General features: G+C 31.3%; 7 protein-coding genes across 15 annotated transcripts; 4 read left to right on the top strand and 3 right to left on the bottom strand.

Moving 5' to 3' along the window:
• The first annotated feature begins 18,408 nt into the window (after nt 1-18,408).
• Nucleotides 18,409-20,204, top strand: LOC112287539 (uncharacterized). The gene is made up of 2 exons (XM_024530602.3): nt 18,409-18,835; nt 19,293-20,204. Exons 1-2 carry the CDS (start codon nt 18,748-18,750, stop codon nt 19,805-19,807), a joined length of 603 nt encoding a protein of 200 aa, XP_024386370.2. The 5' UTR covers nt 18,409-18,747; the 3' UTR covers nt 19,808-20,204.
• A 446-nt stretch (nt 20,205-20,650) lies between these two features.
• Nucleotides 20,651-40,614, bottom strand: LOC112287538 (callose synthase 9). 3 transcript variants are annotated; one of them, XM_024530599.3, is made up of 51 exons: nt 40,484-40,614; nt 39,512-39,801; nt 39,056-39,153; nt 38,732-38,895; nt 38,511-38,625; nt 38,093-38,203; nt 37,736-37,873; nt 37,332-37,424; nt 36,653-36,747; nt 36,176-36,287; nt 35,638-35,763; nt 35,188-35,264; nt 34,834-34,930; nt 34,262-34,420; nt 33,871-33,973; nt 33,522-33,645; nt 33,129-33,318; nt 32,854-32,906; nt 32,579-32,639; nt 32,344-32,425; nt 32,105-32,154; nt 31,813-31,899; nt 31,561-31,658; nt 31,398-31,428; nt 31,101-31,192; nt 30,637-30,739; nt 30,229-30,392; nt 29,731-29,851; nt 29,488-29,621; nt 28,817-28,904; nt 28,457-28,617; nt 28,140-28,249; nt 27,854-28,000; nt 27,303-27,371; nt 26,691-26,910; nt 26,310-26,424; nt 25,984-26,103; nt 25,685-25,803; nt 25,458-25,541; nt 24,997-25,109; nt 24,733-24,785; nt 24,448-24,624; nt 24,209-24,256; nt 23,796-23,951; nt 23,233-23,346; nt 22,914-23,002; nt 22,470-22,628; nt 22,109-22,331; nt 21,687-21,737; nt 21,292-21,474; nt 20,651-21,125 (listed from the first exon to the last, which is right to left on the bottom strand). In XM_024530599.3, exons 2-51 carry the CDS (start codon nt 39,744-39,746, stop codon nt 20,889-20,891), a joined length of 5,949 nt encoding a protein of 1,982 aa, XP_024386367.1. In that variant the 5' UTR covers nt 39,747-39,801; nt 40,484-40,614; the 3' UTR covers nt 20,651-20,888. The 3 variants fall into 3 exon arrangements, with proteins under 3 accessions (XP_024386367.1, XP_024386368.1, XP_073392822.1); XM_024530600.3 differs by having other exon boundaries at nt 26,691-26,907; XM_073536721.2 differs by having other exon boundaries at nt 34,262-34,414.
• Nucleotides 40,615-42,091: 1,477 nt separating this feature from the next.
• On the top strand, nt 42,092-43,437 carry LOC112287473 (ESCRT-related protein CHMP1B). The gene has a single exon (XM_024530486.3). The coding sequence runs from the start codon at nt 42,412-42,414 to the stop codon at nt 43,033-43,035; it is 624 nt and encodes a 207-aa protein (XP_024386254.1). The 5' UTR covers nt 42,092-42,411; the 3' UTR covers nt 43,036-43,437.
• Nucleotides 43,438-46,039: 2,602 nt separating this feature from the next.
• LOC112287472 (DEAD-box ATP-dependent RNA helicase 7) lies at nt 46,040-49,980 on the top strand. The gene is made up of 7 exons (XM_024530485.3): nt 46,040-46,925; nt 47,308-47,436; nt 47,587-47,727; nt 47,852-47,963; nt 48,092-48,162; nt 48,351-48,725; nt 48,831-49,980. The coding sequence occupies exons 1-7, from the start codon at nt 46,434-46,436 to the stop codon at nt 49,596-49,598; spliced, it is 2,088 nt and encodes a 695-aa protein (XP_024386253.1). The 5' UTR covers nt 46,040-46,433; the 3' UTR covers nt 49,599-49,980.
• Nucleotides 49,981-50,418: 438 nt separating this feature from the next.
• Nucleotides 50,419-53,181, bottom strand: LOC112287474 (glyoxylase I 4). 5 transcript variants are annotated; one of them, XM_024530487.3, is made up of 6 exons: nt 52,839-53,181; nt 52,100-52,205; nt 51,672-51,826; nt 51,386-51,467; nt 51,114-51,189; nt 50,419-50,684 (listed from the first exon to the last, which is right to left on the bottom strand). In XM_024530487.3, exons 2-6 carry the CDS (start codon nt 52,190-52,192, stop codon nt 50,644-50,646), a joined length of 447 nt encoding a protein of 148 aa, XP_024386255.1. In that variant the 5' UTR covers nt 52,193-52,205; nt 52,839-53,181; the 3' UTR covers nt 50,419-50,643. The 5 variants fall into 5 exon arrangements, with proteins under 5 accessions (XP_024386255.1, XP_024386256.1, XP_024386257.1 ...); XM_024530488.3 differs by having other exon boundaries at nt 52,100-52,200; nt 52,839-53,137; XM_024530489.3 differs by having other exon boundaries at nt 52,849-53,076.
• A 26,763-nt stretch (nt 53,182-79,944) lies between these two features.
• LOC112287880 (N-terminal acetyltransferase A complex auxiliary subunit NAA15) lies at nt 79,945-88,727 on the bottom strand. 2 transcript variants are annotated; one of them, XM_024531475.3, is made up of 26 exons: nt 88,434-88,727; nt 87,361-87,439; nt 87,096-87,178; nt 86,799-86,948; nt 86,545-86,660; nt 86,321-86,426; nt 86,069-86,140; nt 85,660-85,775; nt 85,369-85,501; nt 85,009-85,086; nt 84,793-84,846; nt 84,442-84,512; nt 84,046-84,100; nt 83,831-83,926; nt 83,557-83,685; nt 83,366-83,448; nt 83,020-83,250; nt 82,645-82,780; nt 82,166-82,291; nt 81,854-81,985; nt 81,617-81,673; nt 81,308-81,405; nt 81,063-81,121; nt 80,786-80,885; nt 80,550-80,650; nt 79,945-80,343 (listed from the first exon to the last, which is right to left on the bottom strand). In XM_024531475.3, exons 1-26 carry the CDS (start codon nt 88,485-88,487, stop codon nt 80,147-80,149), a joined length of 2,712 nt encoding a protein of 903 aa, XP_024387243.1. In that variant the 5' UTR covers nt 88,488-88,727; the 3' UTR covers nt 79,945-80,146. The 2 variants fall into 2 exon arrangements, with proteins under 2 accessions (XP_024387243.1, XP_024387242.1); XM_024531474.3 differs by having other exon boundaries at nt 80,550-80,665; nt 88,434-88,706.
• A 2,958-nt stretch (nt 88,728-91,685) lies between these two features.
• LOC112288008 (ADP-ribosylation factor 2) lies at nt 91,686-93,852 on the top strand. Of its 2 annotated transcripts, XM_024531744.3 has the most exons (6): nt 91,686-91,998; nt 92,474-92,544; nt 92,707-92,826; nt 92,961-93,079; nt 93,238-93,319; nt 93,430-93,852. In XM_024531744.3, the coding sequence occupies exons 1-6, from the start codon at nt 91,851-91,853 to the stop codon at nt 93,433-93,435; spliced, it is 546 nt and encodes a 181-aa protein (XP_024387512.1). In that variant the 5' UTR covers nt 91,686-91,850; the 3' UTR covers nt 93,436-93,852. The 2 variants fall into 2 exon arrangements, with proteins under 2 accessions (XP_024387512.1, XP_024387511.1); XM_024531743.3 differs by having other exon boundaries at nt 93,238-93,472.
• The last annotated feature ends 23,489 nt before the right edge of the window (nt 93,853-117,341 follow it).

The following is a 117,341-nucleotide window of genomic DNA, read 5'->3' as shown; positions in this document are numbered from 1 at the left end:
AAATTTGACTGAGCTTGTAAAATTGGTTCTTTCAACGAGTAAGATTGTTCTCCAAATTGGGCTGATATTGGTTCCTTGGAATTCATGCCTCTGAGAGGATTTTTCAACAAAAAGGATGTTTCTCGAAATTGTGTAGAAAATGGAATAGCTTGAAACGGAACCGAAGCCTCCGTAATCGGTATCTTATTAGGATGCATAACTGATTCAGGTCTTATACTGAGTAAGGGATCCATATCAAGACTTGGATTGGATAGCCCCATAATTGGATCTAATTGGCCCTTTGCCTCAGGATCACCCAAATGTTGAGTTGGTCCTTTCTCCTTTTGCTGACTTCTTGTAGGGACAGCTTAGACTACTTCTACTTGATGAACTAGTGATTCCTGTGTCTTGTTATTTTTTTCTTCTATAATTTGCATAGTCGATTGTATCTTCTGATCATAATTATTAGGATTAAATGGAACATTGCAATGATAATAAAAATGACCCAATTACTTGTAATTTCTACATACTAGAGCATATTCGTCTATAAACCTTAGATTAGGGCATTCACTAGCATAATGACCAATTTGTCGGCACCGGTAGCAATATAGTGGTTTTTGGCCCATATCGTCAAGTACACTTGGAATCTCTACTGGAAAATATCTACTAGGCCAATTCTAGCTAGGATTAGATAATGATCTTGGTTGTCCCGTTGATATGGAGGGTACTTGGTTCGATGATGCCGATGGAGGATATTGTTGATACCTCTGCTGCTCCTTCCTATAATTCTGGGGATTTGATGCAAATCCTTGATTAAAATTGGAACTTTGAAAGTAATTGAATGCTTGATTTTATTGATTAGATTGATTTCCATTCCATCCATACGTATTTCCTATTTGAACTTGATTGACTTCCAACTGAGTCGGTGGGATCATGGTTTGATTATTGAATTGTTATTACCTTTGTCAATTCCAATAATTTTAAGTAAGGTGCTTTCCTCCACAAAATGTACATTGATCCATCATTTGTGAGGGTGAAGGACATTCTGTTACCAAATGACCATGATCCTTATAATTACTGCACCATACATTGGTCCTAGTATTGGTAGGCTTGTGCCTCTTTTCCTTATCCTTGGCCATATCAACGACCATTTCTTCCATTTTCTTCGTGAGGTTTAATAACAAGGCTTCATTGAAATCTTTTAGGACTGGTATTATTCGTAACTCTGCCACTTGTTGTTGATATGGAAAATATGGAGCATACGTTGTTGTCACGTTTGGTGGTATAGCTTGCAATAGGGTGACATTAACTGGCCTCTAAATATTGTCACTAGAATTGGCCACTGTTTCTAACATCTGTGGATAACTACCCACTAATCTGTTCCAAGTCGAATTTTGATAGCTGCATTGAATTGGAATCATCGTAGCACTCGTAGTTAAAAACTCATCATAATGGTATTTCTCCCAAACCTTTGCTCGTGCCAACGATGCCTCTATCATAGCTAGTCGAGTCTCTTTTATAAAATTTTTTAATTTTGGTGGATGCAAACCATTGTTTAATATTGATAATATAAATGCCTCTGGCATTTGATTATTTGACCATTTACTAAGTATATCCATAACCCAGGCATAATATGACTCTACTAATTCCCCTGCAAATATCTTGCTATTCATAAAACTTTCTCGAAGCCGATCTTCAAATCTAATTGGTCTAAAATGGATTAAGAAGGCATTCCTCAAGGCCTCCCAATTGAAAAATCTATCCATTGGTTGCTGATTATACCATTCAAAGATATATCTTTTAAAGTTGTTGGCAACCATCTCAACCAAATGTCTTCAGTTCTACCATTATTAGCCATATAGGTTGTCAAGAATTGAAATATATGGTGATCGGGATCAAAGCTCGGCCAACCACTAAAAGTAGGTAATGGTGCTACACTTGTAGTTCGGTCTCCTACTGCTCCTATTTGTACTGCAATTGATACTTCTGGCACTCCAGCGGCCCTTAGTATTATCACTAGTCTCCTTGCTATTTGAATTTGAATTTTTCTTCCTTTGGTTTTACTTGGACCTACAATTCCTTTTTTTCGTTCCCGTAGGAGATTTCTTATGTGTAATCGCTCCTGTCTTTCTTTTGCTTGTCGATTAGTTCTTTGATAATCCTTCCCTTCATAATTATCACTCATAATCTTTCATTCTTCTTTACAAAATCAATATTACCTTGAATTATAAGTCACATATTTGTAACCCTAAAACTAGTTCTCACGTTCTCATTCAACATATAATTCCATCTCCCATATAATCAATTTGTAACATTTCATATTGTTATCATTTTCCCAGCAGCGGTGCCAAAATGTTGTTCTCGTTGTATTCAAGCTTCAATATACCAAAGCAATTGAACTAATAGAAGTGGGTTTGAACACGGGAAAAGATTGGTTATATGAATTGGATCTGTTAGTGTCACAATTGACTGTACTCTGGCTATCTAAAATCAATTATCAAATTACAAAACACCAAGGCTTACTACTTCTATCTTAATTCAACACATAATCCATTTTACGACTATCAATTCAACAATACTTCCATATTCTTATCAGTTCATCTCCCACTTACTTTCTTTGTGGAATATATATATATATATATATACTCAATTATTGATCTTCAGCTTTCTTATTATATTCAATTTCTCAATTCATCACACAAAATTCAATATCTTCACTTAACACAATACAATTCAATAATCTCAATTCTCAAGGTCACAAATTTTTTCCAAATCGGTCAGTCCAAAGTCATATTCCACAATATTCTAATCATAGTTTCAACAATACTTCTCTCAATCACAATTCTTCATAAGAAAATAATAAAAACAAAGAAAATAAAGAGGTAGCACTAAGCTTATTTCGGCTTACGACTCTCACAGTTTGGCTCCCCCGGCTTACGACTCTCACAGTTTAGCTTCCCGACTTATGATTCTCACAGTCTGGCTTATGACTCTCTTTCCTCAACCTCTTTATCCTATCCAAAAGATGGACCATCGACCAGCAGATTCCAAAGGTTATGACTCTTTGAATTCTTAACCATTTATTCTACTAACAACCTATTGTTACCAACTAAACTGCCTAACTATAAGTCTAATTCTCAAGGTTGTCAATAATCAACCAATAACTTACAACAAAATTTATTTATCTATTCTACAATATCAAATTGATTGTATCTTGCTATTCTAGGTACTAAAACAAAAGCAATTATCATGCTTTTGAAGGCCAACTCTTGTTCTATGCCATACCTCCTTTCTTCTCTTTTAAGCTCTTTATTATTAATTGCTAAAGGTGGTCTATATATATAAACTATTTTGCTTCTATCAATCTATTTAGCATTGCAAAAAATTAGAAATTCAATGTACTACAACTCTTGTATTTAGATAAGATCAAAATATTTGAATAATTTTATAGTTGGCACCAAAATAAGCATTGTAACTGGCACTATAATATTACAATAATAGACTTAAAGAAAAAAAATATATTATATAATTTGATTATTTTATTGTTTCAAAAAAAATACATGAATATAAGAAAGAAAAAAAATATATTTTAGCTACAACATGATTACATCATCACCAAAATTTTAAAAAATTCAACAAAATAAGTCATATACCTATTAAAATAAGTAAATAAAAATAAAATAGAATAAATTACCTTATAGAAGATATTATCTTAAATAAGTTGCTAATAGTCAAAAGACAAGGTAGATAAATGAGCAAAGGATCTTAAGAGTATAGAGGATATACTAAAGGCATATCCTTATAATAAATAAGATATCAATGGATAGTTTCAATAGAATCTTAGATGAATGTATTCATCAAAGAATGGAAATTATCTATTAATATAGCAATTACCACTTATAAATAATGAATATTGGAAGTGAGAATTATCTTGCTATTTACTCTCTTTGAGTGCAACCTTATTGATGCTATGTGTTGTGTCTTCTAAGTTCTCTTTCTTTAATAGGTTATAGGCCTACTCACCTTTACTTATGAGTTTTGAAGTTCTTTAAAGACTCTCTTATTGTGAGAAATAGATCTTATGGTTATTACTAATATTAGTATTTAATATCTTCTAATTTCACTTTTGCATCTAGTTGTTGATGTAGTTTTGCTCTTATTTATTGTTAAGTACACTCATGGTCTTGAAGATTATTAAACACCTTAGAATGATGTTTTAGAATATTAGTATTATATTTCTTTGCTAAATTATATCATTGGTGTATTAATATTATATTTTAATTTACTAAATGTTTTGAGAGATCCTCTCATAGTGATAAGAAGTATTTTTTAAGATAAGTGGTGATTAAAGAGTCAAAAAGATTATAAAGGAGGTTTACATAGAGTATAAGACTTATAAAAAGTCTTATAAGTAAAGTTGAGAGTAATTAAAGGGTGAAATTATTAATTTACTTACAAAGACGGCATTTTGGATTTCTAAAGTAGCAACTTTTTTATCTAGATTTTGACAACTTTATCTTATCTTTTCTTGATTTTATTTTTTATTTTTATACATCTCTTCCTTAGACATAGCTTCAAATAAAAGTGAAGGTATTAGAGCAATTAAAAAATTTAGAGGTGATAATTTTTACCATTGAAAGAGAAAAAGAAATTTTTTATTAGCTTCATTAGATCTTTGGAACATTGTTGATGAAAGTGAAGAGCCTTCAAACAATAATTCTAACATCAAGGTGAAGAAGAAGTATAAATGTTGTAAAAAGGAGGCTTTTGGATTAATTCTAATAAATCTTGATGATGTCAACTTTTCACATGTAATTGCTTGTAATAAATGAGTGAAAACATGGAAGTTTCTTTACAACATCTATGAGAGTAGAAACCTTACTAATATTTTATGAATAAGAAAGAAGTTTATAAAAATAAAAATAAAAGAAGGAGATGATTTTATGGTTCATGTCAACAAGGTAAAAATATTTACAAATCAAGTAGCAATTATTAACAAGCTAATTGATAATAATGATATTGTGTTGATATTGCTCATGAACCTTCCAAAGTCCTATAACTACTTCATTATGGCATTAAAGTCTATTAAGATGAAAGAGCTTATATTAATTTATATCATATCAAGACTTGCTTATGAAGTGACTAAGACGAAAGAGAAAAAACTTCAAATCTATGTCTTGGCTCTATTTTTAAGACAAAAAAAAGTTTCTATTTTTATTAATATAATAATTTAAAAAGAATTATAAGAAATTACTATATTTATAAAAATTAAGTTACTTTTCAAAAAATTGCTACAAAGCTAAAAAGAAGATAGAAAGAATGCAAATAATACTTGTAATAACTTTGGTGGAGATGACTATGCTTTAATGGCAAGTGAAGGAGCTTCTATGGTTACCATATTCAAGTAGATTATAGATATGGGTGCTTCTAAGTACATGACACTATACAAGTGTTCATTTGACACTTATGAAGCAATTCCAACAACAAAAGTTTTGTTGGAAGGTAAAAGTATGGTACAAGCGATTGGAATTAGCTACATTGTGGTGGAGATTGTTGTGAAGGACCAAATCAAAAGATTCAAATTGAAAGAAGTCATACATATGCCAAAAATAAAAAAGAACATCTTTTTTGTAAATAGACTTGTATCATATGGTTGTAAGATTTAATTTTATATGATTAGATGTTTTGTGAAGGTATTAAATTGAAAAGATATTATTAAAGGTTGTAAAGATGGCAACTTATACTTCATCAATTATAAAAAGATTAATAGAGTTGAAGTAATATTATTCATTGGGTTTCTACAAGATCAAGATAAGTTTGGAATTTGGCATGAATAACTTAATTATTTGAATACAAAAAGCGTAAAAGAGCTCCAATCTATGATAAGTGGCTTGGATCTTGATCAATTTAAGTACAATGCCATGATACTTACTTATGAAAATTGTACACAAGAAAAATAATAAAAGGCTTCATTTTCAAGTGGAGTTATAATAAATACTAATAAATTGTTGGAGATTATATATTCTAATGTTTGTAGACCAATGAAGATACCATTTATTAGAAGAGTAAGATACTTTATCATATTTGTTGATGATTTTTTAAGAAATATGTGGATTTACATCCTTAAAGCCAAGAGTGAATGTTTTTAAAGGTTGAAGAAATTTAAGGTATTTGTAGAGAAGTAATATAAGTGTAAGATTAAGGTACTATGCACAAAAAATGGAAGTGAATATATATCAATACATTTTGACGAATTCTTCAAGATTCAAGATATCACAAGGTAATCTTCTACTCCTTACATTCCATAATGAAATAAAAATATTGAAAGAATAAATTGCATCATTGTAGAAATGACAAGGATTATACTTCATACTCAAAATCTTAGGTATGAATATTATAGTAGACATAATAAATGCTATATATATAAAGAATAGGTGCCTCACAAGTGCATTCACATCAATGATTCCACAAAAAACTTAGAATGGCAAAAAACCTTATATTTTATATATAAAGATTTTTGGATGCATTACTTATGTAAAATTATCAAATTGTATAAGATCCAAACATAATGCAAAATATACAAAATGTATGTTTGTTGGATATTGTGAAGATATCAAAGCATATAAGCTAATATGTTTAAAAACCAAAAAGATCATTAAGAATCATGATGTAGAATTTTTGGAGCATAAGAGTACTTATGAGCACTTAAAAATATATGCAAGTAGAAGTAATTATATATTTGTAGATATATTTTTAATTTTAACAAAAAAAAAATGATAATAAAGATAGTAGAAGTAAAAATCAAGATGAATAACTAAAGAAGGAAGATCAAATTGTATCTATAATTCTTTGAAGCAACAATGAAAAAAATCAAAAAGTTGAAAATAATAATAATGAAGAGTATAAAACTTTGAATATATAGAAAAAAGCTTTAAAAGAGAAGAAGCTTGTAAGAGACCTTGAAGTGCATGAAGGTGAATCTTCATCAAGTGAAAAGAAATATTCTATGAAAAAAAAAAAAAAAAAAAAAAAAAAAACTTGATGAATGATGGAAGAACCATATTTTTTCTCAAATGAATAAAGAATATGCTAATATTATATTTATTACTAATCTATTTAAATTGTAGGATGCAATAAAATCCATGGATGCTATGAAGTAAGAAAAGACCATAGAAAAAGAGTACAAATCACTTATGGATAATGGAATATAGAAATTGACTTAACTTCTACCAAATCGATCTTCAATTAGTTATAAGTAGGTGTTTAGAACCAAAAGGGATGAAATAGAAAATATTGTGAGATACAAGGTTAGAATGGTTGTCAAAAAATACTTATAAGTTGTTGGTATTGATTTCAATGAGATATTTACTCTCATGGCCAAATTCACCCCTATTAAAATTATTGCAGTAATTGAAGCAACAATGGATTTGGAAATATATTAAATAGTTGTAAAGTCAACTATTACAACTAAAAAATAGAAGAAGACATCCACATGGATCAATTTTAAAGATTTGTTGAAGAAAGCAAATAACAACTTGTTTGTAAGTTGAAGAAATCATTGAATAGACTTAATCAATCACTTAGGACATGGTACCAATATATTAATATGTTCTTTATAAATGAAAGGTTTGTAAGGAGTGAGGTTGATTATTCCATATATGTGATACAATCAAATGAGATTTTATTGATTTTTATCTTCTATATTGATGATTTGATTAACTTAATCAATACCTTAAAGATAATGGATTGATTGAAAGCAAAATTAAAAAAAGAACATGAAATGAATAATTTAAAAAAACTTTTTAAATTATTGGAGTTTATAAGAAATTGTAGTAAAAAGACTATTATAATGAGCCAAAATAAGTACATTAAAGAAGTATTGAAACAATTCAATATGAAAGAATGTAATCTTATTAAAACATCTTTGAAGACCAATTTGAAGTTGATAAAGTTCACAAATGAGAAGTTTGCTAAAGTTAAAGGTGTAATATAAGGCTTTCTATACAAGATAGCAATAGACTCACTTATATATACAAAGATTGGCACAAGAGTAGTTCTTACATATGCAATAAGTATTATAAACCAATACATATCAAAGAATAGATCAATTCATTGAGCAACCATCAAAAACATCATAAGGTATTTAAAAGTTACTTTGCACTTCAAATTGTGCATTGAAAGTAATAACAATACTTTACATAATTATTATGATGCAGATTAGGATGAAGATTCAAATGATAGAAGATCAATATTAAAATATGTATTTTTTATTAGAATGAGAACTATTTCATAAAATTGTAAGAAACAACCAAAAATTGTAAGGTCCACAATAGAAGCAAAATATATGACAATAAGCTATAGTATAATGGAAGCAATATAATTAAAAAAACATTTGGTGGACATTAAAATAACACAATTGGAAGTAACTCCAATAAAGTATGATAATCAAAGTTGTCTTACTTTTGCAAAGAATTCAAAGCATTATTTAATAACTGAATAAATTAACATTTAATATTACTTTATGAAAGAGAAGATTAAAATAATAGTAATTGATATGAAATATTATGCAATAGAAGACATGTTTGCTGATTTGTTAACAAAGACATTAATAAAGGATATATATCATACATTGACAAAGGTATTAGAATTAAAAGCCTTTGATCAATAGCAAAATAAGTAAATAAAAGTGAAAATAGAATAAGTTATCTTGTACAAGATATTATCTTAGGTAAGTTGCTAATAGTCAAAAGGTTGACTCTTAGTATGTAAAAAGGCCAAAAAATAAGATAGATGAATGAACAAAAGATCTTGGGAGTATACAAGATATGCTAAAAGCATATCTTTATAGTAGTTAAAATATCAATAGATAGTCTTCATAGAATCTTAGATGGATATATTTATTAAAGAATGGAAGTTGTCTATTAGAGCAACAACTACTACCTATAAGTAATGGTGTCATGATGTAATACAACTATATGATGAAAATATAATCAAAAATGAATTTTTAATTAATATCTAATTATCTTTATTTAATAATAATTCAAAATATTTAAACATGGCTTTTATAAAAGTCTCTTATTTTATTTTCTTATCTTAATAGCTAGTAGATTGAAGGTTGGTTAATAATTTTACCTTCTAGGCAATAGAGATTCTTTTTCTGCTTTAGAAAGACCATAAATTGATAAAATTAGGTTATAAAAGCTAAATATTTAGCATGGTTAATATTAAGGTTAAGTTGAAAGTAGGATTGGGCTGGAGAATCCCTAGGATAGGTTAGATTAATACTCAGGGGTTGATTAATTGTGAAACAAGGTTGAAATCAAACCTCTAGCCACTAAATAACAACCTAGGAAAAAATAGGGTTGCATTTGAAGTTCAAAGATTAGAATTTGAGACCTAGCTTAGAGCTTCTTTTAGAAACATAAGGCTTTTTTTTTTTAGGATTTATTTGGACTTAGCAATTATTATTCAAAGTTAGAATTTATATTAGCAACTTGGGATTTATGCAATAAAATTAGAGCTAGCACTTTGAGCTAGTTCATAAAATTGGTGTCACTTCTACAATTCAAAATTTGAAAATACTTGGTTAATTAGGTGTACTAAGTGCATGTAAAATTTTGTAATAATCTAATGATGAAATTGGGAGATATCTTGATTTTGGTAAAAGAAGGTATTAGAAGTTTGCAGTTTGGAGTTGGCTAGAATTACTATGATATTTAAAGATCTACTAGTTGGATCAAGGTGAAATTTGGCAAGGTATTAGAAGACTTGAAGATCAAGCTACATACCAATTTTAAGTTGAATTTAATAGTTAGAAAATGAGATATCACTACTGAAATATTTGTATCAACTTTTACATTGGCAACGAAGTAACATTAGTGTGGTTTTTGGACATTTTGTCATGATCTGTAAGTTAGATTGGGATAAATTTCTCTAAAATATATAGAAGACTTATAGTGGCATTTGTATGCAATTTTTTTTTCTAAGTGGACGGTTAGATTAGGAACTACAGCTTGCTAAAGCTTGCTAATTAGAGTTGAGGTTTGCAAAGAAAATTTAAAATTATCTAATAATGAAAGTAACAAGGCAATTGGAGTTTATGTATGGTTGAGATTAGTAAGAAGAGTGTTTTTGAGTACTTTGTATTGGATTTATGCACTTTTGAATTAAAATTCAAATTACATTCTTTTTATAAAGGTGAAACATATTAGGATTCTTGGATACTTGTAAAATAAAATCTTACCTTCCACAACTAGATACCTAGTGCATTTCCAAATGGGACAAGATGTAATACAATAATAGGTATTGGAAGTGAGAATTATCTTACTCTTTACTTTTTTTGTCTGCAATCTTACTCATGCTATATGTTGTGACTTCAAAATTCTTTTTCTTTAATAAAACCAAGTAAACATTTTTGAAATTCAACTCAATCAGATCTTCTTTTGTACCTACTATCAGCCTCTTTTTTCATTAGTTTATTAGTCAAAGATAATTCAAGCAATAGGAGTCTGTATAAGAATAATTGAGTGATGATTGAAAGAACATAAGCTATATAGTTACTCCAAATCAAGTCTAAGAAGGAGTGTTGGTACTATTTATTCTTTATTTATCTATTTAGGATTAAGATTTGTCAATGACATCATTATCTATTGACTAATTAGGATTTCAATTTATGATTATTATTTCATTTAATGTGTTAGAATTTCATCTTTTTCAGATGGATAAACATATCTAGTTTTTATATCATCTGATTTACTAATAAAAAATATATTCTATTTCAAATAAATAGAATAAATATTGTACTTGATTGAGTTTAAATTAAATATTAACATATTAAAGTGAATATTGAATAGATTAAGAGATTTATTGAAAAAATAAATTACTTCTTTTATAGTTAAATTATTAAAAAAAAGATAATAAAAAATAAAATAAATTATTTTTTTTACTTATATTTGTTTGTATTTTATGACAATTTAATAAGATAATAAAAATTTAAAGACTCAACAAGATGATTTAAAGAAATTTTAGAACTATTATTTCTTACACATAAGTGGAAGACAACAATATGATAATACCACAAAACAATAGACTACACATACACCACAAAAATACAAAAAATAATACTATTTAAATAGATCTCATTAATTTGAGTCTAAGACTCATTTCATATTTGCACCAAAGAATTTTAAAAAATAAAAAGACTAAGTATGTTACTAATAAAAAATATATTCTATTATCTAACTTAATCAATCGACGCTTGGATACCTAGTTGGAATTATTCAAAATTGATAAGGTATAATAAGGCAATAGTGATTTATTGTCCTTGGATGATTATTTTTATTGCTTTAAAAATTATGTTTAAATCTAAGGACGCCTATGATCTATGGAAAAATTTATAACTCTAACAAGCCTTCAATGATAATACTACATCTTTAAAATGAAAAATATTTTGTCCATATTTGTACAACATTATCCATTGACAAACCATCCTAAGTTTGAAAGCTATTCTACTAAAGTAGAAACATACAAATGCATTGTATTGCAATGTGAATGTACAAGATAAAGAAATTATTTAAATCAATTGAAATATGTCTTTTATTCAATCTAATAATTATTATGTGATTATTGTATTATTACATGATTAAAATGATTACAAAATAGAGAAAGTTGAAGTATATAGAAATAACTAACATAATTTTATCATTTTTTTAGCAATTTTGATGCTTTAAAACAAAGATATTAGAGAAAAAATAGCAATTTGAAGAAGTTTAAAATAGCCATGTCATTAATGTAATTATAATTTTATTGCAACTCTATTTATTCCTAAATATAATTTTTATAATATTAATACAAACTAAGATTTGAATAAAAATTAGACCTTTATACATTATTTTTTAAATATCTAATTAAAAAAAATATATTTCTTATTTGAATGACTATTGCTTATTGAACTTTGTAAGACCTCACTTATTAAAGAAGAAACACATTTTTATCAAAAAACAACATTAGCATTAAATTATTTTACTACCTTATCAACTTTTAATAATTTTTTTAATATAATTTAATTAGATATTTAAAAAATGATGTATAAAGGTCTAATTTTTTTTCAAAACAAAATAAGCTCAAATTTTGTGAGCATTAAGTGTTTGAGAAGCAATACAAAGTTAGTTTGAGTATGTTTGTGCATAGTACTAAAATTATCTTAGATTATGTGCAATTGGATGTTTGGAGACACGTATTAGTTGCTTCCAAGTCATGAACAATTTATTTCGTTTCTTTCACAAATGATTTCTTCAAAAAGAGTATGAATGTTCATGATAAAATAAAATTTAGAAGTATGTAAATTATTCAAAAAATGAAAGACTTTAATTGAGAATCAAACATGAAAGAAGTTAAAATATCTAAGATCAAACAATGGTAGAAAGTATAAGTCTAAGGAATTTGAATATTATTAAAAAGAATGTGGAATAAAATATCATTTCATCAAATATACTTTAATAAAATGGAGTAACAAAGAAGATGAACAAGAATCCACTAAAAAGAAAAATATCATACTAAATGATGTAAAGCTTTAAAAGTACTTTTAGATTGAAGTTATAAATATTGCATGCTATTTTCTAAATCTCTTATCATATATTGCAATTCAATACTAGATTTTAGAAAAGATTTGGAATGAGAAGCTTACTAATTATTCTAATATTTAAGTATTTAGATGTTTTGCCTATGTTCATATCTTTGATGTGCATAGTGACAATTTATAACCAAAAGTAAGAAAGTGCATTATTCTTCAATATGAAAAAACTAAAAAGAAATATTGAATTTAGGATCCTATTATACGTAGGATCATCCTTAGAAAAGATTTAATCTTTGATGTTATTCAATTATTTAGTATTCATAAATATAATACAAAGAATAAGGTTGTTAGTGAAGATACACTAAAGGTTTTTCAAATAAAGATAGGTGTTATTGAATCTTTTAATAAGGATGATATAATCTTAGATTTGAGTAGTGAACTTGTCATTGACAAAGTACCAAAAGAGAGACTACAACCTCATAGATTATAAAGGATTAATAGAGTCTTTAAGAGTTATGAATTTGTAAATACAATTACATTTAAAAATATATACAAGAGATAGGAAGTGCAATTTTGTCTTACAAGAGATATGGAATGCAATTGACATTGAATACTTGTTATAACTTGAAAGCAAATGTTAAGAAAGAGAGATCATTCTCCTACCAATTAAGTATTTGTGAATGCTTAAAAGATTGAATCAACACTATAGCTAAAAATTGCTTCTATTTACTTTAGAAGAAGCAATAGAGAGGTTAAAAGCAATTTGATCAAAGAACAAGAAAAGATTTAATAAGATTCAATTATTTAGATTTAAATCATTGAAATTAAATACAGGTTTTAGTTTATGATAGTAACTTGTTAAATCAATATAGCACTACAAAGAAATTTGTAAAGAAATAATTTAGACTTTCAAGTGGTATTCACAGTCTATGATAATACTTATTTTTTGCAGAAGTTAGATAATATTAATATGAAAAATCTGGTGGTAAGAAAGAAAGTAAAGATTTTTAAAAGAAGAGAGTTAAGGTTCAACAAGAAAGACTTTGTTAGCTCTTTAGAATAATAAGTAGATCAAAAATAAAATGGAGAAATTTAAGAAGTTTTTATGCAATCTAAAAAAAAATGAGGAGGATTAATGGCACATATTAGAAAGTGTATAGAATTAGAAGAGGCGGATGTTTTAATACAAAATTTTATATCATATAAATATTATCTTAAGACCATAAAATATATCAATTTTTTAATATATATTTATTTATTAAAAATAAATTTAAAAAATAAATTATGTTTTAAAAATAATTTATAATTTATTAATAAATAATAGTAATAATAATAATATTTTTAGTAAATTTTATGAATATTCTTCTAAATTTTAGTTGAAAACAAAGCTTTTTAGAAGCAAAATAAGATCTATAGATAATTAATAATTATAATTTTTATTTAAGATGAAAATCAATAGATATATTTTTAATAGATTTATAAATAGGTGTGTAACTTTTGATAAAAATAAAAACATAGATTGTAAGAATAGAGATTCAAAAAAATAAAAGAAGAGGTTACGTACTAACTCTATAAAGAAAAATTTCAATGAAACTTTGAATATCAAGTAGCAACTAGAGAGTTGTGGTAATGGATGAATAATAGGTTATTAGAGTAGAGCCTAAGAGGTCTTAGGGTTGAATCTTTATAATGGTAGAAAGGGAAGAGAAAAAAATATATTCTCAAAAAAATCATCAATTAATTTATTGTGGAAATCCAAAGGATTGGTCCTACAATGCATACATTAAGGAATTATGTTGGGTGATTTATCACTTATAAGTAGAAGCAAGGAATCTTTCTTATTTGTAGTATGATGTATGATGCTTATATCTTTTATATATTTATTTTTTTATTAGATCTTAAATAAAAAAGAGTCACATATTGTTTATTGCTGAAGTATAATGACATCAATCTTCTAAAATCTTCAACTCACTTCTAATATATATATATATATATATACACATAAATCAAAGATATAGGATTTAAGGCTAGGATAGGATTTAGGATTTTAGAAAAGAACAACATTATTTTGAAAATGATATTAAAGCCCTTAAGAGAGGTTTTTTTCTCTTGTTTTTGTTTTATGAATTTATAATACATGGCTTCTTAACTAATTGAAGACCAAGAGAATTTAAGAAGGACTTAGCTTTTATTGGATGATATTTTTGAAAGTATTGAAGAAAAGATAGATTAATTAGTAGTAGCCAAATATGAAATATTTTTTTAAGGCAAGATTCTTTCTTTGTAACAACAAAAATGCAAAAAAAAGTATTATTTTTAAATATTTAGATGTAGAAAAAGAATACAATATTTTTGTACCTAGAGAGAAGAAGATGATTTTTAGTTGAGATGTGATTTTTTTTTAATAACAATGATGAATTACTTGGTAAATTACAAATTCTTCAATAGAATAATAGAAGAAATGGAGATTATAGAAACAAGCTTGGCTTAGTTGATCTTTAATATTTTAATAGAATAAAAACATCTAAATCATAAGCCTTAGAATTACATGTAAATGATGGACTTGGTAGAAAAAGGACTTATAGGGCAACAAATTTTATACAAACAAAAATAGTAGAATTCTATTAGTAAAAAATAGAAGCAATCACTTAAGTTCTATCACCAAAATGTGGTTAATATGTGGAATTGATCTATTTAATATGAAGATTGACAATATAGTTTATTGCGTATTTTAATAAAATAAAAATATTTTTATTTGATAAGATTATGACTTGTTAATTGAAACAATGGATGTTATTTATGTTAAAAAAACATGCATAATCAAAAAATCGTTGAAGAAACCATAAATTCATCCCTTAAAAACAAATAAAGTCATATTATAAAATAAGAACTTGATTCTTTAAAAGATCATAGTATATAAGAATTATTATTTATATCAAATAGCAAGAATATGAATTTCAAATGGATTTTTTTAAAAAAAGGTTATTAGCAATGGTTCCAATAAGTATATTAATATGATTAATTAAAAAATATTTTATTTATATAAAGGATCTTAATTACCAAAAATCTATTATATTAATTTCTTATCTTATAATAATTTACATATTTATTATAATTCTTACTATCCTTAATTAGAATATATTGTTGTTTTGAGTTATTTGAATGAGAAACTTAATAAAGAATAAATACCTAGATTTTCACATCCTAAAAATTATAGGATATTTTTTCTATGTTTTTATATAGAAGCTATTCATGTATTCATATTAATCCTTAATAAAGATCATTTCTTACCTTTTAATAGTAATGGCCTTGATATAAGTACTTAAAACTGAAGTCAATGTCATAATCAAAGTCAATGATTTAGCTATTAAACTCCAAACTTATCTTGATTATCTTTGTTCTTCAATCTCTTCTTAGTATTTTTTTTTTTTTAAAGTTGAAGTGGTCCATTGATGTCATTTATTTCAAAGTAAAATATAACTTTCACTTAACAAACCTAATCTTAACATTATCAATTTTGTCTTCTAAGTTCTTACTTTCTTAAGTTAAAAATCCTAAGAATCTTCATTGATTCTTCTTTGTAATACTTATAATTTATTAATAGAATAAAAAGATATAATAAAATGATATGATATAATTTTAATTATTAATTTTTTATCATAAATTTTTTATTATAAATTTTTTTTATGATAATTACAATATTCATTTGAGATTATTTATAGCAATCTTATAATGAATTCTTTTTAATACTATTTTTTACTACCTTAACTATCTAAGGTAGCTTAATCACCTTGTCTTTATAACATGTAGGCAACTAATCACTATTCCATTCACACTAATGTCATAACTTCTTCCTTCTAATCTTTTTTACATTAGCTTGTTCTTCTTCTTCTTTTAATTCCTTCTATACCAAGTATTCTCTTCTTTTTTTGTCTCTTTTTCATACCAATGTTTTTTCTTCTTCTCCTTCTTTTTCTTTTTTTCTTTCAATTCTTTTTTTACTAAGTTTTTTTTTGTAATAATTTATATCCAAAATTTTACTAAAGTTATATCTATAAAATCTTTTACTATATTACATTATGTAATAAGTATAATTCTAAGGTTAACAAAGAAGACATCTATATGAAGATTCTAGAAGAGCTCAAAATTCTACTTAAATACAAAGATACAATGTTACAATTACCAAAGACCTTATATGGCTTAAAGCAATTTAGATGCAAGTAGAATAAGATTTTAGGTACATCTTTATTGAGTCTTAGTTGAAAGCATTCAAATTCACATCTTTATTTTTCCACAATATATATTAAAAGATTAGTTCTTGCATTGATCATTTATACTAATGATGTACTAATTGGTAGGAAGTACTTTGAGATCTTTATTAATTGTAAGGATGAATTGCAAGAGTGATACAAGATGAAAGACCTCAATGAGTCTAGTCATTTTCTTTGCATTGATTTTGTAGAGGACAAGAAAAATTATATTATTAATTTGAGTCAAATAAAAATATATTAATTGAAAGTTGAAAGAATTTGAAACAAAAGATATAAAATCAAGTGCAATATTGATGGTACAAGGTCATCTTGCTACACATGAAAATGAAATATATATATATATATATATATATATATATATATATAAGTATAAAATTTTATTTTAAAGATTTGAATTTGATCTTATTCCTTGTAAATTGTATAAGGTGCTAAATACCTAGATTCTCACATCTTAAAAGCTTCTAGATATTATTCATATACTTCTACATATGAGTTATCTTTACACATAATAGCTCTTGATAAAGATCATTTTTTTGTCTTTCAATAGTTATAGCCTTCATGTAGTCTTTAAAATCTAGTACAATGTCCATATCAAGGTTTATATCAATAACTTTGTTGAGGTTGAACACTCTGATTTTGTACTTAAGCTTTAAACTTATCCAAATTGTCTTAATTCTTTAATCTTTTCTTCATATTTTTTCATATCTTATAATATTTCATTGATGCCACATAAGTCTTTGTAAAATTAAAATAATCTATGAATGGAATTTTCTTAAAATAGAATTTTAGCTCACAATTGATAAACCTTATCTTGTGATTGTCTATTTTCTATCTATTTCCATAGCATTAACAACAAAGTTCTTTCAATCTTAAATTAAAAATTCTAAAGATCTTCATGAATCCTTTAAATACTTAGTGATTTAATTTGGATTTTTATGCTACTTTTATATGTTTTTTAAATATAGGAAAAAAATTAAATTAATTAATATATTTTTTTCTTTCTCTAAATATAAATTTATTATTATATTTAATAGATAGAAATATTGAATTATTTTTTAATTTGATATGAAATAAGAATTGATGATTTATTAACATCTAATTATAATAATAAAATATGAATTATAAAAATAAAATATTCTAATTAATAAAAATTAACATATAAATAAAGCATCATAAGTTTATTTCAAGTTATATCAATGTATTTGAATAGAAATTTATTGCTAAAGTTATATAACAATTTTTTTATATAACAAAAATTTATGAGTTATTTCTATTTTAACAATATACATGAACTCCCACTGTTGCATTAAGTTCATGCGGTTTTTGTAGAAGTACTAACTGTAATAATTGAACCTCAATATTGCTTAAAGGGTTACTTAAAATAGCTATGTGGAATGACGAAGCGTATTTAAAATAAACATGAAATCAGTATTTTTTTAGTACTCAAAATATTCAACTATGGTGACGAATGAATGAAAGTGGGTTCACAAGAATTTATCCATCTTAGCTTCATCCTGAATCCTTCGGTGAGAATGGGATCATTTCCCGACAATAGAAGAATTAGGATTTGATCTCTGCTGTTTTCAAGTCTCGGCACTACTCAAGCTTCCAGAAGCATCGATCAGTCGATCGATGTTTCTCGGTTTTAGGGTTCCGAGCTTGGTGGGATGTTGGAGGGCCCGAAAGTATGCGGAGCGCGTGGATTTTCTCATTCTGTTCGTAAATCAGATTTTATGGAAGCTTTATGTATTACCATCAGTAGAGAAATCTCCTGGTTTGAGGTTTTCCATCAATTTGGGTTTTGATTATACGGTTCACCTTCGAACTAGAATTCGACTTCCAGATTCCAGGTTGCTATTGTGCTCCTCGGAGGATTGAGCGTGTTTTGTTCGTATTCTGGGGCATTGGGTAGGCGAATTTAGGATGACGTCGAGAATAGGGCAACGTTTGTTACGAAGAGCCCTACAGTTGGTTGGGACTGAACCGATTTCTAGTGCAACCTCTTCTTCAGGTCTGTACTCTCTGGAACGTTGAATTTCCTTGTTAGCAGAGTAGACGGTTTAGCTCGTGACATGTTACATTTATGGATCAGGCGTTTTGCTGTTGCCCTTGTTGTTCATTTAACTCGCCTTGATTTCACAAAAGATTGATACTAGGAGAATTCAAATTAGTAGTCTTTCGATAGCTCTACGATATATTTGTTCATCTGCTGCTCCAGAATGTTATGTTATTTTCTCTGCGAGTTATTTCAATGCTGCAATTCGTCATTGCTAATTGGTGATGCGGCCTTGAAAGTCTTAATAGAATTCATTGGATGTTATGCTTTGTGTTTTGAGCTGAACAGCCTAGAATTAAGTTTGAGATGGCGCACCTAGGATTATCAGCAACTTATCTGACTTTTATAAGTTTAAGTTTTAAGTAGAGTAGATTTTTAAACTTTTAATTAAGTGTCTTATTTGTTCTGACAGTATCCAACTATGTTGTCACAATTCCAAGGATTTATGCTCCAGCCGCTCCTTTTGAACCAAGTTTACCTAGGACGACCATCAGAGCCTTACACCTATCTCATATCAGATATTTGTGCAGTGCACCGAAGGATTTAAACCCCAGTAGTAGCTCTATTAGTGTACAAGATAATGGCCCGGACAACGTATTGACCACACCAGAAGACGAAAGGGACCACCAAAAACCATCTCCGAGACACGACCTTGCTATGCTTTTTACGTGCACGGTTTGTGATACACGATCTGCGAAGACAATGAGTCGTGTCACTTATGAGACTGGAATTGTGATTGTACGTTGCCCCAACTGCCGGAACTTGCATCTGATTGCCGACAGGCTGGGCTGGTTTGGTGAGCCAGGCAGTGTTGAGGACTTTCTGAGGCATCAGGGAGTTTCTGTACGAAAGGGCAACGAGTCGAGCTATGAGTTTTCGGTTCACGATTTGACTGGATGGACCCCACCTAATCAGAGCAAGGGTTGATCACTTCCTGTGGCTGTTGCATTTTTTCAATTTTCCAATTTCTGTTTGTTTCAAGGGCAGCGGTTAGAATTGCTGGTTGTGCTCCTCATAGAGTTTCTTTTTCATCTTAAAAGATATTGGAGTCCATGTCCATCCAGAGAATGGTGGAGGCAATATCAAAAATTAGCTGGTGATAGTGCGAGGCAATGTGATTTCGAGGGCGGCTTGAAAAATGCTCATTAAATATAGAAAAGTAGACGATACTTAATACTGAAAGACTCTGCAAGGACAACATCAACATTGTCTGTTGGTCAGGGTGGATCCCGACTTCGCCTACCGGGAACTTTTTCCAATTACGAATGCGTGTACTTGCCGCAATGAACAAGAGCTTCTCATTTTAGAGGCACAATCTCAAATCCATCTTTCTCTGGGAAGCTCTAAGAATGTTGCAGTAATAGAGTGAGGGATGACGTCTTGTATATCCATTCAATGCAGGCAAAAGCTCTTCGGAACTTTGTACATGAAATCTAATTGAACTCAAGCGACGGAAACGTTATGTAAATGTACGTTGTGTCGATTTATCTCAAGTAGGATTAGACAAAAAAAGATTTTTACGCCTCATTCATTACACGCTTTGTTACCAATCTACTTTTTGTGGTCAACACCAGTAGGAGCAAAATGAAATCTACAACAAACGTTTGAAGTTGTGACATTAGAATAATTGAAGAAATTGGGTACTGCAAATCGGAACACGGGAATATATGTGGGGAAGTTTGAAATATGAAGTGAATGAGACGGATATTCATCGTGACATTGAAACATACGATCTGCGTCATTATATCACGCAGCAACGCAAAACACGTGTCGCCTGTCTAACCCAAAGCTTGTGCCGTGAGCGAATTCTATTACATCCATCCGTTGTGGTGTGTTAAGACAACTCAGTCGTCTTTCACCAAAAAATGTGTATACGTACATCAAAACTGTGTCCACATTCATATCAATACAATGTACTGCCTACGCAAGTTTTAATGCTGAGAACTAAATGAAAATTCGGCTAGTTTAGTGGTTACAAGTCGCTACAACAAAGGAAAAATTATATCCGCTAAATAGCAGCATTAGGATTGTTTCCAGCCAACAAAATGTTGATCTCAAGGCCCCGACTAAACGCTTGATTGAAGACGAGCCGTGTTTGGAAAGTTGAGACGAAGGGAAACCAAGACAAGAAAGCAATAGGCATGAACAATATCATTCCCATGGCTGCATCATAAAGTCGAGCTATTCCGCGCACTGATTTCCAAAGCCCAAACCACTTGATGACAGGGCGCATTGCAACGGCGATCTGCACATATTCGATAAGGATCCACGTCAAAAGCTCACATTGTTAATGAGACTTCTCCAATAAGATCTTTATACTCAAGAAGATCGTATAAAAGACGGTGGAGTAGAGTCTCCGACGTCATCATATTCCAAGTATCTAGAGCATTTACAAAGATATCGTCACTTACAGAGAGTAGCCCCCAGCCAGTTGGAATGAGAGCTAATAGACTTGCAAACACATCACCAACTGTGAGCGGTGTTAGAGCAACAGCCACGCTAACACCGGTAACAACAGCCAGGAACACAATGCCTTGAAATAGCCTTACAATAAGCTGGAAGTTTGCTGATGCCTTCTGGCTAAAAGTGAAAATCTGCATGTCAATGACCTTGAATTAGGTCTCTGATGTGGCAACTGACACTTCTTACTAAAGCAAAAAAGAAAAGTAGCCGAAGCAGGGAATAAAGCACAGGATGCACAAAAATGTTCCTGTACACGTGGGACCTAATGTAGTATTTAGTTCGACGATGACGATGATAACGTCTACAGAATCTAATTAAGCTTATATCAGAAAGTGACACCCACCTTAAATAAAACAAATACACAAAGCATCACCACCCAGGAGTATCCGTAAACCTGAGTCAATACACAAAAAATAATTAGCACAAGATTCCTGATCGGGACGGGTGCAGTTCTTATTGCACATCGTGTCAATTTCCTGAACACTATCAACTTCACTTAAATATGCTACTCCCTACGAACACAGTTTGGAAGTGGTTTGATGTCATCGATACATAAAAACAAGGACGCATTTTTTTTGACGTTTGTTCAAAGGGTCAAGGCTTAGAGGGAACACAAGCATATATGTTTGCGTGACCTTTCCACACTGCCTTCTGCCTGGAAAATCTGCATATATCTATCACCTGATAGAGGCGTCTCCCTATCTGCTGCAACACGAGTACCCACATTCTAGAATAGTATGCATTAAAAGACAAATGATTACTTACCCAGAAAGATTTGTTACTGCCAGAAACATTGAGGGCATAAACAACACCATACTGAAATATGAAAAACCGCAAACTTAACAGGATCTCCCAAAATCGTCCTCTGGGTGTTTGAATGTGAGATTGCTCCTCGTCCCACCAGACCATCCAACTCTGTTTGCCTTCATCTCCGATTCCTCCTTTGTGAAATAACCAGTTTGTCCAGTCTTCAAAGTCTTTCACGGTCCTAAAGTTGAAAAGTGAAAATTAGAACATCGTGTCCTGAGTTGTGGGACTTGTGAAATACGTCCAGCCAAAAACCATGATATTCAATATAAGGCCAACATTGACAACTGCCATGTATATTCAAGAATGGTTATCTTACTTCTGCCATTCAAACCCTGAAGGATTGAAGATGAATGGAGCATATAACCATGAGAGAGCTAGAAACCAACTACTAAACGTGCTGAGAATGTAGCTGGCAGTATTCCGGTCGTGAGCTCCATAGACAAGGTACACAATCAACAGCATTGTAATCTCCATTCTGCAAGAAAGTAACAAATGTTAAGAATTTAAACTACGGTCATGTTCCAAAAAGCCCGGTTAATATGTTTCAGAAACGATGTAGTTTTGGCTTATAGGTAATCAAGAATAGAAGAATGGATGAAGTATAGGGATCATGTAAGTATATCTCCAACTCAAGGCACAATAACTTCATATTTCTCAACAGAAATCCAGGGGACTACAAATGAAACAGCGAAATTGAGAATGTAGGGCACACCACTAAATATTTTACAATTGAAGGGTGAGAGGAAGAGGAAAAACGTACCCTTTTACAAAATGACTCCGTGCGTATGTACGGTAGTTCTCGGCAAACGGGATATGCTCAACGACAAAGCCTCTTCCAGTTGATTTGTACTGCAAGAGAACCCACCACAGAATAAGAAATCCACAATAGATTATGTCTTGACGGTTGCAAACAAGCTGGAAGATCCAAGTCGTATAGCTTTGCGCGGCGGTCTAAACCACTAGCATGTCTCGGTCAATACAATCTTGGTGCAGAGCAAGATCAGAAACCAAGATCAGGAACAAAAGTCTCAGTCAAAAATCAACATCAGACATGTTTCAAAAAGCTTGGGACTCCATACCTTCGCGCCTCCATGAAGCAGCGTACGGCCAAAGTAGTGTGTCCGAGTTCCAAGTGAAAATGTAAAGAATACGGAACTCAATTGAAACTGCATGGTGAGGAAGCTGATCACCGCCTGCAGCATGCAAGCCATTACTATTCTCATATTAGAACTACAGACACATAGATCAAAGTGTGTCTGGGAAAGGCCATCATCGTTTGAAGGCGATGATACCAATTCCATAAATAAGGGAACGTACAGATGACAATGAAGCATGAAAGAAAAAACTTCTCCCAAGAATTGCAACGTAGAGGATTGATAAGGTACAACAAACACATTGCTAAGTACGTGCTGCATTGTCCAGAGGCGAGAACAAATCTGTATGTATTCAGTGGCTTAGTACTTAACTAAACACATCAGTTCAAAAGTTAAAATATAGTAGCGACCATAGTATGAAAAAATTATAAAAAATATAACATTTCACCACACGACACTGAACACCCGTGCGCTACGTAATATTAAAAATCCCAACATACGAGGAAAAGCAAGCAACTTTCAAAGAAGAATTTGACGAGGCCCCGTACCTGCAGGATTCCTTGTTCTAGAATAAAGTTGACTATGATAGGCACAGCTGTGAATATACCAATTTGAAGAAGAAACTGAGTGTTCAGAGCTGATTGCAATGCTGTGTTTTCCAATAAGCCGTTCGCTCTGAGGGACTCATCAACACCCGAGAGTGCCTGCAGTTATACAAACATCACAATTTGATTATAAATTGAGCAGCCCAGATGTCTTAAAGTCAATGACCTGAACAATCATATATTCGATCTACAAATGGAACAGAACAGTCGAGAGAGTTGCTTTAAATATAGAGTTGCACCCAATTCGCTCAGGATTGCCAGTGGCAACTTCGCAACGTAGAAAAAATAGCAACATCCAATTAAAAATATAGGAATTTATATAAGATACTGCAATACTGCCAATGATTGTCACATACCAGGTATACTTTGCCGTACAGAAACACGTAGACAGTTAAGACAGTCAGCTGCCAGACACGAAGTGTCATTAGGATAAAAACAAGAAGCAGCAGAAACCTGAACGAACTGTCGGAGATGGTTTGCACACATGTAAACACGAATATACGCTAAGAGGCGTGGACAGCATGCAACTAGTGTCTATACAATACAAGTTAACGTATTATTATAAGCGAGGCAGAAAAGATTCTAGATCACCCACCATTGTCGTAAAGTAAAAACCAACGGAAGTAAAGAAGAAGGAGCACATTCTGAAGAAGTCAAACAGCTGCCCCAAACGATATATATCACGACTAATTGATTGTTCTCCATTTCCAGAAGCAACTTTGCCTTCAAAAGCCGCGATCTGGTTTAAACCCACGTCGCGTCCCTTTCCGCACTGACATCCCCAAATGCGTACAAAATTAAATAGCAGATAATAATTAAGGTACATATTTAACCAAGAGTAAGAGAGAAATACCGGTATAAAGACATCAACGCAACTAACCTGAATATATTCATGGTGAGTAATATTTCCTCGTCGTAATGTTGAATTAAAACCTGCAAAAGGATTAGAAAAGGGAATAAGCTTAAAGAACATTGGTACTCCCTTTCTCTTAACAAGCAGCAGCAAGTTGCCAAATTTTTAAACATGATGCCAACAACTCCAAATGACAGAACTAAAAACCCGAAAAAGGTTTAAGACGAAATAACGAAAAATACGCGAAAAGTAATAATATGATGAAAAAGCATAGGCTGGAAGAAACTGAACCTGCGAAAATATCTTCACTGAGATTAATTTGTTTTGAAGGTTTGCTGATACCTCCCCTTGTTATATGGAATATACGATCAAAAACATCGGGATGACCATAATGCATCCTCACCCTGCACATCATATGTAGCAACCATACGAAGTCATCGAAACCTTGGCACCTAAGGCAAAGTCATACTAGATTAGAACTAACGATTTACAGCACATATAATTATCATAGAAGCACCTGAACAGCTATGTTAACCCTTTAACACACGTGCCTGCAAAATAGAAATCAAGTCTCTGATTCTAATCATCATTATATTGTATCTTAATTGCAATCGAAAGGGCTTTCAAATGCATTGACAATCTTGATCGTGAACCCTACACGTTCATCCTAATAATTGCATCAAATTTATAGAAGTAACATACAGACTCGTGAAAATGCAGGAAGCAAACACAGAATCTGCCAGAACACTCACTTCAGTGGCTTTGCCAAGACTCGTTGCCCAAGTGTGACAAAGCTCCGCTCCTGCAGGGACATAAACCATGCCAGTGACGAAACACTGCGAACAGGAAGCTAAATCAGAGAGGTGACATATGATGCCTCTTAGGATTCACTTCACATTTGAGACAGAATTGCAAAAGCGCTTAAAGATAAATGTTGATTAGTCCTTTTGAATACAGCCTAGATTGACCGTAGTAATACCTGCCCGTGAATACATGCTCACGAACTCCAAGAATGGTAGGGCGACGAAGTCCATGTTTTTTTGAATCAAATTCTTCCAGAAGATTTCGCATCTTAAGAGTTTCCTCTAGGTAATGCTCCTTAAACACAAAAGGAGTAACTGTCAGACAGATATGGTTGACATGATACTATGAACGTTAGATTTGTTTGGAAAGGAACTACTTGCTCCGAAGTAGAGGGATCATGATATGACAACTTGGATTGAATTGATTCCCATTTTCATATGTGACCAGTACAATAGAAATACAAATTAAGTCAACCTGATTCATGTCAATGGTCTGAAGGGCCTCCCCTCGTGTGAACACAATCGCATGGTTCTGATTCTCTGGTTTTCCTTCTCCCAGATTGACTTCTCCAGGGAGTTTGATTGAATATATTTCCTACACATGATATAACTCAAATAAGCGACAAATAATAGAATGGCGGATAGCGTCCTACACAGAACTTAGTAATGTCCACTAGAGATCTTACTATGTCTGCAATAAAAAGGAGCTCAACCTCATAGTTAACACAAAGACTACCACTGTTAGGGTGCAAGAAACCTCCGAAGGTAAGAAATCTAGAGAAAATGTAACCTGACGATTACCTCATCCCTTCCACTAGGATCTGCTTTAACAAGCTTCGAGTGGTATTCAGTGACCAGGTGTCCGTCAACAATCTCCTTCGTTTCATGGATGTATGCAATCCTTAAAGAATCATTTCTGTCATTCAAGATAAGATATCAGTCACAAAAGACGGGAAAAAAATGATTTTCCTTCCATTTAATAGCTGATAACATCTTACCATATAAATACCGAATACCATTAACAGCAGGCATCGGATTGTACAGAGTGCACCAAACAACAATGATAAAACCTCGACTAGCAGTCCATATACTACATATATCATCCTTTGAATACACCATATAATACTTGCGAGAAAATTTTAACAAACAACGAGTAGTGTACAGAACGAGAAGAAAACGCACTTCTGCATAAGATACAATATATCTGCAGCTTTTTCCTGCTGTGCACTGATGACGCTGTTCTTCAGTTTCCCATAAAGTTGAGCAGTAACAACATAGCTAAACTTAAGCTCCGCCTGAGCTCTTGCATTTCGCACAAGAGATCCTCTTGGCGTACGAGGTGTTTCCACACCGATTGTTGCAAGCTCATTACCTTGGACAATATGTCCTTCCTCTTCGTCTTCTACCAAAAATAAAGATGTGCTTGTCAGATATCTCTGCTGCATGATAAAGGACGTTGAAGTAGTACAAACAGTATTATTGGGGAAAGTAAGAATATTGAAGAAAGACTAGCTGGTTACCTTCCACGAGTAGTTTCAGTTGACCATTACAGATCAGAAACTATCCTCCTAATGCATTTCACACAAAAATGGTGCAGGACTTCGTGTGTAGTTTTTGTGTCATAATGATGAATTAAAGGAATTCCATGTTTGTGCGGTAGTGATACTACATTAGGCTTCAAGTACTGAACTTGATGTGATGATCAGATCGACATGAAGAATATTTTCATCTCCTTATGAGGACAAAACGAACAAGCTCTTATGTTATGCCTACAAATCGGTAAAAAATAACCACCTGTCATAGAAGCTCCTTCTTGTTGTGCTTGCAGTAAAAGAGCCCTTTTATAGTACATCATTCCACGAACTGCAAAAAAATTCTATAATACTAAGAATTGTATCCATAATTATTAGCACTTACCAAAAACGATGAACATATGTATAACAGACAAGCGTACCAGTTCAAGCACCTAAAATAAGATTACTACGATGCTTAATGATCAGATACTTGGCTAACAGAAAACGAGGCAATCAACATGAACAGTGCCATTAACTCAAAAACAAGAAATGTGACAGTACACATGTAAATCAACACAGCACAGATCATAAGTCGAGATGAAGAGATCTCTAGTCTTAATTTCGGCTCTGACTACAAGATTTACTAAAGATCAAAGAGTACTGCAATTTAAATATGATAATATCTCTATCACAATCACAAATGATCAACACAACACTATAAATGAACAAACAGACAACAATAGAGAAAATCTGAAGCCAGAAAGAATCCTAAACGTAGCGCCGATCCAGAACGTTCATATCTCAAAACCAAGCAAAGAGGCAACGTCACACCTGTTCGTGCAAGGGTCTGCCCTCGATATGAAGCCCACAGGCGTAGTTCTAGAATTTTATCGCCAATGATATCCGCATCGCTTAGTGTATTCAGCTGATTGTATTCCACATTAGGAAATATCCTCTCAAGGAAGTTTATCCACTCGTCTGCATTTGCATGGCTTATCTTGTTAAAAGGGAATTTGATAAAGGGGAAAGATAACGTTGGTCTCCTTGCCCCCTAAGTAGTTACTATCAATTCAAATAGATGCTTCCACATTGAAATATTTGAGATGACTCCACAAACCTGGAACAATAGTTTGCAGGTAGTATAGTATGGTGATGCCATCAACATTTGCATTTTCAAGTTGAGCCTTAGAGTACATTACATCTTCTTCGAAATATGGCGTAAACACACTAAAAAACAAAATCAACAGACCAGGAGTTGCCTTCAGTATGCGGCTGAGTTTCAAAATCAGAAAAGACATGATAAGAAAGAAATTCAGAATAAAAAACAATATTTTACACCACATAGCAACAGCAAACAAAGACTTTACAGCAGTAATATCTTACAACAGAGCAGATCGACATTTAAAATTGACTAGAGATGGGGACAGAACGGGCCTGAAGGAAATCATTTTACGAACGAGCGGTGACTGAGGCATTGACATAAACAGGGAGTTGCTGAAGAACTGCAACCGTCGACGAGCTTCTAAATTTACTGGAACATTCAAAGCCGAATCCTTGATAGATAAAATATAATGCAGTCGTCTCACTCGTTCTTTCTGAACAAGACACGATTGAAAGACACGTTACCTTAAAAACCAATATACAGAAAAACTGAATGAATCCAGTGAGGGGCTTCCAAGTTCTGTGAAGAACCTTATCAAATGGCAGGAGCTGTCACAACTGTTAGATGTACAAAAATAAAGAATCCAGAGAGGGTAAAACGAAAAAGTAATATTCACAATAGAAAGTACTTACAGCTGGGCCTGTGGGCCAGTTCAATTTATTGAACAGAACGCCATTCAATTTCGAGTTTTGCAAAGTGGTATCAGCTTCATATATGGTCCTGGAGAATATCATACAGGGAGAAATATAAGTTCGTACACTTGCTTTACACCTAAACAAAGAAAATTAGGTTAATTCATAATCAAATGAATCAAAAAGCTTGACAACCCCAAAAAAGTCGGAGATGGTCAAATAGAATTTATTAGTCAAGCCAATTTACACAAAGATATTAGTGAGGATGACAAATGGAAAGACCATTCGGATATCGTCCTCACAAGCTCAAAATATCATAGAATTGTCCAAAACATATCAGAAATTACTGCAGCCCGAACCGGTGTAACATCTGAAAGATACAACAACCCAAAATACAACCGTCCAATACTTCAAATCTACGATATCTCTATTGAATGCTAGGTTATAAGGTACAGGTGAAGATAAATCAAGACGCAGCAGAGGTGAAAAGGATATTTTTTTTATATCCCACCAGACCAGAATATGGTGAAATGTGAAACTCATTATTTTATAACATAGCATTCAACTTGCAAGACAGAACTTGAAAGTTCGCCCCTTTCTAGAATTAGAAACGAGAGTGATGGAAAAGACAATTATAAGCTAAGATAAATCAAGAATCCCAAACAACAAACCTTAGTCCTGGGTCCACAACAAAATCTCGCATTACGTCCTCATACAAGTCTACTAATGCCCGAGCTGCACTGTAATGCAACTTCGATTCTTCTTCCTGCTTCCCATTCTCATCATCTACTTTTGTCTCCGTGACCTGCACCATCGCAATTTGGAGATTCAAAGAAGAGAACAATCAACACCCAACTTCCAAACAATGTGCCAAGGGTTATTTCATTTACTCTTGAGGATTTTAGAAAATATACCAGAATATTTGTCAACTTTGCCATCCTGATCAGGAGATTGCCAAGCTCCCCAAAATTGAACTTACTCAGCAAACAAGATGCTTCAATAGCATTATCAATGTCTTGATATATGTTTCTGACCCTATTCAAGCCAACGTAACATTTGTAAGGTGGTAGATTAAACAAGCTCCACATTCCAAAACGTTAACATAAAATTCATAATACAATCATGAGTCTTTCATGTCCTTTCCATGTAACGTTTCGTAAGAAAGCCACCCAGGAAGCAAGGAATTGCCCAATATAAGTCCACAAGAAGCTCAAATTTGATTTAGAGTTCCGTAGAACGCCACAAAACACTGTAATTAGTCTATCCTCTCTTCACATTCAAACGGAAGGTTGTCTGCAGTCTTATGTAAACGACTGGTTCAGTTCAAAAACGTCACCACAATTAAGTTTTCAAACCAAGACTTCGTAAATAGTATAAAATGGTAACCCATGTAAGTACAAGACAAATCCTACCACCCACGGCCATCTTCATTTAATAGGTCCCACAAGACAGTTTGTGAAGACTCATATGCCTCTCGAACAGAAAATTCCAAATACGGATCGCGCTTGATTTTATCCCAAAGCTCATCTTGGAAAGCCTGCCTGTTGTCATGTACGATGTCCAATGCATCATATACCTGCGAATCCAGTAAAACGATGAGATTAAAGCATTACTCCTCAAATGCTATGGCGAAGTAAAACAGAATTTACTTTAACTTCAAGGAGGCAGAGTCCGCATGCTTTATTGAGCGTTTAAACTCTCTTAGCAGTTGATGGCTATCATAAAGTGCACTTATGTGAATGGTCAATCGTGTTTGAATAACATCAAATCTTCCAGGTTGCGGTTATGAAACTAAGCCGAGGTAATGTATAAACACTAACCTTATTGGCAAGTAGGAATAATGGCCACTGAACTAACGTCGTCTGTTGCCCCAACGAAGTAGAAGTGATTTTGTTGTCAGGCATCATTAACCAATCTTTTTCGCTAGAAGAAAACGATCCCGCAGAAACATCATAAAGAGGATGCACAACAAATCAACTCTTAGAACAAAGAGAAATAAACAGAACATAAAATCATTAGATATTTTCTTCCCATGGAATATATGTCAATACCATACAACAACTCCAAGAGCAGTAACAATGCCCAGAAATCTACAGAAAACAACAGGTCAATATTTGAAACAGAACTCGTAGCTGTCAGTGATATTGTAATTTCTCAACTTGCGGAGCTAAGCAAAGAATTTTACGCATTCGATCAACACGTAGAAAAATTATGAATAGGTGGTAGCTAAGACGGTGGGCAGATATTATGACAGTGCTAATGGCAGAAGACCTAAGGTCCTTACCGGTTGTTGATGAGGTCTTCCTCGCGCAGGGAGGAAATGACTTCATTCCAGAGTGGAGCAAATCGAATGGCATCAACTTTTGGATTCCCAGGCTGAAGGTCCACAGACAAGTAACACGTTCAGTAAAACTACGCGATGTAACATCCGACTAAACTGTAACCATTGGAGAGAGAACCACAATTAAAATATTAGCAAAGATAATAAGTTAGATTATCACGAGAACTATTCCACAAGATTGCATCATGTAAAAAATATGCAAGCCGCCTAGTTACGTGGTAGAGAAGTTGGCCATGGCACCTTGACTGAACTTAGAGGCACATTCACGTCCCTGCAAAGAGCAAAAACAGGATAAGAGAGATCAAATCACTAGCATCGAGAAATAAAATTTGTGAGTGAAAAGAGTCGTTAATCAAAGTGGGAATAGAAGAGGGGAAAAAAAAAAAAGTACGATTGTGTTTACATTTGCGACTGGGCACCACTTCTGGAGGGAAATAGATTGTTGACAAATGCTCCCGGTAAAGAAGAAAAACGTGACCGCAACATATCAAGAGACCGAATCTGCCATGTGTATAAACAATCAAAAACCGAAAGAAACCACAATCGAAGACTAAAGAGCAAGTGCATTAAGCTAGTGAAGAAACGAAAGACAATCTTGTCAACTTCTTAATAACACAAAGTGCACACTGAAATAAGAGTTCAAGTTGGAAGAAACCTCTCCAAGATGCATCCTGGCACCATCTAATCCTCCAACTAAAGCAGAGATTACTATATACCATACTTGTGTATCCAGGAAGTAAATCTGAAACCAAACATTTTCATCAACAACTTGCTTGATTGGTGCTTCAAGTGAAGCTCAAATGTATATGAGAAGGATTCGTTGAGATAGAATGACTAAATATAGAGGGGAAAAAAGTCCTGATGTGATGTACGGTTCAACGTCTGCAGTAAAAAGACAAAGGGCTGGTTCACAAAAGTACAAAAAGATTGCGGGTGAGACTCGATACCATAACAACAGGAGCCCACATGGCCACCAACGTAAGGGCATTATAATTACCTATAAAGATACAACACGAATAATATTATCTATCTTTGTACCGCTTGAAATCAGACTCTTTTCAATTTGACAAGTGACACAAGAATCGCAGTTTATCACCATAATTAGATGATCAGATTCTAGAGGGGGGCTTCATCAAAAATAACATTACTCCTCATAACCGCACATACAAGGCTGAAAGGATAGTACTTTGTGAAATGAGGTCTCTCCATCGATAGTTGAAGTTTTTAATACTGATAACAGTTCTTGTCGGGCCTACCATAGGTTGAATCTGAACTCTTCAAACCACAAACGTAAGGAACATACTAACAAGTTTGTTTGAAATCCAAGATACTAATGAAATTGTAAAGTAGCATCAGTAAAAATAATCGTAAAAAATTCTTCCAAGAAAATAAATGAAATATGATATGTCAGATGAGTACACCTGTAAGAAGTAGCTGAAGGCGAACTTGCAAGTTCCAACAATAAACCAGAAAAAAGTGTAACTGCAGAAACCGGCGATGGAACCAGCGATTCAAGGTTTGGCTAGCTGTGAAGCGCAACTTTCACTTACCAGTGTATATCAAATAACCACTTGTATGCAGTATCATAGAATCGATTTGAATTGATAATTTGTGAAAGAAATGTTTATAAATTAGTTAGTTTCAATTTAGAAGTAACAATCTAAATTCACGACATTGCAATACCAGCAAAGCTTACGTGAAGTAATCACGAGTTCTCTCGTACATATTACGTCCCACGTAGTACCTCTCCTGAACATAGCGTATCCACAACAAAAAAAACTACGTAAAAGAAATTACAGAAAAAAATTAAATTAACGACGCTAATTTCTATCAATGAAATCATGACGACTTTGCATGTAAAAGCAGAGATTTACCACAGAAACTTGGTGGATCTTCTATCAACGGAGACTACTGCATTAAAAACTCGATGTGCATATCCTATAAAATGTACAACTAAAAATCCAGAAGTACCTGATGTACCCATCCAATAAACTGGACAACATAAAAATTTGAACACTTCTCTGCTTGCATTCGAAACCAGGGAACACGTAGTAGCAAAGCGAATATGAACTGAAGTCCACCACAAATGCCCATCACTAAATAAAAGGCCTTGAACCAGGTGTCACGTCCTGTTCCACTGTTCTCTTCCTCAATTGTCTTCCTGCAACCAGGAAAAGCATCTACGGTTACAATCATATTTTCTACGAGGGGCTTCATCTATGCCTATACCATACCGTAATGCTGAATAAGCCATAAAGTACTAAAAAGCGCCACAATCACGCAGTAACTGTATAATGCTATGAAAAATAAATATTCTGAATTCAAATCTACAACTCACTTCCAAAATATGTGCAGGAGACTCACACGTATAGCAGGACTACGATCCCTGAGAGGACAGTGAACCACAAGAAACGAATCAACATCCTCGAGATATTTCCCGCTCGAGTGCTTCGATAAGCTCCAATCATCAAAGTAACATCCATCAGAGCTGTACACGAAACCAAAATCAGTGTATTCGACTCTAGGAAAAGTAGCAATTTTGCTTCAAGAATAGTTAACCAACCAAACATTGAAAACTTAAGAATAAGGGTCACCCAAAGTATCTCGCTGAGATATGGCTATTCATTTTAACGAATCTACTATTTCTAAGCTGTAAACTACCTTGATTCACATAACCATGTACTTCTGATACATTGTAAAGAATGAAACTTACATTGTAAGAGCTTCATAAGTACGAAAGTAGGGCCAACACTCATCACTAACTTCAGAGTCCGAACAGTGAATCTCCGGTCACAAAAAGCAACGATACCCAGTCCCTACATTACAAGAACACAGGACATCAGCGCAAACAGCTCCATCTACGGTGGGGTAGAACATTGGTTCAAAGCTACTTGGCAGAGACAGCGCACAATACATATTGCACTGCCATCAAGCGAACGAACACGATGCAGTAACTTTAACTTTGACTTTAACTTTGAAGGAATTGCACGAATTAACAAGGTGCACAGCAATTGATCACTCAAATGATAAAAGTTGGAACTGGTATTAGGCTGAGATGTAGTTATTAATCAAGGAAGAAAGGTCCTAAAGAACAGTGACTTTACCTGAAGCATGCACACAAGAAAGATCCAAAGTCGATGAAAGCTATGGTAAATATGAAAACCAGTTCGATGTTCAACAAAATGAGTTTTCCAAGCTTTTTTTTCCCGCCGTTCACTCAACATAAGTGGTTCTTCTGGTTCGTCCGGTATTTGCTCCTGCAACTGACTTTGAATGATGAGGTTCCATATTTCATACTCGCACAAGAAAAATCAAAAGAGCAAAAGCAAAAAGAAATAAAACGAAAAATAAAGAGAGAAACAAAGAAAGATAAGAAAAGAGAAAAACTTATGTTTCAATAAATCTCATAAAAGCTTATAAAGACACAAAGACACTTCCTCCACCTTGTGCTTATGAATAAAACCATATGCAACTTCTTACTCGTAATGAACATCATCAAGTTAATGTTCAGAGTTTCAAACATTTTTTAACACCGGTCAGCATAATCAAAGACTTGAGGACATCATTTCTAAAGCGTCCTTACATAGCGCATGGAACATGAACGATGCCAGCTCAGTTGCATTAAAGACCATAAACAAACTGTTACAAAGGTAGTCCCGATGGCGCACGAACTTACGTATCTGTCGGCTTCTGAGTAAATTATTTGCTTGGGCTTTTTAAAGAAACCTGCCTCAAGTCTCCAAGGCCAGGACAGCTCAAAGCAGGACGGCGCCCTGTTCGTAGAACATAAAAGAGCAGGATTTTGATATTTGTACAAACCAAACAAAAGTGAATTCAGAAACATTTTACGATGGCTATTTACAAACCAGCAATTTAAAAATTCCACAAGCGGCTGATATTCTGACATGAATTGACGTATTTCAGAGTGGAACTTCAGTAGAGTTGGAATACGATTCCGGATATATACAATACAGCGTACGCTTAGGAGACGGACAATCAGTAAGATCCTTGATAAGGAAAATTTACTCACCAGAAAAACTCATTAAAGTCGTCATAGTTTCTCCAGGCTGAATGCGGAGCTTTTCCACCAGCACATATTTTGGCCTCCTGAAGCCGGTAAAAGTCCACAATTTTACTAAAAATTACTTCGGAATATATTAAGATTCACTAAAAACCCAGAATGCCATTACAACTTACCAAAGTTGCTTCATTACAGGTGAAATCTCGGCTTTTACAACGACGCGATTCGTTAAGATTAAGGGCAGAGAAAGCTAGCTAACACCATGCAAATTCATTTCATCACTTAATAATGACAGAAGTGCACATAAACAGAGCGCGTTTATCCTGATAATTACAGTTACATCATTTAGAAAGATTCTACAATCCAGCAACGATTAGAAACCGCAGAGGCAACCCGGCAGCAAAGTAATGCTTGACAGATATGCAAAAATAGTACCCAAACAGTGTTTCAAAATCTTACCGCAGCTACAATATCATATACAGGCTTGATGATCTTGTCCAAGAAAGAGTGAGATGAACCAGGAATGAATGTTCGTGATCTCTTCACTACAGGCTCATCGAGCAGGTCGTACATTTCGTCAGCCATCTGTACACAAGTCATAGGTATCAAATTTAGGTCCAAGATTGTCTATTCATTTAAACCAGTATATCTGGACTAACAATGGTTACACATCGACGAAACGTTCTTTTGTTAAAATGAATGGGTGGCAGATACGCCAATTCAAATTCATGTTTGTCGATAAGTAGCTCTCTCCACGCTAACAATACTCAATCAAATATGGCAGCTATCAACGAGCTGAAATGCGTCCAACATGCAAATGAACATGGATTCCTCCACAAGTCAAAATCTTTTGGCATCTTTTAATTCTATGCAATGTTTACTTGAAGAACAAGGATAGATGAGATTGAAACTGCGCTAGAACAAAAAAAGAAACAAGAAAAAGAAAAAACTAAAAACTAAAAACTAAAACCACATTGTCAGGTAAGACGCTTCTTACATGATGGAAGATGTAACACAGACACTCTGGTAAGAACCGTAAGTTAGCAGCTTCTCCCCAGATAAGTAAATAAAGAGCAGTCAGGAATAACCTTAATTGCATCGAGTAGGCACTGCATAACACATGTGGAATACGTTACAATTCAAATTCATTATTACATATCACGATCAACTTAGATCTAATTGATTGTAGAACATAATAACAACCAATACAAACCATTTGCAATATAGACCATGGAAGAGTTTTATGACTCGAACTCTAAAAATAATTGAAGAGCAATGAGAACATAAAATATAGAGTCATTAAACCAAGATTATCAAATCATTCGAGGGCAACAGTGGAGATAAAAACGAACAAAGTCTAAATATGCAAGAAGCAGACATTTGGCTGGTATCATATTGTCCTAGGCCTTGAATTGAACAGAGGAAATGCATTATTCAAGAACGGGTATACTTTGATAGAGTGCAGGGACTATACCGCATTGCCATGGACTCTTTTTTTATAAACTTGCACCACCGCTCATAATTGCTCATCATGCTGAGATGTACGTGATTTATGGCTCCATCATCCAGCTACCAAACAAATACAACAATAAACAATAACCTCAATTCCGATTTAGTATGCAAGCTCAGGTGCTGCTGATGACAAATGCTAAAATGACATCTACATGGCAAAATACTACAGTATTATCTAACAAGAAACCCCCACAAACTTTCGTTCATACCTTTGATGCACGCACACTAGAACGAAGAACTCAATCATAGGCCTTGCTGGTATCGAGATACCGAGACCATTCAATGACTCGCGCAAATCAACGAGTTCATAGACACCGAAGTCCTCTTACATCAGGGTCCTTAAAAGATCTAGGGTCCGAGAATCAGAACAGAATTTAAAATATAAGTGTTTCAACGATACGACAAATAGTGTTCATAACCTATCTGGCTGATGTCAGTTTTCTCGCTTTCCAGATCACAGACGTTAAGTAAAATTGTAATAATCACCTGAACTATATGGTCTTTACAGTACTTTAAAGTTGGCATTGTTGTAGCCTTTTTATGTCTAAGAACTCAACATTCAAATGTGAGGTTTTCCATTACTGAACGTTTAATGGCACATCTCGGGAAAACAGAACTGATAGACAACCATTTTAACCCACCTTGGCTTCCATATCAACCAGCACACCCAACCGCGATTGTGAGTTGGACAACAACAAAATCAAGTGCTCTCTTTGATTTGCTGCGTTGTCTGTCTGCAACCACCGTCAACCCACACCTCCTTGGCATTTAAAGGTGAAAATGAAAAAGACGAAAATGAAATTTAACAAAAACAAAACAAGACAAATAAGTAAACAAACAAAAACAAAAACAAAATATAAAAATACAAGCACACGATTGCAAGAAGCAACATTAATGCTGCCTGGACCGACACAATCTTACGAATTCATTCGATTCCTCCGATTCTGAAGCGTCTAAATCACATTCGCACCGTTTCAAAAGATAAAAAGTATGATTTCGAAATCATATATAACATGACAGGTTCACAGCGTCTTAAGATATAAACCTGGAAGCCAAACGCATACTGTAAAAAATCGAAGATGTCTAGTGCCCTGTCCGATGGCCTCTCAAAATTTTCCTCCGGAAAAGAAGGCAACTCTGACGTCGAACTGTTGTACTCAAGTGCTCTCTTAGCCCCAACCATCTATGCTCAAAGAAAACTTCGTTAAAACGACAAGCAGCTACTACAGCACCCTAAATTGAAGATTCGAAATAATTTGACAACACAAATCGTAGTAAAACGTAAACAAAACGTGGAGTGCTAAGCCAATGTAGTGGACAATCAACAAGGGTGAATTGAAATAAAAAGAGAAACATTATCGAAAAAGATTCAATAATATACAATATTGAATCATTTCTCTACCTCTGGAAAATTATGGAAGACATTGGCAACGCCAGGGGTCTCAAGTGGTAAGATGTTGTAGGCCTTGAAACCTTTAACCTTCTGTGCATCTTCTTCCATTATCCTTTTCAACTGATAAAAGTCTCGGGTGTTGGACACATGCAGAAACATCATTAGATCATGAAGGTCATCATAATCACAATTAACAAGGTTTTCCCCGTATAAGTAACAATTCTACCACAACGTCAAAAATATACTCTAAATTTACGAACCGATGTGGGGCTAACTACCCCAGTCCCAATAAAAGTTAACAACGAGTAAACCTCCGCATTGAGTTTACGATCATCCATTTATGAAGCATATGCTTATTTTTAGGTAACCAGATTGGCAAATGCATTTTCTTTTTCATAAAACCCACAGACGCTTCGCAAGAACTTACCTCTGGATTAAAATTTTCGACTCTATCATCATGCTTCATAAGGGCATCAATGACTTCGTTGAGAATTCTAGCCGTAAGATATACTTTCCTTATAACCTCACCCCGTTGCTCAGTTCTGCACAACAAAATACAAATCAACAACCATTAAGTACATCTCAATGTAATAGATACAAATACACACTGACTAACCGGTGGTATAAATTTTCATACAGGACACGCACGTTGTTGAGTCCTCGTCATAGGAATCACTTTGCTTAAACCTCCTGTCCTCGTCCTCTAGTTGGTCAAGATGATTCCTCTCTCTGTATCTCCTGTAGAAATCTTGTAATATGGAGACATCATGGCTTCGATCAATCCTCTCTACTCCTTTTTTTGAGCGCTTTTGCTGCAGCGAACACATATTCCATAAAACCAGGAAGTATGTTCATCAGCCTAGATGCACCAGAACCTTATAAGAATGAAGTTGGATTGAGAGAAAACAGGATGTGATCATGGAGTATCTATCCCCTGGTAATATGAGCTTAAAGTTTTAGGTCAAAGAGCACCTTAATGACGGACAACAAACCCGTCTTGAATTGCAAAACGCCTCTGCCTTCACTATTCGGATCCAGATCTTGTGCCAGCGTGTACGCGTACTCGCACACTGCTCGAATTTCAAATTTTAAACGCGTAGAAACCATTAGCTTTTGGTTAATTGGGTGAAGAAGAACATTCATTCGACCGCAGGCAGAAAGTGAAAGGGTGCGTTGGTCGAAAATCAGCGTGCCACTCTACTTACGAAACGAATTCAAGCTACAATCTATCAATTTCATACGCTGTATTGGGCAGTCTTCTTGCCAGTGTTTGTTCCTCAATTTGGTTCATTTAGTACGCTCTCTCTCGAATCGGAATTAATAAGACAAATTAATCATCACATTTTATTTGCCACATCTTACTGAACTTCGATGATTCTAAAAGCCTCCTTTCATTTATCACAACAACCAGTATGAACTTGCACCTACAGATTCGTCCAACATCTCGATTATCCTTTGCAAGCTCATCAGCAGCCTGCAAAATGGAGCTGATATTCGCTTGCTGATGCAAGCTTTGAGGCACAGTAGTATTAGAGGCCGCTCCCGCTTGAGGCACCAGTACGGCTCTCCGATCCGCTTCCATCTTCGCCCTATAAACTAGAGTCTCCCATCGGTTGAGTATTCTTTTGGAGATCCGCTGGGGCTCTCGCGATCGCGTCGACATAGCGAAGGCTATTTACTTCAAATTTTCCGTGACATGTGCAGAATCCAGCTAATGTCTGCACGAGAACCATGAATCTGAGTAAGACTATGACAGTAGCATCGAACTGGTCACATAGAGCGACCTGGACAAGCCATAAGCGAAAATCCGATACGATTAACGCCAAGGTACGAACTCCAAAGAACTTTGCTCGGCATATTGCCACCACATTCAAAATTAATTCGACCATCGAAACAAACATAGGCATTCATCAGAAACCTGGTGCGAATTTATTTTGATTCGTTGCCAAATATTCTAGATAGCGTGTTGAGGATACTGGTGACGGAGGGTAACAGATTACAAGCACTGGAAAGAAAATCGATTTTCTGACTACTGAAAGTGTATGAAATGAGAATAATTCTCTCTGGTAGAACCACGAAAATACGAATTTAATCAGGCAACAATATGATTCAACCATTCAATGACCACATAGTACAGAAACTGATCGATCGATTCAGCGGTGAACACAAACAACTAACCGCAGATAATCTAGAGCGAGATTAGCGGGGAATTGAAAGCTCCATTCCAGCACAGGCACCTCCACTAGAAAAAACCAAAACTCAACAGAAAAAGGAATGATTCGGAAGCAGTTCCGAGAAAAAGGGGAACCAAAGCCAGTCAACACATGACAAAACTGCGCAAGACTGAACGACGGAGAGGCAAAATGAGACGAGCGAGAAAGCGCGGGTAGGGAGACATACACGGGAGGCCGAGGCGAGCACACCGCGCGCATTGACAGAAGCGGCGATGGCAATGTGGGAGCTTGAGGGAATTGCATCACCATGAAAAAAGAGGAATGCGCCTCGTCGCAGAGTGTGTTTCTCCCTCCTCGCACACACAAACAAGCCTCCGCTTTTGTCCTCACAGTCCCTTTCGTTCCTCTGTGCGAGCTACCACGCTCTGGGAACGGTTCCCAATTTCAAACGTCGTTCTCCTTGTGCGCATCCGTTCCCTGGGGTTGTTCCCCAGGCCCTGCAAGGATGGGGGGACCCATTCGGCGGAGAAGGGTCTGTGTCAGCGTGCTGCCTGCTTGCCCCCTGAACTGGCCCGTTCCCGTGCACGCTTCAACCGGCATTTGAATTGCTTTGAATCCGTGTATTTTGCATCGTATTGTATCTGTATCAATTACAGTCCCTTCATTCTACTCTTTAGTGCCACGGCCTCTGTTCAGTAAAGAAAGTATGAGTAACTAAATTATGGCACATTTATTCACTTCACAAAATTATACCGGTAATACGAAATCCAATAACTAAAACCTCCCTGAAAAATATCTATAAAGACTTTTGTCTTTCCCCCATATCAATGGAAAGTCACAAAACTTTAGGTGTTCACCACTGTTTTTTTATTGTTATTGTTACACACACGCACATGTGTATGTATGTACAAGGTTTTTTCCTTTTTTTCCCGTTTTAGTGTTGAAAAGTTGCTACTTAAATAAGTTTAGTTCCTGATTATACATTAGGTTTCAGAAATTATTCAAAGATTGTTTCTTCACTTAACTCTCTAAAATAAGGCATGGACATTAATATCTATTCAAAATGTAAATGTTTTGAGTAGCTTTACACGAAGCATCAAAACACATGCATTCAATCTGTTACTTTAAGATACATTACGATTCATACTTTATACACACACACACACTTTATTGATACTGAATTGAATTAAATGAACAAGTTGTTTGAATTTGTTACGGCACCAGTTTGAATAATACCCTTCTTTCGATCAAAATTATATTAGAATGCAATACAATTTTTTATAGTAAACACGTATTGTTAAATAAAATACATAAAATACATAAAATAATAATAATATCCATTAATAATAACAGGTGTATATAATATGCAATTATAAAAAGGCGATTTTGACCATTTTTTTTTTCTCAACAACATAATAGTAAAAAGGCAAAAATCAAATAACAATGTTATGATGCAATTACTCCACTGTGCAACCAAGGTTACTAATTTTATTACTTTTACATTTACTTTATTTCATCAAGCTATGCATTTAGTTGTGGTTGTTTGGTGATGTGTGCAACATTGATGATGAAGTTGTCAAACTCTTAAAATAATTTAGTGATATTGCCACACAAAGTGTTACAACGAAATAAGTGTCTAATGATCTGAGTTAATTTTTTTGAAAAGAGAAAATACTACTTTGATACTAGGTCTATTTCTGAAAATTGTGTAGTTTGGAAGCCTGTTAAATAAAATTAATTAATGGTTTGTGTTTAGTGACTTGTCTGTTCCACCAAGCTGGTCAGCTGAAATGGCCTGCTCCCTGTCCCCCAACTGTTCGATCCATGACCTGCAGCTTTGCTCGGTCATGTCAACTGCATTCGCAGTGCCAGAGCTCTCACTGATCTCATTAGTATTTTCTCATTCTTTGCAGATATTGATTCCAGTGTGGCAGGTTTTGTCGTTCGTAGGCGTGTGTGTGTCGAGCTCAGACTGTTTCAAAGCGTGGAATAGGTTTTCGGCGCAAGGAGGTGGGGCTCTGGCGGAATCCGGGGTGGATTTGGAATTAGGGGTCCGTGTCTGCCGCATTGGATTTCGTCTCGCACGCTGTGCTGGCTCTGGGATTTTGGGTTAGTAATTAGGTCGTGAAGTGGCGTAAGCAATCCGTCGGCACCATGTGGGGGAGAAGTGGGCAGGACAAGCTTATGGACCAGATCTTTCAATTGAAGTTTACGTCGAAGAGCCTAGTGCGGGCGGCTAAGAAATGTGAGAAGGATGAGAAGAGCGAGAAATTGAAAGTGAAGAAAGCGATAGAGAAGGGCAACATGGATGGTGCCCGGATTTATGCCCAAAACGCCATCAGGAAGCACAACGAACAGCTCAATTATTTGCGACTCTCTTCCCGGCTCGATGCCGTTGTTGCCCAACTCGGAACGCAAAGTAAGTTGCAGACCGTGGCCAAATCCATGGCCGGGATTGTGAAGTCACTCGATAGTGCTCTCGCTGTTGGCAATATGGAGAAGATTTCTCAAACGATGGACCAGTTTGAGAAAACTTTTATGAATATGGAGGTGCAATCTGAGTTTATTGAAACCGCCATGGCCGGTAGCACGAGCTTGTCGACCCCCGAAGACGATGTGAACTCTCTTCTACACCAAGTCGCTGACGACTACGGTCTCGAGGTTTCTGTCAATCTTCCACAGGCAGGTGCGACGGCCATACCCGTCAAGGAGACCCCAACGGTAAATGTTGAAGATGATTTGAGCCGAAGGTTGGCAGAGCTCAAAAGTAGGGGTTAACATGCTTCAGTTATCTCTCTCTCTCTCCATCTCGCTCTCGCTCTTAGTTAATACAAATGCGAGATGCTCATTCGATTACAAATCGTGATATCTTTCCTTTATTTCCACGCGTTCCAGGTTTGATTATGATTTGAATAGAAATTTAGAGTCGTGAAGCTGATTTCAATCAATAGATTATGTCGCTGAGAAAGATGCTCATTTGCAGGGCCAGTTACATTCTGGTCCTTCTAAGGTCAAGAGTTTTGGTCGAGCTTGGATGGTTGCAGAGATACTGATCGAGGAAGAGGCTATTGGGTCCATGATTCAGCCCGGACTTTGTATAATGTATCAGCTTAGATCAAAAGGTTTACTGTAATATGCTGATCCCTAAAAACTAATTTGATTAGTTTGGTTTCAAATTTATGTTTATTCTCGACGACGAGCCGTTGGTGCAGTCTGCTATTTTCCTTACTCCGTGAAGCACATTGTGAATGGCTTGATGAAGCATTGGTGCATTTTTCGTGTAGGATCTTCTGCTTAGTGATCAGGTAGCATGAGTTGGTTAGTCATAATTTAATCTGTACACGTGATGAGGGTTACACTACAGTATTGCCGTCGTGAGTTGTCGGTATCTAGCATTCTGTGATGATCTGAATGCTTGGAAAACGGAATTAGAATTACCTTCACATCTGTGCCATCGATTTTCCAATGGTGATGCAATGGCTTTCGTGACAACTGATCTTTTATGGATTGCAGCCAATACGCACCCTCACATTCTCAGGCGGGAAAAGAGTAAGCACGTCAATGGAATAGTGGGTAATGCTGATCTTGAAGTGCTGAATTCTAGTGTCCGATTCCTGTTTCCTCTCTGCTACAGGTATTCATTGACCGTTAAGCAGTCTAGACCGGCTTAGGTGCTACAATTTTAGCTTTGACTAAAAGCCGGTGCTGTTGATTTCTAAGACGGTAAAATTATTTCGTAAAAGGATGAATTCTATAATAAGGCGGTGACACTGCACGTTACAGTTTTCTATTCTGAACATTACGTATTACATTCAACGCCACAAGCATTACGAGGTTGTAGAAGATCTCAGGTATACATAAAGTAGAATACTAATTCATCTGTTGGAAAAGCCAATCTCTTAGAACCTTACAGCGAGCGTGCGTCAGGGATCATTTCTTCAAGTATATAGTTGTTCAAATGTAAAAAACCATGAAGGTATTCTTGCATAATAGGTTAGTTTCGATGAAGGTTAAATTTTTGTTCAGGCTGAAGTAAAATAGCCAACTGAATTGTGTGTTTTAAATACAATATTTGTTTGTACAGAATCGGAAAAATTCAGTTATCCTTTTATAAAGCTTTAACAGGCATTAGTCTTTGTAAATTGTGTTTGTGTAGTGGTTTATTTTATTTGTTTATTTTAGCCATTTTGCATTTCAATGTGTTGTAGGCTCGTACACGTATTTGTGCATTGCAATTATTTAGGAATGATTGCAAGTTTCTGTAGAACCAGACTAATGTAATTACACTAATCATCCTGATTTGGTGCATGTTATATATTTTTTTAATATATAAAATGTTAAACACATGTACAGATATTTTATTTTTAAAATTAATGACTTTTGAAATTAATCTAATAGATAGAAAAAAGTATAATCCAAGATAAATTAATCTTGGATTTGGAATCATGTGAATCTGTGTAATGTTGATGAATATATGTATCATTAATGAATTATCTCAGGTTTTCTAATGTACAGTAGAGAGTGTCGAAAGCATTCTAAGGAGTTTAAAGACTTTGGAAACTTTGAATAACATGGTAGATTTTTTAAAAACATTGAAAAAAAATACAATGGTAATTAAAACTTGGAAATAGAAAAGAAGAAGAAAAAAGAGTGGACAACTGGCAGTAAGATAATAATGGAATACAATGGTTACAAAAAACAATGTAGAAATATGTAACATTTTTATTGGAAGTAATTGTTGCTTCTTAAATAAATACAAGGATACATAGTGATATTAAATGGCATGCTTAACATACAAAGCCAAAATAACATATATCTACAAAACTCATTTTAAAAAAATAAATAAATGTAATAATCTTAGCAACCAACATTAACAAAATAAAGGTATTCACAATGCAAACATTGTGAATTATTGATAAAAACACAATAATAACAACATCACAAGTTAGCAAATAAAATAAAACTTGTGGAAGATGAAATCGAATATGTTACATCTACACTAGGGACAATTATGTTTATTACGTTCTGCTATAATATAGATTTTTTGTGAAAGCATGGAGTGTAATGCTGATTTTCCATAAAATAATACCACTTACATAAATACTGTATTGTGAATTATTGATAAAAACACAATAATAACAACATCACAAGTTAGCAAATAAAATAAAGCACATATCATTAGAAAGCATAACATTGATACTTGATACTTGGTATTATTGTTATCATTGATAATTGGCATTAATACTAATATTTGATACTTGGTACTCTTCTTCATGCATTAACACTCCTACTTTTAACTTTTCTATACCGAACATGTCAAGACGTAAACAAGAATGAGAATTGTTACATTTTGTTTAAAAATATAACATTTTGCAATTTAATTTATATTCATTCCCACCTTGCATTTTATACTTAGAACATTTCTAAAAGTTAACCCCACTGAAAATATTTTCAAAACATTCAAGACAAATTTGGTATAATCTAGTTGTGTTTTCCATGTTTAGTAAAAGCGTCAGTGCACAGAAGCAAGGGCTGTGGTCGTTTGCCGAACGGCCACGGAAATTTATTTCCGTGAACCTCGTTGCCTGATGCCACGGAAGCATATTCCGAAGAGGACAAGTCCAGTTTCCCAAATATGCTTCTGAAAACTGCCCACGGTAATAGACGCCTTACCAAAATCGCGCGGCGGAACATGAAAGTTTAGGTGGTTTAGGGTAACTCGATTAGGGTTTGCGGGGGGTAAGGACTCGCGACTGCTAGTTGGACGTTCCTTCTATACCTCTGTTGTCTCGGCACAGCTCACGCACGAGCTCTCCGAGTGAGGTTTGAATGACCTCTACTCACGATTGACTGAATACCATTCAGGTGTTAGTCTCTCAAACCAACAGTTATCACTCCATCGCCTCAATTTCGCCTAGTCTTTGTGGAGCTGTACCGTCGCAAAGAGGGTCGCATTTTTAGGGGTGTTACTGTTGTTGTAGTTTTTATTCTCTTGGTACTGAACATTTCGGAGAACTTGGTCGTATAATTCCTCTTGTTTGGAGACCGGGCAAATTACCTTGAAACGAGGACTTGTGCTGTTGTGAAAGCGGAGCTGATAAGCCGACATTGTGGGTGTCTCGCCGAAGTGTTTTGTGGAAACAGAGATTTTGTCTTGAGAATTTACTTCGGTGAGAATGCCGGGACCTGTAGCTATGGAGAACGGCCAGTTGACTGTGGAGAATGGGAAGAAGAGTAAGAAGGTGAAGGTTACCGAGTCGGTGGGTGAGGAGATTGAGGTGACTGCGTCGCCGCCGCTGCCCGAGTCAGAGAAAAAGAAGAAAAAAAAAGAGAAGAAGGTGAGTTCGGACAGTGCGGAGGGGTCTGCTGAGGCGGAAAATGGTCACGCTGGAGAACCCGAAGTGGTGAAGGTTTCGAAGAAGAAGAGAGCCAAGTCTCCCGAGGATGACGGCGCTGCAGCTAAGAAGATCCAAAAAGTGGTAGAGAATGGCGGCAAAGAGGTTGGTGCTGCTGTCGACCCGATGGCGGTGTCGAATTTTAACATCGGGAAGGCGCTGCGGGACAAGTTGAAAGCTAAGGGCATTGAGTCGCTTTTCCCAATCCAGGCTCAGACCTTTGAAGCTGTCTTCGACGGGAATGACATGGTTGGTCGGGCACGTACAGGACAGGTACTGGTCCAACCACTCATTTCTTCTATACCCATATGTGGCTGATTGACGTTCTCTTTCAATTTCGTCTGTTAATTGTTTTTTGTCATGCTTATTTTTTCTCGCATAATACGACTCGGTGTGATTCTGGTTTTCATTTCGATGAATTAGGATACCTATTTTCTAGTACTGAACGAGTAAATTGGACTTTAGAGTAGTTCATGAAGTAATGTTACTACTTTTGTTTTATACCGCTGACTCCAGTAATTTATCATCTGGCTGTTAATTTTCATGCTTACTATATATTTATAGCTCAGTAAAGTTGAACGTCCTAGGAATGGTTACTGTTTCGTGACAAAACATTGCATTAAATGTGTGCCGGACATTGTTCTGTGAATTTCAGGGTAAAACCTTGGCATTTGTGCTACCCGTTTTAGAATCTTTGAGCCAGAGTGGCTACACTAAGAATCTCCAAAGAGGTCGTGCTGCAGCTGTCATCGTTCTTGCTCCAACCCGCGAACTCGCTAAACAAGTACGAACACTCTGACGTGAATCCCTTGCTGTATACATTGCCTTACAATCGGTTCAAGTAACCCCTTTCTGTCTTTGTTACTTTATATTGGCTTGGTTTCGAGTCTTTTCTACAACTCAGTTTGTGCTAAATATTATTCGTATCGTGTAGGTGCATGCGGACTTTGAGACTTATGGTAGCGCTGTCGGATTGAGCACCGTTTGTGTTTATGGTGGAGCACCTTATGGTCCTCAAGAGAACGCATTAAGGAGGGGTGTTGATATTGTGGTGGGCACACCAGGGAGGATCAAGGTATCTCACAGTTTTTTCGTCCTTTTCATCAGTGCCTAAGTAATGTCTTCTTAATGTTTGCAAATAACTGCATTCATTTTACATAGCATTTCGGCCTAGGCTGACACACTCTCAACTGCTGCAGGATCACTTCGAGAGGGGCACTTTGAACTTGAAATCTTTAAAGTTCCGCATTCTCGACGAAGCCGATGAGATGCTTAACATGGGATTTGTGGATGATGTGGAGACTATTCTTGGTATGTTTGTATAAAGTCTCAACTCTATTTCGTGGTTGGTAGATGCTAATGTCAGTTTTCTACTTTGAGTGTGTGCATGCGTGCACATGATTCTATATCTTGATTTAAAGACATCGATGCCTTTGCAGGCGGTGTTGATGATCCCTCAAAGGTGCAAACTCTACTGTTCAGTGCGACACTACCCACTTGGGTTCAACAGGTGTGGTCCTTCTCCTCTTCGCCATATTTTTTCTTTTGTAGTCTCACTCCTTTCTTACATGTTCGGTGGTCATTTACTAGAGATAGTTGTTATTTTTATGTCATACATTGTGTTAATGCCGACCTAGAATTCTTTTTGTCGCCTAGGTCATATATGCTAAATCTGTTCACCTTTACTTTGTATTTCAGATCGCTCGGAAGTTTTTGAAGGCTACAAGGAAAACTGTCGATCTAGTTGGTGACGAGAAAATGAAGGCTAGTAACAGTGTGAGACATTTATTACTTCCGGGCCACTATTCAATGCGAACCCAGCTTGTGCAAGATGTGATTAGCTGTTACGGCAGTGGAGGCCGCATTATCGTCTTTACAGAGACAAAGAACGACGCCTCAGAACTCGCAGGAGCTCTGAAGAGTGGTACTGCACGAGCTCTGCATGGTGATATTCCTCAGAATCAGCGAGAAGTTACCCTTCAAGGATTTCGCACAGGAAAGTTTAGTGTACTTGTTGCAACTGATGTTGCTGCCAGAGGGTTGGACATAAACGATGTGCAACTGGTGATTCAGGTATTTGATTCGTCTCATTCGATGACTGATTTTGCTTGCGTCTAACCTCACCTATTGGAGATTCAACACTGGCCGTTAAATCTATATGCTGTGTTTCTTCTGCAGTGTGAGCCTCCTCGTGACGCAGAAACCTACATTCACCGGTCTGGGCGTACGGGAAGAGCTGGAAATACTGGTGTTTCTGTGTTGTTTTTTGACCGGAAGAAAGAGTATATGGTTCCTCAGATCGAACGGAAGGCAGGATTTAAGTTTGAGCGAATTGCTGCCCCTCAACCCCTGGACATCGCCAAGGCTAGCGGCAACACGGCGACAGATAGCGTGCTCGCTGTATCTGATACTGTGGTGCCCTTATTTCGTCAAGCAGCTAAGGATCTTGTGGAGAGCAGTGGTTTGCCCATTCTGGACATCCTTGCCAAGGCCATTGCTAAAATTTCAGGTCAAACAGAGTTAAAGAGAAGATCTTTGCTTACTTCGCATGACGATTCTACCACCTTAATCCTCAAGGCAAATACATCAATGTATTCTCCTACATATGCATTCAATTGTCTACGAAAGTTCTTGCCTGAAACCATTATCAACGAAGTTAGGCGCATGAATCTTACTGTTGACGGGAAGGGAGCAGTGTTTGACGTTCCGTCGAAAAATGTGGACGAGTTTATAGCTGAACAAGAAGGTGAAAACTTCACAGTCGAAGTCTTGGACGCTTTACCTGAGTTGCAAGTGAAGCCTGACCGCAGTGGTGGTGAAGACCGAAGTTTTGGTGGAAGAGGTGGTAGAGGTGGAAGAGGCTTTGGAGGAAGGGGTGGTGGTTATGGTGGTAGTCGAGGTGGAAGCAGAGGTGGAGGTGGCGGTGGTCGTTTCAACCGTCGTTGATGACGTCTACTTCTGTTGGCCTTCATTAAGAGGCTCTGTAAGTTAAGCTAATGTTTCTACCTTCCGAACACCTGAGTAGTCCAGAGCTTCAACAAAGTATCACCACCATTTTCGCAGATGGGATCTTGTAGACTAGTGTCATTTAGGTGAAGGAGACGATTACATCAGGTGCTTGGATACGGCATTTGAGTTGTGGCAATTTCCAACCTAGCTCGTATCCGCTCAGTGTCTGCCAAGTGCATATCTATTGGCGAATTATTATTGGACATTGAATTGAATACAAATTGATGCAATAATGGAAGAGAATAGGCACGTTATCCTCTTTCTAGACTTTATCATGCCCCGACCAATTGATATAATTATTGATTTTTGGCACGAGTAATCTGGTTCTCTTTTGTCTGTGTAGTTGGCATTATTATGGTATTTTTAGTGCCTCAAATAAGTCGTGCAATTAACCTTTCACTTACAAATCATAGTCACGATTCACATGAATCAACGGAATTGATTTTATGAAAAGTATTACGGTTTGTATGTGACTCAAACATGGAAGGTAAAGCCTGGTCATACTAGTTTCATTAGAATCCACTAGTAGATGGGAACAATCAATCGGCGGTGGCCATGGAGGCCTACAAAATTGTACTGTATATCTAAGTAACGAATGTGAACAAAGCAATCAACATAGCTGCTGAAAAGATCATTGTAGTGACAAAAGTTGATTAGCACAGACGAGTGACTTAACTCAGTACGTTTGCGTCGATTTAAAAGCAGGAAATGAGAAGTGATTATCATTCATCAAAACATGTACACTTATTTCCATGCGTATTTTAATCACCACCTTTGTAAACAAATATAATTACATAGAAATTCAAAACCCTTAATTTATCTCAAAATGTGGAATATTGAGACATGAGCCTCTTATCCTCATTATGGAAATACTAGCTCATCTAATCTTTAACGCAGCTTCTCTTCAAGCATGAGCCAAGGCTTTGATCACATCTACCGGCAAAAATTCTGCCAACCGTCTTGAATGGTTCTCAAGCGTAGTTTATGCGGGTGTCGGCCAGTTACCAATCTCCAAACCATTCCCTGCAACCAATATTTGTCCTAGTTGCAGTTAGTTCGATTCTATTATAATATTGCCTCAAAATCGCTGTGGGAATTTTGAGCGTTTTAGTAGGGTAAATCGGGCAGAAGGCATACCCTCATTTTGTGATTGGGTGGGTCCCAGAAAATCAATCCCTCCTCATGCTAACAGAATCTAAATAGATGCATCATAGGTATATTGGGGTCTACTATCAGTAAATCTTCAAAGGAAACAACAGATGATTTCGAGTTCGGTTTTATCATAGAAAATGGGATTTCCTGAACCAGAACACCGAAACGATGATCCCCTCAGGTCCCAAGGGCAGATCGATTGAAACACATAATATTATTGTATTCTTTCCGCAAGTGCTACGACTTAGTGAGTTGCATCAGCGGGAAAGGTTTTTCCTAAGAAGGGAACCTGGAGCTTACCATCAGGATCAAAGAAGAAACATTGCTTAACTTTGCCTCCTTGCTGAGTCTTCTCAAAGTATTTAATATCTTTTGCCTACGCTAAAAGGACAACTTGTTACAAATGAAACAACACAACACAAAATATCCTGCAACCTTCAGCACCGTAAAAATCTTCATTGTGGCAACCTCAGTTTTAAGAACGAGCGACAAAACGATCTGTCCAGTTAAATTTATTAAATCTTTACATTGTCACATACAGAGGCAAGGGCAAACCGTGGAAGTCTAAATACCTTCAGGGTATTGATGGCAGCATCGTAATCAGATACTCGGAAAGACAAGTGAGGTCCCCGCCATAAAGCAGAAACATCAGCGCTGCATTAGACAAAGAAGTCATTGATTAAAACTTGAGTAGGTATTCCAATTTATATAAAATGGTACCAGAAATAAATGAATTCTGTGGTCACAATCTAGCATTTGTAATTAGAAACACCCTAATCTTATACTGTAAACAAGTGAGGTTTCTTCAAAGACTCACGCACAGCACTCATAGATCAGATTAAGCAGGAAGTCACATACTTGGCGTCACTGGGTACCACAAAAGGGCTCTCTGGCAACCGCGACTTGGGATCTCTCTCCACCACATGGAGTGAATAGATTGGCGGCAAATGCAGCCATGTGACGTTGAAGTCTCCAAATGATTGAGGCGTTTCCAGTTTTTTAAATCCGAACACCTACGAATCATGAGCCAGACTTTTTGAGTTCAAGAGCTGTATCTTGTGTAGTTGGGTTAGGTCAAGATAGCAATCTAGTGACGCGTAGCACTCGACGGTTTGCAAGTGACTTGTACTCTGAACTGCTACTACAATTGGATAAATAAGCTTACCAACTCAACAATCTGGATCTCTACTCTACCTAAAAGAACGCTGATTCGATAATGGAAATTGTCGACACGAATTGTAGGTGAAGTAAAGCATAACAAAATCGCATACTTGGAGACAAGGTACCTGCTGGTAAAAATCCACCAGACGATTTACGTCAGAGGTTTCACGAGCGATGTGATGCAGGTGGACGCCCTGAAACGGCGAAACGTCTCCCATGGCTAAGTCTTCACTGTCTCGCGAGTGTTATAAACGTTAGCAAAGAGGTAAAATGAACATCACATTTCTCAGAGTCTATACAAGCTGGACGGTTTCAATATACATGCAGCGAGATGATAGCTTTTTAATAGATGACTACAAGTTCCCAAAAGTTCTACTTCACATGGGTTTAAGTTTTCCGGAAACTAACTTAAGTTTCCGGAGGGCAACAAATTCAACTAAAATGACCGATGGGAACAAAACTTAAACTTATCACCTAACTACAGGAATTGACAGATTTTTCAGCTATGCACTATGTGCTTCGCTGCAATGCTAGGACACTCAAAGGTGATTTCAACAATGACCTTTCGCGATATGATCATGAGTACCATTGAGATTCTCTCATTAGAAACTCTGAGATCATCGCTCAGCTAGCATGAAATAACAGAGTCAACTCTCACTGAAAACAACAATTTCGAATTGGTAACAACTGAAGCGTATTCTGCTTGAATTGGCCATTCAATCCAGCCTGCAATTTGAACACTACCGCAACACCTACACATCCATCCCACGTAGAGACCTAATCCAAGAAACAAGCGCGTCTCAACCAAACAGTCCATCAACCGGTTCATCAGCATCAGCGCGCAGAAGTGAAACGGATTCTTACATGTGCGTACCGAATTTCGGGTTGGTTCTTTCAAAAAACTGCTTCAATGGCACCCCACCTAATTTCGGAGTCGAAAAGCAGAACGGGGAGGACCCGACACCATGGAATGTAACAGCAAGCTTCAACCTCAAAATCGTCTTCCACAGTCGCCGAAACGCTTGCACTGACCGTGCAACTAGAAACAACTGGCGGAGTTGTAGTGGGAATCGCACACAAGGAACGAAGGTGAGCAAAGTGGTGCTGATTTCGGATTCGCCACCATCGTTGGGGAAAGAAAAAGCGAAGGAGTGGCGTGGAGGCGGGACAGAGTCGGCATTGCCGCATGCATCGTGAACGCCAAGTGGCGCTATTGTTTGCGCCACAAAATGCCAAGCCCAGCCTCCGTGATGACCGACAAATGGCCGTGCCCGATGATGGGGTCCCGTTCACACACACGGAGAAGGGCTTTCGTAGGATGGAGTGTCATTGGATGAAGTTGGACATACCGTTTTCATCCATAATCTTGGAATATCATCCTCCATCTTGTTCCTTTTGGAGGATGATAGCATGTGTGGTGCTTCTTTCTTGAATGTTTTTACATTTGATTTTAAAAGAAACAAATCTTGAGTGTGTGAGATATTGATTGGGTGATTACAAATAGTCTCTTTTCTTATTAATGTATGTATTTTCAGAAATTTTGTATTGAAATATTAAAAAACTCGCACCTACTATAATATGGTGTAGCAAAAAAAAAAAAAAAAAAAAAAAAAAACTTGAAAATATTATCTTCTCTTCTCTTTGGTTGTCTTGGTTGTTGTTGTTGTTTTTTTTTGTTTTGTTTTTTTTTTTTTTTACAAAAAATAAAATCGTTTTCTTCTGTAAGTTAATACAACAATGTGTTGTATAATTATTATATTTTTTTTACAAAAACATAAAATATAAAATATAAAACAATTGAAAAGCATAGTTTAATTAAATTGATTTTACACTTTCACTCATTTATGTACATATATAATGATACTATAAAAATATAATTCGAATATAATATTTGAAAATATAAAATAGCCGTAGGAAAGATACAGAGAACGCACTGCAAAGCTAAAAACAGAACACAATTGCGTTGTGCTGAGACAATTACCTTATTTCTTCGATGGATTCTTCAGCTCACAACAGCGCTTCCAGGCATAGCCATGAGTATCTCTCTACTCAAGAAGACATCACAAACTCTTTCACAAAGTGAAGGCGACGAAGTAGTACAGAACAGAGGATAAGTGGAGTGAGCAAAAAGCACGTGCATCACGAGATGCTCCCCTCCATAGGACGACACTACCTTTTCCAAATACATATTTTCATGATGTTCCCGTGAACACTCAACCTCGAGCTGTACCAATATTCTTCAGAACCATTCGAACAAACGTTTCAAAGTTCACTAAGAATCCCTCCGCATTTGCGGTCGGCGACACTGCAGAAGTTTCATCCACCTCTCCGATGAGGGCCGGGCACCATCAATTAGTGTAGATTCCATCGATGGCGTGGCCAGATCTCGAGCAGCGACAGCTTCGGCTTCTGCAATGCTTCCACCGTTCACCCTCACCAGAAGTTGTAGAAACTACTTTTGTGGGTTATGTTTTGTTGCTTGTGTCGAGCTGTATCGTTTGTGGGTTGTCGTCGCCTGGAAATGTTCGCAGTCTAGGCTCGGTTAAGGCAATTCGTGGCTCTTTCATTTCCTGCTGCTCTTGTCTCGAGGTGTGCTTGTGTTCGTGGATGTGAAGCAATTGGTGGGGTTTTTGAGGCGATACGCTGGAAGTTAGAGCTCTTGTGGCGTAAATAGTACTAAATATGATAAATCGACGACTGTGATGCTACCTGTGAGTCAACAGCAGTGGAGGTGGCGATAACATCTTTCTTTGTTTTGTAGTCGAAGCAGGGATGATACTACACCCTCATCTCCATGCAAGGTGAGTCTTTGAAGGTAGATCATCTCTAATCACTTCCTCCATGTTTGTGGAATGGAGGAATTTCTCGACAAACTGCTAGGAAGACGGGGACTTGGTGTTTCTGATTCTCTGCATTGCGGCAGGTTGTAGTTTAATGCTCGAGTCGTTTGGGTACTTGCTGTAGTGAAATGGCGACTGTGGTAGTCACGATCTCAATCAATAATACTCTACTCTTTGCAAACTCTCTTAACCAAATAAACCTATTGAAAATCGACCACCGAAAAACAGAATGTGTGCATTAGATGCCGAATAAACAGAGGAATAGATCATATCCTCAGCACCCTTGCTCCTGATCAAAACACAGTAAGGATTGTGATCACTAAACGTTAGTTCATGTTCTATTAGGATCGTAGACCCTTCTGGATATTGGACTGCAGAGAGGTCAATGCATTTTTATAATAGCCTTACGCAAACTTAACCGGAACAAATTGTGGAGGGCAATTAACAATCCCGAATTGATTACTGGTATTGAAATTAGATTCGTTGCAAATAGGGACGGGGGGATTTTTGGGTTAAGCTTTTGTAGGGCTAGCGTAAGAACGCGAAGAGCAGATTAACATGCTCTCTCGGTGAGAATCCAGATCTGCGACTGATGAATAGTCTCTGCTGATTTTTTTCAATTAAATCTTTTAGAGTAAAAGAACGACTTCCCACAGCTTTTTCGACCCCGACCTTTCTAATCATTTTTCTTCCCATAACATTCTGCATCAGAACCTTTTTTGTTTTTTTTTGTTTTTTGTTTTGTTTTGTTTTGTTTTTTTTTTTTTTCTCCCTTTTCCTTTGCAGTACTTTCAGTCCTTGGTGTTTTCAACCATCGCAATAATAATATTGTCGGTAAAAAGTTGTTTAATCCTCTACATCGTTTTCTTGCATGTTTCTGTTGTTTGATTGAGGAAAAAGATCCCCTCATTTTGTGTCAGTTTAGGCTAGTCAGCTATGCAGTCAGAGCGAGTAGAAAGTTGCCAATCGGTCTTATAAATTTGTTGTTACTTGTATGTGAGGATACAGTTTTCGTCTTTCAACTGCAGTCGAGAGTGGTCCCGAAAGTTATTGATACGAATAAGTTGTTTTTCTATGTACTTTTTCTTTCGAATACATGATGCGAGAATGATAGTGGCAAGGGTAATTGTATAGTGTCGATAATGGGATTTGGGCACAATCTCGCACACTTCAATGTCTGCAACAGTGAAACTCCTGATTGCTTAATGCTCCAGTCTTCTTGAGCAGGTTTAGGGTAGGGTCCTCCATGTTGAGCAAGCAGAAATCATGGTGAGGAATTGCTTGACATTCTGAGTTTATACTGTACGCATTGTTGTACCTGAACAGAGTCTCGAGAAGGTTGTCAACCAGTTTGGTTCTAGGTAGGTGCATAGACTTGGAGGATTGCAATTATGATTTCGTACTATACCGAGTTCGCATATAATACGATACAGAATCTACATACAGTTTATCATGTATGTTGTAAAACATTTACCATATATTGTGTATAATGCGATACAGAATCTATATATAGTCTGCCATGTATGTTGTAGAACATTTATCATATACCGTATACTTTGTAGAGTGTTTTCTTTGAATTTGTTTTGTATTGTTTACTTCATTCATTGTAATGTGATGCAATTTTGCATTACATTGTTTTGATAACTACATGCACTTTTAGAGTCAACCCTTTTAAGAGTATAATTGATAATTGGAGGTTGGTATGATCATGGTTTGGATTGGGAGATTATGTTGTGAATCAATATTGATTCAATTATACTATAATATTAACATTTGGTATTGTAATTCAATTAGTATATGTATTTTTGACTTGATTCTTAATTGATTAGTATTGAAGAGCATGATCTTTGAATAACAGCTATTAGTTGTTAGTTAATAATTTTTTTATTCAATATGTTAGTAATTTGAGGTATTCAAATTTGTTAATGGTTATGCAAAAAAATATATATGTTAGCTTTTTATATATTTATTAATTTACTTAAATAAATAATATTTAAAAATTTATGCCATGTCATTAGTCATTGGATTTAAAAATATGGTAAAGTAAAATCAACATTTAGATATTTTCATTGGCATGATATTACATCTTTATATCCAATCTTATATAAATTATTAGATTTAATAGTGTTATATTAAGGATTTTTACTTTTTTTTTTTACTTTTGTATATTACATGTTTTAGAATAAGAATTTAGTTTTAATATTAAATATTGGTAATTACATTACTATTATTGATGCCTTGATTTTTTTAAAATATTGAATCAAATTAAACATGAAGTGACTAGCATGGATGTGATTAGCAATGCCAAATTATATTTTTTTCTTTATGTATGATTTCTTTTAAATTATATTTGTGTTTGTTATTATTTTTTTTTCTTTGTGTAATTTTTTTGCCTCTATTATTTGGCATAGCATTATAATGGTGCACATAATATCTTTATTATTTATATATTATGTGGCATTTGATTGTTTAAATTGATATTTTATTTTGCATTAGATTTTTTCAATTAATGTGATGAAATTGGATAATATATTTAAGAATAATTATTTTTGACTTTTTAAATTTCTTCACTTTTATTGCATGTAAGTAGAACTACTAAATTGTGAAGGAGTTGTACAATATTTAAGTGAAAGAGTATTTAATTTAATTGGATGTTGCAAAAAGAATAAATTGAAATGTAGTAAGTAATTGAGATGTACATATATTTTTTGAAAGCTCAAATTAGAAGTCTTTTTTTAGAAGCAAAAGAATTGCTTATAGAATTTATAATTGAATAATTCTTCAAAGCTTTTGAGATATTTTTTCTAGTACATGTTTTGTAATTAAATAATTAAACTTTGATGCTAAGAATAATTAGACACAATATATTATATTGCTTATTGATAGTCAATGAAATTATCATACTTGTAAATCACTTCAACTCATTGACTTATATTATATTGTATTATAAGTCCTTTAGTAAAGACATAGATTATTGGTGTGCTATGCTAATATGTTATTAGGATGTAACTATGTTAATAATATATTACAATTGCATATTTGATGATTTTTACTGAGCTGATTTTTAGAAATCATTGTGATGTAGGATTAAAATTAGTTGATGTCTTAATCAAGTTTTGTGGATATTATAGGATTTATTGTGCATTTTGATTGAATTCCACACTTTATATTAATTTAATCATTATTTAAAACAACAAAGGTTGCCATACTATTATAAAATGGATTTTTTGCGAGCATCAATGGAGATTACAATGAAGGCTTCAACATCATTGAGAAAAGAAGTTTTGAATGAAAGACAATGTAAAAATTTGTTGAACAACTTTTCAAGGGGTCTTGACACAATTCAAACCATCATTGGTGATTCTTGTTGAAATGAGTTTCATGGAAGAAAAAAAGATTTATTCAAAATTGTATGCAAAATAAGAAATTTGATTGAAGAGTGTTACAATGAAGATTGGTTAAAGAGTGTAGTAATACAAATCAATAACAAAGAAGCTTTTAGAGAACTTCTTATGGATTTAGACTATTGTTTTGACACCACATGTAGTATCTCTCAATGTTATTATCTTGATAAAAAGAAAAAGACTATTGAGATGAAAAGAAGCATTTTATTTTTTCCTATATGAATTGATGAAGTTGATCAAGATATGATGGCATTGAACAAGAGGCTTGATGGTATTGTACAAAAACCATCATGTGCAAGTGAAAGTAGTAAACTTATTATCTTGTAGATCTGATAAGTGGTATCCAAAAGATTCAAGGGGGGAGAATTAGGCATTATTGTTTTTCTTGATGAATATATTAATTTTGAATATGAAATATCACCTATCCTATTAGATGAAAATGAAATAGTAAATATGTATGGAACAAAATGGTTTGGCATAGAAAGTGTAATAAAAGTTATTCCTATTTTTAATAATTTTGAAAAGTATAAAAAAGCTATTTTGAAAGAACTTAGCACCTTGGGTGGATTAAGTCATCCAAATATCATCAAGCTTTTTTGTTGCTATTTTTCTAAAGAAAAAAAAATAATTTGAATTTGTAATGGAATAAAGAAAGATAACTTTATTTAAATTTTTAAAAGTAAGAGTCTTACTTTTAATAGAAATTATAATAGATATTATGTTATAAATTATAAGTAGATTGTGTTATATGCATGACATGAAGGTAGCACATTGTGACTTAAAGCTCGATAATATTATTGTAAATTCAATGAATATCTTAGTGGTAGTTGATTTAAAATTTATACATGTAAATTGCTTGATTTTGGTATTTCAAAGATTGAAGTGAAAAACACTCCACAAGTATGCATAGGAGGAAACACTTTGGAAACCATTGGATGTATAGTACCTGAGGCTATAAAGAAGAATAGAAAATCTTTGTAAGAGGTAGATGCTTTAAAAGCCGATGTATTTAGTTTTGGCATGTTGTATAGTAAAATTATTTTGAGACAAAATCTTTTGGTGATATATACTTTTATAGTTCTTATCAAGAAATTATTAAAAGAGGTAAAAGATCCAATTTGCCAAAATCTTATCCAAAAGAATTAAAATTATTGATAGAAAATTTTTAGTTGTTAGATGCAATAAAGAGACCTACATTCCTCGAGATTCATATAAGGTTGATAATACTGAAAAAGAATTTGCATCAAGGTCCTTGAAAAAGTAGAAACCTTAAAGATGAAAAATATTCACCATGGATTGAGATTGTTTTAGAATCAAAGTATTGATGGATAAGTCTCAAAGATAATTTTTGTAATAATATACATTAATGTTTCTTCTTATTTGGATAATATTTTGCTATCTTTATTCAATATTCATGATTTATATCTCAAATTAGAAAAATTAATCCTACCATTCAAATTACAGTTGACTAAAAACAAAATAATTTATCAAATCAAATTATTAATAAGATATGTGGTTTTTTTTGTATTAAAATATAATTATAATAGATGCCATAATGTAGTATGATATGTGTTTTAAATCTTGACAGGTATATAAAGACATTAACATTTATATAAATTATGTTGACACTCAAATTTAAAAGCTTTTGAATTGATGTAGATCAATGAAGAAACTACCAAAAATTTGAAATTAATTGGTATAGAAAAGAAATTAATTGATTTGAAAAAAAAACTATAAAATATTGGTAGGTTGGGGATTATTGGAATGGGTGGAATTGACAAGTTAACATTGGCTAAGACTTGAAGTAACCATATCTCTCTCAAGTTTGAAGTAACATGCTTTATAGATGAATTAAAGGATGAAAAATGTAGGCTTCTGTTAAGGAATAAGTTAGAAGACTTGTACAAGCAACCTCAAAAGTATTCTTTGTAAGAAAGACAAGACATCTTAGAACATGTTTGAAAAACAAAGAAGATTCTTATTGTCTTAGATGATGTAAGAAGTGACAGCCAATTAGATGAACTATTGGATGTTGATAAGTTTAAAAATGATGACGGTAGTAAATTAATTACAGCTAGTTCAACTTGGAGATCTTTAAAATCATATGTATCAAAACATAGTAAAGTAGACATGAGAACCGTTGATAAAGCTGAATCTATGGAATTATTTTCTATGCATGTCTTTGCAACTAATGAACCTTGTTTAATATATTTAAAAGATATTACCAATAAGATTGTTTATGCTTGTGGTAGACTTCTATTGAGTTTGGAAGTCATGGATATATATTTGCATGGAAATCAACAATTGTGAATATGAGAGCAAACTATGTATAGATTGTTGTGAGCAAGATATGATGGAAGTGGGGATGAAAAAATTTGGAATACATTAAAAATCAGCTTTGATGATCTTAACCTTAAGGTATCTAAAAACATATAGTTAAAATCCAAAAAGATGATATTGATAAATTTTGAAATATTACCAAATACAAGGGTCTTAATCAAATGCGTGTACTTTATCTTGATAATTATAAATTTTTGGAATCTTTTCCAAATGAGTCATTCAAACCATTACCATTGATAGATCTACACTTAAAAAATTATACAAAGTTAAAAGAATTAACAACCAACTTATATAATATGACATTCTTGGTTGCCATTCACCTTAAAATTGTCTCATATTAGAAATACTACCTAAAGAATGAAAAAATTTTAATGCCTTGGAAGAACTAAAAATTATTAAGTGTACTAATTTGAAGATAATATCAAATGGAATTGAAAACTTGACATATTTAAAAAAAAATTGAATATGGAAATGTGAGACTTTAGAAGAGTTTCTAAGAGGATTACTAAATTTAATTTTATTTTAAGAATTAATTTTTTAACAATGTACAAAATTAAAAAGGTTACGAGAAGGATTTAGAAGCATAACTTGTTTGAAGAAATTAGACATATAGGAGTGTGAGGCTTTGGAGGAGTTTCCAAGTAGATTATCAAATTTAATTTTATTGAAGGATTTTTTTTTTATTGTATAAAAAATTGAAAAAATTGCCAAAAGGATTTAGAAGCTTGACATGTTTGAAGAAACTATACATGTGGGAGTGTGAGGCTTTAGAGGAATTTCCAAGTAGATTGCCAAATTTGATTACATTAGAAGAATTAAATTTCTTAAATTGTAGAAATTTAAAGAAGTTACTAGAAGGATTTGGAAGCTTGATATATTTGAAGAAACTATTTATGAGGGATTATAAGGCTTTGGAGGAATTTCTAAGTAGATTGCCAAATTTGGTTACATTAAAGGAATTTATTTTCTCATAATGTAAAAAATTAAAAAGGTTACAAGAAGGATTTGGAAGTTAGACATGTCTAAGGAAATTATATATGTGAGACTATGAGGCTTTAGAAGATTTTCTAAGTAGATTGCCAAATTTAATTACATTAGAAGAATTAGATTTTTCAAACTGTAGAAATTTGAAGAATTTGCTAGAAGGATTTAGAAGCTTGATATATTTGAAGGAACTATTTATGAGAGAATGTGAGGCTTTAGAGGAGTTTCTAAATAGATTGCCAAATTTGATTTCATTGGAAGAATTGATTTTCTCACATTATAAAAAATTAAAGAAGTTGCTAAAAGGATTTAGAAGCTTGACATGTTTGAAGAAACTATACATGTGGGACTATAAGGCTTTAGAAGAGATTCCAAGTGGATTGCCAAATTTGATTGCATTAAAAGAATTGGATTTTTTAAATTGTAGAAATTTGAAGAAGTTGCTAGAAGAATCTATAAGCTTGACGTATTTGAAGAAACTATTTATGATGGAATGTGAGGCTTTGGAGGAGTTTCTAAGTAGACTGCCAAATTTGATTGCATTGGAGGAATTAATTTTCTCATGTTGTATAAAATTAAAGAAGTTGCCAAAAAGATTTAGAAGCTTAATATGTTTGAAGAAACTATTAATGAGGGAATGTGAGGCTTTGGATGAGTTTTTAAGTGGATTGCCAAATTTGGTTATATTGAAAGAATTAAAATTTATAAAGTATAAAATTTAAAGAAGCTACTAGAAGGATTTGAAAGCTTGTCATGTTTGAAGAAACTATACATATAAGACTGTGAGGCTTTAGAGGAGTTTCTAAGTGGATTGCTAAATTTGAATTCATTAGAAGAATTATATTTTGTAAAGTGTAGAAATTTGAAGATGTTGCTAGAAGGATTTGGAAGCTTAACATATTTGAAGAAACTATTTATTAATGAATGTAAGGCTTTAGAAGAGTTTCCAAGTGGATTATCAAATTTGGTTGTATTGGAGGACTTGATTTTTTTAGAATATAAAAAATTGAAGAAGTAGCCAGAAGGATTTGAAAGCTTGACATGTTTGAAGAAACTATTTATGAAGGAATATGAGGCTTTGGACGAATTTTCAAGTAGATTGCCAAATTTGGTAGCATTAGATGAATTGATTTTTTTTTACAATGCACAAAATTAAAAAGATTTCTAGAGGGATTTCGAAGCTTAACATGTTTGAAGAAGCTATATATATATATATATATATATATATATATATAAACTATGAGACTTTGGATGAATTTCTAAGTAGATTGTTAAATTTGATTGCATTGGAAGAATTAATTTTTTCAAAGTATAAAAATTTGAAGAAGTTGCCAGAAGGATTTGGAAGCTTGACATATTTGAAGAAACTATTTATGAAGGAATATGAGACTTTGGAGGAGTTTTGAAGTGGATTACCAAATTTGGTTATATTAAAATAGTTAGATTTTTTAAAGTACAAAAATTTAAAGAAGCTGCCAAAAGAATTTGGAAGCTTGACATATTTGAAGAAAATATATATGTGGAATTGTGAGGCTTTTGAAGAGTTTTCAAGTAGATTAACAAATTTGGTTGTATTGGAGGAATTGGTTTTTTGACAATGTATAAAATTAAAATGATTGCCAAAGAATTTAGAAGCTTGACATGTTTAAAGAAACTATTTATGAGGGAATGTGAGGCTTTGGAGGAGTATCTAAGTGGATTGCCAAATTTAATTATATTGGAAGAATTAAATTTTGTAAAGTGTAGAAATTTGAAGAAGTTGCTAGAAGGATTTAGAAGCTTGATATGTTTGAAGAAACTAAACATGTAGGACTATGAGGCTTTGGAAGAGATTTCAAATAGATTGCCAAATTTCATTGCATTAGAAGAATTGATTTTTTCATAATGTACAAAATCAAAGAAGTTAATAGAAGGATTTAAAAACTTGACATGTTTAAAGATACTAGGCATGAATGAATGCAAGGCTTTGGAAAAATTTCCAATTAGATTCTCAAATTTGGTTGTATTGGAAGAATTAATTTTTTCAAAGTTCAAAAATTTGAAGAAGTTGTTAGAAGGATTTGGAAACTTAACATGTTTAAAGAAACTTTTCATAAATGAATGTGAGGCTTTGGAAGAGTTTTCAAATAGATTGCCAACTTTTGTTGTATTAGAAGAATTTAATTTCTCAAAGTATAGAAATTTGAAGAAGTTATCAAAAGGGTTTGAAAGCTTGATATTTTTAAAGAAACTTTGCATAAATAAATTTGAGGCTTTAGAAGAGTTTTATAATAGATTACTTAATTTGGCTACATAAAATAAATTAAAATTTTTAGAATGAAAAAATTTGAAGAAGGTGCCTTATAGGTTTGGTAGTTTGATAGTTCTTAAAAAATTATATATATTAGAATGTGAGGCTTTAGACGAATTTTCAAATAGATTTAGAATTGGATTGAAGAGTGTGATTATTTTTAGGAACAATGTATTTTCATCATTAGATGATTATTGAAGTTTTGTTTCAAATTTGGAGGTTTTATTAAGTAAGGTTTAATTATAGATTTAATAATAAGAATATTCAAAATAGTTTTTAAATAGATTGTATAGGAGGTATTTGAATTCTTTGGTTATTAGAAATCAAAGAAATTATCTATAGAAGTTAGATACTTGACATATTTGACAAAGCTAGGTAGATAAAGATTAATGATCTTCAAGGAGTTTCAAAGTAGATTTAGAGCTTTAGTTACATTAGAATGGTTAAAGTTTCTTTATATTCATATTATTGATGAAGATATTCGAAGGATATAAAAATATTTTATATTTTAAAAAAATAGACATGTCAAAATGTCAAAATATTATACATTTTTAAGTATATTTATATATTTAATTATATTAAAATAAATAAAATTTACTAAGTATAGATTTTTTTTTGAAAAAAAAACCTAGAGCTTGACATTTATAAAGATTTGATATATCAAAAAATATCATATTCTTAAATATTTTTTAATTAGATTTTAAAATATTTTTCTTCATAGTGATTAAAAAGAAGAGCTCATTTTAGATAAGATAGATCTATATAAAGAATTTTTTATGCAATAAAAATTATTTTCTAAATCAAATATGATATATTATGCTTTTGCATTATTATCTTTTGTACTTTTAATAAATATTTAAGCATAAGTTATGTTGGTATATTTTTTTATTTTTCTTTTTATGGTTTCTATCGTAACTTAAGATATTAGTTTTAAGTTAATAGTTTAATATCTCATACATGTTATATTACCATTTTTTAGATTCAGAATTTTTTATTAAAATCTAATTAATTTGATCATATTTTTTAAAATTTATCAAATAATATGGCCTTTCATAGATATTAATATAACTAATTTGATTGACATATAATTTATAATAGTTAAATTAAGTAAAAAGAAGAAAAATAAAATTTAAATGTGAATTATTAACTTCATGTTTATCACAAAGATTATAATCTCTTAAATTCAACAATAAGTTTAAAAAAGAAAATACTCCATAAGTATGTAGACTTCATTTAGACCTATGCTAAATCAAATAAATAAAATATGGATTAATAAGATTTATACGAGATATCTTTAGTTTATACTAACTTACTATTATTTTTAAATTATTATTTTTTAATTACAAAATAATTTTATGAAATTTCATAGTTTATATATATATATATATATATATATATATATATATATATATGTATTGCTAAAACTTGTTTAGAAGGTATAGAAGTCCTAATAAGCATATTTTTAATATCAACTATTATTTCTAATTATATTTTATTATAATACTACCAATAATTCTATATAATTCTAAATACATACAATTTATAAAGCCTATTTGTAGGATTAAAGAATTAAAATAAACTTAAATTAACCACAATCAATAGTTACCACAATGAATGAATATTATCCTTATTATATATGTATTTTCTATCATAAATCTCTAAAAATAAAAAATAGTTTATGTCAAAATTCTCCTTGAAAAATTCACTTTTTTTTAAGATATTTTTTAAATCCTAAATTGTAAAGTCAAATCTTACATATTTGCAAATTTAAAGACTTTTAGACCATTATAAATTCATAGTTAGAATTACAAACATCAAAAATTTGCTACTTATCTTTTCAAATCTTTGAAAAACAAATATCAAAGTAATCTAGCATACTTATATAATCTCAAACCTTTAAATCTTAAATCCGAATTATTTAGCACTAATATTATTTTATATTAAAAATAAAAACATAAAGATCTTAAACTTCACATATAACATGCAATATTCATCAAAATCAGCAAAATATTATGCTTCAAGGATTTTTGGAAACATTTAGTGTACTTGTTGGAACTGATATTGCTGCCAAAGAGTTGGATGTAAATGATGTACATTTAGTAATTTAGATATTTGATTTCTCTTATTTGATAAATATCATTTTTTCTTATTTCAAACCTTATCTATTAGAGATTCAACACTAGCCGTTTAATCAATATGTCGTGTTTCTTTTACAATGTGAATCTCCTTATCATGCAAAAACCTACATTCATTAGTCTATTCAGACATAAAGTGTTGAAATTATTGATGTTTCTATAATTTGTTTTTATCAAAAGGAAAATTATATGGTTCCTGAAATCAAAAGAAGGTAAGATTTAAGTTTGAAAAAATTGCTACCTCTTAATTCTTAAACATTACTAAGACAAGGAGCAATATCACAATAAATAATATGCTTGTTATGTCTAATACTAAGGTGCCTTTATTTTGTCAAGTAGGTAAGGATTTTGTGGAGAGCAATGGTTTGTCCATTTTGGATATCTTTGCTAAGGCCATTACTAAAATTTCAAATCAAATAGAGTTAAAAAAAAGATCTTTGGTTACATTCCATGATTATTCTACTACCATAATCCTCAAGGCAAATACATCAATGTATTCTTCTATATATGCATTTAATTATCTACAAAATTTCTTACCTAAAATCATTATTGATGAAGTTAGATATATGAATTTTATTATTGATAGGAAGGGAGAAGTGTTTGACATCCTGTCAAAAAATATAGATGAATTTATAGCTAAACAAACAGGTAAAAATTTCATAGTCAAAGTCTTGGACACTTTATATGAGTTGTAAGTAAAGTTAGACTATAGTAACAGTGAAGATAGAAATTTTAGTAGAAGAGGCTGGTAAGGTCAAAGAGGCTTTAGAGGAAGAGATGGTGGTTATGGTGGTAATTGAGGTGGAAATAGAGGTAGATGTGGCAGTGGTTGTTTAAATCATAGTTGATGTTACCTAATTTTTTTGGCCTTCATTAAGAGACTCTATAAGTTAAGCTAATGTTTCTTCATTCTAAACTTCATTTGAATAGTTCAAAGCTTCAATAAAATATCACCACAATTTTTGTAGATAGGATCTTATAGACTAATATCATTTAGGTGAATGAGACAATTATAGAAATACTAGCTAATAAAACTAATACGACCAGACTTAACCTTCCATGTTTGAATAACATACAAATCATAATACTTTTTATAAATCAATTCCATTGATTCATATGAATCATGATTATAATTTGTAAATGAAAGATTAATTACATGATTTATTTTTGATACTAAAAATACTAAAATCATGCCAATTATATAAAGCAAAGAAAACCAGATTATTAGTGCTAAAGATCAATAATTTTATCAATTGGTTAAGATATGATAAAATCTAAAAAGAAGATATTATGCCTATTTTTTCATTATTACATCAATTTGTATTTAATGTCCAATGATAATATGCCAATAGAGATGCATTTGGTAGACATTGAAGGAATATGAATTAGGTTGGAAATTACCACAACTCAAATGCCATACCTAAGTACCATTTCATTTCCTCAATTATGGAAATACTAACTCATCTAATCTTTAATGTAGCCTTTCTTCAAGCATGAGCTTAGACTTTGATCTCATCTACTAACAAAAAAATTTCCAACTATCTTAAATGATTCTCAAATATAGCTTTTGTGGGTGTTGACTAATTACCAATTTTCAAACTATTCCATGCAATTAATATTTATCCTAATTTTAGTTAGTTCAATTCTATTATAATATTATTTTAAAATAACTATAGAAATTTTGAGAATTTTAGTAGGATAAATTGGACATAATGCATAGCCCTATTTTGTAATTGGATAGATTTCATAAAATCAATCCCTCTTTTGCATACTAACAAAATCTAAATAGATATAGCATAGGTATATTGGAGTCTATTATCAATAAATCTTCAAAAGAAATGATAAATAATTTTGAATTCAATTTTATCATAGAAAAATAATAATTGAGATTCATTTAATATTATTATATTTTTTTGACAAGTGTTACAAATTAATAAGTTGCATCAATAGAAAAGTATTTTCTTAAGAATAGAATCCAAAGTTTATTATCAAGATCAAAGAAGAAGCATTTCTTAATATTACATTCTTGCTAAGTCTTCTCAAAATATTATCTTTTTTCTACTCTAAAAGAATAACTTGTTACAAATGAAATAACACAATACAAAATATCCTGCAACCTTTAGCACTGTAAAGATCTTTATTGTGGCAACTTCAATTTTAAGAACAAGCAACAAAACAATTTCATTAGTTAAATTTATTAGATCTTTACATTTTCACATATAGAAGCAAGGGCAAATTGTGGAAGTCTAAATACCTCTAGGATATTGATAGCAACATCATAATCAGATACTTGAAAAGACAAGTGAGGTCCTTGCCATAAAGTAAAAATATCAGTGGTACATTAGACAAAGAAGACATTGATTAAAATTTGAATAGGTGTTTCAATTTATATAAAACAGCACCAAAAATAAACAAAAATTGTGGTCACAATGTATTATTTGTAGTTAAAAACACTCTAATCTTATATTGTAAATAAGTGAGGTTTCTTCAAAGGCTCATACATATAGCATTCATAGACCATATTAAGTAAAAAGTCATATACTTGGCATCAATAGGTACTACAAAATGGCTCTCTAGCAACCACAACTTGGGGATCTTTTTCTACTACATGGAACAAATAGATTGGCATCAAATATAGCCATGTGACATTGAAGTCTCTAAATGATTGAGGTATTTTTAATTTTTAAAATCTGAATACTTATAAATCATGAATTAGACTTTTAAAATTCAAAAATTATATCCTATGAAGTTAGATTAGGTCAAGATAGCAATCTAGTGATGTGCAACACTTGACGGTTAGCAAATAACTTATACTAAAATTGTTATTATAATTGAATAAATAAACTTATCAACTCAATAATTTGAATTTTTATTCTACTTAAAAGAACACTGATTTGATAATAGAAATTGTGGTCACAAATTATAGGTGAAATAAAGCATAATAAAATTGCATACTTAGAGACAAGGTACTTGCTAGTAAAAATCTGCCAAACAATTTACATCAGAGGTTTTACAAGGAATGTCAAGCAAATGGATGCCCTGAAATAATAATGCGTTTCTTATAGCTAAGTCCACATTATCATGCATGTATTATTAATATTAGTATAGAAGTAAAATAAACATCATATTTCTTAGAATCAATATAAGCTAGAAGATTTCAATATACATGCAACAAAATGATAGCTTTTTAATAGGTGACTATGAGTTTCAAAGAGTTCTACTTCACATGGATTTAAGCTTTTCAAAAACAAACTTCAGTGACTGGGTACAAAGGACACTATAATTGACTAAAATGATCAATGGGAATAAATTTAAATTTATTATCTAATTACAAGAATTTATAAATTTTTTACCTATATAATGTGTGATTCACTGTAATGCTAAGACACTCAAAGGTGACTTCAATAATAAACTTTTGCAATGTAATCATAAATATTATTGAGATTCTTTTATTAGAAATTCTAGGATTATTGTCTTACTAGTATGAAGTATCAAAGTTAACTCTCACTAAAAATAATAATTTCAAATTTATAACAATTTAAGTGTATTTTTCTTAAATTGACTATTCAATCCAATATGCTCATGTGCTACTTAAACACTATTGCAACATCTATACATCCAATGGCAAAAAAATTTTCAATCATCTTGATAGTAATTGATGGTATACTTCAAATACTATTCTAAAATTTGATTCATTTGTTGCATTTATTCATTACTTTGAGGATGAAAATAAATAAATAAATAAATAAATTACTATCTTCAATATTTTGAAAAGAATTTCTAAAATGTTAATATAAATTGTATCTCTTTATTTAATATTATATTTCTTAAAAATCTATAATAGCAATAGATGTTGTAAAAGATACACTTAAATTCTAACAAATCTTAAATAAGAAATTAACAAAAAAATTTATACTATTTCAAATTTATAACAATTTAAGTGTATACAATAAAATTCTAACAAATCTTAAATAAGAAATTAACAAACATACATATTTTTTTTAAATCAAATTTACTAATTGAAAAATAATGCTCCTAAACTACTCAAATGTTGGCTGCCTTCTTTCTCAAAATAAATAAAATGATAGATTAACAAATTTTTACTTACAAATATATTACAACATTTATAAAATTCTCAAATTTATATTTATATTTATATTTTTTAAAATTCAAATCTACTAAATACATTTCTTACTTTGAAAAGCCTTCAAAACTCAATATGCCTTCAAATCATATGAAATCAACTTATAAACATCTTTTCATAAGTCTATTCTTTAATCCCACTCTTCAAACATCCAAAGAACTCCAAAATTGCTGTAGGTACATGGTTTTAAGCCTTAGGATTTGATTTCAACTTTGATTTACATTTTGTCCTCTCTAAATATCAATTCTTGATATTTTGAGGTAATTTTTGCTAAAACCTATTCTTAACTTCTTTCTAAAGATGCTTTTATTAAGCATTTATCTCATTTATTTTGATTTGGCTTCTTTATGTTTCTATAAAGTAAATAGAAGTTACTTCTATAAGAAGACACCATTATCACTTATTAATTTTATTAATTTATTATTTATTATTTATATTTATAATATAATTTTTTTAAAATATTTTCATTCAAGTTCTTCTATAATATAATTTGAAATTTTATTTTAATAAAGATCTTATAGTAATTGACAAATTTTAAAAAATATTGTATGTCTCTTATTGTTCTTAGAATCTTTTAATCCATGATAATTTGGACTTTTTTAGGATCCATCATAAGGCTATTATTTGAAATGATATATCTTAAGAAATCAAATTAAATAATATAAAATATATATATACTTTTTCATCTTGGCATATAATCGTATATCTTCAAGTTTTTTTAATATACAACAAACATAAAATTCATACTCTTTTGTATTCTAAAATTAAATTAAAATATTATTTAAATAATACTTAATAAAATCATAAAAAAATTATAAAAAAATATCATTTATTAGATGTTGAAAAATAGCTGGTGCATTTTTGAATTCCAAAAGCATGGCATTATATTCACAATATCTATACCTAATTTGAAATAGTATCTTCTATTCATCTCTTTCTTTAATGCATATTAAGTTATATGTTTTTTGTAGATCTATTTTTGTATAGTTCTTTGCTTGATTGAGATGATTAGAAAGTCCTAAAATCAAAAGTAGAGAATACATATTCTTAATAGTAATCTTATTGAGTCTTTGATCATCTACATACATTTACAAAGATTTATTTTTTTTCTTCACAAATAAGATAGGAGTTCATATTAGAAATTTAGAGTAGCTTATGAAATTTTTAATCAAATTTTTAATCAAATTTTTGTCAATATATTCTTTAAGTGTAATCAATTATTTCTATAATAATTTATAAATTGGTTCAAATTGCAATTGAATTTCGTCTTAAAAATCAATTGAACAATCATAGGAATGATGCTATAGAAGAATATTTCTATTTTTTTCTTAAAAAAGTCTTGATTATCTTGATATTAACTTATAATACTACTTAAAATCTTTCTACCATCAAAAATAAATATGGCATATATAGCAAAATGTGACCTTTCTTTTGTAGCATGCATGGAAGCTCTTATACCTATGAAGAAAGATTTGATTGTATTGAATTTACAGATTTTTACTTGACCATCAAAATTTTAAATTAAACTATAAGAAAATCATAGTTATAAGAATTCTAATTTATTTAAGAGTTATACTTCTTTAGCCACAATAATCCTAAAATAACTAAATTGGAAAGAAATCTAATTATATTAAATATTTCTAAGCTATTATAATCTTTAATTGATGTATTAAAAATAATAGTTTTATAGATAACATCTCTAAAGAAAAATAAATGATTATCTATAATTTCTATATGCACATATTTAGTTTTTTTTACTAAAAATATTTTTGATTTTTTAACAAAATCTTTGTCTATAAAAAAAAGCCAATACTCTTAAATCTAATAAAGCAAAAAAATTGTAATTTTTAGGTCCTAAAAAAACTTCTATTATAAAGCAAGGTGAAGGATCTGAAGAGAAAATAAGATCTTTATTGCATATTATATAAGATTTCAACCGCACAATCCTTAATATGATTGAAAAAATTTGTTTTTCAACACATTGTTCTATTTGGCTACCATACTCCTCATTTTGTGATTATGTTGCTTCTTTGGATAATGTTGAGCAGTGTGCTTAGGCTTTCTATAATAAATCACAAATCTCCTTGACAATGTGAAGTTTTTTTTTGCCTTATAAGAAATTTAAAATTTATTGTGTCAATTTACATAAGCTTTGATCTTGATGAATAAGCTTATGAAAATTAAGATATTATTGTTATAACTTAACTTATATTTTTTTCAATCAAATCTTTATTCTTGGAGTCTTTTAAAAAGTCAAATGCTGCATTGAATGGCTTAAGCAATGAATTACTTTAAAAAGTCTACTTTTGGCATTATCAACAATAAATCTTTAATATTATCTTTCAATCTATATCAAAATTGATTGATAAGGGCTTTTTCATTCCAATCTATGTTACAAACAAGGTTTTAGAATTAAATGATATATATGGTAGCTAAATATAATTTTTATTTCAAAGATAAAAAATTTAGATTTTTCTATCTTTTTTTAATTATTTTTTCCAAATGTGGCCATAAATATTTTGAAAATAAATTCAGATCGTAAAAGAGTCATAAATTGTTTTTCATCAAAAATACAAACTAAGAAAAAGTACTCATATATAGAAGTGCATCTATAAATCCAATTTGAGTAAATCCATCAAAGTATTAGGAAAGATATAATCTTACGTAGAGCTTCACTTATTATAGAAATTTTCAAAACTTTGAACTTGTTCTATCAAACTTTTCTAGCATACTTATCTTTACCTCTTTTATACTTATAATAGCAAGACTTTTTGGATTCAATTATAAACTTGATCTACTTATTAATTTCAATTGCATAACTTTTTATAATAGACTTTAACCATCAATGTTGACTTCTTCCAAAAGTATAAGAATACTACCTCTATGATTGATATTAAAAATATGTGAAATTTCTATCCTACAAGTAATGATAAGCTTTTGAAGATCTATAATGGTTACAAATCTATTCTCACTTTTGCTCAAAATAGCATCTATAATTTATTTTTTTATAGATAATTCAAAAGAAATCTATAAATTAATTTAAAAGAAGGTCATCCACACTTCTATTACTAAATGAAAATTTTGATAATGAGAGTAGGTTTTCTTTCTTTTAAAAAAAATTAATATTAAAAAAATTAAATATTAATTTAAAATTGTAAAATATTCAATCTTCAAAATATAATAATAGAAATAGAATAATCCACTCACTTCTAAAATAAAATAAGAACAATGAGTTACGACTCTTGTCAAATTATTAACGACATAATTCTCAAAGAATCAAAGAATCAATGTACTCTTATGTCATTCGAAAAGAATAAATAATCACTTAAATATGGTATAATATAAATCTAAAATAGCTATTTTCAAAGAAAAAAAATTTACAATCTCTTGAAAAAAAACTAAAAGGCTTCATTTTTGTCTCTATATATATTATCTAACTAGGAATTATGTGGCAATGTTTTATAGGACCTCTAACACATATTTAACTTATAAGACATATATCTAACTTATAAGAAAAGTTTCTTATGTGCGCACTATATGATTAGCTTATATCACGAGCTACCAATACATACAATACAAGGCTAATTTGTAGATTAAGTTTTTAATCTATCAATCAATTACAAATATAGAAAAAATATAATCTAAATTTATAAAGCTTTTAAAAAGTTTTATCATAAGATATTATTAAATCTATCTATCTTTATCTTCTACTTAATATTATTTACTTAAGCAAATATGTATGTCTATGACAACAAATTATCTAAGAAGAATTAAGCAACTCTTAATAATTCTTTTATATATATATATATATATATATATATATGTTTTTGGATTCTAATCATCAAGCTGTAGAATCTCAAAATATGCTACATAAATTTTGCACTCCCTTCAAGTTCCAACTTTTATTATTTATATTTTATTTTTTTCTAATTTTAGTAACTTGAATAATTATTTTTTCTTCCATTCTTATAGTATTTATTTCTAATATGCTCTATACTATATATAGAGACTTATTATATTATTAAATTTGTAGTATTGGAATTTTAATTTTATAAGAAAATTCCTAATTTAAATAGGATTTTAAATCTCTCTAATCAATTTATTTTTATTTTTATAAATATTAGATTTTGAAGCTTTAATTTTTTTAAAGAAATTTTTGACAAGAAGCTCAAACAAACTTTGATATTTTCCCTTTTTTTTTCTTTTTTTTTCTATCTCAGTCTTTTTTTGGAGATGGAGATTGTAGTGATCTTTTACTACAATCCCTACTATTTTGCAGCATAGTTATAAATTTCAATTGATGTTGGCTCTTTTTTGGTAGTTGCTGGTTGTTTTTCTTGTACAATAGTTGTTAAAAGAGTGTCAAAGCTTTCTAATTTAATTTTTTTTATCTTAGAGGTGTATGAAAATATTACAATTATAATTATTGTAATACTTTATTTTTTCTTATCTTATTGCTATGATGTGGCAAAGAGTTTAGAGATTTAATTATATGGATGCAGTATTATTATAGCAACTATAGTAGGATAGTATCAATTAAATCATTTGCTTACTTAAAAATAATTATTATTTAGTATAGAAAATTTCTAATTAATTGGGTTGTTTCTAAAGCAATTCAAGATTTGGATTTTTTTTTCTTCTTGATCTTTACAATTTTGAACTTTGATTTTTTTTCTTAGCCTTATTTCTATGGCAATTGGCTTTAGAATGTACTACACAATATATTAAGAGCTTATGATTCTACAGAGTTGTGACAATAGTTATAAAGAGGATCCTCAACTAGTAGTAGCATTGAATCTTTCATCAAGGTTATTTTTTAAAGGTAGTATGGCTCATTCAACATCATTTTTATCTTTTTATCTTTGTTCTACAAAAAAATTCCTAGATTATCGAGATTCTATTTACATTGCAATTTTGGTGGTTCTATTTGGCTTAGTTAAAGTCATGCCATTACATGTGATGTAGAAGGATGGCTTAGCATCATTATTTTGGTATTGGTAGTCTTAGTGACCAAAAAAATCTATTTTTTCTTATTACTATTTTTATCATAAGAATTATCCATTATCAATGGCAATGAAGTGTTGATAAGATCTTTATGGCTTTTACTTCACTTTAATAATAATACTTATAGTTCCAACACTTGAAGTAGCTAGCTTGTATAGATTTTTTTTTTCTTAAAGTGCAAAAGATTGTAGTGATATTAATAGATTTTTTTTGTTTTAACACTAATCTATCTCTCTTAAATTAGATTTTTTTTCTTTATTATTCATCATTGATAGTGTTCTTATTGTTATATTCCTTTCTTTTAGTATTGTTAATTTTTTTTATTTTAGAAGTTATCAAACACTTGAGCTCTAATTATTATCACAACTAATTCATTTTTGTCAAGTTTTGATCCTCTTTAATTTTCTAAATTATTTGTAATTTTTTTATATTATGGATTGTTCCAAGCTATTGTAGGTCCACTTTGATTAGTAATTAATAGGACAATGGTTATGTTTTTGTATTAGAGTAATGGTTCTTTTTTGCAAAAATCTATGACAAAGCCTTAATTGGAATTCATAAAGTAGTTTCATAACCATGGTATATTCACTTCTATATAGTGCTTTGATTAGTGGTGAGGTTGTATCAACTATTTGTTTTCCAAACTATTAACCATGGACTTGCTTTGTGATTCTCCTACAAGGATTGGAACTTTGTCTTAATTTGTGGTGATTCTATTGAATTAAAGGCCTTGGTGGCTTGTCTACTAATTGGTATGATAATATTTTTTTAGGTGAATATATACTTTAATATCAAATATGCATAGATATGAGAGGTCTGATTTTTTATTAGTACAAGCTTCTTTTAATGTCTTTACAATGAAAGATTTGGTTGGTCATCAAATGTGTAAGTATGCAATGGTGCAAATGACTTTAGATCATAAATGTTCAAAAAGACTACTTTAATAAAGTAGACAGCATACAATTTTATAAAGAGAGAGCAATATTTTGTTCCACAATGTTGTTGTTCTAAAGTATATATAATTAAATTATTTGATATGTAATATTGTGTATTTTATAAAAGGTTGTAATCACTTTGAAGACGCATATTTTGTCATTGTTAATACAAAAGGTGTACAATTTCATCTTGATAATTATCTCAGACTGTATTTTGAATTTCTAGAATTTGAAAAGTAATTGATCATTGATTTTGATAAAAGAGACAATGATATGTCAATTATAGTTGTCAATAAAGGTGACAAAGTATTGAACATCATTATAAGCTTGTGTATAAAATAGGCCACAAATAATAGTATATACAAGGTAGAAATATTGATGCAAAGAAATTTCTTCCAAGCTTATTTATTATTGTAGCATATGTTATACACATATTTTAACTTGTGATAATTGTACCAATTATATGACCAAATTTTGATGTAAAAGTTCATATGATGAATCAAAGCTCAGATGGCCTAGTCTACAATGCTAAAGAAATATACAATCTAATTCTTGATTTTTTTTTGGATTTTGAATCTTATGGCGATTGGTATAATAAATAAAAAGCTAATATAGTCCTCTATTGTGATTCTAGTAGCTATGACAAGCACATGTTTTGTAGAAATATTGCTAATGATGCATATATTCTTTATGAACTATAGTAAGTAGCCTTTAGTAGAGATGCATCCAATTGAAAGAAAATTTTATTATATGCTAAGAATATATAGCACGTTATCACGTTGAAAAGTGGTGTAGTATATAAAAATAGTATAAAATATTATATAAATTTAGATTTGAGATTTTGAAGAATTTTTTATCTTTTTATAAACTTTTCAAAAATCTCTCACTCACTTTGAAAGGAATTACTATGAAGTAGTAGTATCTTTTTGGATAAAAAAAGAACCAACCTCTCTTTAGGGTTTTTCTTTGGAAGTTTTCTCAGAGTGTAATTTGAATTTGGATTTGAGATTTTAAAATTTTATTTCTTTCTTTGTAAGCTTTCCAAAAATCTCACACTTATCCTAAGAGAAGTTATTATAAAGCACTGTTACTTTTTTGGATAAAAAAAGAGCCAACTATTCTTCACGATTTTGTTTTGGAGGTTTTTTCAAAGAATATTTGAAATTTGGATTTGAGACTTTAAAGAGTCATTTCTCTCTTTATAAGCTTTTTAAAAAGCTTTGACTTGCTTGAAGACGAATTAGTATGAAGTTGTGGTGCCTTTTTTTTTAATAAAGAGAAGTTAGTTATTTTGTATTAATATGATCTATGGCTTTGTTTTCTCATAAAGTATATTATAAAAAAATTTAGGATGTGAGATTTTGTATATATACATAAGAACTGAGTAGCTCTTCAAAGAGCCATTACATGCTCAAATCTAATGAAGTATGAAGCTAAGGCATCTATTTGAGTGAAGAAGAGATGTCAGCTGTCACATATTATCAAGAGCTACCATATACATATGAGGTGGTGGAGTTCATTTTAATAAAAGATAGTATTTGACCATGTCTAATTGCACCCAAAAACCTTATATTTAATATAATAGTCTTGGACTATAAAGTTGTAACATTATTCTCAATTTGTGTTGTGAATAAGAATAGTGGTATGCTTCAATAAATTGACTTCAATAGATTCAATGAGACAAATCTTAATGATATCTTTTATATTAGTCTTCAAACTACTTAAGAGAAGTATTGCATTGGCATGCTTCTAGTCTACAAGGTTTGCTTGCATTTTGCTTCCCCTACATTTATTGAGTTGATTGAGTTTGTTGTCAAGATTCTTTATTTGTTCTATAGTTTTTTTGAATTCACACCTTTTTTTTTTTTATCAAGTTTGTGTTCTTTCTTGTAACTACAAATATTGTCCAAATGAGAGTGTTTTGATTGATTTTCTTGTTTCAAAACTTTGATTTGAAATTTGTACCTCTTAAAGTTATTTCTACTTATGGTTGTACAATCCCTTGATTGTTATTGGTAATTGACTCTTGGTGTATGTGGTCTTGCCATTAGATTTGAAGTTTGATGTTGTCCATCCAATTTCTTCATGTAAAGTGCTCCACTTCTTATATCTTTATATTTATAACACTTATATAGGTTGTGGAGTCTGCCTAGAATAATAATCAATGTATCTTTTACTAATTCCTTTATTGCTGATAGGACTAGTTTTCTACAATCAACTTCAGCTTCTCTAACATCTTTTTTTGTAGTTGGAGCATTGCAATAAGCCCACATCCTATGTTGTTTTAATATATGTTTCATACAAAGGAACCAAACTTGGTTATTTTTTAGGCCTTCTAGTCAACTTGACTTAAGATTAGACACATCTATTGTTTACCGCTATGTACAATTGTATTGATTGCTTGTCAATTTACTAAGGTGGAATGAATCCCTATAGGATCTATGGAGGTGATGCCTTTGATACTAGCACCATTGACTCCCTTCCATGTTTCTTGAGTTGTACTATGTTCAGAATTAGATAACATGTAACTTTGTAATTAGGAGACTGATCCAACCTATAGTTGGTGTAAGGCCTGCACTATGTGCTCTAATATCATGTGATTTTCAAGAGTATATATTAATTAGAGAGAGAATATATTAAACCATTTTACTACATATAGTTCTTACTTAGTACTATTCATAAGGATTAGTTCATTAACTAATCCTAATTACATATCTATGAGATAAATGCAAAATGTATGTAAAAGGATTAGATTTAGGATTTCATTTGATTTCTATACATTTGGAAAGACATTAATTATGATTCTTTATTAATTATTACAAATAATTAAAACTAATACAAGTCTTAATTACTTTGTATCAATTCTAAATTTACTTATAATAAAAATTAAATTGATGCTTATTGCATAAAGACAATTGCTACATACATTTATCCAAATCAACATCATGCAATGAAAGCAAAGTATTTATCACTATCCAACAATTATTGCAAATTTCCATGTGAACAATGCCTAAAAAAAATCGTTCATGTATTAATGATCAAATAATCAAAAGCTATATTTACTAGAACTATAAAACTTTAAAGGTTTTCAACTAATTGCAAATGCTTATTGTATAGTGATGCTAGAAGTAGTACAACATTTCGAAGAGAACATAAACAACGCACAATTGGGACGACAACTTCGCTCTTTTCCGTCGTCATGTGCCAATCGTAGACTTCAACAAGGTCCTTGATGATGAGGCTGAGTTTTGCTTGGCTGGATTGGAACTTTACCCTATTCTAAGAAATCTGGTTGGGTTAAATGCCTAGCTCCTTCTCAACATTGTGAAACATACTATGCAATTTACAACATACAACAGAGAAAAATCACTTCAGCATAGAAACGCAGAATGGTCACATGAGGGACACTACATTACTCTGCGTTTCCATGATTTAGGGTTCAGGGATTTAGACATGGAAACCTGGTCACATGAGTGACACGTTAATAACGTAGTTAATATGTGAGGACGATTTAGGATTCTACAGGAATCGAATAAACACGTACTCATGTTGACGTGCGAATTTCTATAATAAAATGTGAGTTCTCCAGTGCCAAGAGGTTTCTACGTCTCACTGATATCCCGACTAAACCCATTGATCAAATTCACGTGGCTGCCTATTCTGTTAATAACAAAAGGAACATTTTGTCGCACTGCTTACAATACTTTGCGCATCGTAATGAAGCAAACCATCGACCAATACGTAGGAATCGCCCAATGACCATATGTTTCATTATTACATAACGCACCACAACGAGTTATCGAATTCCAAGAACTCATCGACAAAAATACTTCTACATTCAGCATACTTTGCACCTCTCTGCCTCTGCGTTCAAGAAATCCTCGAGATCAAAAGTTCAACTTGAACAGAAGTCATGATGCACATTTATAGTAGCTTCTCAACAAATTATCCACTTGTACTCCTCTCTCAACAAAATCACAGTGACTCGTGTGAACTCCTTTCAAAAGAATCTAATTGATTCATCCCTAATGTACCAAGTTCATCAGAAGGACGACCTCGATAAGTGAGATCAAATACAACCTAAAAGACCTTCCATTCAACTCAAAACTAAATCTCTGACTCCACCATTCACTGAGTCAGTGAGTGTTTCCTTCCTTACGCTATCAGATTCGACCTCCCCGTTCTCCGAGTGCTTTGAATCGTTTGTAACTGCCACTCCTAATGTTGCAGAGCTTTTAGCACCTTTAAAATATGTTGAGTAAGGGAACAACTCTTCACAACGTGCCGACCACTCTGCAATTTGAAATGTACAAAAGTAAGAACCTAACTGCATGCTTATTAAGTTACAAACTCCTTAAGTACATAGCTCGGGAAGGTGAACTCTATCAGAAGTAGATAGAAATTACAGACAAGTCAAGAACTTGACATTTTCAGAGCACTCAGTGCTGCTCATAGAATACACATCACAGAAGATCGTAACACTGTTCTACTTAGCTTACTTGATGCTGTTTCATCTTTAAAGGCCTCCAAGAAGTGATGTACTGCTATGCAATCCTTAAGAAACCATTCGTTGGAGGTGTCCATTGCTGCTAATGAATCCCTGGTTTCCAGAGTCCTATGATAGCACGATCAGGATTGCGTACGAGAGTAATACCTGATAATCGTACACTAGTAATTGACTTAGCTAAAAATTGACATGGAATTTTCTCCCGCACTAGAAGATAATTAAGCATACCTTTCAGCAAATTCTACAATTATCTTGATTGCATCTGACTTTGCATCCGGGCACAGAAGAAGGTGAGCTTCTGCTGCAGCAACTCTATGCTTCAAGGAATCTGTAATATGCACCAGAATTAGAACTTTCACTGTTCCTCAGGTTTGAACACGAATAATGTATTCAGATGCTACAAAACCATCTGATATAACGTTGACAGCAGATGAACCCAGCATCTTCAGCTGAACATAATGTAGAAAGCATAAAACAAATGAAGTACAGTCACAGTCAAACTGACCGGAATGAGCATCCAGGAAATCTCTGTTAGCATCCAGAAGAGATTTTTCTCCCAGCTCCCTGTAAAATGAACATTGATTACAAGTCAATTTAGCATCATCTTCGAAACACACAGCCAGAAGTTTGCAGTAAGACCGATTGGTTGTCCAACCAAATTCTGTGAACACAATGGTAACTAATAACTACGGTAAATATTAGAAAATACTCCTCATAGTCGCACACACATGAAACAACAAGAAAGCTTACTTCAGTGACCCTCTCTCCAATGCAATAACGTCATGAATAATCTTCTCAGCATGTGTATCTGGGCTTGGTAGCTTGTCCAATGACTCAAACAAGCGTATCTGGTATAAAAAATCACAACAATATACCGTTATCAATAAAGATACTCATGAGAAACCAGTGGCTTGACAGGCATCAAGAACTCTGGCGAAACGGCAAAAAGGCCTCCATGAAAATTAAAATATACCCAATGCCCCTAAACCGTAAAACACGCACACTAAACCCCACATTTCTAATGCATATAAACGAGAGAATTGAAGAAAACCAACTCACCAGACAAAGATGTACATCGGGGCTGTTTGGGTCTAATGCCAGCTGCTTCTTTACGGCCTGAGGACCCACAGCACATAAAAGTCGGCCATTAGGTACAGATATTCTGCTAAGGGTTAACGAGAGTTTAACGATATCGAACGCAATTATGTAGTAAGACAAAATCCCCAATTTAGAACGATTATTTATAACTAATCAGCACCATTTTTTAGGTGAATAGCTGTAAGACAACTGAAGTACCTGAAGAGCGAGCAGTTTCTTGTTTGTGCGGAAGTACACTTCGAAGGCAAGTAGATGGGTTTCAAGAGCATCTGCTGAGTGCTCTTGCAAAAGTCTCAAATATTTAAGTGCTTCGCTTAGAGGATCTTCGACCTGTACATAAGAATATATGACAAATATTTGATGTCCAAAACAAAAGAAGCGTACTATCGTATTTGTAGAAACATATGGAAAAGCTGCAATATAAACAAACAATATAATCCGGAAACGCATAACAAGCTTCAAATTAACAAATGCTGCCCAAATGCATGTATATGGAGAGAATTTACACACATTCATCAGTTTGTCACCATCTGGGTCTGTATCTACAGGTCGAGATGTTTGTGTGCCTTTCTTCCCTCCCTTGCTTGCGGCAGCAGCAGCAGCAATTTCCTCCTCCTTTGCCTTTTCCTCCGCTTCCTTGCAATGACAAGGAAGAGATAATACTTAAGTCATGACATAAACACCCAAAAAACTAATGACCTATAACAAAACAAAATGAGTGTACTAGCCTACCACAGTATACCTGAACCAATCGAATGCAAGTTGATCGTTGAACACGATCTTCCTTGGGATTAGATCGCAGTCAATTATCAGAGATGCAACATCTTAAGATGATCCGACAATAACTTAAAAACCATCATGAACAGAAATAGTTAGCAACTTTCTATCGCTCAAGAAATTAGTACATAATACAGTCAAGTCAAAGTTGACAATTGTCTGGTTTTGAGACTCTAATACGAAAACCTATAAAACAACATTAATCATTATACCTTTTTAGCTTTTGCTTCTGCTTTGCGAAGTTTCTGACGCATTTTCTTCCGTTCTGTAGCTGGCAACCCTGCTACAGCAGCTTCATGCTGTTCTGCTGCTGCCTTTGGAGGTGAATCATGGAGTTTAATATAACACCTGAGAAAAAGACGAATATGGGATGTTAGAAATATACTGATACATTGTGTAGCTCAGATTATTCGTGGGGATACACTGCAGGAGTAGGATTTGGAAGACAAATAAGACCTAGAGAGCAAGAAAAAAAAAATGGGACTTATAAAGGAGGCAGTCCTATGCTCCAAGTAAAGAAAAGCAGACAATGAGTGTGAAAGAAACTCTCTCATACACAACAGTGCAACAAATCTAAAGAATAGTACCTGATGGCGGAAGTGGCGGCCCTAAAAAAGAAACGGTGGGAATGAAGATGATCCTGAAAGCGCAGCATCCGGATGTATGCTCGTAAAGTCATTTTGCGTAGGCAATAAGTATGAAAGTCAAACTGATCCTCAACCATGTCATTGTAATGTTTTTCGACAGACAAATACTTCTTCAAAGCCTTGCCTAGGTTCCCTTGACGGAAATGACTGTCGCCAGATGCCAGCTCGTACCTGAAAAACATCAAATAAATCAGATATCTCTTGCCTATAATCACATGATCAACAAACATCTATAGAGCGCAAATCGCTTCTCCCCAATTTTTCAAAGATTTTACAAAATGCTCACCACATGCATTGCATGTCGAACAAGTTATTGTGCTGATCACCATCCTTTGTGAACAATACAGCAGTTTTCTCAGCAAGTTCGACCTATGGCAAAATCAGATACACTAGTTTAGTACAAAATGTCACAAAATAGTTCAACTTACAAAAGGACACACAAACAAAGAGAATATAAACAGAGCCAATCATACGCACCTGGTCAGCTTGCAGCATGCGTTTCACACATTCACTGTTCAAAAACCGGTCAGCAAGATCCATACTTCGTGCCTCATCAGCCAAAGCTGCAGCAGCAACAGGGTCCCCAGCATGCTTCAATATCCTTCCCTGTCCAAGTGCAGAAAGTAATGCTTCCAGCACTAAATTAAATAGTCAAAAACGAGAGAGAGAGAGAGAGAGAGAGAGAGAGAGAGATTAGTTAAAACAAAAAGAAAAAATCAAAACCAAACATCAGGGTCTCCAGGATCGGCACCTTCACAAGGTACAAGTCAATAACTGTTGGCGTGTGCTCAATCGCAAGATTGATATAGGAATGGGCCTTTTCATATTGTCTTCTTTTGTCGAAGTGCTGAAATATATCGCAACACACAAAATATGAAACAGATTTCGCTCCAAAAAAAAAGGCAATACCAATCATAGATGAAATTCATCGGTTACGGTTAAAACCATTGGAACCAGACAACACACCTGAGCTAGAAGATAAAGAGTCCACAGGTATGTTGATGGAGCCTCAATATCAGAACTGAACACAGAAATACGGCAGTAAATTACCTTCACAATAAATACTGTTAGCATTGCTTAATCCTACCGCTAAACTCTTCCTCGCTCAAGTGGAACTCTAGTGGGAACAAGCACCCAAATCGACAGCAAGGACTTTACACAGATGTAAGATAAATTCTCGACTCCACGTGGATTATGGTACCATAATCAAGCATCGTTTGTGGCCTAAAAAACTATGAAGAAGATTGAGATTCATACAATTTTCCGGAGGACGATAGACAAGGCTTAACTGCAAATGCTCCAGGAACTGCACTAACCACTGGTTCGCTTAAAGATGTATTAGAAAATAAAGCCAGTCATTACCTGCCAGAAAATGTCTTTGTAGACTGAAGAGATTGCGATACTTCAAGAAAGACTTCCTCCATAATCTCCACCTGCAAACGATAACTTTATCATCAGTGGAAGAAATATCACGATCGCGTTTACACATATTAAGGCGCGAACGATACATATACAAATAGCACCATCAAAGAAATAGGTAGGAGCAATGCTACATTGTGAAGCTGTCCGCATTCAAATTACATGTTTTTAATTCCACGAGGACCGAACACAACTACCATATAATAAAAGATAATAATTGATTAGCAGCTAGGTTACAGAGAATTCCGACGAAATTAGATTAACATTGGAGATATAGTTCCGTAAAAACAATACCTTCCGAGGATTGCTATAGAGCGGACGAAGGTCTGTAAAGAGTGAAGGTACACCCTGGAACAAACATTAACGCTACATAAGAAGCAACATTTCTCCACTACCAAAATACCCCAAAAACGAGTAAGAACCTAGTAAAAGCGTGATTCAATCATTTTACCACGAAGAGTACACACGAACGAGTACGAAGTTTAAAACAAATCAAGGGAGGAAACAAACCTTTTTCAGAAATGGACGAACATACAAACTAACTGCTGCTTTAAAAGCATCCTCTTCCAAGAAATCCAGGGGAATACGCTGCACACAAGACCCAAATTCTTTTTAGAGCCAGTACACAAGCCCAATCACAGAATAGCATTCACATGTGTTCATAATCTCCATATACACGCCCAAACAATTAGTAAAATAATTATTCACAGGTACCAATAGTGTAGACTGTCAGAGGCCATCAGCTGCCACCAATAAGCAGAGCCTTCCGTACATACTCTAGATGCTAGCTACATATCTCCATATCGTCAAGACGAAAAGTCTGGACAGAAATGCCCTAAATATGAAATATCTGAGATTTCAATGTCTGACCTTGGCAGCAGCCGAGCGAGGATACTTCTCGCGAAGATCATCATAAAGTTTCACTAGCTTCTCCACCTGCTCGGAAGTATACGCTTTTCCATCTGATATCAATCCAAGACATTTCTGCAAGCCTTCGTAGTAGCTGCACTCAAAAGTAACATTTCAATAAAAATAACGGTCATGAAGAAGTATAAAATAAGTAACTCAGTAATTAAAGTAAAATAATACTCCCTTCAAGTAATTAACATCCAGACATGAAGTTGAAACAGTAAACTTGAGTGCATTCACAAAGCAACGTACTGATAATTGTCAGGGTTGACGACAAGAAGTTTCCGATAAATCTCCTCAGCTTCAGATAAACGATTTGTCTGCAAATATAACGATGCCCGATGTTCTCGAAGTCCCAATTTGTCCACCTGCGACATGAACCGACGAGATGCTTCCGTTGTGTGAACTTTTCACACGTGATCCAAATGAATAGTTCTAATGATAAATTCGTAGAATCAAAAACATTTGAATAAAAGTTCACCAAATTCACAGAAGCACTGATTAGTCTATTCAATTCAATATACTCAAAACAACTACAATTCAAGAAGGTTCTATAATCTGAAACATTAAAATTTTGAACGTATACAGCTATATAAACATAGAGCAAAAACAAACCTGTTAAAAAATCATTCAGGGTCGATTAGAACACTAATAGACTTACAATTTTTCCTTCCTTCTTTGCAAGCTCTTCTAATGCTTTCTCTGGATGCCCCGCTTCTTCCAACAAAGTGGCCTAATTTCACAAAGAAAACAATGCGCAGATAGAGGAAAACACGATTAACACTGTCACAATCTCGTGAGGCATAGTCTCTCCTTCTAATTTCGAAAACAAAAAGAGACAAGGGAAACACAAAATTGACACTGTTATATATCAAAGACCAGCTCACCAGAGGACTTGTGGTGCCGTCGTTACCTTATATAGTAGCATTTCGCCGTGTTCATAACGCTCACTTTCAGGGGGAAAGTCTTCTTCCAAGGTTCCTTCATAGGCGTCTAATATATTTACAGCCATCGCAGGCCTAGTACAATTCCAGAGTTCAATCATTAATAAAAATCAAACGCCAAGTACCCCACGCTGCTAGTTCAAATGCCTCCACACACAAAATGCAAATTCGTAGTGGTTTTAAGAAGCATTACTGCTGATTAACGTGATGCGCAATGGCGAAGCCAATCCAATTGTTGCGATGGCTAGGCTTCAATGTTAGCAACTGTCTTCTAGTCTCAACAAACCCAGGTAGCTCTCGCATTTGTGCCTGCAATGTACAAAATGTCATTCCTTACACATCAAGGTCCCTAATAGTAAAGGAGAATGAGAAAATTTTACTGGTACCTCCATCTACATCTAGTGAGGAAGAAATCAAAAACCAATGATGCAGACTAGGACACAAAACCTGAAGCAGCGATAAATCCCTAAGAATTTGGATATTCTCTGGATCAATTCGAAGAGCACATCGATAGCACTTAATAGCCTCCCGATAATCCCTGTCGGAACGGTAAAGAAGCCCATAGACATGCCAACACACATGGCTCTTCAAATCATTCTGCGCACACAGAAGTGATAACATGAAGATCGATCGTCGACGAAATTTGTCAATTAAAAAGAAATGAATGATTTAAGGATTAAATGTGCTAGTTTCAAAATAGCGTGTATTTCAAAACTTCAACTTGCAAAAGTATTCAATACGTACCTTCAAACCTTTACGGACCAGCTCGTAAGCCTCAGGTTTCCTGTCCATGCAGTTGAGAGTCAAACCCTTCATCGCAAGAGTTTCTGCACACGTCACATGCACTAATTATGACCGCTCAGGTAACAGAGAAGATTTGATTGATGCGTCACAAAACCAAGTATGAAACCAGTAGGCTCTTAAAATGAAGTAAGCGATATTCGCATGGATGCCAAATCGAACTGAACAACTGAAGATACTTAAATGTTGTCAAAAGAAATTAGATTACCTCCATGCTCAGGAAACTTCCGAAGAATTTGATCTGACGCCTTCAGCCCCTTTTTGTACTGTTTCGTTTCATATGATTTCTGGACTCATAAACCCAACAAGCTAAACGTCAACGACCACGCTGTTCTTCAGACTTTAAATTTCTAATCGAGTTATCATGAAACTGGTAATACAACATGCAAAAGAGCCTCATGATACATAGGAGCCACTTTGAAAGAGATAAAGCCATCTCTCCTGAACACCAGTCTGATCGTTCCTCAAGCCCTGACTTTTTCATTTCATGCCTTAATTAAGGGCTTGAGGAACGATCATTCTTGATTAAGGGCTTATAATTCTCGGGAGCACTCTCTTGCAAAACAAAAGTGAATCCAGAAATTTAATGTGACTTGAATCCCCAAAAAGACTCTTCTGGTCAACCTGGAACTACACATGTCTTGGAATTCGACAGAGGACACAACACAAAGAAGCAATTTGAGTGCCATAAAACTAACTCATCCAAGTACAAACGAAAAAGTATAAATAAATAAATAAATCTTGACAGCATCCTAATTCTCACATTATAACCCAATTTAAGTCAAATTCTTGGGATCACGGTCTCGGGCCATGGACTCAATCCTAGACTTCTAATTAACCAAACATGATTGAAAATGCCAATTCCACCGTAGAACACACCACGTCAAGCCCATGAAAAATGTAAATGGCAATCTCGACGGCAAATTTTCATTCCTTTCCTCCAGCATTTGCTATTAGATAGGCCTAAAAAGTGATCCAATTATAATAAGCAAAACTTTTTCAACTGAGCTACTGGCAATTTACAATGTGTCGCAGCTGCGATAAGACTCAAAAAATCTGAACCGAAAACCAGACACCACGAGTATAGAAACTCCACACACTGCTCTACACCCGCCAAAATCTCTTTCCAAATTGTACACACATAGAAGAAGGAGGACGAGGAGGAGAGAAGAATGAAAATCCTCTTCAAAATACAAGAATAAAAAATAAAAAATAAAAATAAAAATAAAAAATCCAACAATCTCTCCGACACCGAACACAAGCTAAGAAAGGTCCACATACCACGATGAGCTTGAAGAGATTAGCCTCCTTAGGAGGCAATACTGGACCGCCCATTGCTGCTGATTGTTGCTCCCGAAACGAGAAACCGATAGAGACAATCAATCAGTCAGCCAGTTCGGCCGTGGTATGAATCCGTCTAAGCGCTCCGCCGGGTTCCTACGAACATCACTCACTGCATTGGAGTCGCTCGCCCGCCGACTCATGCCTCGAAGACTTGCGCCATCCCTAGCCTATTGATGTACAGACCTCAAGCTCATCCTTCCTCTCTCTCTCGCATTCCCTCGCACCATCGCCACTCCCACCCCGCGTCCTTTAGGGCTGACTTGGGCCTCGCTTCTTCCCCGCACCAATTATACCCGGATGTATGTACTGCCGGTGTCGTTCGCACGGTTTCAACCCAACGGGCTCAATCAATACCCGCGTATACGGGTATCTGGTTGCCCCAACAATTATGTTAATGTCTGGAAGTTTTAGTCACTGTGTTGTGTGTTGATGTACAGTGAAAGAACTAGAATGTTCTAATTTAGATAAAGTTGAAGTGTCTTTAAAAAAATCATGTGGATGTGTTTTGATTGTTTGAAGTGAACTTGCAAAAATAAATAAATAAATAAACCTGGCTATGTTAAATAAGTTATGTGGTTTTATCATGTGATTAGTGTTGGAATAAATTGTATACATTTAGTCAAACCAAAAAAATCAATATATATATATATATATATATATCTTCGATTTAGAGAGGATTATGCAACTATACAAAATTGATGTCGGTGTTTATTTTAGCTAGTTAAAGTGGTTTCTTCAATTCTAGAATCAATGATAATGCACAATTCTAGTTTTGGTTACTTGATTTATATCCTCAAAACCAACACAACGTACAATGATTTGGTTGTCGTTATCAATTCAGAAAGAGAATTGGGATGATAAATTTATAAAATCCTGATTTCAACATAATGTTTCTGTATATACAAAAACTAGCTGAGAAACTCTGATAATACATAAAATAGTTGAAAAGAGTTTTCATATTGAAGCTTCTAAGTAAAATACAAATTAACAAAATTAGTCATGTATGTATTCTTCTGTATGCATAAAAACTGTGCTTTGAATGAACGTGTAATTTGACTAATTTTGATTTAAAGTTAAAACATGCATACACATATATCACAAATAGATATAATTTTTAGCTTATTTTATAATAAGGATGTTTTTGTGTATTAAAAAATCTGTTAACATCACTATAATAGTTAGGCTCTAAATATATAACTTGTCAAAAATACTTATCAGCGGTCCAATGAATACTCTACAAATTGTGAATATTAACTTAACCATATCCTGATTATAATCTAATATGAGTTACAAGGGTATATTATTTTTTATTTCATTCAATTACAGGTTACATATTTTTACAAATAATACATTGTAAGCCTCTCTAAAAATAAGCTTAAACTCCAAATTATCAAAAATATGTCTTTCTTTCGTCATATTAAATAAATACTAATTAGCTTTATTATTAAATAAAATAAAACGAAAATTTATTAGTTTTGTTCATTTATTTCTTTCAAGATTATAAGAATTATATCAATAAAAAGTTACAAACAGAGTTTTTTCGTGACTAAATTTTATATGCCATAAATTCCGATTAATTTTTTTGTATGTTCATCCAAATATTGTAAGATCAATTATCAAGATGTTATTTATTATTATTCTTTTTTTTTTTTTTTATCTTTCTGTTCCATGGTTTATCAAAGAATAAAAGTCTATTTTTTTATAAAAATGTCTATAAAATTATTATTGGAAATTTCGCCAATCTATTCCAAGAAAATTAATTTTTTGATATTTTTAGACCATAAAAAACAAATAAATATTTTATGAGAATGTGTATGTGTGTCTATGTGTATATATATATATATATATATATATATACAAAGTGATATAGACGTACATTCCTGTTGAAAAATAGAAACAAAAATAAGAATAAAAATAGAAGTATGTAATGTTGATGTAATAAAACATTGTAAAAGCTATTAAACTATTATAGAAATACCCGGGAACTTAGATATTTGTTTCAAAGATCTGGTGGTGCTTGAAAACATTTACATGTGTTATATATATATATATATATATATATATATTAATTCTTCTAAATATGTGTGGAAGGAAGATTAATTCCCTTTTCAATATTATTTAGAATTTTTTATGTTGTAATTAATAGTAACTAATTATTTTATTGTTTTATTATAAATAGTATTTTCATTTAATCTTCTTTCTTGATGTTTTCTGAGTTATATACTATTTTCGTTTGCAAGTTTTATTCGGAGATGTGTTTTAACACAAAGTTATTCATTTTTTTTTTACTGATTATGAAAATAAAACTATAAACAATTGTAAAATCCACAAAAAACAAACAATGTTTTTATATGCTCAGAATATTTGATATGTTTTTAAAAAATTGTGATAATTTATTTTAAACCACATTTGAAGGCTGTATAAAATGCTGCAAGAATCTATTAAAAAATTTGCTTTGTTACATGGCAATCCTAAGAAGTATTTAGAAATTTCCTATAATCTATAAGTCTTTAATATAATTATCATATAAAATTATTTATTATTATAAAATCTAACAGTAATTTAAAACATTAGTTTTGTATTATAAATATTTTACTAATTTTCATAAATATGTATTTAGATATATTATGGAAGAATATGATAAAATCTTTAGTAGTAAAACTTTTACTATGATATAAATTTATTAATTAAGTATTTATAATGCCTCTATATATAACTAAAGAAATACATGCATATAAGATATTGAAAAATTAAACAAATATCTTATATAAATAAAAAATAATAATAATAATAATAATAATAATCATAATATACACATAGAAATATTACATGGCAACTCTATATACTTAACAAAGAATTGTTTAGTAAAGATTAATATGAAGTCATGAAATCAAACCAAGTTTTTTTCAATTCTGGTTGAATCGAGATTAGAAAGAGACTGCAACACACATGTTGAGACGATACGATGGTAGTAGAAAGTATTTAATAACGGGAGTTGGTACGGAATGGGAAGACAAAAGCTAGCCCTAATGGCCATGTCGATTTGGCCCTAAACCCGCCACGGTCATGGGCCTGGTGCGCGTGTTGTGCCACGGCGAGCTTGGTCGCGCTCTCTGTCTGTGGCTCGCTCGCTCGCAGGCGTCGAGACTTAGACGCCTTTCGACCACGCCTCCCGACCTTCTGTCTCTAAGGGCATTTCGGTCGAAGCTCGTTCTCGCTTGTGGTCCGTTCGCTTCTCGTGACTCGGGCCAAGGGTAGAGCGGCCGTCGTCAAGGTTGTGGTGCTCTCTTACGGCGGTCATCTGCTCGCCGATCTCACTCCGATCTCTTCGAGTTTGGTGAAGAGTTTGCCGCCATGGGCCTCACATTCACCAAGCTCTTCACCAAGCTGTTCTCCAAGCGGGAGATGCGTATTCTTATGGTAGGTCTTGATGCAGCTGGTAAGACGACCATTTTGTACAAGCTTAAGCTCGGGGAGATCGTTACCACCATTCCCACCATCGGTACGTCCTGCGCTCTATTTGTGGCGTTTTCCGTCAGGGATTTGCGCGCATGGCTTTGTCTGCGAGCAAGGGTTTGACGTTAGGGGTGTGTGTGGGACATCATTTCGGGTTGGAACTAGTTGTGGCTTGATGTGGATGCGACATGCCGCTTGGTTATTTTTGCTTTTATGTTGCAGTGATAGATCTGCGCTGTTTGGTTTGGTTTTGTGCGTGTGTAAATCGGGAAGTGTAGAAGTGCACTGTAATTTAAATATATGAGAAGTTGTTAGGCGGATGTTTTTAGTGTTTAGTATTTCGTGCGAAGTTTACAATACTTACGTGAAAGTCCTTCATTAATTGATTAAGGTGCAGATCCGAAATATATACATACATATATACATGTGTGTGTGTGTGTGTGTGTGTGAGGATTACGATCTTGCTCTTCGCTTCTTATTTTTGCTTGAGAATGATTTTATGTATCGCTCTTCTTGTGAAGGTTTCAACGTGGAGACTGTGGAGTACAAGAACATTAGTTTCACAGTGTGGGATGTCGGAGGTCAAGACAAGGTATACCATTCTTTGGTTGTGTCTTCTCTTGTTTATTTTATGTCCTGGTAGGATTATATATTCACACCTGTCCAGCTGTTTTGTTCCACGAATTGTATTTAAATCTGTAACCAATTTGAAGAGATACATTGATCCTGTTTTCTTTAATAATGGATATCGCAGATCCGGCCATTGTGGAGGCATTACTTCCAGAACACTCAGGGTCTTATCTTTGTGGTGGATAGTAATGATAGAGACCGTGTTGTGGAGGCCAGGGATGAGCTGCATCGAATGTTGAACGAGGTATTCACCCCATTGAACTTCTGTTTGAGCAGGTTGATTTTAGAATGTAAAGGGCATGGATGCATTCCACCCGCCTCATGAGAGGTTGGTTGGGTTTTGTCTTTAATATAAATTTATTTTCTCTTGTGTTCTAGGATGAGCTACGGGATGCTGTCCTCCTTGTGTTTGCCAACAAGCAAGATCTACCGAATGCAATGAATGCTGCTGAGATCACCGACAAGCTTGGTTTGCACTCTCTTCGTCAACGCCACTGGTATAATCTTCTTCTCTATTAAATTTAATTCGCGTCTCGCGTTTCCTACCCCTCGCCTGCGTCTGTAACTAGTTTGGTGTCTAGAGCACTTGTTTGTGTTGTCATTACCGTTTCATTTTCGGAAGCGAACTTATGGTTTATGTTCCCGCCGCGTTTAGGTACATCCAGAGCACTTGTGCCACTTCTGGTGAGGGTCTGTACGAAGGACTTGATTGGCTTTCCAGCAACATTGCGAACAAGGTATGCTTGATTTGACTATGTCTGCTTGCATTCCATGATAAACGCGTATTTCCGTGCATGTCCTGTCTTTTACAGTGTTAGTAACCGCAATAATTTCTGATATGTTACAGGCTTAAGTGTGGAGCATCGAAGTGCCGCCTCCTCTCGTTTCACTAGCTTTTTTGCTGCCTGCATTACGACGGCACTATTCCACTTGAGTTTTGTACTTGCAGATTTGCCTCGTCTCTTTGTCTCTCTCCATGCCTTAGATGAGTATAATGTTGTCAATGAAATCTGCGCGTCTTATACACGTATCTCATTATTGATTGCATTGTTACATCCTTTAGGGGCCTCTCTTTTTCATTTTTGCAACTGTTCTTCATGCGAAATGGACATTGAGGATAATTCTTTAGTCTTATTCATATCTACAAGATAATTTGCTTCAGAAAGTTCTTAGACAAGCAGCAGTCGTGACTCTCCGGTCAATTCTGTGCATGCTTGCAATTCTAGTTGTGGATTAGCGTTAGTACGATTTATGAAATGACGTGAGTTCATACTTGGTATTATGCTTATGGATTAAGAAGTTAATATGCGGTGTGAACGGGATTTAAGTAATGTTTTGATTGATTGCTAATGTTCAAATATGACAATGTAGTGTATTATCTAAAACATTTGATGTTATCAATCATTTTCCTATTTTACTAAGAACACAGATGGTACTCTCAGATACCCTCTCGTTAGTAACAGAATGTGCATAAAACTAAGTAAATACGTAAGTAGAGTATATATATATACATATAGTCATGATGGATTATACAGTAATGTGATGCATTTGTTCAAATACAATACCAGCCAAAGAAAAGTATGAGTCAAGTATCATACCATCCGTGAAATTACAAGTTATTCCTACAACTTATCCAAGCAAGGTTGTAGGGTTTAGGGTTTACAAGTTCTTGTTGAATAGATTCAGGAAATTGATGGCCCTTTTCTAATGATCCCAATTGCACTAAAAATTGTATGATTATGATTTATTTGCATACTATCATGAGCAAATGATCATGGCATTTGATAGAGTATCTGTAAAGGACCTCACATGAAAAACCAACACATACATACAATGTAACTGTAAAAACATGAATTAGATATTTGTTTTATATGGAATGATCATATACAAAAATATACGTGTTATACTATTGAGAATAGTACAATGAAATAATGCAAAAATAAATCATGGGACTTAATTTTACATTTTTGAAGCCAATAATTGTAATAATACAACATGCTTAAAGTAACCAATCATGCACACTATTAACTGGTATTTTTGCTACCTAAGGCACTGCATGACATGATAGTGGAAATAGGGTAGGACGCATGATATAGGGTGCTGTAAGAAAGATTTTACATCTTGATCAACCTTTGATTTTTGAAAAATAAAATGTGAAGTCCATTCAAAATATCATACATTGGAATCAATATGTAAACTTCAATCTACAGCCATGAGATAGATAACAATATGAAGATATTACTTTAATATATTTTGAATAATTTAATAAGTATTATCCATCAGATACTTGTAATTAACATGTTTATTTTTTCATTAGTGTAATATCTCTTGATTCAAATTAGAATATAGTTCTTTTTTCATTTTCATTGGCAGAGAGTCAACAACTTTAAACATCTCTAATTTATCCATGTTGGCCCATCAACAATCTCATGTTCGAATAACTTCCCAGTAACATCAATTTCTACTGCGACTTTTAATAATTTAGTTTGATATATAGTAAAAAATATTACAATATTATATTGCAAGAATATAAATGTATATATATATATATATATATATATATATAATACTTAATTATTTCAATATTTACAATTGGTATTTTTTTTGGATATCTAACTACAATGGACATATTTGAATACATCAAAAAGAAAAAAAATATTTTTTTAAATTGTTAAGTACTTAAACTAATATATTAAAATTATTTAACAAAGAAAATTTCATAAAAGAATTGAACTGTGATTGTGAGAGTGATATTTGTTTTGATATTTGTAAGAATATCATTTTATAACATTTTACTGCTACTTTTAATGTAATGATTGACAAAAAAGTGTTAAATATTTTATGTCATACATCTACAATAAAAGTATTTTTCTAAAATATATAGCATCACGTGTACACGTTCATATATACACACATGTGTGTTACACATATAAACTTGTGGTTACTTTGCATTCTGGACATTCTTTTTAAATGTCTAAAATCATTTCTGATAAAAAAAAATCATAGCATGGATTGAGAAAGACAAGGAATAAGCATGATTAGAAAGAAAAAAGAAAAAAGAAACAAAAGGAAAAAGTCAAAAGTGGAGAAACATATAAACTAACTATAATTAAATATAATAAAATAAGACAAGTTGGTATGAATATAAAAGTCAGTAAAGGTAGAAAGTAAACACATACATACAATGTATCATCATAGTTTTTGCTACTGCTACTACAATCTACCGCTCATTAAATATATTTCTTTAGTTTTTTTTTTTTTTTTTTTTTTTTTTAGTTTTTTTTTGTCTTTAAAATTTTTATAATATATATTTTTTAAGATTTATAATATTTTTTATATATAAATCATACACTTATGAGCATTTTATTTCATTTATTTAAAGTATTTACTTTATTTTAACTAAATATATATATTTTTTTCTTGGAATATTATTACATAAGCATAAAAATACACAATTAAGTAAGTATAGGTCTTATAACACACAAAATTTTATTTAATAAAAAAACTAATATGAGTATAATACTTCTATCAAAAAATAATACATGTAAATAGATTAGTAATTTAAGAGAATATTTATGTAATAATTTTCTTAAAATTCTAATTATAATGTAAACTGTAACTTTCTTGTTGCAACTTGTACTTATTGTAATAGATTTTCATCTTATTATAATTTAAGTATTTCAATGTGTAATTTATTAAAGATCAACAAATCTTATTTTACTTATCAATACGTAGATTTAAATCTTAGTAAATTGCTAATAGTCAAAAGTCAGCAAAAGCTTAGTTTAAGTTATTAAAGTAATTGCTAAGGTTTTGAGAATAAAACTAAATTAAATATAGCCAAGTAAAATGAAGATAATTATAGATGAAGTTGATCTATATCAAATGTAATTCTTCTTTTATAAATTAAAGGTGTTGAAAGTAGAAGTAATCTAATTCTAAAATTTTGTTTGTGTACAAACTTCTTAATGCTCCATATTATAACTTCATACTTTTCTTTTCTTTAATAGATTATGGATCTATACACAAAAATAAAGACTTTCAATAACTTCAAAAATTACTAGAAAATAAGACAAGAAAAAATAGATTAAAAAAATGAATATTATCGGCATCTTTAAGAAGGAAATTAAGAATATTTTGTAGTAAAAATTACCTTCAAAAAATAGAAACTAATGTCCAAAGAAGGTTAGTTGTGAACCAAGGTCGAAATTAGACTCTAAGGCACAAAACTACATGCCTATGGTACTTTCAAGGTTCTTTTGTTGATTAGAGAGCAAGGTTAGAGAAGAGACCTTATAAGATTTGTTAGAAAACTAATTTCAAAAGATTTGAATTGATTTTGGGTTGTTGAAAGCTTCTCAAAGTTAGAGATGTTTTTAGTGATTTTGGTTTTTGAAAAATAAAAAAAAGTATACTTATTTGAAAAATTTGTGAATATTATCAAAAATAGATTGGTAAATTTTTTATAAGATTTTAAATCTGCTTGCATAAAATATATTATAAATATTTCATCAATCAAATAGTTATATTAAAAAATCTTATAATTTGATTGGATTAAGTTTTTGGATACTTGATTTTTAGGATTGAAAAGAGTTTCTGTGTTTTTGTGTAATTTTCCAATTGGATTAAAACAAATTTTTGTTTAAAAATATTAAACTTAGTTTGAAATTTATATATTGAATTGTATATGAAGTTTTTAGTAAGATCAAGGATTTAATCAATAGTTATTAAGGTTTTAAGTTTTCTATAGAGATTGATTAGGATTGATTAATGTTAATTAGAATTTAGTTTGGATTTTAAGATTTTTGTAAGATTTCATAAAATTACTTAGAATTTATTTAGAATTTGTAGCATTTAATTAATATTTGATTAATATTTGATTAGAGATTAATTATATTTTTAAATATTTTTTTATAAGCTTATTTATTTTTTAAAGAATATATTTAGTATTTCTTTAAGATTATTTATAGTTTTTTTAAGATTCTTTATGATATTTTTATAATTATTCTAAAATTTCTTTATTTTAATTTTTTAATTTTTTAATTTTTTTAATTTTTTGGATTTGATTAAGATTTGACAAAGATTTTTATGGTTTAATTGAAGTTTATTTGAGATTCCATTAGAATTTTTAGGATCTTTGTTTGTTACGATTTGTAGTTTATCTTCTTCAAACAAGTACCTAATATATTCTCAAGTAAGAAAATACATTATGTGACAATGTTCTACATGATCTTCATCATATTAATGTATAACATATTGTTTTACTTGAGAATGCACTAGGCACTTGGATGTAGAAGATAAATTAAAAATTACAAGAAACAAAAGTTCTAACAACTCTAATAGAATCTTAAATAAATTCCAATTAAACCTTAACCAATTGTGAATAAATCTTAAATATTTTTCAAAGAAATCATTGAATTTTTTAAAAAAATCCTAAAATTCCTAAAATAAAATTTTAATTAAATCCTAAATAAATCTTAATTAAATTTTTAAAATTTCTCAAAAGAATATAAAACAAATTCTAATAAAATCATAAATAAATCCTAACCAAAATTTAAATAACCTTAACCAAATCTTATAGAAAATTAAAACATCAATAACTAATGTTTAAATTATTAGTTTTTATTCCAATTTTATATATCTTTCAATATTTTAGTTGAAAATAAGTATTATAAATTTGGAAACGCTCAAACTTATTAAATAAGAGATAAACATCATAACTTGCTTGGATGTCAGCCGACCTCCTTCTCAAATCTTGATGTTAATCTTTTAGTGCCAATATCTCTTGATTTCACCATTCAATTGCTTGTAAATTTTGCACAGTTGGTAGAATATAAGCTTTCTACTAGTACACGAAATTGTTTATCAATTCAACTAATAAATTTTTTCAAATGTTAAAAACCTTAATTGATCTTTTAAACTCGAATTTTCAAGTTCATAATTTATATGAGCTTTAGTAATCTTAAAACTAATTATTTAATCGAGCTTAAATATATAATAAATATGTAATAAAATTATGATTACATATCTAAAATCTTTATATTTAGATTTATTCTATATATTAGAAAATAATCCTAAGTATAAATCTATTTATATTTTTAAAAAATAGAGCCACTTTAAAACACTTTTGGCTTTGAAAAGGTCTTAAAAATTCATTACAAACTCAAATCACTCAAAATAAATGATTAGAGAACTTTTCTCTTATTTGCTCTTAAATTCGTTTTTTTAATCAACCAAAGAACAATGGAATTCTTGTAGATGCATGATTTGTACCTTAGAGTCTAATTTCAATCTTACTTCACTACTAATTTACTTAGAATATCAATTTTTAGTATTTTAAGGTAATTCTTATTAAAAATTATTTTTAAAGCTCTTTTAAAGATACCTATAATATTTCTTTAAATCTATTTTTTTCTTATTTATAGCCATGTAAAATAAATAAAAGTATTTTTATTTTATTAAAAAACAACATTAATACTAAATAAAATTTAACTACATTCATATCTTTTACTTATGTTTTTCTATTATATTTTTTAATTAGGTTTTTTTTTTTTTATAATAGAATCCATATTTTTTACCTTTCACTATGTAATTGTGTTACAATACAATAATATGTCCAACTTATAAGACAAATTTTTTTAATTATGCACTACATGGCTAACTTATACCACAATTTACTTAATGTATGATACATGGTTAAGTTCTTGGTCAAACTTTCAATCTATTAATTACTCAAAAATACATAAAAAATTCGAATTTACATCTATAAAGCTTTTAAAAAGCTTATTCACAAGATATTATTAAATTTACTTCTATTTATTCCTATATAATTCATATAATCTAAGTAAATATGTATGTCTATGATATTATCTTTCCTTTTAGAAACTTAAAGTGAAACCTAAAAAAGTATTAATTGTTGCACAACAAGATATTACCAATGGGCTTTATAAATTGGAAGAAAATATAATGAAGGATTACTTGGAAGTTGAGCAAAGTCCTACAATTGATATAGCAATCTGTAGCTCAAAGAAGAATTTTAGTGCTACCCTTAGGTACAAACATCTTAAGCACTTCTATTTGCAAGTACTACGTTGAATAATAAGCTATGTAGCTATGAGAAGATTATTCAATATCTTAGTTGGAGACCTCCACTATTTAACATGTATCTCTAAAAAGCAAAAAAAAACCAAAATACTAAAGGTAAAAATCTCAAAAATAACTAATGTCTTTCAATTAATCCATTCCAATATAGTAAGATCATTTTGACTTAGATCCTTGAGAGGAGCATCATACTTTGTTTCATTTATTGACAATTTTTCAAAGAAAATATAGGTTCAATTTTTATCTCCAAAAAATCAAGTCTTCTTTGACTTTCAAAAATTTCACAAGCTAATAAAAAAGTTATTGGTGAGAAGATTTATATCTTAAGAATTAATTACACTAATAAATATACTTCTAGCAAATTCAACTTCTACAATGCACACCAAAAAAATCAAAGATAAATATCTCAACCATATATTTTATATTATAATGAAATAAAAAAATTATATATTATTAGATATTATTTGATATTTTCTTACCAAAAATAATATTTAAAAGAAATTTTGGACTAAAGTAATTTGTATTGCATGCAATATTTTCAATCTTTGTATCTCAAAGTTAGCTTTTGATAAGACTCTAAAAAAACTATTTTCAAAACAAAAGCTCAATATATATATAAGCTTTGTATTTTTGACACAACAATATATTTTTATCAAAAATACTACAAAGAAAAAAAATTAATACCCTGAAGCTTAGTATATATTTATCTAAGCCTTGATAATTGTACTAAAGTAAGAATTATAATTTGAAGTTACAAACAGATTTATGAAGTTTACTTTCAAGAAAAATTTGCTCCTATAGTTTGATGGAAATCAATATAATTCATTACAATAATTATAGCTTATCAAAGCTAGTCTATTTATCACCTTGATATTATTATTACTTTTTAAAATAGAGATCTTAATAATACTATATACATGCTACAACTATCAAGTTGTGACGTCCTCAACAAAGAATCTTTAATATATTGCTTGCTATGATTTCTTCATGATCTTTGCCAAAGCCTTCAAGTATGGTATATCTACATTGATACCTACCTTGTATGTGTGGCATGATCAAGACCCATGCCAACTTTAATGTATACTTCTTCTATAAAAAAATTCTAATTGCCATTCTTGTCTTGTACGTGGATAACTTGTTTCTTACCAAATTCAATATTATTTACATTACATCTTTAAAAAAAAGTTTATATAAGGAATTGACAAACTTTAATGCATAAATTTTTTGGAGTCCAAATATTCCAACTATCTTGTACTATATTTTAAAATCAAACTGATTATGCTTACTCTATTCTTTAATAATATAATACCTCTAGTTACTATCTAAATGATGTCATATTTTCATTGCACTTGAAATTCTATGAGTAAATTGAAACTCCTCAAATATATACAATAGAGTATCAAGGATTTGTTAGTTAACATTTTTACCTTACAAAAATAAGATCACATATTAATTTCACGACATCACTTACTAGCCAACTCGTACATAATCTACAAAAATTTCACTAAAATGCTATATAACAAATTATTGACTATCTCAACAAAATCCATCCCTTTGTCTTTAATTCTTGTAAAGAGAAAAAAAAATCAATTTAAATTTTTTTTAGATACAAAGTATAGAAAAGTTTTAGACAACCAAATTTCAATCAATGCACATTTTTTTACTTGCGGATGTACACTTATATCTTGGTATCTTAAAAAATCAAATTCAATATTAAAATCATCATTCAAATTTAATTATTTAGCTCTAAAAAAAGTGAAGTAGTCTGACTAAAACAAGTAGATAAGTTGGGGCTGAGAAAAAAGAAACCAATGACAATTTGGTGTAACAATAAAAGTAGTATAAAAATAGCAAAGAATCTAATTTTTCATGACAAGTAAAAATACTTCAAAATAGACTGATGTTTTATACAAAAAAAATCAAAGATGCTACAATAAAAATATAATTTATTAAAACCAAAAATAAATTGGAAAATATCTTAACAAAGACCTTAAATAAGATCAAATTTAAAATTTACAAATTAAAGCTCAGTTTCAAAATACTTGAAGAAGTTAACTCTACCTAAACTAACTTATGACTATCTTCTATCTCCTTAAGAATTTGAAAACTCTTGTATTTTGCTCCATTGTATCTTTTAATATGTTTTCTACAATCTTCTTAATTAATGTTAACTCTAGGATTATAACCTCGTAATATCATGTATAATATTTTAAATAATTATTTTAAATACTTAAAAATCTCTATTTTATTATCAAAGTTGTAGTAGAAATCTTTTCTATCTTCAACATGACTTTATTAATATCAATTACACTATCAATATAAAAAATACTAAAAATTAAAAAATAAACAAAGTCATATAAAAAAAAAAAAATCAAAGCATACAATAAGCAAAGATAAAATATTTCTTTAAGAGATACTAAGACAATATGATATAAAATTAAAAAAAAAAAGAGACTTATAAGCAAATACAAAACATCAAGGGTCTAGCCATATAACATGCTAATGGTAAAACGGGTATTAAAAAATACAAGTATAAAAAAGAAATGCAAGAGAAGGTATTAGAAGATAAGAAATTTTGGCCAAAAGACAACGAGCATTCTTAGCTAAAGGTGTCAAAGAATTGAAGATGATAAATGACCTTGGATGAAAGAATTTATAGGATTATATCCTATAGAAATTGATCAAAAAGTTTTGTGATAAAAAATAGAAGATATTCGTTTGTAATGATGATTTTATTGAGTTTTTAATAATTTACATACATTTGTAATGTTTTGTAATTTTTCTTCAAAAATAAGATAAGAATTTTTGTTGGAGATTTTGAATAGTGCATAGAAGTTATTGACTAAGTTTCATCAATTTATTTTAAAAGTGCATCTAACTTATTTTTTGATAAGCTATAAATTGGTCCAAATGGGAGTTGAATTTAATTGAAGTCTTTTCATTATTAAAAATAACTGTGACATAAATAACAAAATGTGATCATTCTTTGCAGCATGGATGAAAGCTCTTCTATCTACTAATAAGGATTAGATTGTACTAAACCTATGATTTTTTACTTCATTAATATAAGTCTAGATTATTCTATTAACAAAATTAAGATTATTTAAAATCTGATTTATTTGAAGATTGTACTTTTTTAGCCATAACAAACCTAAAATAATAAAATTAAAAAAGATCTAATAATAATAAATCTTACTAAGCTATTATAACAATTATTTGATAATCTAAAGAAATGGTTTTATAAATCATATCTCTTGATATCAATAAACAACCATCTATGACTTTTATGTATACAAACTTAGTTCTTTTATATTGAATATATATATATATATATAACAAAGTCTTTGTGTATAAAACATATCAAGGTTCATGAAACTAATAAGACAGAGGCTTTGCAATTTTTTGGTCCTAAATAAATATTTATTGTAAAATAAAGTGAGGAATTTGAAAAGAGTAGAAGACATATATTAGGTATTATATATAATTTTGGCCCCATGGTTCTTATTGTAGCCAAAGAAACTCATTTTCTAACTCATTGTCTTTTTTGGCAACCATACACCTCATTTTGTGATTGTGTTGAATTTTTACATTTTATTTAATATTATATTTAGATTTTTCATAATATAAGCATAATATTTTTTTTAATAAAATTTAATCTTTTCTTACTTAATGAAAGATTTAAAAAATATTATATCAATTTATATAGGTTCATGCTTTGATGATTAAGTTCTTAAAAACTTAGAAATTATTTTTATGACTTGACTTCTTTTTCTTTACTTAAATCTTTGTTTTTGACATTTTTAATAATAAAACTTTGATATTATATTTTAATCCATATTTAAATTTAATAATAAAATATTTATCATTTCAATCCATTTTTCAAACAAGGTTTTGAAATTAATTAGTATATATAATAATTGATTGCAATCCTTATCATAAAAATAGGAATTTTGTCTCTACTATCCCTTTTCAATTATTTGTTTTCAAATGTGATTGTAAACACTTCAAAGAATGAATTTAGATCATAGAAGAGTTATGGATCCTTTTCTATCCAAGGTGCAAACCAAGAGAGAGCATTTATTTTATTTTATTTTGATACGTCACTTTTTTAGATGTATTTTTAAGTGAAGATGAAAACTTAAAAGTTATTGAGAAGTTTAGAGGTAATAATATTGATTATTAGAAGGTAAAATAAAAATTTTGTGGACTTTTCTAAATCTTTAAAATATTATAGATAAAATTCAAGAATCTCTTAGTATGCATGTTAATATGAAAAAAAGAAATTGTAAAAAAATGCTTTTAGATTGATTACAATTAATGTCTATAAAATCAATTTTTTTACATAATTATTTGAAAAATACCAGCCAAAGCTTAGAAGATTCTTTCTAATATCTATGAAAGAAAGAATTTATCTAATATTCTATATATAAGAAAGAAATTTCTTTTTTACAAGATAGAAGAAGGTGCAGATCTTATCATACAGATCAACAAAGAGAAGACACTTGCTAGTAACCTATAATTATAAATAAACCTTTAAAAATATAGATGTTGTCATGATTCTATTTATAATCTTATAAAAATTCTAAAACTACCTTATTCTAACATTAGAATCTATCAAGATGAAAGAAATCATAATAAACTACATAACAACAATACTTAGTTATGAAGCAATTAAGAAGAAAGAAAAAGAATCTTCAAATAAGATTTTAGCACTCTACTTATATAAATGCAAGGAGAGCTAATGAAATCAATAAATTCATATATATATATATATATATATATATATTTCAAAAACTATATATATATATATATATATATATATATATATTTCAAAAACTATATAATTTTATTTAAAATTACTAAAAAATATAAGAATTTGAAGAAGAAAAATTTAAATATTATGTAAGATGAATTTGAAAAATAAGATTATATATTTATGGCTAAATAAATGATTTTTATAAGTTTTATACTAAGATATATTGTAGATTCTAATTGTTCCAAGCATATGATATCTTATGAGTATTTATTTAAAACTTATGAAGCCATTTTAGTATCAAAAGTAATCTAAGCAAATAATGAAATACATAGAGCCATTAGAATTGGCTCTATAATGGTAGAAGTGATTTTGAATAGAAAAACCAATTAGATCAAATTCAAAGATGTCTTCCATATACCCATGATGAAGCAAAACCTACTTTTGGTGAGTAAACATGTAATGAAAGGTTTTTATTGTTCATTTTAATAATAATTTGTATTCTATGAAAACATTAAGTAGAGATATGGTTGTCAAAAGCTCTTGAGAAGAAAATTTATATTATTTCAATAGTAAGAACGTTAATATAATAGAAGTAATTACATTTGATAAGTTTATATTAAAAAAAGACAAATTTTATATGTATGGCATTATTATCTAGATTATTTGAATTTAAAGCACTTTAAAGAACTCAAATCTATAATAAGTAGATTGAGTCTTGGAAAAATAAGCCAAAATAAAATGTAACTTACATGTGAAGGATGTAAAAAAATAAATAATAAAAGACATTATTTCCTAGTGATGTTACAACATATACTACCAAGTCATTTGAGATTGTCTATTTTAATTTTTGTAAACGTATGAAAACCACAAGTATAGAAAGAATAAGATACTTTTTTCTTTCATTGATGATTTTTCAAGAAAGATTTGGATGTATATTTTGAAAGTCAAGACTGAATGTTTTTGAAGATTTAATTAATTTAAGCCACTTGTCAAAAAATAAAGTGAATTTAAAATCAAAGTTCAGCATAAAAAGAGTAGAATTGAGTATTAATTTAAGAAATTTGATATTTATCTAAAGAATATAGAATTTAATTAGACAAAGTATAACTATATATATTTCAAAACAAAATGATATTGCTGAAAGAAGAAATCATATTATTATAAAATTAAGAAGGAATATGCTTCATTTTTACAACTTTGGTTATAAATTTTGAAGATAAGCCATTATTAATATCATTTATGTAATGAATAAATATTCTTATGAATCTCAATTATTTATCATAATTTATGGATTAATTAAAAACATAATTTTAAGTCATTTAATTATACAAATATTAAGATTAGAGAGTCTTTTTGATTTTCTAAGTATTTATTATAATTTAGAAGTATTTATAAGTTGTAAAAATCTTATTAGAAGAAAATTTATAAAAATAGAGTCTTACTAAGTCTTAGAGGTAATTATCTTAGTTAGTTTAGTATTTATTTATTGTTAAGTATTAAGAGTTAATTATTGAGACCAATGTCTTTATTGGCTTTCTATCTACATGTATTACTTATAATATCCTATTAGTGATTAGTGAGTAGTTAGAAGAAGAATGAAAAAGAACTTCATGTCTTTTTAATTAATTATATAAAAATAGGATTTTTAGTAGATTTAAATTGATTTTATTACCATAAAAAATCAACAAGATAGAAAAATATAGCTTTATATGGATATTAGTATTATAGAAATATTATAAGATTTTTTAAAATTTATTTAGAATTTATTTAGGATTTTTTAATGAATTTTTAGAGAAAATTTCAAGACCTTGGTAGAATTGAGTTTTACCACCTTGAGAGCCATTATGAAGAAATGAAGGAAGATTTGAAGACTATACAAGGTTTTTAGGCTAATTGGATGTTTTTGAACACCATGGTGTAGTCAAAAATGAAAAAAATATAGTTTTACTAGTAGAAAATAGGAGGACCAGTAGCTAATATAGTCCTTGTAAGAAGAGAAGTGCACAATTCTCACATGGGTTGTAGCACCTTGGGTATAGGTAGGAAGATAAGACTAAGGCCTCAAGGCCTCTTTAGACAGCCAATATACATTACTTGTGAGCCTTGGTGAGGCTCGAACTCCTGATTTTTTAAGTAAGTTACCCTTGAGGTAAAAATTATTCACTTAACTTTTCTATTATTTACAATCTATCTTTAATCTATCATAACTTATTCATAGTAACTTGGAATTACATGATTTTTATGTCATTGAAAAGATAAAAAATTATCTATCTAAAAATATAATTTTTACTTTTTACTTTTACTTTTTTTTGGATAAAAATCTAGTAAACAGACTATGACTTAGTTTTGGGTGTTGTGATTACTTGATTGCATTTCTTTCACTTGTATTGTGGTTGTTCCTCTTTGGTTTTTGCCAATTGCTTACTACACTTCACACCACCAATTACAAGCAATTCTTAATTGAAGCCATCTTATAATTAGAATTGAGGAGTGAAATTTACACTCACATTTCTATAAGTATTCTTGCATCAATAACACTACAATAAGCTTAGAATAGGAAAAAACCTTGTATTTTATATTTAAAGATTTTAATATGCATAACATATACTAAGATATTAAAATGTATGAAGTCCAAACTTATTGTAAAAGATACAAAGTATATGTTCTTAGATTATTTTGAAGATATAAAGACATATGAGCTAATATATTTGGACAAAAAAAATATCATAAAAAATTGTGATATTAAATTTTTAATATTAAAGAATGCTTGTGAGTATTTAATGGTATATCCAAGTAAGAATAAAAGTATTTTTATTGACATATTTTTTAAAAGAAATAAAGAAATAAAAATAAATAAAAATAAAGTAAAGACATCAAATAATTCGCTTAAGACATCTGAGATTCTTTTTTCTTTTGAATTTTTATCCTTGTATAATTCCACAAAGTTTCAATATGCAATCAGTTGAAGAAAAAACCATAGACAAAGAATACTAATCTCTTGTAGATATTGTGTGAGATAAAATAAACCTCTACTAATTTGAAGTTTATTCTAACTAACAATAAGTGAATTAACTATGTGATTTTAAAATAAAGCTATTATTTAAATTCTAATCCTGTATTACTTGTTCTTCTTAAAACACCAAGTTATTAATCAAATCCTCTAATATTACTCACATTCACAATGATAATTCACTCCTTAACTTCATGCAAAATATATATATTTTTAAAACTTTTGATTAGATAATTTGGTTAAATATTTATTTTATTTTATTTTATTATTTTATAATTTTTAAGAATATATAAATTTTTACATCTTATATAATTGATGGTAAAAATTATTAATTAAATTATTATCCTTAATCTATAGTAACTGTAAATTTTTTAAAGGTTGGGTTAAAAATTAAAATTTAAAAGTAAAAGTAAAGTAAAAAGTAAAAATAAAATAAAGGTTAAAAAATTAAAAATAAAAATAAAAGGGAGAAGATTAAAAGTTAAAAATTAAAGCCAAAATTTAAATGTAGAAGTTAAAAGTTAGTGTAAAAAAATATAAAATAAAAATAAAAATAAAAAATAAAATAAAAGAAAATAAAAATAAAAAGAGGTACTAGCGGAAGTACCTTAACGACGCCCAAGAATTGAGAGAAGCACCCCCTTTTTACTCCAAAATTTTCCAAAAATCCAAATCAATTCTAAATCTAGCGATTTTTGTTGTGTTGAAAATGCCTTTTTCAATGTGCTCTTGCTTTGCAATTTTTGTAGCAATCTAATACCTAAGCCTCGAGCAATGCTTCTTCAAAGTTGGATCATTGGGCCTACTACTGTAGCCAATCCCCCTTTACTCAAAAATTCGTTAAAAATTCACAATTTCTTCAAATTTAATGCAATTTGTGCTAATGGAAGCTCAACTAAAAAATAATTTTACTCTAAACATTTCAAAATGATCACATTTAGTGGCACTGAGAAATGCCTTTTCAAATTTGGATTATTGAAACTGCCAAGGCAGCCACCCCCTTTTTACTCAAAAATTCACCATAAATTCGGTTCAACTCCAAATTGAGTAGGTATTAACTTGTTGGAAAGTTAATAACAAGGGCTATGTGATGAAAAAATTTTACTTACAAATTATAAAAAACCACAGACTCATTGAAGAAAATCCGATGCCCCTCAAACCCTTTTGACTATGAAAATGGTTGATGACCACTAATTGCAAAGGGGCGCCTTTTAAACCACAAAAAGTACCACCTATGACACAAAACCAATGCTCATATGTTCCTCAAGTTCAAAATGAGATCTAAGATCAAGAAAGAAGCCAAAAAATAAGATTAGGATTAAGGTTGAGACCACACTTTGGCATAGCTTCACCCTCATCAAAATGAAGAGAGAGAGAGAGGCTTGAGAAACCAAACCACTCTTATACAATTGAATAGTGGCTTGTGGAAGGGCAGCCACACCTCTACCCTTGATCTTTAAGATCTCTAATGTAGATCTATGGCCTTTCTTCATTCAAGAGCTAATTTCGTAATCAAGGCTGATTCTCACGGACACAGAATACTGACTTGATATCTACCAAGAAGTTCAAGAAGAACTGACAAGAACTAGATTAATCAGATGAATACAAGAACAACACCAGAGAGGTGAGCTAGAGCTCCAAGAGATGTGTTGTCGAGACTAAAGAACTCTTCAGCCTCGATCCCAATATATACTTCTATTTAGGAAGCTTCTCAAGCAACTTCTACCAACTAGGAAGCTTCTAGAAGGTTCCAAAGACTTGCTTCTAGAAGGTTCTAGAAACTTATCTCTAGAAGGTTCTAAGGACTATGTCCCTAACATCTTCTATCAACTAAGAAGCTTCTAGAAGGTTCCAGAGACTTGCTTCTAGAAGGTTCTAGAAGCTTGTCTCTAGAAAGTTCTAGAAATTTGTCTCTAGAAGGTTCTAAGGACTATGTCCCTAACATCTTCTATCAACTAAGAAGCTTCTAGAAGGTTCCAGAGACTTGCTTCTAGAAGGTTCTAGAAGCTTGTCTCTAGAAAGTTCTAGAAATTTGTCTCTAGAAGGTTTTAAGGACTATGTCCCTAACACTGATGGCTCTTGTAAGTGGGATTTTTTTTTTTTTTTTTTTTTTTTTTTTTTTTTTTGATAAATCTAACTTAACCATTGTGTTTACAACACCTTTTTATGCTAAGATTGACTATTCACATGCATCAATCTATGCTCTTTTGCAACTTTTATGAAGGTTTTTTTTACTTACAAGGATTTGGACAATATTTGTAAAAAATTTCAAAAAAAATGAGAATTTCATATTTCTACTTGTACTTTTAAGGAAAGGGTGCTGATCTTGTTTTCTTCACTCCAAATGGTGCATTTGATGCCTCCATTGCATTTGAAAGGCTTCCATAAATTAGAAGAATCACTTTGCCGCTTGGATTTGTTGAATTTGGAAAAAATCTTCAAACCCATCATAATTAAACCTCACTAAATTTTCTTTTTTCTTTTTTTTGACATCAAGACTACTTCTTTTGTAATTCTTCTACTATTAGCTAACTAAAAAAATATAGTCTTTATAGTTTCTTCTTACTAAACTCTATCCTAGATTACATGTCCACTACTAGCAATCTATTTTCTATTTTTTTCTAAAATTCTAATATTAATTCATAAAATTTGTGTTTTGAGTACAGTAAGTGTATTTTTTATACTAAATATCAAAGTGAGTCAATTCAATGGCTCACATAATGGTATATAAAAATTAATTTATATTCTAACAAATCAATCTAGTTTTAGTTATATATTTAGGACCAAAAATGATACAATAGTAGTAATTTTGAGGCATAAGAGAAGATTAGTTGCTACAAGTACTTATGAATAGTTGATATTAATTTCTTTGAGACTTATATATTTTTTGTTGTTTTACTACCATTAAGACCATTATAACAATTGATATAGTAATATATTTAGAAATACACCAAATAGATGTAAAAATAGCTATTTTGAATTAAAAATTCTAAGAATATATATATATATATATATATATATATATATATATGCTCTAATTTCAAAGATTTATACAAGATAAAGAATACTTCATATGCAAGTTGGAAAAATTCTTACATAAGCTTAAATAATTACTAAAAATATGATAATCAATATTTTGACAGATTCTTTGTTAACAAAGAATTAATAAAAAGTGAGACTAATTTTTCTTTATATGTAATATAATCTAAAGAATTATTATTGATTGTAATCTTTTATGTTGATGATTTGGTCATTTTAGCTAATAAATAAAAAAACTGGATTAGATATAATTTATTTAAGTTGAAGGTGAGATATAAAGTATTCTATATAATGCAACAATAGACTTATTTATGTATGCAATAGTAGCCACAAGTATAGATCTTTCATTTAATGCAATTTTTGTAGGCCAATATGTATTAAAAGCTAGATTTTGGCTTTGAACAATAGTTAAAAAAATTCTAAAGTACTAAAAAGACATAAAAAACTTTAAATTGTGTTTTGGTGGTTAAAATATTTATATGCAAGATTAATGTAATGTAGATTGGAATAGAAATAAAAATGATAGAAGATCTACCATGAAATATATATATATTTTTTGAAATAATTCATCTTATAGAATTGTAAGAGACAATCAATAATTACAAGATCAACTTTGAAGGTTGAATACATGATAACAAGCTATTATGGAATAGAAGTAATTTAGATAATTTAATTTTAAGATGACATTAAGCTTGTGCAATTTGAAGAAATTTTAATTATATATAACAATAAAGAGTATCTTATATTTTTTAAGAATCCAAAGTATTATTCAAAAATCAAACATATTTACATTCAATATCATTTGATAAGAAAAAATATTAAAAATAATTTAATATATATGAAATATTATATTATTAAAGAAATTCTTCTTGATGTACTTCTAAAATTAATAATAAAAATAAAAACCATAAGTTGATAAAGATATTAGTATTTGAAGTCTTTTATAAGTAATAAAGTATGAATATTGATGTCAAGGACATAAATCTCAAAAAAAGAAATCATCAATACACTCTTATGTCATTAAAGATAACTAAAAAATCAATGAAAGATGATATAATATTGAACTAGAAAGGCTATTGCCAAAAACAAAAAGACTAAAAAGACTTGAAATAAGACTAAAGACTAGAAAGTCATTGACAAGACTAAAGAAGGCTTCATTCTTACCTCCATATATATTCTTAACTAGGAGCTACGTGACAATGTCTTATAGATCTCCAAAATAAATTGACTTTGAAAGACATGTAACTTAACTTGTAAGGCAAGTATTTTATATGTGCACCATATAATTAGCTTGTTCTACAAGCTATCAATGCGTTGTTGTAATATAGTATAATTATATGATGAAAATATAATAAAATATAAACTTTTAATTAATGTCTAATTATTTTGATTCAATAATAATTCAAGATATTTAAACATGGATTTTATAAAAGCCTCTTAGTTTATTTTCTTGTCATAATAGTTAGTAAGTTAAAAGTTGATTAGTAATTTTACCTTCTAGGTTATAGAGACTCTTTTATTGCCTTAAAAAGACCATAAATTGATAAAATTAGGTTAAAAGAAGTAAATAATTAATATGATTAATACTAGAGTTAAGTTGAGGAACGGGTTGGGCTAAAAAATTCCAAAGATAGGTTTGGTTAATAATTGGGAGAATTGACCATTTGTGAGACATGGTCAAAATCAGACTTCTAGCTACTAAAATGACAATCTATTATAAAATAGGTTTTCTTTTGAAGATTAGCAATTAAGACTTCAGAGCTAGCTTGGAACTTATTTTAAAGATGTAAGGCTTGTTTTTAAGGATTTTTTGGACTTGAAAATTATTTTTCAAAGTAAAGGTTTGTATTGGCCACTTGGAATTTATGTAATACAATTAGAACTAGCACTCTCAACTAGTTTGTAAAATTTATATCACATCTATAGTTCAAAATTTGATAGTACTTGGTTAATTGGGTATATTAAGTATATGTAAAAATTTGTAAAAATCTAACAATGTAGTTTGAAGATATTTCGGTTTTGATACAAGAAGGTATCAGAAGTTGGCAGTTTGAGGTTGAGTAGAATTTCTATGATATTTAAAGATCTATTAATTGGATCAAAGTGAAATTTGACATAATATTAGAAGACTTGAAGATCAAGCTTCATACCAATTTTGAGTTAAATTTAATAATTGAAAAAAGAGAAATCACGACTGGAATGTTTGTATCAACTTTCAAGTTGATAGCCAAGTAACATTAGTGTGGTTTTTGGATATTTTCTCACGATTTGTTAGTTGAATTGGGTGAATTTCTTCAAGCACATAAAAGACTTATAGTGGTATTTGTATGCAAAATTTTGCTCCAAGTAGACGATTAGATTAAGAGCTACAGCTTACTAAAATTTACTTATTAAGATTAAGGTTTGTAAAGAAAATTCAAAATTACCTAATAATAAAAATAACAAGGCAATTGGAGTTTATGTATAGGTGAGATTGCTTAAAAGAGTGTTTTTGAGCACTTTTTATTGGATTTAAGTACTTTTGAATTAAAATTCAAATTTCATCCTTCTTGTGAGAATAAAACATATTAAGATTTTTGGATACTTGTAAAACATAATTCCACCTTCCATAGCCAAATGTATGATGCATTCTCAAACAAGACGACATGTAATATGATAATGTGATTAACTTGTTGACTAAGTTTATAACCTACCAATCAATTACAAACACATGTAAAGTCAAAGTAGTATCTATAAAGCTTCTAAGAAGCTATTTTAGAGGGTATTATGAAATTAATCTACTTTTATCTATTTTTACTTATATCTATCTATTCATATAGGTATTTATTAAAGTATATGTATATATATTTGTGACATTATTCCACCTTCTAAAGGTGAATTCTATGAGAAGTGGTCATCATATAGTGGTGGAATTCAATATGTGATGAATTATATTTACCACATACTTTGATCTTTGGTTGATAAGTTCTTTCAGCCATTGATAGTATCTTATACTAGAATAAAAAGACCACCTTATTATTTAATTATTATTAAGGCCTTCATAACTTCTTTCAAATAAAATATTTAAAATATCTTCATGACTTGTTCCTATCTCTAATAAAATCACCAAACATTAGGAGTCTCTTTCAAAGTCGTGATATCAAATACATTGTATCTTACCATGTATTTGAAGAAGGACATGTCATTTTTAAGGATCTTCATCTCGATTACATTGTCTTGAAGGTTGTAATGATCGCAATGTCTTGTTCAATAAGTCAATAAATAAAAGCTCTTGAGTTAAATCTACTGATTATTAGTCTTCATTTCCTTAGCATCACAAATATACAAAAGTTATAAACAAGAGTAGGAGGTAGAATGCTATCTTTCCTAAATCTTATTTCTTTTATAACAAAAAATTTCTATTCTTTATTTTGATTTTAATCAATGTCATTGATGAAAAGCTTCAACTTTTTTTGCTGCATTTGAAAGATTCTTTGCTAGCTCTCATGTGCATTCACTAATATCATATCTTTACTAATAAACAAGATATTTCAACCTATTTTGGTGCTATCTTGAATCTAAGATTTCTTCTCCTTCAAATTCTTGATTATTATCTACTTTTATAGGATGAGGTGGCATTTGTCTTCTTCTTCAAATATTCATTATCTTATATTGCTCAAAAAGAGATATGTGAAATGCATGATGAATCTTAATAGATTCCAATAGATATAATCAATAAGCAATATGATTGACTTATTCACTAATAAAAAAAGATTCAAGTATATAATAGTACAACTTGTCACAAAGACAAGTAGTCTTGTTATTATAATGAAGTAATCATATCTTGTCACCTATAGTGAATTGTGGTTGTTTTTTGCAATAGATATCTATATTAATCTTTTGTCATTCTTTAAATTCCTTTAATTGCACCTTGATTGTTGCATGTAGCTTTGACAAACAATTTGTCAAATATTTTTCCACATGATTATCAACTTTTAAAAAGTCAAAAGTATCAAATTATAGATGATAATTATAATTGGCAAAGAAAGGTATTTGTTGAGTAAAAGAATATACCAAATTATTATATGCAAACTCTACCAATGATAAAAGAGTTGTCCAATCATCTTGATAATAGTTGATGGTATATTTCAAGTACTACTCTAAAATTTGATTCACCTGTTGTATTTGCCTATTAATTTAAGGATGAAAAGTCAAAGAGAGATTTATATATGCCTTTAAAATCTTGAAAATTATTTTTCAAAATATCGATATAAATTGAATCATCGTATCTAATATAATATCTTTAAGAAATCCGTGATAGCAATAGATATTGTTAAAAAAAAGTTTTAAAATTTCTTAACTAAACATAAATTTTATAAATAATATAAAATATACTATTTTAATAAAAAGATCTACTACTACAAATATAGAATCATATGAATCTAAGATTGAAAGATTCATTATAAAATCCATAGAAACAAAAGACCATAGTTGTTCTGGAATAGTTAATAACTGAAGAAGTCTATAAGATCAATGGCAAGGAATTTTGGATCTTGAATAAATATCATATTGTTGTACAAAGTCTTTGAGTGCCTTCTAAATTTAAGGCCACCAAATATTTTTCAATATTAGCTCCAAAGTCTTGTTGTATCCAAAATGCCTAATTGCTGAAAAGTCATAACTAGTTTGAAGAAAACGTAATTGTACTCCACCCTAAGGAATTTATAATTGTCCTTCAAAATAGAGTAGATTTTGCTTGAATTTAAACTTAAAAGTATCATGAGAATTAAAAGAATTATTTTTGATATCATGCACAAGAGGATTAAAAGACATACTTGATTGAATTTTCTTAACAGAGATTGAATCAACAATCAATGTTGATTTTATTGCTTAAAAGTGAAAATACTTTGGCTTCAAAAAAATTATTCTTTATTAATAAAAAGATATATTTTTTTCTTTTAGTATAAGATAAGAACATCTAAAAAGAGCATCCAATAAACCTTGTTGATTTTCGAATGAATAAGTGATCTTAAAATCAAATCTTGATAAAGACATACTTCAACAAACTTAGCAATGATTCAAAATACGTGTCAACATGAAATACTTGAGATTCTTATGATTTGTATACATGATGATTGGACTCAAGGCGCCTTCTAAATAATGATGTCATTTATGAAATGAATCTATAATTGCAAAGATCTCTTTGTTGTCGATCTCATAATTAATCTTTGCTATTAAAAAATTTCTTAGATAGACAGCTATTGAATGAAGTTTGTCATTTTCTCTCATTTTTTATAATACTATGCTTAAAGCAAAGTGTGATATATCTATTTTTGTGAAAAATGCCTTGAAGAAGTCAATATAATATAAGATTGGTACAAAAAACTAAATTCTTTTTTTAAAGAATCAAATGATGCTTTAACTTCTTTATTCCATTCAAATTTGTCTTTACAAGTCAAACTTGAAAGTAGAGCTACAACTTAAAAAAAAATCTTTCTGAAGATCTGATAGTAATTGGCAAAGCCCAAAAAATATTGCACATCTCTTATTATTCTTAGAAGCTTTCAATCCATAATAATTTGGACCTTCTTCGGATCTATCATTAGTTCTTCATTTGAAATGATGTACCCTAAGAAATCAACTTGAGTAGTGTGGAATACATACTTTTCTAATTTTGCATATAATCCTATATTTTTAAGTTTTTATAATATATAACAAATATGAATTTCATACTTTTTGTGTTTTTAGAATAGATTAAGATGTCGTCTAAATAATAGATAACAAAATCATCAAGAAATTCACAAAACACATCATTTATTAGATGTTGAAAAGTAGCTAGTGCATTTGTGAGTTTAAAAGGCATGACATAATATTCAAAATGTCCATATCTGGTTCAAAATGTAATTTTCTATTCATCTCTTTTTTTAATGTATACCAGATTATATGCTCTTTGTAGATCTATTTTTGTATAGATCTTTGCTTCATTGAGTTGATCAAAAAGTCTTGAAATCAAAAATAGAAGATACCTATTCTTGATGGTGATCTTGTTGAATCCTCAATAGTCTACATACATTCGTACAAATCCATCTTTTTTCTTTACAAATGAGATAAGAGTCCCAGTTGGAGTTTTAAAATGGCATGTGAAATTCTTAATCAAATTTTCATCAATATATTCCTTTAATACAGCCAAGTCATTTTGTGATGGGCTATAGATTAGTCTAAATGGTGGTTGAGCTCATTCGTAAAGTTTAATGGAGTAATCATAAAGATGAAGCTTTAGAAGAATATTTATATATTTTTTTTCAAAAATATCTTAGAAATCTTGATAGTTGCTAGGAATATTACTTAACGTCTTTTCACCATAAAAAATGAGCATGGCATATATAACAAAAGATGATCCTTCTTTTGCAGCATGCATAAAAGCTCTTGCATATATTTATAAGGATTTGAATGTACTAGACTTATGTATTTTTACTTGACTAATGAAATTTTGGATTAAATATCAAAAAATTAAATTTATAAGAAATCCAATCTATTTGAGGATTATATTTTTTTAATCAAGATAATTTAAAAATAATTGAATTGAACAAAGATCTTATTACATTAAATATTACTATGATATTATGATCTTTAATTGGTACATGTAAAGAAATAGTCTCATATGTAATATCTCCAAAAGATAGCAAATGACCTTCTATGACTTTTACATGTACAAGTTTAATTTTTTTAACTAATGATATTTCTTGTTTTTGGACAAAATCTTCGTCTATAAAACAGGTTGAGGCTCTTGAATCTAACAAAGCTAAGACTTTGTCAACAAATAATATTCTTTTATTAGGATTTAATATTGTTACATGCAATGGCTTAAGCAATA

The sequence above is a fragment of the Physcomitrium patens genome, chromosome 10, assembly GCF_059467195.1.
Source record: "Physcomitrium patens ecotype Gransden chromosome 10, ASM5946719v1, whole genome shotgun sequence".
Classification (NCBI taxonomy): domain Eukaryota; kingdom Viridiplantae; phylum Streptophyta; class Bryopsida; order Funariales; family Funariaceae; genus Physcomitrium; species Physcomitrium patens.
The sequence above is the reverse complement of the archived record's forward strand: the minus strand, read 5'-3'. Positions and strand labels throughout refer to the sequence as shown.

Bases quoted from the DNA above. Each gene is read 5' to 3' on its own strand.
- LOC112287539 (XM_024530602.3), top strand. From the start codon at position 18,748: ATGACGTCGAGAATAGGGCAACGTTTGTTACGAAGAGCCCTACAGTTG. The intron at 18,836-19,292 runs GTCTGTACTCTC...TTGTTCTGACAG, and splicing joins TAGTGCAACCTCTTCTTCAG to TATCCAACTATGTTGTCACA.
- LOC112287538 (XM_024530599.3), bottom strand. From the start codon at position 39,746: ATGTCGACGCGATCGCGAGAGCCCCAGCGGATCTCCAAAAGAATACTC. The intron at 33,646-33,870 runs GTAAGTTTCATT...TTTCGTGTACAG, and splicing joins ACTTATGAAGCTCTTACAAT to CTCTGATGGATGTTACTTTG. The intron at 29,852-30,228 runs GTAGGATTTGTC...TGGCTTGAATAG, and splicing joins AATGAAGATGGCCGTGGGTG to GGTCAGAAACATATATCAAG.
- LOC112287473 (XM_024530486.3), top strand. From the start codon at position 42,412: ATGTGGGGGAGAAGTGGGCAGGACAAGCTTATGGACCAGATCTTTCAA.
- LOC112287472 (XM_024530485.3), top strand. From the start codon at position 46,434: ATGCCGGGACCTGTAGCTATGGAGAACGGCCAGTTGACTGTGGAGAAT. The intron at 46,926-47,307 runs GTACTGGTCCAA...TGTGAATTTCAG, and splicing joins GTCGGGCACGTACAGGACAG to GGTAAAACCTTGGCATTTGT. The intron at 47,728-47,851 runs GTATCTCACAGT...CAACTGCTGCAG, and splicing joins GCACACCAGGGAGGATCAAG to GATCACTTCGAGAGGGGCAC.
- LOC112287474 (XM_024530487.3), bottom strand. From the start codon at position 52,192: ATGGGAGACGTTTCGCCGTTTCAGGGCGTCCACCTGCATCACATCGCT. The intron at 51,827-52,099 runs GTACCTTGTCTC...CATGATTCGTAG, and splicing joins TGGTGGATTTTTACCAGCAG to GTGTTCGGATTTAAAAAACT. The intron at 51,468-51,671 runs GTATGTGACTTC...TGTCTAATGCAG, and splicing joins GTGGTACCCAGTGACGCCAA to CGCTGATGTTTCTGCTTTAT.
- LOC112287880 (XM_024531474.3), bottom strand. From the start codon at position 88,487: ATGGGCGGTCCAGTATTGCCTCCTAAGGAGGCTAATCTCTTCAAGCTC. The intron at 84,513-84,792 runs GTATTGTTTTTA...TATCGTTTGCAG, and splicing joins TCTATAGCAATCCTCGGAAG to GTGGAGATTATGGAGGAAGT. The intron at 81,122-81,307 runs GTAAGCTTTCTT...TTCATTTTACAG, and splicing joins TTGGAGAGAGGGTCACTGAA to GGAGCTGGGAGAAAAATCTC.
- LOC112288008 (XM_024531743.3), top strand. From the start codon at position 91,851: ATGGGCCTCACATTCACCAAGCTCTTCACCAAGCTGTTCTCCAAGCGG. The intron at 91,999-92,473 runs GTACGTCCTGCG...CTTCTTGTGAAG, and splicing joins TACCACCATTCCCACCATCG to GTTTCAACGTGGAGACTGTG. The intron at 92,827-92,960 runs GTATTCACCCCA...CTTGTGTTCTAG, and splicing joins TGCATCGAATGTTGAACGAG to GATGAGCTACGGGATGCTGT.